The sequence below is a fragment of the Macaca mulatta genome, chromosome 15 (assembly GCF_049350105.2).
Source record: "Macaca mulatta isolate MMU2019108-1 chromosome 15, T2T-MMU8v2.0, whole genome shotgun sequence".
Lineage (NCBI taxonomy): Eukaryota > Metazoa > Chordata > Mammalia > Primates > Cercopithecidae > Macaca > Macaca mulatta.
In genome coordinates, this window is record NC_133420.1 from 13,808,390 (window position 1) to 13,952,568 (window position 144,179).

Sequence of the window (144,179 nt, forward strand, 5' to 3'; positions counted from 1 at the left end):
CTTTGGGAGACTGAGACAGGCAGATCACCTGAGTTCAGGAGTTCAAGATCAGCCTGACCAACACGGAGAAACACTGTCTCTACTAAAAACATAAAAATTAGCTGGACGTGGTGGCACACGCCTGTAATCCCAGTTACTCAGGAAGCTAAGGCACAAGAATCACTTGAACCTGGGAGGCAGAGTTTGGAGTGAGCCGAGATCACGCCACTGCACTCCAGCCTGGGTGACAGAGGAAGGATCTGTCTCAAAAAAAAATAAATAAATAAATAAAAATAAAATGTAAACAGAGAATAAGATACCAAAAGAAAGAACATGAACGATTAATTGTAACGAAAGCCTTTGTAAGCTGATACTTTCCTTCCTGGATCCTTGTCTCTTACAAATGGAAAAAAAGGGCAGGCAGGGGGTAGCATCAAAATGATGTTTTAAGATGGCTTCGGGTTTCAGATGTCTGACAGCCATACTCATGTACTTCAAGGAAAAAGTTCTAGCTCTAGAAGCCATCTGGGCAATGGTTTAATGCCTTTTTTCTTTTTTCCAGAGAGTTTTAAAATACAGGAAAACGTGTGTGTTTATTTGGCTGCTCTGTGCCCGCACACGTGCAAACTGTGCTAACAGGTTTTTCCATGTTTTGCTGAATTTGCCAGCTTGCCATAAACAGGCTTCCATGTCTTAATTGTCTATAAAGAGCACAGACACACAAAAATACAGATCAAGACTGGGACAGACACGTCCTTTGTTCTTTGAGTAAATACTGCCAATGCCCAAAATACTTTCTCCATCACACTATCAATAAGGAATTCAAGTTCCTTCCAATACCATGAGTAACGTCAGTGATAGGCTATGTTTAGCCATAATGACCCATTAGCATTCTTTTTCCTCTAAAATGTTGAAATAATAACATTGAGTGTGCACTCACGAGGTACCAGGCTCTGAGTTTGATCTCATTTGGTTCTCGTTGAAATCCTGTAAGATCAGTACCATATTCTCTCATTTTTCATAGATGAGGAAACTAAGGCAGAGAAAGGCTAAGTAAGTTGTCCATGGTCACAGGTATTTAGGAACTCTTCTCCAAACTTTCAAAAGTTAACTACTGCCACTATTACACATGGTTTTTGTTTGTTTTTGTTTTTTTTTTGAGATAAGGTCTTGCTCTGACCGGGCTGGAGTGCAGTGGCGTGATGATGGTTCACTGCAGCCTCCACTTCCCAGGCTCAAGTGATTCTCGCACCTCAGCCTCTCCAGTAGCTGGGATTACAGGCATGAGTGACCACACCTGGCTAATTTTTTAATTTTTATTTTTTGTAGGGATGGGCTTTCACCATGTGGCCCAGACTGGTTCCAAACTCTGGGCTCAAGAGATTCTCCCAGGTCGGCCTCCCAAAGTGCTGGGATTACAGGTGTAAGCCACTGTGCACAGCGCTACACATGTGACTTATACAAAGTCAGAGCAGTGAGCAGAAAGAGAACAGAGACTTCAGCGAGTCTCCTGGCTGTGGCAACGCCATATCCCTCCTCCATACCGTAATGTGTCTACACCCACCAAGCTCCTAGACGTTGAAGGCAGGCCAGCTCAGAGACGAAACAGCAGTCAAGAAAGAGAAGATGCAGACATGCGTCTTGATTTCAGCTCGAGCGTGCCTCTCTGCCCTGCAGCTGCACAGGCAGAAACCAGGGGCCGTGAGTCTCAGGCAGTGTGTTTGGTTCCTGGCTGGTTATCTTTTGGGAGACCATCCCATACAATTAGTGTTACACTTCTCAAAAAGGAAGTGTGAGTTTTATAGAAAAATCGATTCCATTTGGGAGAAAGGCCTAATAAAACCACAAAAGGATAGCACATTCATACAACAACAAATTCAATTCATCTGTCACAAACTGAAATCCCAAAGCCCTCTGGGCACACAGCTGTTTTTCTGAGCTGAAATTCAACTCCAGTTGAGAAACAGGTCAACTTTTCTAAAAAGATTCTTTTTCACATGCCTTCAATAAAAATTCCTTTCCCTCATTTGTCATTTTCCAGATTTAATGACTCTGTTGGCCTTTCTCTCATTTAGGCCATGAACACTGACTGCATGTCTAATACGGCCAGGACTCCAAGGGAGGCACCCTAGGGAACACAGATGACCGCAGCACAGCGACAACCTCAAGGAGCACACACGGGGAAGGCAAGATGATACAATCGCAGCCTTCACACAGAAAAGAACTTGGCATCCATACCCCGTCCCATTTCTAGAAAACAACGATGCTGACTTAGGAACATTTACCGAACAGCCTGCAGTGTGGAGGCAGGCACGAGGAGGCTCCATGCGGGGAAGAGCACCTTCAGAAGGGGGCGTGCAAGCAACATGGAGGCAGGAGACGTCCCCATGCACAAGGGCCAGCCTGGGGGCCTGCAGAAATGCCCATGCATCTGGGAAGAGGGAGAGAGGACAAGATACTTAAATGCTCCAAAACGAATAGAAGCCTCCCAAGAACCTCCCCCGAAATGGGGCAGGGATTTACAAAAGACCAAACCGAGCATGCGCAGTTACCTGAACATAGCGCCACCAGAGCGAGCTATCAAGGAAGAAACAGGGTCACTAGAAGCCCGAGCCTCTACTCCCAGCTCTGCGACTCATTCACCCGATGACCTTGGTGAAGGCTCTTAGCTTCTGTGAGCCACAAGAGAATCACGGGAAAACAGAAGATATGAAAGTGCTCTACCTTTTTCACAGAACTGCTGAGGGAATAAAATCAGATAACGGATTTTAAAATTCTCTGTGAATTACAAAGCAAAATGCAACCGTATGAAATCATTCTTAGCATTAATAACAGCACTGTAAAATTAAGAGAAGAGTTAAGACCACAGCATTTTCCATTCCCCGACTCCCGAAACAAATAGTGAGTCCAGCCAATGTATTTGGGCAACCCCAGTATCTAGGCTTTGAGAGTCTCAAACAGCTCATGAACTCTGACAGTATCACTCCAGCCCAGTGCTCATTAAGTTCTCCAAGACAGCCAACTGACATAAAATACTACAGCTTTTTCAGCTGGGCTTGAAGCCCTCCAAGCTCACAGCACAGCTGAACAATGAAGAAGAGGTTTTCTGCCACTAGACTCAAAAGTTGGCTTTCGTAGATTCTCATAGAAAGAACATTCAAGGCCAGGCATGGCGGCGCATGCCTGTAATCCCAGCAATTTGGGAAGCCGAGGCAGGAAGATCACCTGAGGTCAGAAGTTCAAGAACAGCCTGGCCAATATGACAAAGCCCCATCTGTACTAAAACTACAAAAATTAGCGGGCATGCTGGCGGGCACCTGTAATTCCAGCTACACAGGAGGCTGAGGCAGGAAAATCCCTTGAACTCAGGAGGTCGAGGTTGCAGTGAGCTGAGATCACGCCACTGGACTCCAGCCTGGGTGACAAGAGCGAAAGTCCATCTCAAAGAAAAAAAAAAAAAAAAAAGAAAGAGCATTCTCTTTTGCTGATGTTAAATTTCCTGTGCTTAACACAGAGAAATCATACAACACTGAAATCCCGAAAAACATATCATAAAAAGCATTTAGTGACTAAAGACATTCAATATAACCTGTAACAGTGAGTTCCCCTCCTCTTTCCAGCCAGCTCCACTAACACTGTGACCCTTAACAATGTTTTCACGAACAAAGAGGAAAATTAATAGGACCGCTTACCCCTCTCAGCTGACAGCTAAACCACTGTTTCTCCCTGGGCTCACTAAAGATGACCTTTACCCAAAACCAGGCTGCAACGACCCTGTAGATGTTGACTAACAATTTCAAAATTCCCGTATTCTTTGTCCACTCCTAAGGAAGATGAACTGAAGCCAGGTGTCTCCAAGTCAGAACTAACAGAGGCCTTAAACATCAGATGGCCCATTCCCTTCTTTGACAACCGGGGGATCTAAAGCTGAGCTTATGGAAGAAAACAGCCTGTTTAGTAACAAAGCGAAAACCAAACCCTAGTCACCCAGCCTCTGGTCCGGAACTCCTGCAACAACCCAGCACCCATACAGGATGAGTCTCCCTAACCAGAAACTCTGAAATCCACAACTTTTGAGTGTCGACGTGACGCTCAACGAAATGTTCATTGGAACAGCTCAGACTCTGGATTTTTGAATTCAGGATGCTCAACCAACAAGTATAATACAAATATTCAAAAATCCAAAAATGTAAAGAAATCTGAGACACTTCTGGTTCCAAGCAGTTTGGATGAGGGATATTCAACGTGCATTTTTTTTTCCTCTAATGAAGGAAATTAAAAACGAGGCCCAAGCAAAGTCATTCAATCCATACTAAAGTCATTCAATAGTTTAATTAGTACCCATTTAAAGTGATGTTCTACCCGCAGATATTTAAAAGGATGAATACATACATGCCTATAATTCCAGAACTTTGGAAGGCCAAGGTGGGAGGATCACCTGATGTCAGGAGTCCAAGACCAGCCCGGTCAGCATGGTGAAACTCCATTTCTACTATAAATGCAAAAATTAGCCAGGCGTGGTGGCGCACACCTGTTATCCCAGCTACTCGGGAGGCTGAGGCACGAGAATTGCTTGAACCTGGGGGAAGCACGTTGCAGTGAGCCGAGATCACACCACTGTACTCCAACCTGGACCACAGAGCAAGACTCTGTCTCAAAAAAAAAAAAAAAAAAAGAAAATTTAAATTGTGTTTTCACATGGAGCCCATGTTCCCAGAACACAAACCCTGCTCTGTGCTCCAAGGGCACACAGGGTGCCCCTTTATCTTAATGCTCACCATATTCCATGGCAGCCATTGGCACATGCCCGTCCATCACACTAGACTTCCTGTGCATGAGTTAGGGATCATATATTATTACCTTTCTGTCTCCAATGTCTGGCCTAGAAGACACTCAGTAAATGATTCCTGAACTAAGTCAGTTACTAAGATATGTTAAACTTGTATTAACAAAATTGATTTAATAAGTTTGCCAATGCAGCGTTCATACCACACAGCTTAAATCTCAACCTGCGGATTTATCTTGTGTTCTGCTAAATTATCACCTATTAACATTCAGGAAGCACCTAGTATGTGCTAGGCATTACTAATTGCTGGGGACCTAGCAGTGACAAAACAACATTCCTTGTTCAAAGACAAGTTCTAGTATAAAGAGGAATAGAAGGAACAGGCTAGATTGATGAGAGAGCTAAGAAAAGGACAGGCTGCCATGGGAAGCACCTGGTCTTTTCTGGATGGTACACAGTTAACAAAGTCTGAGTGCTTCGTATAGCGTAAGATCATCTCCTCCAAAGAAGCGAATGCAGCTTTGATTCCCCAGTACCAGAAGTCACCATAAAGGTGTGCACAGCCACATGCTTAGTGTAGGAAGTGAAACCAAACGAACAAACAAAGCTCCAACTTCCAGAGGCAATGGTCCAATTATGAAATCCTCTGGCTACGTTCAATTGAAATTCAAGGTATTCAAGAGGCCAATATTTAAGGGATAAATTAACCCAACCACTTAAAACTAAAGTAGTCAAGGGGTAAAGGTATAGTATCTTTTACAAATTTATTAGCTCTTAATATTTACATTTAAATATGACGACGATGGTGTAATAACTTTATTAACTAGTTATTATGTGTTAGGCACGAAACTAAGCACTTTACACACACATTTGCACGATCCTGTGAGATGATAATGACCCCTTGTCATCCCATTTCATAGATGAAAGTTAGGTTTATATAAGCTTAAAAACTTGCCCCAAATGACACAACTACTTAGCAAAACCCAGGCAGCCTGACTCAATAGGCCTTGTTTAAAGAAGTAATATTTATAAACTGTCCAGCACAGCGGTGGTACAAACAAGAGTTCAATAAATGCCTAAAGAGTACTTCATACCCAAAATCGTTTCCCGCCAATCAAACTAGACTTACTCTGGTTCTGCATAACCAACTGTCAAATTATTGTTCCATGAAGAAAAGGTGGAATGGGTAGAGATCAGGAAAGAGGGAATAACTGCTAAATATACTTGATGGCAGGTAGTAACAGGAGGTGGCATTTAGGCTGTTTCCACATTTGTTTGGGTAACACTTTTTTTTCACAGTTCTAAAGCACAAGAGCCATTCTAAGCTGGTGAAAGCATAAGGCATGTCTATGATCCAGGACTCCAATTCACTGTGGATCAGTGGATCTCAACCTTTACGGTATATCAGAACCACCTGGGGGTTTTTAACAGCACTAGAGCTGCCCAGGCTCCATTCCTGCAGATTCTATTTCAACTGGTCAGGAGTAAGCAAGCATGCTTTTTTCACAACCATCCAGATGCAGCTAGGTTTGCAAACCACTGTCCAAGATGCTCTCACACTTCCACTCAGTTCAACACACACTCACTGAGATTCTAAGCACTATGAATCGGGCTAAGTTAACAAGTCAGGCTCCACTCCCTAATAATATTGGCAAAGAAACCAACATCAGAGATTTATTCCAGTCCAAACCAAACAAATTGCCGGGTGAAAAAAATGCCCTGGCATAGTTTGCCATACAGAACAGCTCCCAGTCTCCTGTTCCACTGACACCAGCGTCCACTCACCGCAAGCCTACTAAGTGCCACATGTGCTAGGATGCTCCCTCATCTCATCACCATAGACATCCCTGCTGGACGTGAGTATGTGACAGACGAAAATCACGGAGGCCTAGGGAAGTTGAGATCCGCATTCCCACTGCGGTGAGGGCGTGCTTGAGAGGGACCCCACGGCTGGGCCCTCCATGCCGCTCTCCTCAGTAATCACTCCCAGACCAGAGCAGCGAGGGGGATTTTTCTTCCTCTCACTATTTTCAGCCCCTTGGCTGACCCAGCATTCCCCAGAAAGCTATCGAGTTCTGGCAGCTCTGAGGCCACAAAGCCACAAAGGCACGGGACACACAGCCCATCTGTCTCTAACTGGTCTTTTACTTCGTCATGCTGATCATTTCTAAGAGCAGATGGGTTAAAAAAGACTTGGCAAGTTACCAAGAAATGACCCCTCCACTCCTTCCTGGGGGAAGGCTGACTAGTTAGCAGTCAGGCCGGCTTTCTTCCCCCACTCCCTGCATTCCTGTCCCCAAGGAGCCACAGACAATCCCACCAAATATAGGCAGGAGACAGCCGCCTCCTTCCTACAGCTGGAGGGGGGAAGGGTCCTCTCGGGCCTTTCTAACTGCATGAAAACCAAACTGTGAGCTGTACTGACCCGGGCCTCACCCATGTTGCAGTCACGTACAACACAGGTGCCCAGTGCTATCATCAGGCAGAACTACGAATGTGCTTTCCATCGTTTTCATACAATGATTCCAGAACCGTTATCCACACAGCTCCACTTCTCACACATACGACGTGCTTCACGGATTACACAGCATGTTCACCATGCCCCTCATCCGCTTCTCCCAGCAGCCTTGTGTGATCCCTTGGGTATGCTTCCTCATACTGAGGTTTGAAACCAAAATTTTCCCAAGAACATCCTGCTAGTGTTAGAACCAGGATATGAGGGCTTCTGATTCTAGAACCGGTATTTGTGCCACTATTCCACATGGGCCCCTCCAGGGATTTCTGGCTGATCTGAAAATGCAGACAGCAAATCCGTCTCTCTACAGTCCTGGGGTTCCCTATAGACAAGAAGTCAAACTTCTCACAGAAAGCTTATACTTATTTGGAAGGCTACCTGGGATATTTCTTTTAAGTTAGTTTGTTCATGTTTTGGAAAGATTGTTCCAATGGCAATGTGGGGCATGAAGTGTAGAAAGGATTCCATGATGAGACAGAGAAACAATTCGGTGGCTCTTACAACAGTTCAAATCAGGCATGAGGCACAACCAGAAAGGACGGAGGGAAAATGTATTGGAAAGAAATGCAAAATGAAGTCCACTCAGACCCAGGATGGAAAAAAGGGGATTAAGCATGATGGTGGTTTCTACTTTGAAAGACTGATGAACAAGGATGTCATTAACTACTGCAGAGTGGTATCTGGGGCCTGGGTGCACCAGTTTGTTTAACCATTCACCTGCTGAGCAGTCTCCTGGCTGTTTCCAGTTTCTAGCCTTTATAAATAATGCTGCTATGAACAGATACATATAGGCTTTTGTGTGAACATAAGTCCTCATTTCTCTGGGATAACAGCCCATGAATGTGAATGCTGCCTCCTACGGCAATTGCACATTTAGCTTTTTAAGAAATTGTCAAGCTGTTTTCCAGAATGGCCCTACCATCTTCCATTCCCACCAGCCAAGTGTGAGTGATCCCGTTTCCCTGCATCCTCACCAGCACTGGTCTTGTTACTACTTTTGATTTTAGGCATTCTGATAGGTGTATAGTGACGTGGCTTTAGTGTGCATTTTTCTGATGGCTCATGATGTTGCACATCTTTTCATGTGCTTATATGTTATCTGAAATGTCTCTTCAGGTCTGCTATTCATTTTCAAACTAGATGATTTGGTTTCACTGCTGAATTTGGATAGTTCTTTATATATTATAGATATGAGTCCTTTATCAGACATGTGGTTTGCAAATAGTTTCTCCCAGTCTCTATCTCCTCCTTTCATCTTTATTTTGTATTTCACGTTTTAATCCATGATCTATTTTGAGTTAATTTTTGTACGAGGTATGAGGTTTAGATCAGAGTTCAGGTTTTTTTTCGTATGAATAATCAGGTAGTCAGTAACTTTTTTTAAGAGACAAGGTCTCACTCTGTCACCCAGGCTGGAATGCAATGACAAGATCAGAGCTCACTGCAGCCTCGACTCCTGGGCTCAAGCTATCCTCCTGCCTCAGTCTCCTGGAGTAGCTGGCACCACAGGCAGGTGCCACCGTGACCAGTTCATTTTTTTAGTTTTTGTAGAGACAGGGTCTTGAGCCATGTTACCCTGGCTGGTCTGGAACTCCTAGGCTCAAGTCATCATCCCACTTATATGGGGCCAGGCAGTGGCACATGCCTGTAATCACAGCACTTTGGGAGGATGAAGCAGGAGAATCACTTGAACCCAGGATTCCAGACCAGCCTGAGCAACAGAGGAAGGCCCTGTCTCTGCAAACATTTTAAACATTAGCTGGGCATGGTGTTGTACACCTGTGGTCTCAGCTACTTGGGAGGCTGAGGTGGGAGGATCTCTCGAGCCTATGAGGCTGAGGCTGCAGTCAGCCATGATCGGACCACTACACTCCAGCCTGGGAGAAAGTCAGACGCTGTCTCAAAAAAAAAAAAAAAAAAAAAAATCCTAGAGCATCACCCATATTAAAGACAGGTATTGTCTTTTTCAAATTTAATTACTGTTATATAATGGACATGTAAAATGTCCAGTTTGAAAGTTTGAAAATATATAACTCTAAGTATTCTTACCTTAAAATTCTGATTCCTACCTAAGATATTGCATACTGTTTACATAAGTATCACAATGCCTGGACAACAACTAAAAATGTGTAAGAGTAAGAATAATGAGCATGTATGCCTATTAATTAAGGTATATTTCCCCCTTATTACATAAAAAAGTCATCACTGCAAACCCCTATGACCGTATCGAAAGTAAACCTACAGTTTTACTTCTCTATATTATAAAATGCAAGGTTAAAACTCGAATACTAAACATTTCCTGAAGCCAAGGGTAGTTTACTTAAAATAAATGCCTAGGGTCTATATCAAAAATATGAAAAAGCTAGCTACTTCATAGCCATTCCAATCTAAGTTCAGCTTTTTTTAATTGACACATAATTGTGTACTGTACATATGTATGGAGTACCCAGAGTGATGTTATAATACATGTAATGTATGTGATCAGCATAATTAGCATATCCACCATCTTAAACATTTATCATTTCTTTGTGTTGGTAACTTTCAATACCCTTCCTCCAATTATCTGGAACTATATATTCTTTTTTTTTTTTTTTTTTTTTTTTTTTGAGACAAAGTCTTGCTCTGTTGCCCAGGCTAGAGGGCAGTGGTGTGATCTCAGCTCACTGCAACATCTCCTTCCCAGGTTCAAGCTATTCTCCTGCCTCGGCCTCCCTGGTAGCTGGGATTACAGGCACCCACCACTATGCCCAGCTAATTTTTGTATTTTTAGTAGAGACGGGGTTTCACCACGTTGGCCAGACTGGTCTCAAACTCCTGACCTCAGGTGATCCACCCACCTCAGCCTCCCAAAGTGCTAGGATTACAGGCATGAGCCACCGCGCCCAGCCTGAAACTACATGTTCTTGTTGACTATAGTCATCCTATGTTATAGAACACTAGAACTTATTCCTATCCCGCTATAATTTTGTATCCTTTAACAAATTTCTATCTCCCTCTTCCCCCACCCTTCTCACCCTCTAGGATCCTCTGTCTACTTTCAACTTCAATGAGATCCACTCTTTTTTGCCTTCCACATAAGAGAACATGTGCTGTGTAACTTCCTGTCCCTGGCTTATTTCATAATATCTTCCAGTTCCATCCACGTTGCTGAGAATAACAGGACTTCATCCCGTGTTATGGCTGAATAGTACTCCATTGTGTATAAACACCACATTTTCTCTATCCATCATCTGCTGTTGGACACCGAGGCTGATTCCATATCTTGGCTATGGTGAACAGTGCTGGAGGAAACATAGAGGTGCGGATGCCCCTCTGACACTGATTTCCTTTTCTTTGGGTATCTACACTGTAGTGGGACTGCTGGATCACACTGTAATTTCATTTGCAGTTTTCTGAGGAACCTCCATACTGTTTGCCATAGTGGGTGCCCTAACTTACTCTTACTCTTTTTCTTTTTTCTCTTCGAGACAGAGTCTCACTGTGGCCCAGGCTGGAATACAGTGGTGCAATCTCGGCTTGCTTGCTGTAGCAGCCGCCTCCCGGGTTCCAGTGGTTCTCATGCCTCAGCCTCCTGAGTAGCTGGGATTACGGGCACCCGCCACTACACCTGGCGAATTTTTGTATTTTTTAGTAGAGATGGGGTTTCACCACGTTGGCCAGGCTGGTCTTGAACTCCTGGGCTCAAGTGACCCGCCCACCTCAGCCGCCCAACAGTGCTGGGATTACAGGTATGATCCACCGCTCCCAGCTAATTTTTGTGTTTTTAGTAGAGACGGGGTTTCACCATGTTGGTCAGGCTGGTTTCCAACTCCTGATATCAGGTGATCTGCCCGCCTCGGCCTCCCAAAGTGCTGGGATGTCAGCGTGTGCCCCACGCCCAGCCAGCTGCTCTAGTGTATACCCCCCTACAGTGTGTAAGAGCTCCTTTGTCTCCATATCCTCTCCAGCACTTGTTACTTTTTGTCTTTTTGATAATACTCATCCTAACAGGTGAGATGATACCTCACTGCGGTTTTGATTTGCATTTCTCTGATTATAAGTGATGCTGAGCATTTTTTTCACATATTTTTTGGCCATTTGTTTGTCTTCTTTAAAGAAATGTCTGTTCGATTGGGTGTGGTGACATAAACCTGTAAGCCTAGCACTTAGAACGCTAAGGCAGGAGGACAGCTTGAGCCTTGACCAGCCTGGGCAGCATAACAAAACCCTAGCTCAAAAAAAAAAAAAAAAAAAAGGAAGAAGAAAAAAGAAATATCTGTGTTTGTTCAGCTATTTGACCTCCAAAAACTAAGAGCCCATTTTGGAATCTAACAACCTGCCTGATTCAGAGATAATCTGTGTTTGGTTCTACTCTGCTACTTCTTATGTGACTTTGGGAAGTTCCCTTAGCCACTTTGAGCTCAATTTTCTCAACATTAACCAGGAATAAGTACCACCTGCCTCTGCTGGTTAACGCTGAGGACTGAAAGGAGAACCCCCACAACGCCACATGACAATGCCGCTTGGCGGAAGCCCCTCAATGCGGGACTGGTAGGATCATCTGAAGCTAAGTACAACTTTCCTTTCCACTGTCCCAGGCTCACTCTGCATACGATTAGCAAGGAATAGAGAATAAAGGAAACAGAAATAATTGCTTAATTTTTAATAAGAAATTTTTAAAAAGTTGAGGTGGTGGAAAAATAGGAGGGAGAGGAGGGGAAGGAAAAGCAGTCGGTCACAAGTTTTAGTCCAGGGCTCATACCTGGCTTCCTCACTCAGGCAATCACCAGTCCCCACCCCCTGGGGAGGGGTACTTTCTCGGCTGGCTTCACCCACATGGAAGGCACTGCCACAGGTGTTCAGAAACCAGGAGCACCTTGAAATGGGCAATGTGCTTTGGGTAGGAGACCTACAATTTCCCCAAGGAAACCACGGCATAAAAGTGACCCACATAGGAGGCACCAAGGGCTGTAAATACTTGGTGGCAAAAACTGATGTCATACCTGCTGTACAGGAGACACACACCCAAATAAATCTTGCCAAAATAGCAGAGAAAAAAATACAGCAGACATCCAGTGCCATTCTGTTACAGAAATATTTATATCCCAAAGCCAGGGACCTCTCTGAAACACTGTGTTTATTTCCACGTTTCATGGAAGATGTTTGAGTGCGCTCACGTGTGTGTCAACAAACTTCCAGTCCCTGCTCTAAACCCTGTGGCTCCTCAGCAAAACCCAAAAACAAATATCAGTTTTCCTTCCAAATGAGAAGTTTCCTGACTTAGCGAAACCAGCATCAAATCCACTTATTATGAGATAGCTGATTACAGGCGAAGCCCTCTAGTCCCAGGATGACTCCCCTCCTGCAGGAGCGGGAAGGATGGGCATAGCACTGGCCTGCCAGACCACATCTCCAGGCAGTTTGAAACCATTGCTGCTCAGGTGAACCATGATAAAAATCAAAACCAAGTATCTCTGAAAAGTGTACATGTCAAGAACCAGACCTCGGACCAGACTCAGCAGAAATGGATGTTGCAAGGTTTGTTCAGAGACCTCCTCTCCATGCCCTTTCCCCGGGACCTCCCTCCTTGCACTAGGGGCCCAGGGCCAATGGACCTCTCCCTTATCTCTAGCCCAGTGCATTTTCAGGAACAGTTCCCAGACTCTACCAGACCCTGAAATGTATTCACTGAATGCACTATTTCTTCAAATGATCATAAATCATCTGACTATAACAATTGTTTTAAAAGTGTTCTCTCTCTCTCTCTCTCTCTCGGGAATTCTGTCATGAGTTTGAGCAAGCAGCTTTGCTTCTCTCTACTGCAATTCTATCATTTGCAACATGTTAACAATTACTGTGTTCACCCATAGCATTGTTGTAAAAAGCCTTAAGACCCACTTCATGTAGCCTGCCTGGAGCACAGACACTGTCACATGGTAAATGCCCACTGAAGGTGAGTTATCTGTAGGTATTATTACCCGCCACTCCAGCGAACAAAAGGAGTCGATCGGGTCTCATCGTATCACCATGAAAGGATGTCCATGTAGACTGCGCAGTGGGAGTAGGGGGACTCAGTGTTTATCAGGTACTATTTTGTTTTTTACAAAGTGTACATATATATTTGTAGGTACACTGGAAAAGATCTGGAAGGAAATACACCCAGTGTTAATAGTGACTACCCCAAAGACACATTCATCCAAACACACAACAGAAAAACACTATCTTTCTGCCTTCCATATCATTTGAACTATTTTCAATAAGCATCTATGGCTTTTGTAAAGTTTTTGAAAGGAATTTATTGCAATTTTTTCTGGAGAAACAAGCAGGAGCATGAAAAAGGTGGAAACAGAAGGTAAAATGGAATGAGACTCAATGGAATTGAGTCCAAGCCAGGCTCAGCAGGCACACAAACCACGCGCCTCTCACTACAACTCAACACCAGCTCTCTCTTCTCTTGGTCCAATGGCCCAAGACTTAGAGATAAAATGTTTATTGTGATCACATCAATCACACCAAGGAGCTTGGAACCACCCTTTCAAACTCCTCTGGTTCTGTGTACCTGCCGGGGGCTGTTAGTTTTTCTCCTGTGTCTTTGCTGGACTGTAATCCCCTAGTGGTGGAAATGCACCCTGACACTCAGCCATCATCCCCACAACACTCAGCACCGCATAGAGACCAGGGCAGTGATGTCCACTCGGACTGTGATTCCACTTATAAAGCAAAGGACCAGGGACCAGATGCGACTTGTCTTTGGTAACTCACCAGCTGTGGCTTGAACCAGAACAAAGCCAGGTCTCCTGATGCCCAGAAAAGAGCTAGTGCCTGTCCCACTAGAAAGGGCAGTAAAAATGTTTTGCTTACTGTGAAAAGATGCACTACTGGAGAAGATGGGTGCAACTTCTCATGGAGGCATTCAGCCCAGATCACCAGGAAACAGAGCTGCCGGATGAGACACTCGGCCCAGATCACCAGGAAACAGGGCTGCCGGATGAGACACTCGGTCCAGGTCATTAGGAAACAGGGCTACCCGATGAGACACTCGGCCCAGGTCACCAGGAAACAGGGCTGCTGTAAGAGACACTCGGCCCAGGTCACCAGGAAACAGGGCTGCTGGATGAGACACTAAGCCCGTCCACTGGAAAGGAAATCTGGCTGGACAGTGGAGGGAAATTCACACAGCCCAATGGCAGCAACAACATGAACAAAAAATACCTGACTGGAAAGCCATAGCCTGGCTAGCAAATTCGAAACAGAGCCACAATCCTAGCAGCACACATCACTGCAACACGGGGCTTCAGTCAGTGTGCGCACACTTTAAGTAGAAATGTAAAATGTCCATGTTTTATGGAACAAGGGGGCTATTTGTGTGTGTGTGATGTCAAAGAAAACAGCTGAGAAGAAACTGTTGGCAAGGAAATAGAAATAGGCGCCCTTACACATTGACAGTGAGATAACGGTATGGCCCTAACAGAAGGGAATCCAGTAACACCCATCAACATTTAAAATGCGCAGAACCCTGGATCCCACAATTCCATTTCTAGCAATGCATCCTATGAACATATTCACGCAAATATGCAAGAATTATGTACAACTCAGCATTGATTAATCCAAACGGTTGGGAACAACCTAAATACTTACCGGTGGACAACCGTGTTTATCTTATGCCAACATCTGTGTTTTTAAAAACAAGACACATAGGCTGGGCACAGTGGCTCACTCGTGTAATCCCAGCACTTTGAGAGGCTGAGGCAGGTGGATCACTAGGCCAAGATATCCAGACCATCCTTGTCAACATGGTGAAACACCGTCTCTACTCAAAATACAAACATTATCTGGGCATGGTGGAGCACACCTGTAGTCCCAGCTACTCAGGAGGTTGACACAGGAGAATCGCTTGAACCCGGGAGGCGGAGGTTGCAGTGAGCCGAGATCACGCCAGCCTCGTGACAGAGCAAGCCTCTGCCTTGGAAGAACAAACAAACAAAAACTGGCAAGAGTGGTCACAGAGCAGTGATGGGAGTAGGACTGCCTTTCACTCTCCAGGACCTTTTGAATGTCGCTCATATTACGTATTCAAAATATATGACTATAGCAAATATTTTCAAAGTAACTATGAAAAACTGGGAGAATAATAATATCTAACACACAGGACTGCTGTATAATTAAAGGATGAAAAACATTAAGCACTATCAGAGTTCAAAGGAAGAAGGATTAATTCTAGCTTGGATGTCACAGCGGGGATCATGTAAAGGAAGCGAGTATTTCAAGTCTTGAAGGATGGAGAAGATTTAAAGAGGCAGAAGTGTGGAGACGATGTCCCAGATGGAGATAAGAACATAGGCGAAGACGATGGCCCAGATGGAGATAAGAACATAGGCGAAGACGATGAAGAGATGAGAAGGTACAAATTCTAAGTGCAGCTCTCAGGCTGGGCTTCAGAACAGGGCTTAGGAAACAAGCTGGAGTGCAAGGCTCATGGCGGGAATGGAAACATTGAAACCCAAACTTGCATATCACGACCTGATCATGAGCCTTGAATGCCAAGCCAGGGAACCTGTCCTTGATCTTAACAATGAAAAATCACTGGGCCGGGTGTGGCGGCTCAAGCCTGTAATCCGGTGCTTTGAGAGGCTGAGGCGAGAGGACTGCTTCAGGCCAGGAGTTTGAAACCACTCTGGACAACACGGCAAGACTCTATCCTTACAAAAAATTTAAAAATTAGCTAGGCAGGATAGCACACCTGTAGTCCCAGCTACTCAGGAGGCTGAGGCGGGAGGATCACTTGAGCCCAGGAATTTAGGGTTACAGTGAGCTGTCAGGGCACGCCTGCATTCCAGCCTGAGCAACAGAGCAAGGGCATGTCTCAAAAATCAAATAAAATGAAATAAAATCACTAAAAGTTTGTATAGACATAAAGTATAAAATCACACCCTATATGATTTAATCCAGATATATAATATAAATTAGAGGGGGAGAAGAGAAATTAGGAAGCTATTATAAGAAAACAAGACACAACTAAGACACGAGCAAAGGCCCTGGGCTCACAGCGCTATCTTTATATAAAGGAATGAACTACCACATTTATTTTCATGGCATCACCAACTCTGTTACAGGCTACAGTATTCTGGAACCATCTCTGTATCAGTCAAATCAGATGGCCATAATACCGTAGGCAAATACCATCAAAAACACCATAGGCTGTGTGGTTTAAACATTAGTTTATTTCTCACAGCTCTGGAGGCTGGAAGTCCAAGATCAAAGTGTCGGCCAACTCAGTTCCCGGACAGGGACCTCTTCCTGGCTTGCAGACAGCCACCTTTCTTCTTGTTTCCTCACACCAGGGCAGTGGGAGCTCTCTGCTTTCTCCTCTATTTTTTTTTTTTTTTTTTTTTTGAGACAGAGTCTTGCTCTGTCACCAGGCTAGAGTGCAGTGGCACAATCTCAGCTCACTGCAACCTCCGACCCTCTGGTTCAAGCAACTCTCTGCCTCAGCCTCCCGAGTAGCTGGGATTACAGGCACGTGCCACCACACCCAACTAATTTTTGTATTTTTAGTAGAAACACGGTTTCAGGATGGTCTCAATCTCCTGACCTTGTGATCTGCCCACTTCGGCTTCCCAAAGTGCTGGGATTACAGGTGTGAGCCACCACACCTGGCCTGGTTTCTCTTCTAAGGTCACTAATGCTGTCAGACCAGGGCCCATGCTCATGACCTCATCTAACCCTAATCACCTCCCAAAGGTCCTACCCCCTAATACCATCACACTGGCAGTTAGGGCTCCAGTACAAGAATCTGGGGGAGACATAAACATTCAGTTTATAACAATGTCTTTTCAATCCTGTTGAAAAAAACAACCAAATGAGTAGGCGACAAAGTACCTTATATGTAAACAAGTCGGGACTTTTCATATTTCTGCTAACACATTAAGGTCAATTTAAAATGTCTGATAACAAGAGTCAGAAGCAGAGATAAATGAAAGTTAGTTACTCTGCATTTTAGGCCCACATTGAGCTGTCTTTCAATGACATTGTGGTACAAGGAACACTGCTTTCTATTCCTGGTTTTGTCACCAAAAAAGCTGGAACATTTCCCTGTATTTCCATTTATCTTGAAAATCACTGGGCTGACCTAGCAGACCTCCAAGGTCCCTTCCATTCACAAATTCCACAAATAACTTCCTACCAACAGATACTACACAAATAAACCACACTGACGAAGGGGAAAGCTAATACTAGCAAACAATGAGATGTCAAACAAGACAAGACGTATAGAGAAGTGGATCAACCACAAACTGGTGGACGATGAGCCGGCGGTGGATGAAAACACATTCCCTATCGATGGACAGACAGGCAAGGGCGCCGAGGTAGTATTGTTGAAGACTTCCTATTTTAAACCTTCAAGATAAATGGCCCAATTGTTTATATTCATTCTGATTAAATGTGAACGTGAAAACTTCCTCCAGGGGACACAGATATCTAAAAAGTTCCCAATGTATCCAATTTGTCATTTGATATTTTTACTGACAAGAAAAATGAGGGACTGAATATACAAACAGACCATGCCTGATCATATGTAGAAAGACAGAACTCAGACCACAACCTGTAGCTGCCCACCCAGGAAACCAATCTCCTATCTACAGTCAACAGCCAGGAGGCCAGCCAGGCTAGCACTTCAGACAGGAAGCCAGACTGCTCTCTCTCCACAACCCAGAAACTAAGAAACGACTCTGTCCTAGGTGGCCAGGACTTGACTCAAAACTAACAGCCACCCTAATTTTGGCCCCTGTTTCCAGTTAGGATCATTCAGAGAAAGCCAAATATGCCCCTAACCAATCACATAGGACACCCTGCTTCTGCACAGCCGCCTCCAGCCCTCACAACAGCCTCCACTGGGAGCTGTTCTTTTCCATCCTGAAGCTTCACCACTCCTCATCCGCCACTCACTTGCATATCAGTCTGTGCCACACGCAAGTGATGGTGCCAACTCCCTTGCCACAGCAGTTCTGAGAAAGTCGCCTCTGCCTGTCTCATGTGGGCAGCCTTCCTTTATTTCCCCCAAAAAACAAGTCTTAAATGGGGGTCTTCTCTCTATATGGCCATGCTATACCATTCAGAAGCCCAGCATGGCAGATTCCAAGCCTGGAAAGACCATACACCCCTCAGGTCCTCTTTCCACAAAACACAGCTTCCTTAAGTTCTTCAGTCACTCCCACCAACCAGGGAAGGAACCACGTGTTATGGAAAGATCAAGGGCCTTGACGTCAAACTTCTAGGTTCATCAAGTACTTCATCTTTCCACTTAAGAAATTACATGGCCTCGGCCAGGCGTGGTGGCTCACACCTATAATCCCAGCACTTGGGGAGGCTGAGTCGGGTGGTTCAACCGAGGTTGGGAGTTCAAGACCAGCCTAACCAACATGGAAAAACTCCATCCCTACTAAAAATACAAAATCAGCCTGGCATGGTGGTGCATTCCTGTCATCCCAGCTACTCGGGAGACTGAGGCAGGAGAACCACTTGAACCTGGGAAGTAGAGGTTGTGGTGAACCGAGATCACGCCATTGCACTCCAGCCTGGGCAAGAGCAAAACTGAGTCTCAAAAAAATAAAAATAAAAATAAAAATAAAAAATTGACGTGACCTTGAACAATTTTCTTAACTTCTTTAAGCCTCTATCTTCATCTTCAATAAAATAATTTTACCTCCAAGATTGCATTAAATGGAATCCCACAGGAAAAACAGCTGACAAATTTAGGGGCCCAACAGCTGAGCACTCTTACTGTCGCCCCACTTTACTCCAAGAGAGAAGCGGAAGATGTCCAGAAAAAGCCTGTTGATCCCTACACCTCAGCATCCTGTGTTCACACAAGGCGCAGTGACATCCAGACTTACCGGGGTCACCCAAATACAAGACATGGTTTGATTTTTCAACTTAGGTACACATGGCTTCTAACGTTCACCATATATGATCCATAATTTAGAAGAGATTTTCCTACACTACCCCGTGGTTCTATTTTAGCAGACTTAGATATGCCATAATAGCTCACTCTCTTAAGCCCTCTTCAGTATCAAAAACAAAACTTTAATCTGTAACACAGTTATCAGCAGTGAAAGTGGAAAAGGTACCTACGAGTCAAAATGACCCTCTGCCCCGCCCCACCCTACAAAAAGCTGTTCAGGAGGATTTGGGCTGCTTATGAGAATGCTGTCTGTATTCCCAGGGACAGACAAACGCCTACCCTGGTTAGAAGCTGCGCTGCTCAGCCTCCGGGCTAGAAAGCTCCCCACGCCCTCTACCCAAGGAGAAGAGAAACAAATGGGGTGGCCAGGCTCCAGGATGTGCACTGTTTAGTGTGGTTTCTGCAGTCCAGGTCACCGCCATGGGTGAAGCTCTTCCTTCCTTCTTTTCCACCCAAGTGGCCAAGGTCCTACGGCTGCTGTGGGGCCTCTTCCCTATGAGTCAGCCTAGCCATTGTTCTTTTTTTTTTTTTTTTTTGAGACGGAGTCTCACTCTGTCACCCAAGCTGGAGTGCAGTGGCGTAATCTTAGCTCACTGCCACCTCTACCAACCGTGTTCAAGCAATTCTCCTGCCTCAGCCTCCCAAGTACCTGGGATTACAGGCACCTGCCACCACGCCCAGCTAATTTTTATATTTTTAGTAGAGACGGAGTTTCAACTTGTTGGTCAGGCTGCTGTCGAACTCACGACCTCAGGTGATCCACCTGCCTCGGCCTCTCAAAGTACTGGGATTACAGGCATGAGCCACTGCATCTGGCCGAGTCAGCCCAGCCATCCTGACTTTTTGTTCTGGTAAAATTACTGTCTTCCACGTCTACCTTCCAAGTAGCTAAATCAGAGATCTGGCCCTTGGGGCAGGCTTGAAGAATCCCTGTTTTTGGTCCTCAAGAGGTCCTACCAGGGTCTGCGACAATTCCAAGACTTGTGTTCTTAAAGAGGAAAGAAACCTCACATACATGGCTCTCGCAGAGCTCAGGCGAGCCCGTATCGGAGGCAAGGCTTGGGAGGCGGTCCTAAGGTTTGGGTGTGCCATCTATGATAACAGATAAGAGATCTGAAGCCAGCTGTCTGGGTTCAAACCTCAATTCCAACAGCACCGGCTGTGTGATGTTAGACGACGTCCCCAGCCTCTCTGTGGTTCAGTTTTCTCACTGTAAAAGGGCCACAATAATAGAGCTGCTCTAAAAATTAAGTGAATTGGTGCATATAAGGTATTCAGAACAATGCTTGGTACATGGGGGAGTTCAATAGACACGTATTGAACAGAGTAACTTAGCAATTAGTAAATATACTCATGCAGGCCAGGCGCGGTGGCTTATGCCTGTAATTCCAAAACTTTGCGAGGTTGAGGCGAGACGGTCACTTGAGCCCAGGAGTTTGAGACTAGCATGGGCAACACAGCAATATTCCATCTCTAAAACTGTGTGTAACATACATGTCTATATACACTCAAATGTTCACAGTGTATTTATAGTATACAAAATAGCTGGAATACAGAGTTAACTATTCACAATGGTTACTTCTAGAGAAGGCGGAATGCAAATTTCAGCTTTTTACCCCACACGTATATTCTTGTATCATCTGAAATATTTAAGCAAATTGTATGTATAAATTTGCTCCGAAACACATAGCAGAATAATGTAGTTTTGACTCAAAAATCTTCATATCATGATGGAATTGTCCTGTGAAAGTAAAGTTAGAGAGATGAAAAGCCTGCCTCCAGCCTAAATGCTCGTTCATATGACCTATATTACACAAACCAATGCAGACGCCCCAATCCTTTCCCCACTGTCATAAGAATTTTTCAGTGAACTGCATTCCCCTTTACAAACTAGATGATAGTTAGAGTTACCAGGCAAGAACGTGGATCCAGTTCTGCTTTTTCAAAGCCCAATGTTCCTCCCATAATAGCAATGCATTCTTCAACCTGTCAACTGCCCCCAACACCTGAGCTCTCTGTTGTACACAACTCAACGAGGCCTGGGAGAAAGCAGGTGCAAATTTCACTTACTCAGTAACAACACATCCCACCTGATTCCTCTGCTGGGCTAGTTCTCAAGTCATCTTTTTCTAAGCTTTCATTCGGCTCTACCACACGTACCTAGGCTGGGTAAAACACTTTACCAAGTTTTTTTTTTCGAGACGGAGTTTCACTCGGTCGCCCACGCTGGAGTGCAGTGACGTCATCTCGGCTCAGAAGCCAGCGCCCGGGTCCATGCAGTCCCCTCCGCGGCAGACGCGGGGAGCCGGGGAGCAGTGGGGACCGGCCCCCACCCGCAGGGCGACAGGGACCCCCGCGCAGGCCCACGCGGTATCGCAGCAGGAGCGAAGCCCCCGGTGCCACCCGAGGCCGAGACAAAGCCCAGGCGCAAGGACCTCGGATCCCGACTTCGGACCCTGTGGAATCCAACTCGAAGCCACCACGCCCGGCGTAGAGAACCCCGCCCGGTCCGCAGACCCCGTCACCCGGTCTCACCTCAGGCCGCCCGCTCACAGGGCCCGCTCCTCGCCGCGGCGCCTGGGCCGACTGGAGCGCAGCTGAGCAGCCTACAGAGCGGAGGCAGCCTCAACAATGGAGTCCCGGGGCGGGGCCGCCGCCGCCGCTTCAGCGCGTGTTCCCCGCTCAGGATCCGGCTCGGAGCAAGGAGCTGCAGCTGGCGCGGGGCTGCGGCCGGGACACACACCCTGCAGGTGCACACGGCCCCGCCCGCCGCCCGCCACCCCGCCCCCAGCGGAGGCGGGCGCCCAGGGCCCGCCCCCCGGCCAACGGAGAGCGAGCTGCACCGAGAGGGCGGGGCCTGGGGGAACAAATGGAGGCTGGGCGGGGCGGCGCTGGGACTGGGCGTACCGGGTCCCGCGGGAGGACTGGACCCAAGAGCTGACCGGATCCTGGCCTTCTAGAAGACCCAGCTCAACGTCCACCTGCAGTCTGGTCTACAGGACGCGCTCATCTCAAGCCCAGAACTCAGGCTTTTAGGGCAGAGAGCGAGAGACAGGCTTGCTTTACAAAAAAGGAAACTGAGGTCCAAGGAATAGGATTGCCTGCTACCGGAAGTCACGTAGTCCCATTCACTCGTTCACCTTGTCATTCAGCAAACATTTGGAAGCACGTATGGTGGGCGTTAGGACTGAAGAAGGGCCGGGCGCGGTGGCTCGCGCCTGTAATCCCAGTACTTTGTGGGGCCGAGGCAGGTGGATCACTTGAGGCCAGGAGTTCGAAACCAGCCTGGCCAACAAGATGAAACCCCATCTCTGCTAAAAATACAAAAACTTAGCCGATCGTGGTGGCGTGTACCTGTGGTCCCGCTACTGGGAAAGCTGAGGCAGGAGAATCGTTTGAACCCGGGAGGTGGAGGTTGCAGTGAGCTTAGATCGTGCCACTGCATGTGCTCCAGCCTGGGCGACAGAGTGAGACTCTGTCTCCAAAAAAAAAAATTAATAGATGGGAAGTAGAAGCGAACTTAGGCCTTCCCTGAAGGAGCTCGGCCAAGGAGTACCTGAAATGTCTCTGCATCTCTTTAAGGTCTGATAAAGGAACCAGGAGCAAGCACTAATCACTTCCCTTTCCTGCCTCAGAGCTTTCATGTGTTTGCTGTTCCCCACCCGAAATGCCAAGTACCAATGGTATTTATTTATTTATAGAAATGGGGTCTCCCTATGTTGCCCAGGGTGGTCTCAAACTCCTGGCCTCAAGCTATCCTCTCGTCTCAGCCTCCCAAAGTGTTGGGATTACAGGCATGCACCACTGTCCCCAGCCCTGATCGTCTTTAAAACCTCTTTCCTCATCTTATTTGAGATTCCTGCTTCATGTGCCCCCACACCTTTGGTTTTTCTGTACCTCCGTAGCTGCTCTGCCCAACTTGTATATGTCTGGGCTCAGGCCAAATGCCCTTCCATTTGCAGTGGGCACTGCCACAGGAAATCTCATGCCCTTCCGGGCTTCACAAACCATCCACATGCTCTGCTGCCAGCCAGAGACATCCATCCCAGTCAGATGCCCAGCCCTGACCTTTCCCAAAGCCCCAGTTGGACACAGGGAAGCATCTCCAATTTTCCGCGGGCCAAAACAGAGTGCTTTATTAGTGCCCTAACCTGCTCATCCACATTCTTGTGATTCTCTGTAAACAGCCCCTCCATCCACCCAGCTGCTCAGGTGAAAATCTCAAATCCTCCTCCAGTCCTTCCTCCCCGAACCTCTCATGCAGCCCTCTGCCTTCCTAGGACACTGAGCACCCCTCACTCCCAGCACCAGTTGGGGTGCTGTCTGAGTCGCTGCCACCCACTTGGCATGAAGTGTGACCTCTCGCCCAGTGTGGTGGCTTACGCCTGTAGTCACAGCACTTTGGGAGGTTGTGGCGGGCAGATCGGTTGAGGCCAGGAGACTGGGACCAGCCTGGTCAATACAGTGAAACTAAAATACAACAATTAGCCAGGCATGGTAATGCGTGCCCATCGTCCCAGCTACCCTACCCAGGAGGCTGAGGCAGGAAAATTGCTTGAACCTGGGAGGCAGTGGTTGCAGTGAGCCAACATCACACCACTGCATTCCAGGCTGGGCAACAGAGTGAGACTCTGTTGCAAGTTAAAAAAAACAAAAAACAAAAAAACCCAAAAAAACACACACCAAAAAACCACAAAAAAACAAAAAAACAAAAAACGAAGAAGAAGGAGAAGTGTGACCTCTCTGAGGCAAGGCAGTGTCCCACTCTGATTCACTTCCATGTGCAAAACAGGACCTGCACCCTGAAGGCACTCACTCAGGGAGGCTGCTGGGATGGGTGGATGCACAGTTAAGGTCTTCATGGTGGCTGGGGCTGACCCCATCCCCATCGCTTTTCCCACAGACACCTGTACACTCATCACTCCCACACTCTGAAAGCCTGGCCCCTAATCTGATTTGCCTAACAAGCTCCCCAGATGAACAACACATGCTTCCCTACCTCTCCCCTGCTAGGGCCCCACCGTGTTCTGGGATGTACTCAGGGATCTGGAGAACAAAACCTCAGGGAGTGAAAGGACATTCCAGGATGCAGGCCTCTGCATCCCCCTCCATGCCCTCACCCCTGCCTGACACACCCTCACCCCTGTACCTGGCCAGCTCCTACCAACCCTTAAATTCTCACCAAGTTCAGTGGTGGCAGCCACACCTTAAAGTGACTGACTTCCCAATAACCTATGCCCTTGCATAGTCTTCCTGACCTTGGGTACGAGCAAAACCGGTGACTGGCTTCTAACCCATAGAGCCTGGCAAAAGCAATGCGATGTCACTGTCACGGTGCATCACCTTCGCACACTAGAGAGGAAGGTTCCGCCTGCAGGCGCTCCAGGAAGGAGATGCTGTGCTGAGAAAGGACCTTTGGAGGGGCCCCCGTAGGCAAGGAAGCAAAAAGCTGGGCCCTTGCCAAGCGGGTCTGAGGAAATGAATTCTGTCAGTAACCTCAGTGGACCTGGAAATGGATTCTGCCCTGGTGGAGCCTCAGATGAGGATGCCTCCCAGCTGCTTGGCGTGAGATCCCAAACACAGGATGCGCTAAAATGTGCTCAACTACTAGCTTGCCAAAATTGGCTTAAAGGTGTGTTTTGTTTTAAGCTTCTCAGTTTTTAGTTATTGCCTACAAAAGTGTTAAAATGTGAGACAATAACTTAGGTCCCCTCCCCATCACACATTCTTCTTTCTGGCATTCATCACAATTCTACTTATTGATTTAAAATCTCCCTCTTGACTGGGTGCAGTGGCTCAGGAGTTCCAGACCAGCCTGGCCAACATGGTGAAACCCCATCTCTACTAAAAATACAAAAATTAGCTAGACGTGGTGGTGCAATCCTGTAATCCCAGCTATTCTGAAGGCTGAGGCAGGAGAATTGCTTGAATCCAGGAGGCAGAGGTTGCAGTGAGCCGAGATGACACCATTGCACTCCAGCCTGAGTGACAAGAACAAAACTCTGTCTCAAAAAAAAAAAAAAAAATTGTCTCTAGCCACTAGCATGAAGGTCCCATGAGAATAAAAATGGAAACTCTTGCTCATAACAGTGTCCCAAATGCCCAGCACGGTGTAGTTCTAGGGCAGTGGGTCGATGGTGGACACTGCTGGTTGGAGGAACCAGCTGGCCCTCCCAGCTGCCTTCTCTCTGGTCAGGTTCCATTATAGAGAACAGAATAGTTTCTTGCCTTTCCAGAGTCCCTCTTAGTGGGGATCGGCCAAGTGACATTGTCTTGCCCCGGGACACATAATTGGAAGTTGGCTGAAAGGTTTCTAGCCGTGGTGTGCTGGGGTGATTTGAACCAGGACATGAAAGCTGACCATCCATTGTTCAGGAATTCTGCAAGTTGATTGTTCAACACATTCAGTACTTAAAAATATCAAATAATATGAACTCGCAAATTAAAAAATGCATTAGACCAGATGCAGTGGCCCACATCTAACACATTGGAAGCCTGAGGCAGGAAGATCACTTGAGCCCAGGAGTTCAAGACCAGCTTAGGCAAAAAAGGAAGACCCTGTCTCCACAAAAAATTATAAAATTAGCTACGCATGGTGGTTTGTGCATCCAGTCCTAGCCACTCAGGAGGCTGACGTGGGAGGATCCCTTGAGCCATCTGTTCAAGGCTCCAATGAGCTATGATAGTGCCACTGCACTCCAGCCTGGGTGACAGAGCCAGACCCTATCTCAGAAATAAACATATTTCATATATTAATAAATTTATAATAAATGTATATTTATATACACATTTATGTATTGTAATTATATATTTAGACATAAATACATATTTCTTGCTTTATTTATTTATTTATTTATTTTGAGACGGAGTTTAACCCTTGTCGCCCAGGCTGGAGTGCAATGACGCAATCTGGGCTCACCGTAACCTCCACCTCCGGGGTTCAAGTGATTTTCCTGCCTCAGTCTCCTGAGTAGCTGGGATTACAGGCACGCACCACCACGCCTGGCTAATTTTTGTATCTTTAGTAGAGATGGGATTTCTCCATGTTCTCAGGCTAGTCTCAAACTCCTGACCTCAGGTGATCTGCCCATCTCAGCCTCCCAAATTGCTGGAACTACAGGTGTAAGCCACTGTGCCCAGTCTATACGATATATTTATATATTATAATTATGTATATTAATTTTATATAATTATATATAAATATACAAACTTCCTTCCCTTCTCTTGTTTCTACCTACAGTCAGTCCCATGACTTCAAATACTATCTACATATAATAATTATAAATGTATATTATATATATACATATATATATATATATTTTTTTGAGACGGAGTCTCGCCCTGTCGCCAGGCTGGAGTACAATGGTGCAGTCTCAGATCACTGCAACCTCTGACTCCCGGGTTCAAGCGATTCTCCTGCCTCAGCCTCCCAAGTAGCTGGGCTTATAGGCACCCACTACCACGTCCAACTAATTTTTGTATTTTTAGTAGAGACAGGGTTTTGCCATGTTGGCTAGGTTGGTTTTAAACTCCTGACCTTAATTGATCTCCCGCCTCGGCCTCCTAAAATGCTGGAATACAGGCGTGGGCCACCTTGGCCAAAATATTTTTCTGTTTACAAGCATTTTACATGAGAGGAAAGTGGAGAATAAATCATCTGACACTCTACTGTAAAAGAAATCTTTGTGCCTCTCTTCTTTTCATCTTTCCTAAGTGTACATATTACCAAAATGTCTTTAGGTTGAGGTCCCTCCGTGAAAACTTTACAGGGTGTTGTGTCCTCAGCCACCCTCCTGTCTTTCTCTAGTCCTGGAATTTTAAAACTGTCTGGGGATGACCCAGGATACCCACAGTGGCCATGTCTATTGGAGGGTCTAGTGACTATCAGCCCCGGGGTCATCTCATCGCCAAGGACAGCCTGAGGTAGGGGGTAGAGTCGCTCAGGGGAGCAGCTGGATGCTCTTGGCCTTGGAGGAATCTCTTGGTATAGTTTTATCTAAAATGGTGACCCCTTGGGATTATTAAAATTTTAGGACATTAAAATGAATGGACAATTCAACGTAATGTCATTAAAGTTAGGTCATTAAAACTGTTCCTCCAGCCGGAGCTTTTATTCCTCGGAGACACATTGATGGTCTGCCAATGGGATACTGATATTGAGAGGAAAAGGTAGAAATGATTTCTGCTGTCTAGATTGTCTCAGACTTGTGAAGAGAGAAAAACTGTCCCAAAGGACAAGGAAAACCCACCCCAGAGAGGATGTGCAACAACCTGAACATGAAAATGCACTGAAGGCGCACAGGAGGACAAAGAGCAGTGCCAGTGCCTCCTACGTGGTCACTGAGCACTTTACTGAACAGGATGGGTGTCCCGAGGGATAGAATGGCTGCCGTGACACTTAGAGAGCTCTGTGTTGGAGTCAGCACTGCCTCTCCCTGAGTTTGTTACCTTGAAAAGGCTTGTCCGCTTATTTGTGTTTCAGTTTTTCATTGACTGTAAGATACATTTTATCAGTACAGCTTGAAAGATAAACATACTATTTCCAAAGAGGCAAGGTAAAATGGTGTATTTTATTTGCTAAAAATTCGTATTTATTTCTTCCCCAGAGTGAGTGTAGTAAGTTTTAAAGGTCTGTTCTTTTTAAGGGTAATTTCAAATGGAATTGTAGGACTTAGCTTTATCAATGTTACTGGTGAAATAAAAGTGTGATAGATAAATTGATGATTTACAAAGATTCACCAAAATGTCAGTTTCCCTCTTGTAGCATGGTGAAGAATTAATGACAGTGGACACATCTGTATCCTCTTATCTGGATATTCGAGGGTTTTGTTTTGTTTTGTTTTGTTTTGTTTTGTTTTTGGAGACACTGTCTTGCTCTGTAGCCTGGCTGAAGTGCAGTGGCGCCATCTCTGCTTACTGCAACCGCCGCCTCCCGGGTTCAAGTGATTCTCCTATGTCAGCCTCCCGAGTAACTGGGATTATAGGCACCCACTACCACACCCAGCTAATTTTTGTATTTTTAGTAAACAGGGGGTTTTAGGCCTGACACAGTGGCTCAGGTCTGTAATCCCAGCCCTTTGGGAGGCCAAGGTGGGCCGATCATGAGGTCAGGAGTTCCAGAGCAGCCTGACCCACATGGTGAAATCCTGTCTCTACAAAATATACAAAAAAATTAGCTGAGCCTGGTGGCAGGCATCTGTAATCCCAGCTACTCGGGAGGCTGAGGCAAGAGAATTGCTTGAACCCGGGAGGTGGAGGTTGCAGTGAGCCAAGATGTTGCCACTGCACCCCAGCCCAAGCGACAATGTGAGACTCCGTCTCAAAAAACAAACAAACAAACAAACAAACAACAGAAAGACGGGGTTTTGATATGTTGGCCAGGCTGATCTCAACCTCCTGACCTCAGGTGATCGCCCTCCTCAGCCTCCCAAGCTGCTGGGATTACAGGCATGAGCCACCATGCCCTGCGCATTGTATTTTCTTTTTATTCCCTAAATTTTAATATGTTTGAGTTTGTCTGTTCCTTTATCACTGTTTTCTTACATAAAAGAAATTCTGCCTAATCCTTCATTAAAAAAAATCTTCCTGTGACTTCTGAAAGTGTTCTGGTTTTATCTTTCATATTTGAATGTATAATAAGTTGATCATGGCTCATGGAATAGAGAAGAATGCAATGCATTTTCCCAAGTAGATGCCAGCCTGGTTTGTCTCATATTTTAAAGTGCATGTGATTTCTTTTTCTATTCTACAGTGCCTACTCTATCATTCCTCAACTTTCCATATAAATGCTGGGTCATTAAGACTTTCTTTTCCCTTGGTCTGCTTGCTCATCTCTCTGCTAATACTGTGCTGTCCTGAATATTTTCGTTTGAAAATCTTAGAAGTATGTTAGACAAGCCATCACTCTTTTTTTAGATGGCTAAAAATCATTAGACATTTGTCATTTTTACTACGTGTGAAAAAGTAGTTTTTCTTGCCTAAAAACAACCTGATTTGGGAATTTATGTGATTTCATAGGAATAGCATCTGGAAGTGATGACATTAATGTCATTTTAAAAAACGTGTGTCGTATTTCCTCTTATTCTTTTCTGCCTTGACATTGTGCAATAGAAATTTTTAAAATTGTTCTATTAGTATTGTCAAATATCAATTATTGGTTTTATTTACTACTCAATTAAATTTAACGAGCCTACTCTGTCTTGGTGTAATCACATGGAATGGGCTCAACTCCCCAGTTAACAAGTGACAGCACGTGTAAAATATTGTCTACCAGGGAAACTCATTGAACACTTAGTGTTCAGACAGTGTTTTGGTGTCTGGTTCCCTAAGCACCACTGCAGTGACACAAAATAATAGACCTTCAGCAGAAAAAGTTTTGGCAAATACATTGCATAAGCCATTTACATGCAGTGAGTCATTCTTATTAGGGTTGGTGGAATCCCTTTCAAAATGTAAGTTACTAATACAAAGATGGAACACTGCGAGCAGACGTTTTTAAGAATAAGTAGTCTGAGGACTGATAATATTAACTCCCTTATGCACATCAGGTAGGACTTTATTATGACAGATACTAGAAATGTACAAAGTGAAGTTAAAAGATAACTCCTAGCAGCACATCTTACTCCCTGGATTCTCTAATAAGATGGGTGTTTCTACTTTGCTGTTGCCTTTTTGAATAGTTAGATTCTAGCATTAGTACTGCTGTGTGGGAGGGAGTATATGTGAACAGAGTAAGAGTTCTGACAATCAAGGCACAAAATAAATGCTTGGAAATTTTAGAATCATGCAAACAGCTTATGGATTGAGTACAGATTCCCAGTGCTGTCAGTCTCACCCATCCTTCTATCCCCATGTGTGGAATGTTCTAGGACTCCATGGCTTTTGAGGATGTGGCTGTGAACTGTACCCAGGAGGAATGGGCTTTGCTAGATTCTTCTCAGAAGATTCTCTGCAGAGAAGTGATGCAGGAAACCTGCAGGAACCTGGTTTCTGTAGCTGAGAATGACAAAACATTTCACTTAATTACAGAAGTATTTCCCTATCATCAGTGCTATTTGTGATTTGGAATGTGGCAAGGGAATGATTTGGTGAAGAAATCAGGCATGGGCACTGTGTACAATGAACATTAAATCTAGTAATGTTTCTATAGTTTGTAATAATTCATGATAATTTTGTGGGTCTGTATTTTAGGAAACAAATGGAAAGACCAGAATATTGAAGATCACTTCGAAAAACCTGGGAAAGATATAAGATAACTTGCACTGAGAAGAGGAAATAAAGTCCTCTGAAGGAATCTTAGCTTGTCATGAACTTAAAAACAAGCAATCAAAACAAATGAGAGTCACTTGAAATTTATTTCTTTTTAGAAAAATTTCACCCAAAATGCAATGTACTTCAGTGTAGCAGTCAGTGTTTGGAAAACAGTTTACTTGAAAATAGTACTACAAAATTGTGTACATGAATGTTACTAATTTGGTCATAGCCATGCAAGTGGTAGCTGTGTTTTCAGTAGTAACCCATTTACTTTCAAATAATTCAGTCATGGCAAAAAAAAAAAAAAAAGCATTTTCCCTGGTATTGGTAGCAGTGTAAGTCCAAGACCTATTAGTAAGTAGAAAGTTATTAAACCAAGCAATAATTATGTGCTTTACATTTTTTTTTACAGAAATCATATGATACAGAGACTGTGTGAAAGCAAAGAAGGTAGTCAGTATGGACAGTTGTCAGCCAAATTCCAAAGCTTGATCTGAATGAGAGCATTTCTGCTGGATTAAAAAATGTGAATGAAGTATTTGTGGAAAAGTCTTTGTACGTCATTCTCTCCTTAATAGGCACATCTTAGCTCACTCAGGATACAAACCATATGGAGAGAAGCAATATAAATGTGAACAGTGTGGAAAACTCTTCGTTTCTGTTCCAGGTGTTAGAAGACACATGATAATGCACAGTGGAAATCCAGTTATAAATGTACGATATGTGGGAAAGCTTTTTATTTTCTCAATTCATTTGAAAGACATCAGAGAACTCACACAGGAGAAAAACCCTATAAATGTAAACAATGTGGTAAAGCGTTCACTGTTTCCGGTTGTTGTCTAATACATGAATGAACTCACACTAGAGAGAAACCCTACGAATGTAAGGAATGTGGAAAACATTCAGATTTTCTTGTTCTTTTAAGACGCGTGAAAGGACTCACACTGGAGAAAGACCCTATAAATGTACCAAATGTGATAAAGCCTTCAGCTGTTCCACTTCACTTCGTGACCATGGAAGCATTCATACTGGAGAGAGACCCTATGAATGTAAACAATGTGGCAAAGTCTTTAGTCATTTGAGTTCCCTTTGTAACCATAGAAGTACTCATACTGGAGAGAAAGCCTATGAATGTAAACCATGTGACCAAGCCTTCAGTCGTCTCAGTTCCCTTCACCTCCACGAAAGAATTCATACTGGAGAAAAATCCTATGAATGTAAGAGATGCGGTAAAGCCTACATTCGTTCCAGTCATCTTACTCGCCATGAAAGAAGTCATGATATAGAGGCTGGGTGTAGTGACTCAGCCGATAATCCCAGCACTTTGGGAGGCCAAGGAATGTGTATTGCTTGAGCCCAGGAGTTCATAACCAGCCCGGATTAAAACAGCGTGAAACAACCTGGGCATCAAGGTGAAACCCTGTCTCTAGAAAAAATAAAATAATGCCAGGCACGGTGGCTAACACCAGTTACTCGGGAGACTGAGGCAGGAGAATGGCGCGAACCCAGGAGGCAGAGCTTGCAGTGAGCCGAGATCGCACCAGTGCACACCAGCTTGGGCGACAGAGCGAGACTCCGTCTCAAAACAAATAAATAGAAATAATTAGCTGGGCATGGTGGCACATTTCAGTTGTCTTAGTTCTTTTTCAAGGACATAAAAAGCAACGTTGGGTTGGGGAAAGCCCTGTGCATGCGGATCACGAGGTCAGGAGATCGAAACCATCCTGGCCAACATGGTGAAACCTCGTCTCTACTAAAAATACAAAAAGTAGCTGGGTGTGGTAGCATATGGTTGTAATCCCAGCTTCTCAGGAGGCTGAGGCAGGAGAATCACTTGAACTCAGGAGGTGGAGGTTTCAGTGAGCCGAGACTGTGCCACTGCACTCCAGCTTGGCGACAGAGTGAGAATCCATCTCAAAATAAACAAACAAATAAATAAAGCCCCTTGAATGTAAGAAATGTGGTAAAACATTTACTCTTTCCCATTCCCTCATAAACATGAAAAGGCTAACACTGCAGAGAAACCTTAAGAATGTAGGAAATGTGGCCAAGCCTTCAGATTTTCCTGTTTTTGAAGATTTGGGAGGACTCAGAGTGGAGAAAAGCCTTTTGAATCTAAATTTGTGGTAAGGCCTTCAGTTGTGTTAGTTCCATTTGAAGACATCAGCTCATTCCTGAGAAAAACCCTATGAATGTCCAGAATCTGGGAATGTTTCATTTCTCTCATCCCCACTCAAGGACAAATGAAAATGCACACTATAGCTGGCTGGACCTTGTAAATACAAGAACGTACACAGGATTAAAACTCTAATAGTTTAGAAACTGCAAGAATATTTTCAGTTTTCACATTTACTTGAAACGTCATGTGAAAACTCCCACAGGAAAGAAGTTCTATAAGTGAAGCTTTTCTAATTTGGAAAGCCTAATGCAAATTAGTTATCGTGTAGTGCTTGAAAAAATGTATGAAATGTTACACAAGTTACAAGTATATTGTTTTTTCCGTGACTCATTCTTAAAGAGTCTTGAGAATGCATTTCACCTTGTTTTGCAGGGAAACCTTGAGGTGAGAGTTCTGTAAATGCTCTTTAAGCAGTAGTACTTGAGTTTCATAGATAATGATATTAAGTTTGTTGGTAGAATTTTTGTCTATTCATTTGATAATGTGCTGGATTCATGGTTGAATTTTGATGTTTTTCTAACATGGAGGTAAGTTTAATTTTTTTGTTTCATTATTATCTTTTTTTGAGATGGAGTCTCACTCTGTTGCCCAGGTTGGAGTGCAGTGGTGCGATCTCAGCTCACTGCAACCTCCACCTGCTGGGTTTAAGCGATTCTCCTGTCTCAGCCTCCTGAGTACCTGGGATTACAAGCGCCCGCCACTACATCCAGCTAATTCTTTGTATTTTTAGTGGAGACAGGGTTTCGCCATGTTGGCTAGGCTGGTCTTGAACTCCTGACCTCATGATTTGCCCTCCTCGGCCGCCCAACATGCTGGGATTACAAGCATGAGCCACCACACCTGGCCAGGTAAGTTTCATTTGTATGTATTGCCCTGTGATTAATGGACCAGTGAATAATGATTGTCAATTGTTGGGATAGTCTTACTAGCCTCATTTGGAAAATTTTGATTATCCCTTGTTCATTATACACATTCCACCTTTCCTTGTTAAAGGAAAAACTACTCTTGATGTAAAGATGTTTATTTTTTGCTAATACTGAGTTGGTATTAATTCCTAAGTACATAAAGTTTACCATAGAGTATCATCTTGTGAGTTCTTTGCATCTGTTGCCCTTTATTCTTTATTATTTCTGTCTGTTATTTGGATCGTTCACTTTGAATGAAGGAGAGAGGACTGTGATAGGAGGATATGTTGTAACCAATCTGAGGGAGGAAGCATTCAGTCTCTCAGTCACATATGATAGCGTTGGGCTTTTCATCGATGTCTTTGGTATTGTAGTAGATCGTATTACACCATTATGGTATGATGGTTTATATATTGTATTTTAGAGTATTACAGTCTTACCAGTCAGTGTATCATGATTCAGTTCCCTACCAGCCAACAGACAAACCAATCACGTACTCCTGTAGGAACAAAGGAACATCCTCGGCCTGGCGCGGTGGCTCACGCCAGTAATCCCAGCACTTAGGGAGACCGAGGCGGGTGAATCACGAGGTCAGGAGATCGAGACCATCCTGGCTAACACGGTGAAACCCCGTCGCTACTAACAATACAAAAAATTAGCCGCGCGTGGTGGTGGGTGCCTGTAGTCCCAGCTTCTAGGGAGGCTGAGGCAGGAGAAGGGCATGAACCCGGGAGACAGAGCTTGCAGCGAGCCGAGATCACACCACTGCACTCCAGCAAGGGTGATAGAGCGAGACTGTCTCAAAAAAAAAAAAAAAAAGGAAATTCCTCACTTTTTAAATGTGATACCACCCTCTGCTCCCAAGTTAATCCCTGTTTGGGCCTGTGGGAACTTACACCATTCTCCTATATGTAATTAATAACTGATGTCTGGTTTTTCTGTTTAGTAGGAGATGTTATGTGTTTAACGGTGCCAGTAAAAGTAGGGTGCGAATTCCTTCCTCACCAGTGGGGTGCATGAGACGGTATTGAAACAATTGACAACACAAATGGAATGGACCAGCCCTCATGAAGGACACCTGCTCAACTTGACCTACCTGCTGTCAGCTGATGGTTCCGTAACACATCAGCAGTCACCTGAGTCAGAACCGTGAGCTGATGATGTGCCTTCCGTTTGGTCTGCACAGTGTTTTGTTTTCTTCAGGTGTTGTCATCTTCTCCCACACTAAAACGCTCTCATCTCCTAGACATGAATGTTTAATTGCACCCCATCATGACATTTGACCTGTGCTTAGCAGGCGGTTTTGAGGCCCTGGCTTATTAATGCACGGAAGCACAGCACATAAGCCGACACTTATGTCCTAATTAGCAAGAATCCGGCTGTATCTCTGTAGTCCCTGCATCTACTCTGGTCACCATCTCTGTATGCTGAGGGCAGCCATGTGAACATTATTAATTATTGTACACTCCAATCAATAGTTATTATGTAGGCAGAAGTAGTGGCCTTGTTTGTTTCTTGTGCTGCTGCTCCCCTTGCCACTGTCCCCTACACCCTCCTGATCAGGTGTACATCCATGGTGCCTCATGGTTCAGTCACTGATGAGTAATGAAAATGGGAAGAAAGAGTTTGATATTAGCCACTATCGAAGCATATGAAGAAGCATCTCAGCTGCTTGCATTGAAAAATTCCTAGCCAGTGTGTGGGCTTTTCTTATCACTGCTGCTTATCAGCATGTCAAAAGTTGAAACTTCGGACTGCAAGTCTTGCTGGCCTTAGACATAATGGCCTTACTGCATGTGGAGCTAACCCCAGGAAGATGGAGTGACAGTCTCTGGAGGATTAGGTGGTCTCCTCCAATGTGGCTTGATGGGCTCCTGAACTCTTTCCTGTAACTATACAGAGAGTCTACACTGCCAGCAATCGTGTGCCTCAACTCTGTAGATGTAGAAATTAAAAATATTCAAAATATTCTGAAACAGTTTCCACTGAAAGGAAAGAGAAAAGCAGTCAGGTGCCACGCTCTGGTCAAGAGAACTAGTAGATGGCTCACAAGAACACTCTGTCGCTACTGTCTGTGCCTCTGTCACAACAAATATCCTGATCCTTCAGTTTGAAGGGTGCAGGGCCATTTTCCTCCCTTTCCTACTGGTAGTTTTCAAGATAACTGTATGATATGCTGGGAATGCAATATCCTGATAATCAGGTGACATTGGTCAGAACAGCCCAGGCTCTGTTAGAGTCCCTGCTCGAAACAGAACGGCCTTTAACGCTTGTGTCCAGCAAACCACATCGTAGGAGAAAACCCAAGATGAGCTGTTTTCTGGGGTCCCTCAGTTGTAGTGCAAGTGAAGCATTTACAGTCAAAACTCCATCCATCTGCTCTGGATAGCCTTCCTGATCTTGTGGTAGCGGTTCATATTGAATCCTGGACTTCTGTTGTCTTTTGTTTGCTATTTGTAAGTAATAAATTCACTTCATGGAATTTATGTATGAATGTATTTGGTCTCATTGTACTCAGAAAAGTTGGTAGCCATTGCACAGTGAACCCGCTTCATAATTGGTGAAAACACCTATGGCCCCCCTTGTGCCACAGCAAGGAGGTTAATTCAGCCAAACATAAACTTCATGTTCGAAAAACCCTGTAGCACAATTATTACCATGTGGGAGGCCTTTAACAATGGTGATGCTGATTTGAAGAACTCTGAAAGAAGAAATTTACACAAATTAATTGGGTACACAGGAGTCCCTCCTAACTTAAAGCAAACCTTGCTCCCCTCTGCCTAAAAAGAGTGGAGAGGCCAAGCACGGTGGCTCAGGCCTGTAATCCGAGTACTCTGGGAGGCTGAGGTGGGCAGATCACAAGGTCAGGGGTTCAAGACCAGCCTGACCAACATGGGGAAGCCATATCTCTATTAAAAATACAAAAAGTAGCCACGCATGGTGGTGGGCACCTGTAATCCCAGTCACTTGGGAGGCTGATGCAGGAGAATTGCTGGAACTTGGGAGGCAGAGGTTGAAGTGAGTCAAGACCATGCACTGCACTCCAGTCTGGGTGAGAGGGCAAGACTCCGTCTCAGGGGGAAAAAAAAAGTGGATAAGAACTGAAACAGGTTTAAAATTTCACCTAATTGGAAATACAAAGTTTACAAAAATAATATTTAAAATAAAATGCTAAATGAGTGCTCATTGAATTTTATGCCTCCACAAAGTAGGTTGTGAATTAACTTCCACATCTGTTGAAAGCCACCAAAGTTGGGCAGCCTCCGTGTCTGAAATTCACATGTGGCTCAAATAAGAATTATACCTGGGGATACTCCAAAGTTTAAATATGGTATCCACTGTGATATTATGAGGAATTATTGTACATAAAACAAGTTGCCTTCCTTTAACTCTGTAAATAATATTATCTTGCCTAAATTCTCCAAAACGCATCGCTCTGCAGTATCCTATAGAGGACATAGGTTTCCTGACCAATGAGCAGTAAAAGTAAGTGTGTGCGACTCACCTATGTTCTTATCAAAATGGAAATCCCCGAATCCCACCAGTTAGAACAACATGACAGAATGTCAGATTTTTGGAATATATAGGTTTTCTGTAAGGTTATTAGGTACTGATTCCATTTTTAAAATAGATATCAATATATTTAGATGACCTATTTCTCCTGTGTTTTAGTATCAATAGGTTGTGTCTTTTAATTCATTCAGTTGGTCTAAGTTATAACTTTGCGGTTATGGAAATTGTAATATTCTTTATTATTTTATCATCCATGGGCTTTCTAATATAAAGGCCTCTTTTAATTCTTCTATTATTAGTTTGGTGCCAAAGTAATTGTGGTTTTGGACCGTGAATTTTAAATTTTTATAATTAGACTGTAACATATCTTTATTAATCAAAATAGAACCCATTACAATGGACTGGGCACAGTGGCTCACGCCTGTAATCCCAGCACTTTGGGAGGCTGAGGCGGGTGGATCAGGAGGTCAGGAGTTTGAGACCAGCCTGACCAACATGGTGAAATCCCCTCTCTACTAAAAATACAAAAAGTAGCCGGGCGCGGTGGCATGTGCCTGTAATACCAGCTACTCAAGAGGCTGAGGCAGGAGAATCTCTTGAACCCAGGAGGCAGAGGTTACAGTGAGCTGAGATTGCACCTTCGCACTCTGGCCTGGGCGACAGAGTGAGACTAGGTCTTTAAAAAAAACACAAAACAAAAACAAAAAGAAATCATTACATTGAACACATTTTTGCCAAAGAGAAATAAACTTGTTTATTCCATGCTTTCAGGGTTCGATGAACTCTTGGAAAGCATTTTCTGCACCCTGCTGGTTGTGTAAGTGTTTTCCCTGCAAAAAGTTGTCAAGATGCTTAAAGAAGTGGTAGTTGGTTGGCGAGAGGTCAGATGAATATCGCAGATGAGACAAAACTTCACAGCCCAGTTTATTCAACTTTTGAAGTCCTGGTTGTATGACATGTGGTCACGCGTTGTGGAGAACCGATCCCTTCATATTGACCAGTGCCAGCTCCAGGTGCTGCAGTTTTCCATGCATCTCATCGATTAACTTGGCATACTTCTCAGATGTAATGATTTCACCAGGATTCAAAAAGTGTAGTGGATCAGAAGACCGGCAGCTGACCACCAAACTGTGACCAAGACCTTTTTTTGGTACAAGTTTGACTTTGGGAAGTGGTTTGGAGCTTCTTCTCAGTCCAACCAGTGAGATGGCTGTTGGATGAAATCCACTTTTCGTGGCATGTCACAATCTGATCAAGAAATGGTTCAATGTTGTTTCATAGAACAAGAGAAGATGACACTTCAAAAGGATGATTTTTAAAATATTTGGTCAGCTCATGAGGCACCCACTTATCAAGATTTTTCAGCTTTCCAATTGGCTTCAAAAGCTGGATAACCATACAATGGTCGACATTCAGTTCTTCGCCAACTTCTCGGGTATGTGTAAGAGGATCGAATTCAGTGGTTGCTCTCAATTGGTCGTTATCAACTTCTGGCCCAGAGCCTGGGGCTGAGGCTGCCATGACCACCCTGTTCTCTTCCTTCTGGGGTCCCCAGGAAGCTCCCAGGACTGAATGATCCCCGTAAAACACAGTGTACAGGATGGGAGGGCTGGAGGTCAATTACGCCCAACACCTACCACCACAACCAAGAGGCCCTCATAGAGGTTGGCCCTGAGCTGTGTGTCCCTGTGGGATGCAGGCTCCCACGGATACCTCAGGGGATGAGCATGGGTCCTCCTAGCTGACAGAGCCTGGTGGGCACTGGGTGTGTGGGGCCTGTGTAGGTAGGTTGGACAGCACTGGGCCTAGCCAGGGAGCCAGGGACTGGTGTGGCCAAGGTGGGCAAAAATATGTTGCCAGAACCGAAGCTACAGTGCAATCAGCCCAGCTGGTAGGGAGAAGGAGGCCTGCCTGCCTAGCAGGACCATCCACCCCTGTACTGGCCCCAAGTCCACACTGCATGCCTGTACTGGACATTGCCTGGTCAAGGAGGCCTGGGCATGATGGTCAGCTGGTGTGTCCCTGGGTTCCAGGCCTTGGTGGTCCCTTGGGAGCCGAGCATCCTCTGGGCAGGAGGAGGGCCCGCGGTCCACTGTTTGCATCGGCCCCTGGGGGTATGCCCGCACCCCAGCTCCTCAGTGCACATGCGGACGTGGCCAGGGCTCCTCACCTGCTCTGTGGCTCCAGCTCTGAGCAGCTCATTGGGTGACTCTGACAGCTTCCTCCCCAAAGCTTGGGTCCTCATCTGTGGCAATGGGGTGTCCCAGGCCCCCTGCAGGCAGGAACCCACCCCCAGCGCCTCTGGTGGGCCCTTCTGGGCTTTCTTACCTACTGGCTTGTGAGACCCGGTTGTCCAAACTTGGTGTCCTATTTTTATTTTGGCCTTTTTGTTAGTGTGTGTTTTCTGTAACTACTGCTGTGTAGATCTTCTATTTGAGTTTTAGGTAGAGAATCTTGCCCACCCAGAGGTCCCCCACCCCAGAGAGCCTTCACTTCTCCCCCCACCGGGCTGGCCCTGCCTGTGCTCCACTTGGTGTGAATGTTGAGTGTGATGGATCCACACGGCTGCTTGACCCTGCATCTCCCTTCTTCTTGCTGAGGCCGGTTCTGTTCTCTCTTTCTCCACCTGAACTGCACTTGAAGCCAAGACGAAGGATGAGAAGTGGTTGCTACGAAGGACCCTCCTGCAGCGAATCTGCTGTGAGGAGGCCGCGCTGGCCCAGCCTGTCATTTCCTTCTCTAAGCTCATTCCAGAGGTCGGCAAGGGGCGGCCTGTCCCTGCCTGCTCTTGTCGCCTGTGAATCAAGAATGGATTTTACATTTCCAACTGGTTGAACAAATAAAAAAATAACACTTCATGACACTGAGAAGTTTCCATGTCCATAAGTAAAGTTTGATGGGGGTGCAGTCATGCCCATCTCTTCACAGGCCACCTGCAGAAGGCTGCTGTTGTGCAGCCATGGCAGAGTTGCATCCTTGAGGCAAAGGTCAGTTGGCAAAGCTGAAAATACTGACTCCTGGCTCTTTAGGGAAACAGTTTCCAGTCCCTGGTTTAAGGGTTGTGTGGCAGAACCCCAGGATCTTGGTCAGCTTGTTCCTCACTCAGGGCCTGCTGTGGCCTTCGCTAGTATGTCTGCAAAGTCTGTGTGTTATGGTGCCTCTCATGGGACGTTGAGCTCTGTCGTGCTAGATTTCAGGGTATCTGCCTCATAGTCACCTGTCTCACCAACAGAGACCCTGTGGCCAGATTGAAACTAGTAGGAACTGTTGGTCTTTGGCAGCAAGGATACCTTAGAGCTGAGCTTCCACCCACCCTGAGGTCGTCCCATGACACTCAATGTCTGGGTCAAATTTGGGGCAGGGCTGGTGTCCTGAACTGCCCTGCGATGTGGATCGTAATAGCCAGTGGGGAGAGGGGGATGCTAGTACTCCCCATATCGTGGGGAGTGCCTCACTCCCTGCGTTGTGGATCGTAATAGCCAATTATTCCCCCCTGCAATGTGTGTCCATTCTTAGCAGTCTCTTTTTTTCAGGATATTACGAACAATTTCAAAGGTTGTGTGTAAACAGCCTGCGATAGGAGAACGAATACCATCCTCTGCACCTCCGGATATTAGGAACCATATCACACAATGAGTGTACACTTTTTGGGAGATTTGGGATAATGTCGTCCTGTGTTTCCCTGAATATTTGGAGAAATATCACAGGGTGGCAGTATAGCCACTACTTCTTGGCTGGAACATCATACTTTACCTACTGGAAATTAGGAGCAGTATCACAGACTGGGTGTCAAGCCACTGTCATACTGGAAGTAATATCATGCTCTCCCCCACAAGTCATGAGGAAAAATATCACAGCGGGTGTGTACCTTCTCCGGTAGTGGGAGTAGTATCATCATCTCTTCCTTTAGATGACAGGAACAATATCACAGGGTGGGTGTACAATCTGTGTGTTTTTGGAAGCAATGTCATTCTCTCTTCTTCTAGGTTTTACTACTCATATCACAGGTGGGGTGTACACTCCTTGTTATATTGAATGGAATCTCATCCTCTTTCAACCTGTAACTTTAGAACAATATTCCATGGGGTGTGTCCATCCCTTCAATATTGGTACTAATACCATCTTCTCCTTTCCTGGATATGAGAAACAATATCACAGGAGGGTGTACACCCCTTGCAATGTTGGTAGTAATATCACCTCTCCCCTGTTGTTATTGAGGACGAAATCCCAGAGTGGCTGTACGGTTCCTACTTTATTGGGAGTAATATCAACCACTCACCCCCTGGATATCAGGAACCATATCAGACAAGAGGTGTCCACCCCCTTCGATATTGTCAGCCATATCATCTTCTTCCCGTCTGCATATTAGGAATGATACCCCGGTGCTGGGGGCGGTGTACACCCTCTGCGATATTGAAAGTAAAATCAGCCTCTTTCCCGCTAGATATTAGGAACTATATCACAGGTGGGATATTGGTAGTACTCTCAGCCTCCACCTCGCTGCATATTAGGAACAATATACGGGGGGCAGGGTGGTTACACGTCCTGCAATGTTGAGAGTAATATTCTTCCCTTTCCCCTGTATGTTAGGAACTACATAACATGGGTCTGTATGCCTTCTGCGATATTGGGATTAATGTTATCCTCTCCCCCACTGAATGTCAAAAACAATATCACAAAAGGGTGTACACCTCCTGCAATATGGCCAGTAACATCATCGTATCTACCTTTGGATACTAGAAACAACAACACAGAGGGTGTGTACACTCCCCTGCGATATTGGGCATAATGTTATCCTCTCTTCCCCTGGATATTAGGAATGATATCCCTGGTGGTGGGATGTGGAGTACATTAAGAACAACATCACTGGGTGGGTGTACACCCCCTGCGATATTGGGTGTAGTATCATCCTCTCTTCCGGATATTAAGAACAATAACACAGGAGGGGTGTACAGCCCCAGCCCCTGCGTTATTGGGAGCAATAGCATCTTCTCCCCCTCTCGATATAAGGAACAATATCCCAAGGTTGGTGTACATCCCCTGGGATATTGGGCGTAATGTCATCATCTCCCAACGTGGATATTGGGCGTAGTGTCACAGGGAGGTGTACGCCTTCTTTGATATTGGGAGTAATATCATCCTCTCCCCTCAGGATCATAGGCAAAATATTGAAGGGGTTTCACCACTCCTGTGATATGGTCAGTAATATCCTCTCCCCACCTAGATGTTAGGAACTATATTACAGGCGGTTGTACACTTCTTGTGATATTGGGAGTCATATCATCCTCTCTCACTCAGGATATAAGGAACAAGATACTGAAGGGATGGACACGTACTGTGATAGTTTCAATAATGTCATCCTCTATCCCCTGGCTATTAGGAATAACATCATAGAGGGGTGTACACTTTCTTCAATATTGGGAATAATATCATCCTCTCCCAGCTGGATATCAGGAACAAGTCTATTAATTATTAATATTAATAAATATAGTAAAAATTAATAGCAATCATCGATATTAATAATCACAATATAGTATAAATTAATACTGGTAAAAAATATTAACGATTAGTATAACCATCATAATATCACTATTAACAATAAAATGATGTCAGCAATTAATGTTACTTAAATCAATACTAAGTGATGTAGGTAATAAAATAATAATTAATATTAAGAACTAATAATATTGTTAAAAGACATTAATATTACTAATTATTTTCAAGCGTCCATAATCATATATTTAAAATAATTATCCATAATTAATAATGGTATCCTATTAATAGTGTCATTGATAATTATTAAAATCGACATAGATGTTTAATAATTAATCATATTATTACTCCTAATACTGCAGGGGGTGTACACCTACCTGTGATGTTGTTCCTAATATCCAGGGACGGAGAGCATGATTTTAGTTTTAATATCATAGTAGGTGTGCACTCACCCTGTGCCACTGATGCTAATATCTAGGGGGTAGAGTATGACATGACTCCCAACATAGCAATGAATGGAAAGCCACCCAGTGATATTGCTCTTAATATTCACGGAAGAAGCCTATGATATTACTCCCAATATCGCAGGGAGGGTACAGCTCTTCTGTGATATGGTTCCTAGTATCCAGAAGGGGAGAGGATGATAATAATTCCAGTATCGCAGGCTGTGTTCACCCGCCCTGTGATATTGTTATTTATATCCTGGAAGGGAGAGGATGATATGACTCCCCGTAGAGCAGGAGGCGTACACCCAGCCTGGGATATTGTTCTTAATATCCATGGATAGGAGAGGCTGATATTACTTCCAATATGGCAGAGGATGTACATCCACCCTGTGATATTCTTCTTAATATTCCAAGGCCGAGAGGTTGATATTACTCCCAGTATCGCAGACACTGTACACCTCCGTGTGATACTCTTCCTGATATCCAGAACAGGAGAAGATGGTTTTAATGCCCATATCGCAGGAGGTGAACACCCACTCTGTGATATCTTTCCTAGTATGCAGGGGGAGAGAGGATAATATTATTCCCAATATTGCAGAAGATGTACACATGTCCACCCGTGATATTGTCCTTAATAATCCAAGGCACAGATGATGATGTTACTCCCAATATCACAGAAAGTGTAAAACCCCCAGTGATGTTGTTCCTATGATCCAGGATGGGAGAGGATGATATTACTTTCAATATCGCATGGAGTGTACACGCCCCTGGTGATACTGTTCCTAATTTCCACCAGGGAGAGGATGATACTACTCCCAATATCACAGGGATTAAAAACATGGGGGTATACAGTGTCTGTGATACTAGGAGTAATATCAACCTCTCGGCCTTGGAATATAAAGAAGAATATCACAGGGTGGATGTACACCACCTGCCACATTGGGAGTAATATCCTCTCCCTTCCAAGATATTAATAACAATGTCACAGGGCCGGTGAACACAGCCTGCAACACTGGAATTATTATCATCCTCTCCCCCTCCGGATATTAAGAATCATAACACAGAAGAGCTGTACCCTCCCTGCGATACTGGGAGTAATATCATACGCATATTCCATGAATATTAGGAGCTATATCACCAGGTGGCTATCTATTCATTGCTATGTTGGGAGTCATGTCATACTCTACTACACTGAATATTAGCGTAGCATCACAGGGTGAGTGTACACTTATTGCGATATTAAAACTAAAACCATGCTCTCCCTCTCTGATATTAGGAAAGACATCACAGGTAGCTGTATACACACTGCAGTATTAAGAGTAATAATATGATTAATTATTAAACATCAATGACTGATTTTAACAATTATTGATGATACTAATAATTAATAGGATACCATTACTAATTATGGATAATTATTTTAAATATATGATTATGCATGCTTAAAATTAATTATTAATATTAATGTCACTTAGCAATGCTAGTAGTTCATAAAATTAATCATTATTTTATAACCAACATCACTTAGTATTGACTTAAGTAACATTAATTGCTGATATCATTATTTAATTACTAACAGTGATATTGCTATTAATTATTAATACTAATCGTTAACATTTTTAACCAGTATTAATTTTTACTATCTTTATTGTGATTATTATTATCGACGATTCCTATTAATTTCTATTATATTTAATAATAATGATAATTAACAGACTTGTTCCTGATATCGAGCTGCGGGAGGACGATGTCAGGTGGGGAAGCTTCGTGCAGGTTCCCCATGACAGGGGGGAAAGCAACGGAATCCAAATACTGGTCCTTACTTGGGAAGCCAAGAAGGCCACTGGGAGGATGGGAAGGTTGGCACATGAGGGAAGGTGCAGAGGCGGAAAGGGCATAAGAGTTCCATTTATTTATCACAAAACACAGAACAGGACTGGGCCAGAGACTGAATTCTTCCTGTCTCCTGGGGAAAACCGGATACACGGCCTGAACTTTTTCTCTTCTGCAGGCAACAAGACCCGCAGAGGAAGGCTCCCTTCCAGACCTTTTCTGGGAAACCTTTGGAGAAGCCGCTGCCAAATCGAAAAGAATCCATGGAATCTTGGATTTATCTGAGGGTGAGTGTCACCATGGGTCCCTGTTCTTTGCTCCACTAGGTCACTCTGGTTGATTTTCTTTCAGGTTCTCGTGTGTGTGAGGGGATCGGGGAACCCTTCTTCCCTGCCTTCTTGGGGTCAGGGACTCCACGATCCTTCCAGGTCCATTTGATTCCAGGTGAAGGCATCTGAAGATGCCATATTTCCTGTTGCTTTCTTTCTGTGCAATGATGGCAAGCCTGTCAACAACATCTTCCTAGCGGCGTGAGGAAATTAGTCCCTCAGGGGCCCCAAACATGGAGGAGGCTCACCCTAGGAACATGCATGTTTTCAGAAAAGGAGTCCTGGGAACCCTTGAGCCACCAACCTGCCGTCAGAAGGGCATTAGTCCGTCCCACTTCATGGAAGGCTGAGTGGAGGCACTTTGATCCAGTGAATGCCCAAGACACAGTCTTTAGAAAAATGGTATTCTTAGATCATAGCTCAAGAGTGCATTTTTCATGGGTCTTGTCCCGATCAGCACTCACGTTAAGGATCTGTCCCTACTTCCAAGGACCGCCTGTCCATACCGTATTAAGAATTTCCTGCTGTGTGCACCTTGTCTTTGGATGTGGTTGATTTCCATATTGGCTCGATGCTGACGAACTTCTAACGTGTGTGGTCTCCTTTCTTTCAGGTTGTAAGCAGGCCAATGCCGGTCCACACAACCAATAAGAGGCCACGCGTGGACCCTGCCCTCACTGATGGCTCAGCTACCAAAATGTCTGACACGGTATCCGTCTTGGCTTCACTGTCTCCCCTCAGAAAAGCCAGTCCGAGCTCCTCGTCAAGTCTCCGACCAAAGGAACGACAGACAGGGGCTGTGGCCGACATTCCTCAGCCTGGAGTCAGGCAGCAGGGCCCGGAGCCTCTCGTCGTGGTGAAGCCGACACACAGCAGGCCTCAGGGTGGCAGTCGAGAAGTTCCCCAGGTTGCCTCCAAGCCCCACGGCCTGATCCGGGTCATCAGCCCCCAGGCACAAGACAAACGTGCTGCGGTGACCTCACAGCCCTGCCCACCAGCCGACACACACAGCTTGGGCCTCGGCTTCAATCTCAGTTTCAGGTCAGGAGCCAAGAGAGCTGCCCAGACTCCGACTCAGGCTTGCCTGAACTTCCCCAAGAAACCGAGAATGGGTTCCTTCCAGATGCCCGAAAATGCCCTCCAGGGAGGTGAGCTGGGGGTCCCGGAGACTCTCCAACCTCCGCCAGCTGCAACCGAACTCAGACCAAGTCCGTCGCCCCAGATGAGCAGGGGGACACCCGCCCAGGTGCCCAGCACCAACCGGCAGCCTCTGCACAGCAGACCTTGCCTGCCTACTGCCCAGGCCTGCACCATGTCCCATCACCCAGCGGCCAGCCACGATGGGGCCCAGCCTCTCAGAATGCTCTTCTGGAGACTGGAAAATGGATGGTGGAGCTCCAGCCTCCTGACAGCTCCCTCGTTTCCCTCTCCTGAGAAGCCGGGAGCCTTCCTCGCTCACAGCCCTCATGTCTCAGAGAAGTCTGAGGCTCCCTGTGTTGCTGTCCCCCTGAGTGTCCTCTATGAGTACCTTCAGGTTTCCTGCTCCTCAGAGAACAGCGATTCTGACCTGGAGTGAGACTACAGGTGGCCGGGGCTCCATTGCATCCAGCTCCCGTGATTTGGAGGGGTCTGTGGGACTGAGGAGCACAGAGCAGAGAGCAGACTGTGTGTGGTGACTCCCAAGCTCCCCAGCTGTGGTGCTTCTGTGGATGTTGGAGCCCAGGCCAGGCAGGGACCAGATGCAGAGACTCTGCCTCATCAAATTCTGGTGAGGGACATTGTAGTTCGCCGGGATCTCCGGAAACCCGCCACCAGAAGCTTCTGTGCCAGTGATTCGTTGCCTCAGAAACTGGGTGACGGTGACGCGCGGGATTCAGACTTCCGCTGTGATGTCAGTAGGAAACCGGGGAATGACTGTGTGTTTGCTCTCTAGATGACTGAATCAGGGAACAGTTAGAGAACCCTGAGAGATGCAGGCCTTCAGCTGTGCCCCACCCTGACAGCAGTGTTTTGACGCTGTGAAGCGTTCTGCGCAATGCGTTCTTGGGGTGTTTCCTCAGCCTCGAAAATTGGGCTCTGGAATGCCATTAGAAATAGGTGTGTTAATTTGTTTTGAAGTGAATAAAATTCTCAAAAAAGATGACGTACTCTCTTTTGACTTTCATTCCGTGTTTGTGTGTAACTGATTTTCCAAGGGCTTGAAAATTTCTTGACTTGTCAGCAATCCAAGTCATTATGTCTCCGAAACAGAGTTGATTGAAGGGACCACAGGTCTTCGCAGGACCTGTGACTTCTTAAACATCCACAGGGGCAAGAGAACCTCAGCCCCACTCTACCAACACGCACCTAGTCAAATTCTGCCAAGTGAATCTCACGCACGCTAACACGTGGGGAGGGTTGCTTGCACCACGAGTCCCCATTTGGCTCACGGCGATGCCACGTGTCGGGTTTCACACGTATGTGTTGCACCGCAGTCCATTTCACAGTGGTAGAATAAATGTATTGGCTTTCTGTCGGTTTGTTGGAGGCAAAAACCTGTGATGTTCTTGGTTTTTGGTGGGAGAGTTTCACTCTGGAAAAGAAAATATTCTGAAAATGGAGGTTGTCCTAGATTGTATTTCAAGGTGAGTCTACTTGATGCCAGTGAAGCATATTTTGGCATATAATACATATGGTTGTATTATATTTTGTCTCTATTACCTCATTTTAAAAAACCATTTTGTGAACAATGTCAGAGTTAGATATACCAATGTTAAATTTCTGATCACGTGTCCAGAAGCACTGGAAAATGCAGCCTAGAATGCAAAATTCCCAGCCACTTCTTTGTTGAACTCTCTGCAGAGCGGCATTACATCCAGGGGTTTTCAAAGTGCACTAGTGTGGCATGAGCTGGTCTTTGGCTTCCTGTTGTAGTTGGAATCGTGCAGATTGTTTAGGGGTGGTGTCTGCTTGTCCCATCTTTCCAAGTCATCATTAACCTTTCCTCAGCACCCACGTGGACTCAGAACTTACCTAGAGTCACAGGCAGGTCTGGGAAGCTGGCCTTGAGCCTTTGTGCAGTCCATGATGGTTCCATGCCTCTGATCCGCTGGGGCACATTCTGCAGAGGGATAGGCTGGCATAAGCTGTCCCTACCTTTCTGAAAATCATGGAGATTCCTGGTACCTGAAGCCACATAGAAATATCTGTGGAGTCTCAGGCAGGCCATGGATGCCATTCACAGGCTCCTGTTCTTCCACTTAATGGCAGCAAGAGTGATTCCTGAATTTTCTAATTGACGTCAAAACATTTTGGTGACTTTGTTGTGTCAATGACCACTCCTGTTTCTGTGGCATCCAGTTCACCTGTAAGGTTTTTGGGGATTATGTGGAAATTCGTGCATTTTTTCAGAGCCTCACTTCATCCTGGATGCTCTCAGGCATGCACAAGCAGATCCCTGCCTTGGTGGCATCTTGGAGCATTGCAGGAGACCTCTTAGGTCTAGGAGGCACTAGGAGGTCCATCAGGAATTGGGAGGGCATGTGTCTGCCCATCTGTAGTGTGAACTTCTATTCACCTTCAGAATGCAGATTCTTCCTGAACTAATAAATTATCTTCATCTTGGTGTAAGTAGCCACAAAAGAATAATTCATACTAACTCCATTAATAAAAATAACTGAAAATCAACAATGAAGTTAATAATGACAATGTTAATTATTATAATATTGATAGTAATAATAAAACAAAGGCATTAGAGATTAGAGATTCCCTTAAGTGAAGGACAATGTGAAGATATAGGGATACATGAGTTGTTTGGACTCAGAGTCCAGTGAAACATGTTCCTCAAAGGCAAAGACAAGAAGCATAAGGAAAATATAAAGTTCATGGATGACCACCTGGGCTACTTTGGAACCCATGTGGGAAAACTGCAGGGAAAGTGTACCTTGTCCTGGGACTGCCCACCACCCAGCCCCCACTCACCTTCATGAGGTAGGACAGCAGGATAACGGGGAAGGAGTCCATGCAAGGGATGCAAGACTTGTGTCACACCTGATTCAAAGAAGCACTGCTTATGACAGATGTTTCTCTCCTAACACTGTGTCACCTCTAACTGCCTGGCTGCATGTCTGCCATCTGTTCTTCTTAGGTCACAGGAGGGACAGACATTACTGTCCACCCATCTGCATACAGAGCCGTTGGAGGACATTACCCTTGTTGCTTCCTCTTTGAAAAAGGGCAACATACACGGCAGATGCCATTCTCTGTCTCTTTGGAAAACTTTGCCACCACATTTAAGGTTTTCTTCAGCCACAGAAAGCCACCTGCTTCAAAGTCTCGCCCTCCACAAGTGGCAAGCACACAATTATTAATGGAGGCAAGGGATGCATAGGTTTTGCCATTTGATTCAATTGGGACAAATAGGGGAGGTCTTCTTAGCTGAACAGCTCTGTCTGTGCGGCCAGTTGACAAAGTCAGGCTGCATTGCCATTAGACTTGTCCCTTTGCACATAAGGCTTCCCTCCAATCCTTTCCACAGATGTGGATCCTGACATTACTTCCTAATAAACATCCTGCACACTAAACTTCATCTATATCCAGCTCCCTGGGAACCAAACCTGTGACAAAAGTGAAAAGTTTCTAGGGAAAATATGGTTTCCTTATCAGACAGGGATCAAATTCTGCTGAGCTAGAAAATAAGGTAAAGTCTGATGTCATCTCATGATTTTTTTTATTAGGACATTACCACTGCCAGCAAGAATTATGTGCATCAATTCATGGGGACAAAAATCATATTGGAGTGGGATGAGGTTGTTGTGAGTTGAGGAGAAATTTTGACGAATGAATTTTACCCTCAACTTGAGTTCAGGAGAGGAGATGAAGATGAAACCAGCTGGAAATAAAAGGTGTCCAAAAACATTTTTCTGGTTTTTCAAAAATCAAATTTCAGGTTGGGAGACACTATGTTTAAATTCTAAAAGGATGTAGCATACTGAGAGGAAATAACTATAGATAAATTGTCCTTTTTGTAAATAATACACTTTATGATATGACAGGAGACCAAGGGACACAACACAAATTTGGAGTTAAAGAAACGAACAGACATTCTCGATATTCAGTTGTTATGGCAGAGATGCCAGAATGATGGATGTCCAAGTAGCAGTACTTTTTTTTTTTTTTTTTTTTTGAGACGGAATCTTGATCTGTAACCAGGCTGGGGTGCAATAGTGTGATCTCAGCTCACTGCAACCTCCGCCTCCTTGGTTCAAGAAATCCTCCTGCCTCAGCCTCCCAAGTAGCCAGGACTACAGGTGCGCACCACCACACTCAGCTAATTTTTGTATTTTTAGTAGAGATGGGGTTTCACCATGTTGGCTAGGATGGTCTCGATCTCTTGATCTTGTGATCTGCCCCCCTTGGCCTCCCAAAGGGCTGGGATTAGAGGTATGAGCCACTATGCCCAGCCCATGTAGCAGTACTTTTGAACTTAATGGCTGAAAGCATCCACCTCCAATTATTATATTTGCAAAAGAGTACAAACCATGTAATGAATTTTAAAGGGAAGACAAGCCTGTGGGAGCTCAACAGCCATGGCAATGTTTTGAACTTCTTTTTATTAAACACGTAAGAAGTAAGTGAAGTTCAAAACCTAACAGAATTGCCGGGAATTATTTGAAGAACTACCAAGATGACTTAGACACTATGAAATCCTTACGATACCCTCTGGTGGAGTTTCCTCCTGGAGCCAGTGATTTTAAGCCAGAGGCAAATGTCTCTGCAGGCATAAGAATTCGACCCAAATGTACTATTCAATTTTAAATGAGATGACAATAAAATTATCTGCTATATAGTAACAACTTTTTTTTTTCTTTCGGACAGAGTCTTTCTCTGTTGCCTAGGCTGGAGTGCAGTGGGGCACTCTTGGCTCACTGCAATCTCTGCCTCCTAGGTTCAAGTGATTTTCCCACCTCATCCTCCTAAGTAGCTGGGATTATAAGCATGTGCCACCATGTCTGACTGATTTTTGTATCAGCAAAATTATTTCTGGGGTGGAGAGTTAGGGACCTTTATTCTCCCACATCCAAAAACATGTTCTCCAAATGATCTGTCAATAGAAATAACTGATACCTATATTTGCTAACCTATCTTTTTCTTTCTTTAAATTCAGAACTAGAGTGTGGAAAAGTTATATTAAGAAGGTTCTCTCAATTTTCAACACAAGTGATGGGCTAGGCACTATTCTAGGTGCTACAGATACACATTCACATACCCACAATAGTTTTGCCTTATTACCTCCTACATTCTAATAATGCATCAAAAGAAAAGTATAGATTAGCTTTTTATTTTTTTGAGATGAAGGTTAATTCTGTCACCCAGGATGGAATGCAGAGGCAGGATCTCAGCTCACTGCAACCTCTGCCTCCTGCGTTCAAGCGATTCTCCTGCCTCAGCCTCCTGAGTAGCTGGGATTACAGGCATGTGCCACCATGCCCAGAAAATTTTTTTATTTTTCAGAAAGACAGCTTTCATTATGTTGGCCAGGCTGCTCTCAAACCCCTGACCTCAAGTGATCCATGCACCTCGACCTTCCAAAATGCTGGGATTATAAGCATGAGCCATAGTTCCCAGTCAAAGAGAATAGCTTTAAATAGAAAGCATGAAACCAAAAGAAATGTATGTCCATCAATTTTATACTGTATTTGGCCAGGTGCAGAAGATCGACTTGTAGCATTGTAAGGGAATAAGGTCAGTTCACGGCTAATTGTTAGGACAAGTCGCCAGAAACCAAAAGTTGGAGGAGTTGTATCTTTTGAGGTGGGTTGCACAGGCAAGCAGCAAGTTGCTATCTCTCCAAAGTCCTAAGCTGTTCTATTTCTCCTACTGTGGAAAAATGCATCTCCTACTTGATTTCAATTTATATAGGAAAATGCTTAATAAAACTAATAAGGGCTACATTCTAGGGACACAGCTAGACCACACATATACTGAATCTTGATTCTGGAAACACATCTTTTTCAATGTAATTGGATTTTCATGACAACAAAAATGTAACCCTGACACAATATTGGAGAGTCAAAAGGAAAGGACATTTTGGATGGAAATTTTTTATTTTAAAAATATGTCCTTGAGTTCTATTAACAATAGCCAAAACCTGGGAACAACTCAAATGTCTATCGAGAGGAAATCAAGAAACAAATTATACGCATATTATAGAGCAATATTGGGCAATAACGGGGGATAATCCACTCTATTAATCAATAACTTGGATCAATATAATCTTTCTCACCCTCAGTGGAGAAAGCTAAGCTAAAAAGTGTCCTATAATATAAATAAATGTACACAAAATTCTAGAACAGACAAACCTAATATAAGCTAAAAAAAAATTAGAAAAGCCAGGTGCAGTGGCTCATGCCTGTTATGCCAGCACTTTGTGAGGTGGGTGGATCACATGAGCTCAGGATTTTGAGACCAGCCTGGCCAACATGCTGAAGCTACTCCATCTTTACCAAAAATACAAAAATTAGCCCAGTGTGGTATTATGCGCAGGAATAGAAAACCAAATACTACATATTCTCCATTGTAAGTGAGAGCCAAACATTGGGTTATATGTTGTTTAGCTCTCACTTATGTGGAAACAATAGACACTGGAGATTCTTAGAGGGAGGAGGGAGGGTTGAGTACAAGGACTTAAAAACTGTCTATTGAGTATTATGTTCACTAGGTGTGTGATGAGATCATTCATACTCTAAACCTCAGCGTCACACAATACATCCATGTAACAAACCTGCACATGTATCCTCTGTGTATAAAATTAAAATTAAAAAACTAAAATGAACAAACAGATACGAGTAGGAATTTCTCAAAAGAGGAGATACAAATGGACGACATATATATAAACAATTCTTACCCTCTCTAGTCATCACGGGAATGCAAATGAAAATTACCATGAAATATCACTTCACACCTGTTAGAATAGCTATTATCAAAAAGATGGATGATAACAAGTGTTGGTAAGGATGTGGAGAAAAGGGAGCCTTTGTATACTGGTGGTGGGAATGTAAATTAGTATGGCCATCTTGGAAAATAGTATGGAGGTTTCTCAAAAAATTCACAATAAAAATACCACTTTGTTCCAACAATCCCACTTACTTTATTTATATACATATATATATGTATATGTACACATATATATATACATGTATATCTATATATATATTGGTATTTTTATATGAAGTGGTATATATATATATATGAAGTCATTGAAATCAGTATGTGAAAGAGATATCTGCACTCGTATATTCTTTTCAGCACTGTTCACAACAGTCAAGATATATGAAAACACATATGTTATCATTCATTCATGGACGGATGAATTAACGTTTTATATATATACATATATATGTATGCACAATGGAATATTATTCAGTATTATACAATAATGAAACCCTGTCATTTGTGACAGCATTGATGGATCTGAAGGGCATGAAGTCATGTGAAATAAACCAAACACAGAATGACAAATATTGTATGATTTCACTTGTATTTGAAATCTCAAATAAACTCAGAAGCAGAGAGTAGACTGGAGGTTGCCAGGAGCTGTGGTGCAGGTAAATGAGTAGGTGTGATTATAGTACAAAGTTTTAGATATACAAACATAAATAAGTTCAGGAGGTCTAATTTACAGCATAGTGCTTTTAGCTATGAATGCTGTATTGCATACTTAAAATAAAATAGGAGGGTGAAATTTTTGTTAATTGTTCTTACTAATAGAAATAATAATTAGAATGGGAGGGAGAACTTCAGGAGGTGATGATTATGTTTATAATCTTGATGGTAGTGATGCGTTCACAACGTATCCTTATCCTCAAACTCACTGAGATATACACATTAAATAGGTACAGCTTTTTAATGTAATCATATCTCAACAAAGTGTTTTTAAGGGAGGTTAGTTAAAAAATGTAAAAAGGAAAAGTAGATGTTCCTTTGCCCTTCTCCCACGCCTTTTTTCTCCCTGATGTCTAGAATTCAGAAATAATAGGTGGGAATTTAGCAGCCAAACTAGGGTATTTTCTAAAGTATAGCAGAGCAGATACCTGGAAGGGACCTGCATCCCTCATGACATTAGAAAGAACCTGTACTAGCCCTGAATGGTGTAACTACAGGATAATTTTGAGTGAAAAAGAAATCAACTTCTGTCTTGTTTAAGTAACTTCATTCAGGCATTAATTTTATAAACATGTAGAGAATACATACTCCTTATGAGTAGAAACAATGTTTATAAATAAAACAATGGTGATAAATAAAAGAAAATAAAAAGCCTTGAAACAAAGTGGTTTAATAGCTATACATAGTTATTTTGTTGAAAGATTCTGCTGCTAATATTATTCAATATTTTTGTACGCTGGTGCAAGTAAGGAAATTTACATTGTCTAATAAAAATTATTTATCAATTTATAAAACAGTAAACATTTCATAGAATGGGGCTAACAATCTGCATTGCAAAATAACTTTCAGTTGATTTTATGCACAGTAATTATTGAGAATCCCAACAGATCTGGACCTACATAGGTGCTATCAAGACTTAAGGAAGAAAATTTTCCTGACTCTATCCCTACCTCCAGTTATTAACAGATCTAGAGATTCAGAACTCAAATCCAGACCTCCTGGTTCCATGTGCAGTGGCCTTTCACTGTCCTGTTTTGCTTCACTTGTTGAAGAGGATTTGAGAATAAATGACCACGTGATTCAACTCTCTCCTCAGCTCTGAGGAATATAGCCCTGTCCTGGCAAACAAGAAGCTCACACAGTAGTAGAGGAGGCAAATAGACATTCACTAATCTAGCATACAAGCAGTAGGCACTGTACCATAAACAAGGCACTGTAGGGGTTCAGACCAGGAGCAAAGCAGGGATTAGCAGGGCTAGTAAAGTCTGGGAAGTGTTCACTAACAAAATGTCTAATCATTAACTAAACCAAATTATTTCTCAACATGGCCTAATTAATTGTAACTTAATATAAATGGTTGGTTGCTCATAAACCTTAATCTTTTGCCAAAATATTTGTAGCTTATGTTCCCATTTAACAAGGTTTTCTGGTCAAAACTATGCACCCACATCTTTCTAATGAACTTAGTGTCCAATAAAACATGGACTTTCAGTCATCCCATGAAGGTGATTTTATGTGCATAGTACATCTCTGTCTGCGAATATGCCTAATGAGGTATGGAAGGACACTTATTATCCAAACAAAGACACTCCACTGGTGCTAGAGAGCTACAGACGGAAGTTTTTTCTGCCTACTGGAAATAAAGCCAAGCTTTCTTCCTCCTTCAGCAGTGAGGATTGCTGTCCTCCTCTTTATCGTTCTCTCTCTCTTTTTTTTTTTTTAATGGGCCAAACTCTACCAAATAACAAGATAAACTTTGTGTAAGCCTTGGTAAGAGCAGAGTGTCTGACACCTTATGACCTTATGGTGCTATAATACTCAAAGCAAAAGCAAAATCACCTATGACCAGAAAAGGGAGTCACAGGAACTCTAGAAGACTTATTGGCCAAGAGACCTGCAGCCTCATAGTTCATTAGTTCTCCAGAAGAACTCTCATGTGAAATGAAGTCAGTGGTGTTTCAAGTGCTTGAAACCCTCGTTACTCTACCTCTAAATGTGAATTAATTAGGCAAGTTTACTAGCAGTTACTAGACCTCAAAAGCAAGATAATCAGGCATTATTTTACTAAATATTGGTCTCCATAACTCCTCTATTTTCTTTAGGAAAAGTTAGTTAGCCTAAGACATTTGGCATAAGGCCTATGCCAAAGCTATGTTGGGGTCAGCCAGGAAGGATTCCTGGGGGTCTCCTTGAAAATATTACAGTAATCGAAGAAATCTTCAACCTATTGCCCCTCAGTACTGTTGGTCCCTTGTACTTGATTTTTCCCCTTAAGTTTTATTCCAATTTCTAACATTACCATTCCCTCTTCCTTCTCAGCAACTAGTCCTTCAAAGTAGAACTTAAACAATGACCAGACATGGCCCTGCAACAGAGCATATCCTTCTACATTTAGCATGCAATCATGAATCACAGGTATAAGAACCCTTGAACAGACGTGGTTTTGGTGACTACATGTAGGACTTACTGCTTTTACCCAAGAAGAGGATCAGACATCCTAAGTAGCTCAGAAATTTTTCTGGAGCTCTTGAATGTGTAGAGGCAAGAAAGATTAAGCAACCTGTTGCCTTACATGAGGCATACTATCTTCTTATGTTTTCTTTTGAATTCAGGATTTCAAGGTTGGGGAAGGAGTGGGAAAGTAGCCATGGACATGTGAGAATGTGGATGATCCTTTTACATAGTCAGGAATGGTAAAATTCTATGCTTTATGTTGTTTGCTAAAAGACACTTTCCAAAGCTTTCAACAGAAAATGTAATGGCACACATGCCTATTCTTGGTGAACCCAGAGTTTTTGTCTAGTCTGTGATAGTCAATTTTGAAGGACTGCTTAGGGTAATGAATCCTTCAAGTTGTAAAGATGAAGGGCAGTTTTTGGACAATTCCCATTTTGCTGTAGGAAAACTAATCTGGAAGAAGTAAAAGGGAGAGATTGAAGTGGGAGAGAACGGAGGTGGAAAATGAGTTCAGTTGATCAAATATTTGTTAAGCACCCACTGTATGTCGGGCCCTTACAAGGAAGCAAGCAAAGAACAAAAGCATGTGACGGCCTTGCTCCTAAGAAGCTAGAGACCAGTAACTTGGATTGCTATAGAGCAGAAAAACGTCCACAAGCCCCTACAATACAGCACTGGCATAGGATGAAGAAGAAGTTCCTTTCTATGAGATCAATAGCATACAACCAAATAAGAAAGTCAAAAGTTACACAAAGTTCAAAAACCTAAGGCACCAACCTTTAAGAGATCTGAGTGTTGGTGGTGACTTTGGAAGGAAAGTTATTATTAGGATTATTTTAGTACTAAGAGTTTTGAGCTGTCTATCCAATATTTTCATCTGCACCTCTGCTTTGGTAATACTGTGTGTGTGTGTGCGTGCGTGTGTGTGTGTGTACGTGTGCCTTTTCATGTGTTTGAAATATATTATCTATCCCACACTCCACATTGGTTTGGGGGTTAATTACATACAGGCTGATCTGAATATATACTCTTAGGAACGGGGTTAAGCTACTCTACCACATTGTGAAGAGTTGATATGTAAGATAATCTGAACATCTTATAAATTATCTTTAAAATGTTTCCTTTTCCGTGAAGGGAAGAATAAGTATTTGTAAACAAATGCAAAAATTTCTTTAACTAAATGAAAGAACAGTTAGTTAACCTTGTTGTGATTAGCAGAGAGGATAGCTGCAGACACTATAAAATCACTCAGCAACAAGATTTGACAAAACGTTAAAGATGGCTCTATTTTTCCTGTTTTATACAGGAAAATATTAAGGCCCTGGGAAATGAAGTACTTTTCCCAACAGTGGAGTAAATGTCAGAGTCAAGGCTGTCTTTTACATCTCGGTTTCCCCACACATCCCACCCTATGGTTCTGTTGTGCTGTTCCTTTGTGTGACTCCTCAAAGCCTGGTTAAAGGTGATACCGTATCAAATTGTATTAACTCAGTAGCAAAAAACACCAGGGAATTGATTTATAAGAGTATTAGCCTTGTGGCATTACTGAAGACCCATCTGATTAGTAGTTATCGAGTAGTCACCCTGGCTAAATATATGGGTTTGATTTTTAATTTTGAAAATGAAAAATATTTTAAAATCTATGTCTTACATCCATATCCCCAGGAAATTTTAATCAAGTTTTAAAACTTCCAAATTTAGATAAACTCATGTTTTTTGTTGTTTTAATTTTCACTCAATGAAAATAGAAAAAAAACTAATTGGATAGAACAGCACAGCAGAAGCATTACTTATCGCCAAAAATGGGATGCAACAAGACTGAAGAAGAAAATGCAGGACAGTGCTTAAAAAAGCAGTCTAATGAAAAGTGGGGTCTCCTCAGGGTGTCCTTAGGTAGACATTGCAGCAGAACTGCAAAGTTTTCTTTAGAAGGCTAGGGAAGAGAGGAGGAAACAGAGAAGGGGCAAGAGTGGAAAATAGAATGAGGCTCAGAATACCAAGCGTTAGTGCCGTCCCTATCACATTCCTCACTTGATCACTGGGTGATCTTGGGCAAGTTTCTTCCTTTCCCTCAGCTCATTTCCTCATCTGGAAGGTAAGTCACTAGACAAGATAGTCTTTGATGTTCATTGTAACTCTAACTGATCTTCCCCAAGCAAATAGCTGGGAAAGACACTGTGCCCACAATATGCAAGACACAAGGTTTACAAGCAAAGAACAAATCAAAACAAAAGATGATTTAAAACCCATAATGTCACTTGAATTCTTACAAATAAGCAATGGTACATCATACTTTTACAAAGTCCTTCTGTGATTTCATTTTTAAAATCATTTCAAGTTTTATTTTACTTCATATTAAGATAATGGGAGATAAAGTGTTACATGGGTTCATGCAGGAATATATGTAAGAGACACAAAAATCCAAAATAGGTAATTGTTATGTTAGTAGTTCCCTTTACTGAGGGGGAGCAGACAAAAGAATGTTAGAAAAAGCTTCATAAAGTGGATTATATAGAAAGTGCTTTAAAAGAGTTTGGTATTTTATTGAGTGGGAAAGAGAAATACGAGGAGTTATTGTTCAAGGGTTAAAGCTATGCAAAATGAGTCAATTACAGAGATAGGCTCTAAAACATAGTACCTATAGTTATTACTGGGGTATTTTGTATTTAACAATTTGTTAAGAAGGTCGATCTTAGGGGTTCTGACAACAACAACAACAACAATAAAGGGACATAGGAAACATTTGGAGGTGATGGATATATTATTACCTGGATATTGGTTGTGGTAACAAGAGTAATATCTATGTGCAAATTTGCCAAACTGTATGCATTAATTACGTACAGTGTTTGTATAACAATTTTACTTCAGTTCCTACTATATTACCTGGCAAACAATACTTTATACTTAAAGTAAGAGCAATGATTATTGCATGTGCATGTTGAAAATAATAAAGCAGGTGACAGTAAGACATCCTGAGTCTTTTGGAAATAAATAGCATTCACCTGCTTTCTCATCCATTGAGATATCACCAGATTTATGTACTTGTGTGTCCCTGGAAGTTTCTTGTGGGAGATTTAGTTATTCTCTTTTCGTTAGGCTCTACTAACCAAGAACAAATCACAGACTCAGACAGCATCATAAAAAGGCCCAGACCCACGATGGCCAGAGACTCCAGGCTCAACCCACATTGATGCTGGCCCTTCAGCCATGAGACTCCATTTGCTTCTTCTTATTCTCCTTCTTTTTTCAATTCTTTTATCCCCAGGTAAGTTGGTAGCTGATTACTACAAGGTTCTGCAGATTAGAAGGCTATATCCCTGGCCAGACAAGATCCTAGAATCAGTCCTGTGGGTTCAAGAACCTAATATTTACAGCTTCACTAGGACAATAATAGGGAAAAATAGAAAAGAGACTCATTTAGCAGTAGTTCCTCTTGATAAGATTCCATCCATGTTTTTTGATCTAGTGAGTGGATATAATAATGGATGCTGCTGAAATTCAATCCTGTCAGATCAAACTGCCTACATGTAAATTTCCATGTCCCACCAAGGCATCTCAAGATACAAAGTAAGAATACAACAGAATGTGACCTCAATGAGATGTCTTTGCGGGAACTGGAAATTTATATGCAGGCAGTTAGACCTGACAGGATTGAATTTCAGCAGCATTTATTATTATATTTGCAGAGGTTGCAGTGAGACAAGATCGCGCCATTGCACTCCAGCCTAGGAGACAGAGTGAGACTCCAGAGAGAGAGAGAGAGAGAGAGAGAGAGAGAGAGAGAGAGAAAGAGAGAGAGAGAGAGAGAAAGGAAGGGAGGGAGGGAGGGAGGGAGAGAGGAAGGAAGGAAGGAAGGAAGGAAGGAAGGAAGGAAGGAAGGAAGGAAGGAAGGAGAGAGAAAGAAAGAAAGAGAAAGAAAGGAAAGAAAGAAAGAAAGAAAGAAAGAAAGAAAGAAAGAAAGAAAGAAAGAAAGAAAGAAAGAAAGAAAGAAAGAAAGAAAAAGAAAGAAAGAAAGGAAAGCAAGCAAGCAAGCAAGCAAGCAAGCATTAGTGAGGGAGAGTGAGTGAGAGTGAGTGTGTTTGGGCCCCTACTGATGATGCTAAACTATCACAAGCCCACACTCAGCCTTTCAACATTTGCTGGAGATTCACTTGTTTCCTTGTTATCTCCACCAAGGGCAGCTTCCTCCTGCTTCTGCTGCTGCAACTCAGCTAGGCACAAAGCATCTGTGGATCCGTTCTTTTTTCAGCAGGGCTTCATCACTTTGAATTTAAGTTAATTAGCTTTTTTTGAGACCTCAGTTCTGTGTTTTAAAATGAAATCTATGATCTATAGATTATCCAGCTTATTCTCTTTGTCAGGGCAAGAGTATTTTTCTATAACTTTCTAAATTCTAAACAAAAGTAAAAGTTCACTTCTTTTCAGAATCCCCACGTGTCAGAAAGTGTTACTATTATCATCAGTTTAGTGATATTTATGGAATACCAAGTTGACTCTAATATCAGCTTTTGGGTTAAATTCTTTCTTTCTGATATGTAGCCTTTGAAATTTTATTTGCTGCAGATCTCTTGGTAGTGAACAATTTTCATTTTTATCTGTCAATTTCATATTGTGATTTTTGATCTGGAAAGACAGCATTACTGAGTACCCAATTCTATATTAACAGTTATTTGCTCTCAACATTTGTTGATACTAGTTTACTCATTTTTAGTTTTTGCTTTACTATAATAATCAGATAAATATTATTTCATTATAAATTATCCTTTTTTCAATGTTTGTATGGTCTGGTGTTTGGTTTTAATGTTTTATAATTTAACTAAAGTGAGTTTATTTTTATATCATCTGTTAGAAATATATTCTTTGAATCAATGGATTTATACCTTTTCTTAATTTCTTTTTGAGAATCTCTTGAAATGGTGAATCCTTTTACACTTCTCTCCCCCCATATTTGAATTAAATAAATGTTAGACCTTGTGTTTCCATGTTACATTCTGGGTATATCATTTAAACATTTTTTTCTTCACTAGTTATCCTCTTACCTGTGTCTAATATATCATTAATAACTTGCATTTATTTTTAAATTATTTTTTGTTTCAGACCTGCCTTTATTTTTATTTTATTTTTTTTTTTGGAGATGGAGTCTCGTTCTGTTGTCCAGGCTGGAGTGCAGTGGTGCGATCTTGGCTCACTGCAACCTCCACCTCCCGGGTTCAAGCGATTCTTCTATCTCAGCCTCCTGAGTAGCTGGGACTACAGGCACCTGCCACCATGCTCGGCTAATTTTTATATATATATTTTTTAGTAGAGACAAGATTTCACCATCTTGGGCATGCTGGTCTTGAACTCCTGACCTCGTGATCCACCCATCTTAGCCTCCCAAAATGCTGGGATTACAGGCATGAGTCACCACGCCCAGCCAGACCTGCCCGTTTTTTCTATCATCTATATTGTTTTACTATTGTTTTTACATCTTTGTAATAGTAGATTGTTTCTTTAAACAATTGATACATACCTGCTTAATTATTTCTCCACATTGACGATTTCAATACATCTAGTTTTAAAGGGTTTAGATATGCTATTCATTTCATTAACTTTTATTCGTGGTGTCTTGCTTACCTGATCATTTTTAATACTGAACTCATTGTTCATCCTTAACCTGACATCATTTTATGGTCTGAAATGAGAATGCTATTATCCAGACTTCCTCTGTGAAGCTGACTCAATGCTTTAACTCAATATAGAAGTTTCAGCATTAACAAACTGGAACTTCTGATGGCCCAAGAGTCAGTAGTACCATCATTAGCATTACTGATCATAGCAGATCTTCCCAGAAGATCTGGGAAACCCTCACCCCCCTCCATCAGCTATCCAATACAAAGTGCCCACTGCTCAAGCTCCAGTTCACAGACTATTTTTGTGTTTGAAAGAGGAGATATTTTAAGAACTTGCCTAACCATTTTCAGGGATAGAAATGTTTCAAAGAGATCCTCTACTATATATATGTTCTATAGCAGCAGTCACTTGAGAGCAGCTCACTTGCAGTCATGGCCAAAAGCCTAAATCTTTCTTTCATTCTAGTCACACCTATTTTGTATCTTTTGGGGATATCTCAGATTCAGATGCATTCATAGTATTCTATGATTTGCGACACTACTATAGATTCTTCAAAATGTTACAACATTCCAATGGTATGTTGGGAGGTATAGAAGGAGAGGAAAAACAATGGGCTCAAATGTCCTCTGACTTCTCTTCTTACAATATGTTTCATTGTTCAAAACTTTTAGAACTATATTAATACAGCATTGACAGTGGATATTCTTCTTTTCCTTCTGACTTTAATAGGATTGAAGGAAGGGTTTTGCTATGAAATTGCTATATGGGTTGTATTCAGATAAATTTTGACTTTATAAAGCCAATATTCTCCTCATTATTTTTAAATGCTTACCAGGATTCACAGTATTATTTTCAGTTCTCCCTGTTTAAAGGCATATTTAAATAACTTGATGACTTGGGTATAGTATATATGTTACTCTGCTACAGAAACAGAAAAACCACCACCATATTATATTCTAAGATACTTGGTACACCAATTGCACCATCTTTTTTTTAGCTAAGACATTCAATTCTTCCACAGGTGGGAGCACATGAATTAGCATCATTTACTACTCGTAGCTTTCACTACAGACTTTCAGACTTATGGTGCCCAAAAGAAATAGAATACTTCTAGCTGGGTTTAAAAGCTACAAATAAACATAGGAAATATACACTATTTTGAAAGTATCACTTGAGTGTTATGCATGTATTTCAATATTATATTGCTAATTTTAATTGTTCAAAGTTAAAGAGCTTCAACCTCCCCCTCATGCATTCCTGAATCACCCATTATTCCCACACATACATTGTTTGATACAGCATAAACCTAAGTAAATAAAGATGTGGCAAAATGAAAAAAATAAAATAACGTTATACCATTCTCATCTGTGAATGGCATCAGTAGACAGATGTGAATAAAAGTAATGTGATTATAATTTTAAAAATCATATTTAATAGGATCCATTTATTATTAAATGAACATTAGGCTACTTAATGAATAATAAATCTTTGACACAATGAAAACTCTTAATGCAGAGTGAGACCAAAATGAAAGTAATAACTGTTTTTCTCCTAACCCTTGCTTTAGTTGGTCTTTCCACCAGACTGTCACTTTAAGGATATTATAATAGCACAAAGCCACCAGCTTTACCATTAGAGAGATCTTCATTAAATTATCTTTGTTGTAATAAAGGTTATCTGGAGGAAATACTGGTCTGGACACAATAATAAATGTCAAGCTTTCTAATATTTTCCACTTTTAGACACAAATTGAAAGGATCATTTATAATGTCAAAAATATACTTTTTTCTAACTAATCTATCCTATGACTAAGACGCTATTAGCAATTAAAGTAGATAGAGCAAATCTAAATGTGGAGAGAAAAAGTAATTTCCACTTGTTTGAACAGATGAAAGCACGAATAAATTGAAAGCCTGAAATATTAGCTTGGGGGAATAAAATCACTCGGGGGAGCAAAAGCAGGATATACCAGCCTTTAACTCTACACTTCCCCCAAGAAAAAATTTATAGATAGCTATGTACAAACCAAAATAGCGCTGGGAGGGTTCAAGGGACCACTTAAGAAACTATAGCAACACAGTGAAGCCAAAAAAAAAAAAAAAAAAAAGAGAGAGAGAGTGAAAGAAAAAAAAAAACAAAAAAAACAAAAACGAATAGCCATATAGAAAAAACAACTCCTGAAATCAGCATACCTGAGACAGCAGAAACATCTTTTTTGGCTAGGAACGAAAAAAGCAGAAAGGGATATCAGTATCAGCCACAAGGTGGAACCACTATGGCCCTCAGTAACCCTCTCTGGCAGAAGACACTGGCATTTTTGCCCTGCAGTAAGCAACAGCCATTTCTGAGAGAAAATCCAGAGGAAAAGATGAAGATGTACCATCCCCGCCCACATCCCTTTTCCCCCACCAAAAATACCGTGACTGTTGTGCCAAACCAGGATCGGAACTACTACCTTTCTTAATCTGCATGTGTCCCTGACATATGAGCAGCAACCATTTCAAAAGCTCCCACATAGAAATGCTCATACTAAATTTATTCTGTTACTTAAGACTGTTTATGGATTTACATTCCATTGGTGGACTATCTCACTGGATCTTCTTTCCTGCAGTAAGAGGTGGTTTGGGTGCTGCTGAAGGTCATTGTCTCAATTTGTCTGGTGTTTGCAGAAGAGATGTCTGCAAAGTAGTAGAAGATCAAATTGGTGCCTGCCGAAGAAGGATGAAGTGCTGTAGAGCATGGTGGATTCTAATGCTAATTCCAACACCACTTATCATGTCAGATTATCAAGAACCCCTTAAACCTAAGTTGAAATGAAACTGATGTAAAATAAAAATACATCAAAAGTGAAGTTATTTGCATCTAAGAATATTGAAATATACATATTAAGTACTTCCATCTTGATAACCATCTTGTGTTTTCACTTATCAACATAAATGAATAAATACTAATTTCAAATATACCCAATACTATTCCTTTGTGAGTCATTAACATATCTTAACAAAACCTTTAAAAATGAGAAAACTGTTACTTTTGTTTTCCAAGATGGTGGATTGAAGGCATTGTTAGCCTGCCTCTTGCACTTGGAAAGACAAAATGGTGTGTAGAGATTCACACTGAACTTTCTTTCAAGAAGCAACACAGGAACTTAACAGGAAAATTGAAATAAGCCACAGACCATTTGAAAGAAGCAGCAGGATGCAGCTTACACCATAAGCTAGGCAGAAAATTTTGAGTTTCCAGGGTGTGAGATGGGGATAAACTGACTGTAAGATATACACTTCCATTGGGAAACCTATCAATCTAGGCCATGGGGGAAGGCCTTAATCGTACTCAGGGCTGGAGTTGATTCAGTGAAGAGTGACGAGTATATGAAGAGTGGCATTGGGATGTGCTTTGAGTCTCCAGCACGTTCCCAGTTTCTGGCAGGATGGAGGGAAGCCATTTCTGATTCTACCTCAGAGAGGACCTCCCAGAAGTCTGCCAGCTAACACAAATGGTGGTCACAGGTTGAGAGAACCTCCCAACTGAAATGTTTGATATAATTTTCTGTGGGGACAAACTCCCCAGGCCAGAACTGAGAGGTGAGTGGGACGTGTGATGCAGCAGCAAGCACAGGAGCTGGATGCCCCTGCTCTGCAGGTGGATCAGGAGGGGTTTGGCCTGAAGGCTGCAGTTACTGTCTCAATAGGAGAGGCTTATGGTATGGGTCAGTTTTGAGCTCTGAGTTTAGACTTCTTGAAACTTAGCTAACTACTCCCAGTGGAACACTGTGGGTGTGAGACCTGCCTCGCCAAGGATGTGGGAGCTGGATGGGGCTTACTGCCAAGCTGCTACTCCCCATTCTTCATACGGACTCTCCTTGTACAGAGGCAGAGGCAGCTTCACTTCTCTCTGGAAAATTACCCCAGTGGCCTAAGAACTGCCTTCCAATTCCCACTGGAGCCACTGCTTGTCCCACACGTAGAGAGCCAGAGCATCACTTTACCTGACCTAGTTCCCACTTGGTTTTGCTCAACCACCTACCCTGGTAGATTAACACAAATAACAGAAGAAACTTTTAGAAGCCCTTTGGCTCTACCCGTTCCCTGAGACACCAGAGTACCTCCCATGGGTAACATAAGGCAAGTCCAAATCTCACCACTACCACCACAGCTGGCAGTCTTTTGCAAGCACCACCTCCTGGCTGAAGGCCAACTGACACAGTCCATTAGAGCATCTTGAATTCAGAACATACAATGTCATGACAGGCCGGGGAGCCTCCTCTGCCCTAATTTGGCTCTCTATCACACATTCTCACACACACACACACACACACACACAAACACACACACACACACACACACACACGTCACACACACACATCAACCTACTGGCAAACCGAGGTAAAAACACACACACACACACACCTGCTCAATTCAGGCCATTATCCCTGATGAACATCGATGCAAAAATTCTCAATAAAATACTGGCAAACCGAATCCAGCAGCACATCAAAAAGCTTATCCACCACGATCAAGTGGGCTGCATCTTTGGGGTGAAAGGCTGATTCAACGTACACAAATCAATAAATGTAATTGATCACATGAACAGAACCAAAGGCAAACACCAGACAATTATTTTGATACACGCAAAAATGCCTCTGATAAAATTCAACATCCCTTCCTGTTAAAAACTCTCAATAAACTACGTATTGATGGAACATACCTTAAAATAATAAGAGCTATTTCATACAGCCAATATCATAAAGAATAGACAAAAGCTGGAAGCATTCCATGTGAAAACCGGTACAAGACAAGGAAGCCCTCTGTAACCACTTCTATTCAACATAGTATTGGAAGTTCTTGCCAGGGCAATCAGGCAATAGAAAGAAATAAAGGGTATTCCAATAGGAAGAGAGAAAGTCAACTTGTCTCTGTTTGCAGATGACATGATTTCCTATTTAGAAAACCCCATCATCTCAACTGAAAAACTTCTTGAACTGATAAGCAACTTCACCAAGGTCTCAAGATACAAAATCATTGTGCAAAAATCACAAGCATTCCATTACACCAACAATAGTCAAGCAGAGAGCCAAATCAACAATGAACTCCCATTCACAATTGCTACAAAGAGTAAAATACCTAGGAATACAATTAGGAGTACAACGGATGTGAAAGACCTCTTCAAGGACAACTGGAAACCACTGCTCAAGGTAATAAGAGAGGACACAGACGAATGGAAAAACATTCCATCCTCATGAATAGGAAGAATCAATATTGTGAAAATGGCCATACTGCCCAAACGTTATAGATTCAATGCTATACCCATCAAAATACCGTTGACATTTTTCACAGAATTAGAAAGAACTATTTGAAATGTCATATGGAATCAAAGAATACCCCATATAGCCAAGACAATCATAAACAAAAATAACAAAGCTGGAGGCATTACGCTAACTTCAAACTGTACTAGAAGGCTACGGTACCAAAACAGCAGGCTACTGTTGCCAAAACAGACATATAGACCAATGGAGCAGAGCAAAGACCTCAGAAATAACACCACACATCTATGACCACCTGATCTTTGACAAACCTGACAAAAACAAGCAAGGGAGAAAGGATCTCCTATTCAGTAAATGATGCTGGGAAAACTGGCTTGCCATATACAGAAAACCAAAACTTGACCCCTTCCTTACACCTTATACAATAATTAACTCAAGCTGGATTAAAGATTTAAATGTAAAATCCAAAACCATAAAAACCCTAGAAGAAAACCTAGGCAATATCATTCAGGACACAGGCAAGGACAAAGATTTCATGACAAAAATGTCAAAAGCAATTGCAACAAAAGCCAAAATTGGCAAATCGGATCTAATTAAACTAAAGACCTTCTGCACAGCAAAGAAACTATCATCAGCATGAGCAATCAACCTACAGGATGGGAGAAAATTATTGCAACCTACCCATCTGACAAAGGTCTAATAACAAAAATTGACAAGGAACTTAAACACATTTACAAGCAAAAAAAACCAAACAACCCCATCAAAAGTGAGCAAAGGATATGAACAGAAACTTATCAAAAGAAGACATTTATCTAACCAACAAATATATTTTTTAACAGCTCAACAATACTGATCATCAGAGAAGTGAAAATCAAAACTACAATGAGATACCATCTCACACCCATCAGAATGGTGATTATTAAAAAGTTAAGAAACAATAGATGCTGGTGAGGCTGAGAAGAAAGAGGAACGCTTTTACACTGTTGGGGAAACTGTAAATTAGTTCAACCATTGTGGAAGACAGTATGGTGATTCCTCAAGGATCTAGAACCAGAAACACCATTTGACCCAGTAATCCCATTAGTGGCTATATACCCAAAGGAATATAAATCATTCCACTATAAAGACACATGCACATGTAAGTTTATTGCAGCACTATATACAATAGCAAAGACATGAAACCAACCCAAATGCGCTTCAGTGCTAGACTGGATAAAGAAAATGTGGTACCTATACACCATAAAATACTATGCAGTCATAAAAAGGAATGAGATCATGTCTTTTGCAGGCACATGGATGAAGCCATCATACTGAGCAAACTAACACAGTAACAAAAAAATCAAACACCGCATGTTCTCACTAATAAGTGAAAGTTGAACATTGAGAAAACAAGGACACACTGAGGGGAACAATACACAACACGGCCCGCTGGGGACTGGGGGTGAGGGAAGAGAACTTAGAGGATGAGTCAATAAGTGCAACAAACCATCATGGCAAAGGATACCTATATAACAAACCTGTACGTTCTGCACATGTATCCCGTATTTTTTAAATTTAAAAACAGGAAATACTTATGTACATACATACATACATACATACACACACACTTTCTTCCCGGATCTTCATTCCTGGTAAGCCAAGGAACCTGGAGAAACACCAGAATTCTGTCCCTCTGAAAATGCAGGACAGGTCTACCTTCATCAGCATAAAATTTTGGACCAAATGTGGTAACTGCAGGTCCACCCCACAATGAGTAACTGAAAATTGAGGCAGTATTTCAGATCCAAAAAAACTGATGAAGCAATTCGTGACACATTTGGGTTGTTTTTGCCTTTTCCTACTATGAAGAATGCTAGTAGGAAGAAGGAAGAACGGTGTACAAATATCTGTTTCATTCTCTGCTTTCAGAATCCTTTGCTTGTTTGTGTGTTTGTTTGTTCTTTCTTGAGACAGAACATCACTCCAGTCAGCCAGGCTTTTCCAGTCTGTAATTTTTGTTCTTTCCTTTTGTCAAGTTTTAGAAGATTTTATTTAATTTCTATTGAATTTTAAGGCATTTTTAGATGTGTATTAAAACATTATCTCACATGCTGTGTGTTACATTTCATTTATTTTCATCGTCCCTTTTTTATTTTATTATTTTATTTTATGATAGTTTATATTCTAGGGAATATATGCACAAAGTACAGGTTTGTTACATATGTATACATGTGCCATGTTGGTGTGCTGCACCCATTAACTCGTCATATACATTAGGCGTATCTCCTAATGCTATCCTTCCCTCCTCCCCGCACCCCACAACAGGCCCTGGTGTGTGATATTCCCCTTCCTGTGTCCAGGTGTTCTCATTGTTCAATTCCCATCCATGAGTGAGAACATGTGGTGTTTGGTTTTCTGTTCTTGCAGTAGTTTGCTGAGAATGATGGTTTCCAGCTGCATCCATGTCCCTACAAAGGACATGAACTCATCCTCTTTTATGGCTGCATAGTACTCCCTGGTATATATGCGCCACATTTTCTTAATCCAGTCTATCATTGATGAACATTTGGGTTGGTTCCAAGTCTTTACTGTTGTGAATAGTGACACAACAAACATATGTGTGCATGTCTTTATAGCAGCATGATTTATAATCCTTTGGGGATATAGCCAGTAATGGGATGTCTGGGTCAAATGGTATTTCTAGTTCTAGATCCTTAAGGAATCGCCATGCTGTTTTCCACAATGGTTGAACTAGTTGATAGTTGACAGTTCCACCAACAGTGTAAAAGTGTTCCTATTTCTCCACATCCTCTCCAGCACCTGTTGTTTCCTGACTTTTTAATGATCACCATTCTAACTGGTGTGAGACGGTATCTCATTGTGGTCTTGATTTGCATTTCTTTGATGGCTAGTGATGATGAGCATTTTTTCATGTGTCTGTTGACTGCATAAATGTCTTCTTTTGAGAAGTGTCTGTTCATATCCTTTGCCCACTTTTTGATAGGATTGTTTTTGTTTTTTTTTTTCTTGTAAATTTCTTTGAGTTCTTTGTAGGTTCTGGATATTAGCCCTTTGTCAGATGAGTAGATTGCAAAAATTTTCTCCCATTCTGTAGGTTGCCTGTTTATACTGATGGTAGTTTCTTCTGCTGTGCAGAAGCTCTTTAGTTTAATTAGATCCCATTTGTCAATTTTGGCTTTTGTTGCCATTGCTTTTGTTGTTTTAGACATGAAGTCCTTGCCCATGCTTGTGTCCTGAATGGTATCGCCTAGGTTTTCTTCTAGGGTTTTTATGGTTTTAGGTCTAACATTTAAGTCTGTAATGCATCTTGAATTAATTTTTGTATAAGGTGTAAGGAAAGGATACAGTTTCAGCTTTCTACTTATGGCTAGCCACTTTTCCCAGCAGTATTTATTAAATAGGGAATCCTTTCTCCATTTCTTGTTTTTGTCAGGTTTGTCAAAGATCAGATAGCTGTAGAAGTGTGGTATTATTTCTGAGGGCTCTGTTCTGTTCCATTGGTCTATAGCTCTGTTTTGGTACCAGTACCATGCTGTTTTGGTTACTGTAGCCTTGTATTATAGTTTGAAGTCAGGTAGTGTGATGACTCCAGCTTTGTTCTTTTGACTTAGGATTGTCTTGGCAATGCGGGCTCTTTTTTGGTTCCATATGAACTTTAAAGTAGTTTTTTCCAATTCTGTGAAGAAAGTCACTGGTAGCTTAATGGGGATGGCATTGAATCTATAAATTACCTTGGGTAGTATGGCCATTTTCACTATATTGATTCTTGATTCTTCCTATCCATGAGCATGGAATGTATGGAATGTTCTCCCATTTGTTTCTGTCCTCTTTTATTTCATTCAGCAGTGGTTTGTAGTTCTCCTTGAAGAGGTCCTTCACATCCCTTGTAAGTTAGATTCCTAGATATTTTATTCTCTTTGAAGCAATTGTGAATGGGAGTTCACTTATGATTTGGTTCTCTGTTTGTCTGTCATTGGTGTATAAGAAAGCTTGTGATTTTTACAAATTGATTTTGTATCCTGAGACTTTGCTGAAGTTGCTTATCAGCTTAAGGAGATTTTGGGTTGAGAGGATGAGGCTTTCTAAATATACAATCATATCATCTGCAAACAGGGACAATTTGACTTCCTCTTTTCCTAATTGAATACCCTTTATTTCTTTCTCTTGCCTGGTTGCCCTGGCCAGAAGTTCAACACTATGTTGAATAGGAGTGGTGAAAGAGGGCATCCCTGTCTTGTGCTAGCTTTCAAGGGGAATGCTTCCAGTTTTTGCCTATTCAATATGATATAGGCTGTGGGTTTGTCATAAATAGCTCTTATTATTTTGAGATATATTCCATCAATTCTGAATTTATTAAGTTTTTAGCATGAAGAGCTGTTGAATTTTGTCAAAGGCCTTTTCTGCATCTATTGAGATAATCATGTGGTTTTTGTCTTTGGTTCTGTTTATATGCTGGATTACGTTTATTGATTTGTGTATGTTGAACCAGTCTTGCATCCCAGGGATGAAGCCCACTTGATCATGGTGGATAAGCTTTTTGAAGTGCTGTGGATTTGGTTTACCAGTATTTTATTGAGGATTTTTGCATGGATGTTCATCAGGGATATTGGTCTAAAATTCTCTTTTTTTTGTTGTGTCTCTGCCAGGCTTTGGTATCAGGATGGTGTTGGCCTTATAAAATGAGTTAGGGAGGATTCCCTCTTTTTCTATTGATTAGAATAGTTTCAGAAGGAATGGTACCAGCTCCTCCTTGCACCTCTGGTAGAATTCGGCTATGAATCTTTCTGGTCCTGGACTTTTTTGTTGGTAGGCTATTAATTATTGCCTCAATTTCAGAGCCTGTTATTGGTCTACTCAGGGATTCAACTTCTTCCTGGTTTAGTCATGGGAGAATGTATGTGTCCAGGAATTTATCCATTTACTCTAGGTTTTCTAGCTTATTTATGTAGAGGTGTTTTTAATATTCTCTGATGGTACTTTGTATTTCTGTGGGGTCGGTGGTGATATCCCCTTTATCATTTTTTATTGCATCTATTTGATTCTTCTCTCTTTTCTTCTTTATTAGTCTTGCTAGCTGCCTATCAATTTTGTTAATCTTTTCAAAAAATCAGCTTCTGGATTCATTGACTTTTTGAAGGTTTTTTTGTGTCTCTGTCTCCTTCAGTTCTGCTCTGATCTTAGTTATTTCTTACCTTCTGCTAGCTTTTGAATGTGTTTGCTCTTGCTTCTCTAGTTCTTTTAGTTGTGATATTAGGATGTCAATTTTAGATCTTTCCTGCTTTCTCTTGTGAAAATTTAGTGCTATAAATTTCCCTCTACACACTGCTTTAAATGTGTCCAGAGATTCTGGTATGATGTATCTTTGTTCTCATTGGTTTCAAAGAACATCTTTATTTCTGCCTTCATTTCGTTATGTAACCAGTAGTCATTCAGGAGCAGGTTGTTTAGTTTCCATTTAGTTGAGCAGTTTTGATTGAGTTTCTTAATCCTGAGTTCTTGTTTGATTGCACTGTGGTCTGAGAGACAGTTTGTTATAGTTTCTGTTCTTTTATATTTCCTGAGGAGTGCTTTACTTCGAACTATGTGGTCAATTTTGGAATAAGTGCGATATGGTGTTGAGAAGAATGTATATTCTGTTGGTGTGGGGTGGAGAGTTCTGTAGATGTCTATTAGGTCCGCTTGGTGCAGAGTTGGGTTCAATTCCTGTATATCCTCAACTTTCTGTCTCGTTCATCTGTCTAATGTTGACAGTGGGGTATTAAAGTCTCCCATTATCATTGTGTGGGAGTCTAAGTCTCTTTGTAAGTCTCTAAGGACTTGCTTTATGAATCTGGGTGCTCCTGAATTGGGTGTATATATATTTTGGATAGTTAGCTCTTCCTGTTGAATGGATCCCTTTACGATTGTGTAATGGCCTTCTTTGTCTCTTTTGATCTTTCTTGGTTTAAACTCTGTTTTATCAGCGACTAGGATTGCAACCCCTGCCATTTTTTGTTTTCCATTTGCTTGGTAGATCTTCCTCCATCCCTTTATTTTGAGCCTATGTGTGTCTCTGCACGTGAGATGGGTCTCCTGAATACAGCAAACTGGTGGGTCTTGTCACCACCAGGCCTGCCCTATAAGAGCTCCTGACTCTTTATCCAACTTGCCAGTCTGTGTCTTTTAATTGGAACATTTAGCCCATTTACATTTAGGTTAATATTGTTACATGTGAACTTGATCCTGTCATTATGATGTTGGCTGGTTATTTTGCTCATTAGTTGATGCAGTTTCTTCCTAGCATCGATGGTCTTTACATTTTGGCATGTTTTTGCAGTGGCTGCTATGGGTTGTTCATTTCCATGTTTAGTGTTTCCTTCAGGAGCTCTTGTAGGGCAGGCCTGGTGGTGACAAAATCTCTCAGCGTTTGCTTGTCTGTAAGGATTTTATTTCTCCCTCACTTATGAAACTTAATTTGGCTGGATATGAAATTCTGGGTTGAAAATTCTTTTCTTTAAGAATGTTGAATATTGCCCCACCCCTCCCTTCTGGCTTGTAGAGTTTCTGCCGAGAAATCCACTGTTAGTCTAATGGGCTTCCCTTTGTGGGTAACGCAACCTTTCTTTCTGGCTGCCCTTAACATTTTTTCCTTCATTTCAACTTTGGTGAATCTGACAATTATGTGTCTTGGAGTTGCTCTTCTAGAGGAGTATCTTTGTGGCGTTCTCTGTATTTCCTGAATTTGAATGTCAGCCTGCCTTGCTAGGTTGGGGGAGTTCTCCTGGATGATATCCTGCAGAATGTTTTCCAACTTGGTTCCATTCTCCCCCTCACTTTCAGGTACACAAATCAGACGTCGATTTTGCCTTTTCCCATATTCCCATATTTCTTGGAGGCTTTGTTCATTTCTTTTTACTCTTTTTTCTCTAAACTTCTCTTCTCACTTCATTTTATTCATTTGATCTTCAATCACTGATGCCCTTTCTTCCAGTTGACCGAGTCGGTTACTGAAGCTTGCGCATTTGTCATGTAGTTCTTGTGTCATGGTTTTCAGCTCTCTCAGGTCATTTAAGGACTTCTTTACATTGGTTATTCTAGTTAGCCATTCAGGAAATCTTTTTCCAAGGTTTTTAGCTTCTTTGCTATGGGTTCGAACTTCCTCCTTTAGCTCGGAGAAGTTTGATCGTCTGAAGCCTTCTTCTCTCAACTCGTCAAAGTCATTCTCTGTTCAGCTTTGTTCCATTGCTGGAGAGGAGCTGCATTCCTTTGGAGGGGGAGTGTTGCTCAGATTTTTAGAATTTTCAGTTTTTCTGCACTTCTTTTTCCCCATCTTTGTGGTTTTATCTACCTTTGGTCTTTGATGATGTTGATGTACAGATGGGGTTTTGGTGTGGATGTCCTTTCTGTTTGTTTGTTAGCTTTCTTTCTAATAGTCATGACCCTCAGCTACAGGTCTGTTGGAGTTTGCTCAAGGTCCACTCCAGACCCTGTTTGCCTAGGTGGCAGCAGTGGAGGCTGCAGAAGAGTGAATATTGCTGAACAGCAAATGTTTCTGCCTGATTATTCCTCTGGAAGCTTCGTCTCAGAGGGGTACCCGGTTGTGTGAGATGTGAGGTGTCAATCTTACCCTAGTGAGGGTGTCTCCCAGTTAGGCTACTCCAGGGTCAGGGACCCACTTGAGCAGGCAGTCTCTCTGTTCTCAGATCTCAAACACCATGCTGGGAGAACCACTACTCTCTTCAAAGCTGTCAGACAGGGACATTTAAATCTGCAGAGGTTTCTGTTGCCTTTTGTTTGGCTATGCCCTCTCCCCAGAGGTGGAGTCTACAGAGACAGGCAGGCCTCTTTGAGCTGTGGTGGGCTCCACCCAGTTTGAGCTTCCCCACCACTTTGTTTACCTACTCAAGCCTCAGCAATGGCAAGCACCCCTCCTCCAGCCTTGCAGCCTCCTTGCAGTTAGATCTTGGACTACTGTGCTAGCAATGAGGGAGGCTCTGTGGGCGTGGGACTCTCCAAGCCAGATGCGGGATATAATCTCCTGGTGTGACATTTGCTGAGACCCTTGATAAAGGACAGTGTTAGCGTGGGAGTAACCCAATTTTCCAGGTGCTGCGTATCACGGTTTCCCTTGGCTAGGAAAGGGAATTCCCTTCCCCCTTGCACTTCCTGGGTGAGGTGATTCCTCGCCCTGCTTCGGTTGTTGCTCTGTGTGCTGCATTCACTGTCCTGTCCCCACTGTCCAACAAGCCCCAGTGAGATGAACCCGGTACCTCAGTTGGAAATGCAGAAATCACCCGTCTCCTGTGTTGCTCACGCTGGGAGCTGGAGGCTGGATCTGTTCCTATTCGGCCATCTCGGAACTGTCTCTCATCGCTCCTTTAATGAACAAAAGGTTTTAGCTTAGAAATCTTCCTGTTTGTCAAGTTTTTCTGATTTTGACTTTTCCAAATATGCTGTCATATACAAGAAACCCTTGGATATAAAATTCCATGAATATTTCTCTTTTCTTGCAGTCATCACTTCGGTGGATGTCATCAATTAATCTCTGGGTTATAGCATGTTTTCTTGAAAGTGTTCTGCAGTCTATTTTGGACATTGAGAATTTCATCAAACTTAAGTGAATATTTCTACAAATTGAACGCATAGTCCCTTTTGATGCTTTATTATTTGCATATATTGCTTCCACAAGACCATTTCATGAAAAGACTTGTCTTGTCCCCACAGCCAGATCATTGCAACATGATATAGAATCAATTGGTCAAAAATGGGAAGGTTATCTCTGGAATGTCTATTTGACTCCATTGATCTCTCCATTTTAATTAAGACACAATATGCTGTGTTAATTACATAACATCGCTGCACATTCTCAAATCAAAAAGTGTAGTTCCAACTTCTTGTCGTTCAATCGCGGAAAGAATGATCTTATCTCCCAGATGCACATGCTTGGAAGTGCTTCTCAACACACACACACTCTCACATCCAGACACAAAGATACAAATACACACATAGACACAAACTGTTTAATACATACACAATTGTAACTGGCATTGTTTTACATGAAATAAGGCAAATGTGTAGCCACTGTCCTAACTCAGTTCCACTCCTATCATATTTGCCCATAACACTGATTAGTAAATCTGATTCAACTGTTCTATAATCACAATTTAAGCTGTGTCCATTAAATTCCCTGAGGAATGCAAAAGGATACAACCTAAGACACAAAACTTAATGGACTGCTGATATTTCATTGTTAAATTGGGTAATTGATGAGTAAATGTAGTGGAACCGGTGGGTGGGCATTAGTTATATAAGGGGTGAAGCAGCAAGATACTTCATTATTAAAAGGTGTTTGAAAGAAATTGAAACACAGGAGTGTGTGTATTCAGCTGAAATGATATTAGAAAACCCGGAAATAAATCTCACTTGGGGTGTTAAAAAATTGCATTAGGGGAGATTCTGGGTCAATCGTCCAACTGTGCAAACTGGATCTTGGAAGCAGGATCCCTTTCCTGCAATGAGACTTGTTTATTGGTGGTGGTGTTTCAGTGGAAACGATTTTAGAGAATGGCCCCTTCCTTTTGTGTATCTGCTGATTAGATTTCATGGCTGATTAGATTTCATGGGAAATCTGGGGTTTTAAACTCTATTTAAATGTTAACATAATTCATTCAAATGACAAAAAATCAACAGGTTCTTTGATGTGGAATCATCACAGATCCCTTTCTTCTTAGGTACAGTTATTAAAGTTGACCTACCAGAGTGAAACAATTATGGAGAATGGCCCCTTCCTTTAGTGTATTTGCTGATTAGATTTAATGGTACATTTATCATTAGGTATAGTGATCAAAGTTGACCTACCCAAGAGTAGAGATGTCCAGGACAGAACTCAGGACTCTGTAGAATCACAGAATCTTGGATGCAACACTGTTCAAGCACATAAATATGCTCATTCAGAGTGTTTCGGTGTGACATGTGTGTGAATTGCAGTGTAATGAGCATGACACGCAGACAGGTTATCAAGTGGACTCACCTCAAAATCAGTTATGGGCATTACAGAACACTGATGCCAAGTTCCCGGATCCAGAGGAAAGAAACTCCAGCATCCTGTGTAAAGCCACGGCATCTGGATTTCTCATGCTTCTGGGGATCATGCTCCTGAAAATAGTGACTCCTTCCTCCTTGTGGAGCATCTTTCTCAGCAGCGCTCATTTCTTCTTCCAGGACTCTGTCCAACAGAAAGGGGAAGCCTTCTGATAGAGCACACCTGACCCATGAAAAGAAAAGGGAAAGAAAGGAGGCCAAAGGTCACACTCTCCTCATTCCACCATCCTCCCTAAAATCATCCTGATTTCATGGGCCCTGAGACCGGGGATGCTTCTGTACACCTCGAGGCCTTGCCACCTGGCCTAAATTCTATTCTCTTTCTCATTATCTGAAAAATTTTAAGAAAATCCCTAGAGCCAGGATCTTTATTCCTAGTAAGCCAAAAGTCCCAAAGAAACACCCAAATTCTGTCCCTCTTAGTTTGGGAAACAAGTCTACCTTCATCAGCATGACATTTTCCACCAAATGTGGTAACTGCAAGTCCACCACACAATGCTTAACTGGAATTGGAAGCAACATCTCCGACGATGAAAAATACATGCAACAATCCCTAAGACAAATGGTTTATTTTTCCCTTTCTTACTAAAACAACCGCCAGTTTTAACAATGGTATGCAAATCTCTTTTAGACGCCCTGCTTTTAAATCTCTATGTTTCCTCCTGAGACATGGACTCACTCCCATCACCCAGGCATTTACAGTGTTTAATTCTGGTTATATGCTATTCTCAAATTTACAACTATTTATTTCATCTCTCTCAAATGTTGATCCATTATCACATACGTACTAAAATATTATCTCCCATGCTGTGTGATATGTTGTTTTTATATTCATCCTTTCTTAAATGAACCAAAGGTTTTAGTTGGATTAAATTGTGATTAGTCAAGTTTTCTGATTTCATGATTTCTTAAATTGCGGTCATATAACCTCAATCGCTGGAAATAGAATGTCATGAGTATTTCTCTTTACTTGCAATCATAAATACGGGGAATGTCATCAATTGGTATGTCGGTGATTGCATGATCTCCTGAAAGTCTTTCACAGTCTAATTTGGGCACTGAGTATTTCGTCTAAGTTCAGTGCATGTTTCCAACACTTGATGCTTTATGATTTCGGTATATAGCTTCCACAAGAGCATTTCCTGCAAAGACATGTCTTGGTCCCCACTGGTAAGTCATTTCACTCGAACACAGAATCAATAGGCTGAACATGGAAAGGTTATCGCTAGAATACTTATTAGACTGCACGGATTTCTTCTTTGATATTAAGGAAACAAATACACTATGTTATTAACTTTACTTCATTGATGATTCTCAAGTCAGAAAGTACAGGTCTGACTTCCTGTCCTTCAATGCCTGAAAGGATGATCGTAACTGCCAAAAGCACATAGTTAGAAGCACATCGCAGCTCAAACACACACACACCCAGACATATAAACAAAAACAAAGAAACACTCACATGGGCATGATTCCGCATGCCCACAAGTTCACGCAAGCAAACACATACACACAAACACACACATTGTTTGGTAAGGACAGAATTCTTCCCTACCACTGTTTTAAGTAAACTAACGCATTCCCCAGGAGTTTTAAGTGAACTCCCTGGGGAATACAAGGGGACATACCCTATGACTCATTCTTTAACTGAGCGCTGATATTGGATTGGTGGACCGCGTACCTGATGGGTGGGTGGGGTGTTCGCGGTAGGCGGGGGTTAGTTATATAAGGGCTGATGCAGCCAGATGGCGCGTCATTTGAAGACTCTCTCCGAAGAGATAGCGTCTTTCTGCAAGGTGTGGTCCCAGCAGAAAAAGCTTGTGATCCTTGCTCCTGGCGACATGGAGGCCGATTCACTCCACTTGGGAGGTGAGTGGCAGTTCAACCACTTTTCAAAACTCATATCTTCTCGGCCAGATGCAGCTTTTGCTGAAATTCAGCGGACTTCTCTACCTGAGAAGTCACCACTGTCATCTGAGACCCAAGTCAACCTCTGTGATGATTTGGCTCCTGTGGCAAGACAGCCTGTCCCCAGAAAGAAGCTTCCTCTCAGTAGCAGGAGACCTGCTGCGGTGGGGGCTGGGCTCCAGAATATGGGAAATACTTGCTACTTGAATGCTTCCCTGCAGTGCCTGACATACACACCGCCCCTTGCCAACTACATGCTGTCCCAGGAGCACTCTCAACTTTGTCAGCGTCACAAGTGCTGCATGCTGTGTACGATGGAAGCTCACGTTATATGGGCCCTCCACTGTCCTGGCCACGTCATCCAGCCCTCACAGGCATTGGCTGCTGGCTTCCATCGAGGCAAGCAGGAAGATGCCCATGAGTTTCTGATGTTCATTGTGGATGCCATGAAAAAGGCATGCCTTCCCGGGCACAAGCAGGTAGATCATGACTCTGAGGACACCACCCTCATCCACCAGATATTTGGAGGCTGCTGGAGATCTCAAATCAAGTGTCTCCACTGCCAGGGCGTTTCGGACACCTTTGACCCTTACCTGGACATCGCCCTGGATATCCAGGCAGCTCAGAGTGTGAAGCAAGCTTTGGAACAGGTGGTGAAGCCCGAAGAACTCAATGGAGAGAATGCCTATCATTGTGGTCTTTGTCTCCAGAAGGCGCCTGCCTCCAAGACGTTCACTCTACACACTTCTGCCAAGGCCCTCATCCTTGTATTGAAGAGATTCTCCGATGTCACAGGCAACAAACTTGCCAAGAATGTGCAATACCCTGAGTGCCTTGACATGCAGCCATACATGTCTCAGCAGAACACAGGACCTCTAGTCTATGTCCTCTATGCTGTGCTGGTCCACGCTGGGTGGAGTTGTCACAACGGACATTACCTCTCTTATGTCAAAGCTCCAGGAGGCCAGTGGTATAAAATGGATGACACCAAAGTCACTGCCTGTAGCATCGCTTCTGTCCTGAGTCAACAGGCCTATGTCCTCTTTTACATCCAGAAGAGTGAACTGGAAAGATGCAGTGAGAGTGTGTCAATAGGCAGGGAACCAGGAGCCCTTGGTGCTGAACACAAAGACAGGCGAGCAACGCAAGGAGAGCTCCAGAGAGAACCCTGCCTCCAGGTACCCGACTTGGAGGAGCACTTGGTGGAAAGAGCCACTCAGGAAAGCACCTTAGACCACTGGAAGTTCCTCCAAAAGCAAAACAAAACCAAGCCTGACTTCAACGTCAGAAAAGTCGAATGTACCCTGCCTCCCAACGTGCTTGTGATTCATCCATCAAAATACAAGAGTGGGATGAACAACCGTCATCTTGAATAGCAAAGCTCCCTGCTGAACCTCTCTTCAAGGAACCTGACACCTCAGGAGTCCATGAACACTGACACACTCACTTCTCTGCAAGGGAGGACCAGGAGATCCAAAGGGAGGAACAAACACAGCAAGAGGGCTCTGTTTGTGTGCCAGTGATCTCAGGAAAAGTCTCCACCCAAACGCAGGAGTGCATGCGCACACACACTGACACACACACATACACCTACACACACACACACCCACGAGGGGGTTCACGCACGCACACACACACACCATCACATCACATACACAGTCAATCCGACATAAAGTAATGAGGAGCCCAGGTTTCTGTCTACACAAGAGGGACAACTGGATAGTGATGGCTGCGTTTCAGGATGAGCCCAGACATGGGAAACATCGAGTTTTGCTGTCGTGAGTCTTCTGAACCTGTGGAGGCAGTGTCTGTGTGTTTGTGTTCATGGTAGATGACATTCAGTGTGAATTTCTGAATAGGACATATTGCGGTGTAGGGTTGCGCGTGAGGTTCTTGCAGGGGACGGGGTTGACTATTTTCTCTTGGGGTGTGTTTCATTCGTCAGTTGTTGGTGAGCACCAGAAGTTGAAATGTTGCGAACGTGGGACTTCTGTGGATCCTTCTCCCTACCTTGAGTAGTGGAAACTGGGACGCATTTGAAGAGAGGAAGGGTGTTCTTCTTTTGAACCTGCCTCGCCGTTTTTACATTGCTTGTTGAATGGACCTCAGGCGCCCTAGGACTTGTGCCCTTGGTGGAACCCACAGAATGCTGGAGACAGACAGACAGACACACTTGCCTATTGAATGCTGTCCATTTCCAATGAATTGAAGCAGAAAATCATCCCACTGGTATGTGAGTCATTTGGAAGTAAGTCGTATTGATAATAAAGGAAATCAAACACAGGAGCGTGTGTGTATTCAACTAAAATAAAATCAGCAAGTACTGAAATAAATCTCATTTGGTGTGTATCAAAATGGCATTTGGGAGATTCCGGGTCAATCGTCCAGCTGCGAAAGGTGCATCTCTGAAGCACAGTCCCTGAGCTGCAATGAGACTTGTTCATCCGAGGTGGTGTTGCAGTGGAAATGATTGTGGGAAATGGCCCCTTCCTTTTGTGTATTCGCTGATTGGATTTCAGGCTCCGTTTCTCGTTCGGTACAGTGATCCAAGTTGACCAACCCGAGAGTAAAGATGTCGAGGGCATAACTCAGGGCTCCGTACAACCACAGAATCTTGGGTGCAACCCTGCTCAAGCACACAAATGTGCGTATTAACAGTGTCTCTGTGGGATGTGTGTGCAAAGTACAGTGTGATGAGCATGACTGGCAGACAGTATGTTGCCATCGTATGTCCCCAACCACCGGAAATAGAATGTCATGAGTATTTGTCTCTTCTTGCAATCATAAATTCGGGGAATATCATCAATCAGCCGGTCAGTGATTGCATGATTACCTGAAAGTCTTTCACCGTCTAAACTGTGCATTGAGTATTTCGTCTAACTTCAGTGCATGTTTCCAACACTCGATGCTTTATGATTTGAGTATCTAGCTCCCACCAGAGCGCTTCCTGCAAAGACTTATCTTGTTCCCCACTGGCAAGTCATTTCACTCGGATATAGAATCAAGAGCCTGAACATGGAAAAAATCAAGAGGCTGGAATGTCTATTGGATTCCCCGGATCCCTACACACACACACGCACACAGGTGTACAGTCATTTCTACATAACATAATGTGGTCCTCAGGTTTTTGTCTACGTAAAAGGGACAACTGGATAGTGATGGCCGCATTTCAAGATGATCCCATATCTAATATGTTGTTGTGGAGTTGTGAGTATTCTGATCATGTGAAGGGACTGTCTCTGTGCATGTGTTTTCACAGTAGATGACATCCTGTGTGAATATCTGTAGACTACATTTTGAGGTGTAGGTTTTCCCCTCAGGTTACTGGATGAATTTGAATTTATTGTTCTGTCTTGGTTTGTTTTGATTAGTCAATTGGTAGGCGAGAGTAGGTGAAATTTTGCTAAAGTGGGATATAGGTGAATCATTCTCGTGAATGTGAATAATTGAGACTGGGATGCATTTGTAACATTGGAAGGGTGTTCTTACTTTTTATTCCAACTTTTTTTGCATTTGTTTTCAACTGATCTCAGGTGCCCTGGGTAGAACCTAGGTAATTCTTGGAACAGACAAACAGATGCTGCTAATTTTATGGTGTGAGTTTAAGTTTAATTTAAAGGGAAAATTTTCTCACCAGTATGTAATTGATTTTCAAATAAGTTATACTTATCATCAATGGAATAATACACAACACACTGAAGTGTGTGAGTATGAAACTACAGTCAAATTAGAAAGTTCTTAAATAAACTGCATTTCATGAGTAAAGGATGGAATTTTCAGAAATTCGAGATCAACCATCCAGCTGTGAAATCTGTGTCTTTGAAGCAGTATCCCTGTCCTGAGAGTTGTTTTTCTCTGGTGGTATTTCAGTGGAAACTAGTTTGGGGAATAGCCCCTTCACTTTTTATATTTGCTTGTTACTTTTCATTGTAAATCTGCGTTTTTAAGCTGTATTTAAATGTTAATAGAATCCATCCCAATAAAACATAATCAACAGATCTTCTCATTTCTAATCATCACAGATCAATCTCTTGTTAGTTATGGTGATCAGTTTACTTACCTGAGAGTAAATGACACCTGGGCAGAACACAGGGCTCCATAGAAGTACAGAATCTTGGGTCCAACCCTGTCCAAGCATCAAAATGTGTATATTAACAATGTGTCTGTGTGATTGTGTGTCAAGTAAACTGAGTTTAGTAAAACTTCCAGTAGATTATTAATTTGGCTCACGTAGTAATCAGCGAATGAGCTTTAAAGAGTATCAATGACCAGTGCCTACCCCTTAGAGATAAGAACTTCCAATGTCTTGTGTGAAACCATGGCATCTGGATTGCTCATGATTCTGAAGATAATTCTGTCCCCCATGGTTTCAGAATCACTGCAGGAGGTGGAAACAGATAACACATCAGTCCCTTGCTCTCTCTGCTCTCTTCACTCAGGAAAAGTCTCACTGGGACCAAGGAAAATCCTATCGTTTCCCAGGGAGAAGGATTTTTCTCAGGAGAGAAAATGGTGAATCCTTCCTCCCTGTTGAGCCTCTTCCTCAGGATTGCCCCTTTGTCTCTCCAGGTCTCTGTTCATCAGACCTGAGATGCCCCCTGGTTGAGCACATCTGGCCTATGAACAAATAAGGGGAAGGAATGGTTCCAAAGACTGTACTATGCTCACTCCACCATCCCCTCTGAAACTATCCTGACTTCATGAGCCCTGGGTCAGAAGCTGTTTCTTTATATCTCTAGGCTTTGCCTCACAGCCTAAATCCTGCCCCATTTCCTACATCTTGTAAATTCTGACAAAACCTGTAGAGTCTAGATCTTTATTCCTGACAGGGCAAAGGGAGACACACCAGAATTCTATCCCTCTGAGACTGCAGGACATCTCAGCTTCCATCAACATGAAATTTTGCATCAAATATAGTTACTGCAGGTCCACCTCACAATGAGTAATGGAAGCTGAGACAGCATCTCAGACCCTGTACAGTTTTTGACCAAGCTCATTTAGTTTGGCAATGCTTTTACTCTATAAATCAGTTGTGAAAACACTTAGGATTCATGTTATTTAGTCTTTTAATCAGTCTGTTCTTATTTTCAATGTATTTACTACACATTAGCTTAATATTTCTGATAAACTTTGTTGCAAAATTCTCAATATAATAGTGGCAAACCAAATCCAGCAATACATCAAAAAGCTTATCCACCAAGATCAAATCGGCCTCATCCCTTGGGTGCAAGGCTGGTTCAACATATGCAAATCAATAAATGTAATTCACCACATAAACAGAACTAAAGACAAAAACCCCATGATTATTTCAGTTGACTCAGAAAAGGTCTTTGATAAAATTCAACATTCCTTTATGCTAAAAACTCTCATGAAACTAAGTATTGATGGAGCATGCCTCAAAATAATAAGCGCCATTTATGACAAACCCACAGTCATTATCATATTGAACAGGCAAAAGCTGGAAGTATTCCATTTGAAATTTGGCACAAGGCAAGGATGCCCTCTCACCACTCCTATTCAATATAGTGTTGGAAGTTCTGGCCAAGGCAATCAGGCAAGAGAAAGAATAAAGCATATTCAAACAGGAAGAGAGGAAGTTGGACTTTCTTTTCTTGCAGATGGCATGATCCTATATCTATAAAATCTCATCACCTCAGCCCAAAAGATTCCTAAGCTACAAGCAACTTCAGCAAAGTCTCAAGATACAAAATCAGTATGCAAAAATCTCAAGCATTCTTTTACACCAACAATAGACAAGAAGAGAGCCAAATCACAAATGAATTCACATTTACAATTGCTACAAAGAGTATAAAATACCTACCTAGGAATACAGCTAACAAGGCAAGTGAAGGACCTCTACAAGGAGAACTACAAACCACTACTCAAGGAAATAAGAGAGGACACAAACAGATGGAAAAACATTCCATGCTCATGGGTAAGAAGAATCAATATCATGAAAATGGCCATACTTCCCAAAGTAATTCATAGATTCAGTGCTATTCCCATAAACTACCATGGACATTCTTTACAAAATTAGAAAAAACTACTTCAGAATTCATATGAAATGAAAAAAGAGCCCATATACCCAGGACAATCCTAAGTAAAAATAACAAAGCTGGAGGCATCCTGCTACCTGACTTCAAACCATATTACAAGGCTACAGTAACCAAAACAGCATGGTAGTGGTACAAAACAGATACATACACCAATGGAATGGAATAGAGGTATCAGAAATAAGACTGCACATCTACAACCATTTTATTTTGGATGAAAACAAACAATGGGGAAAGGATTCCCTATTTAATAATAAACGGTGCTGGAAAAACGATCTAGACATATGCAGAAAACTAAAACTGGACCCTTCCTTATACCTTATACAAAAATGAACTGAAAATGGATTAAAGATTTAAATGTAAAACCCAAAACTATAAAAATCCAACCCCCTATAAAAGTGGGCAAAAACTGGGTGCAGTAGCTCATGCCTGTAATCCCAGAAGTTTGGGAAGGTGAGGTGGGCAGATAACTTGAGGCCAGGAGTTCAAGATCAGCCTGGCCAACCTGGTGAAACTCAGTCTCTACTCAAAATACAATAAATTAGCCAGATGTGGTGGCAGGTGCCTGTAATCCCAACTACTCAGGAGGCTGAGACAGAAGAACCACCTGAATCTGGGAGGTAGAGGTTGCAGTGACCCGAGATTGTGCCACTGAACTCCACCCTGGGTGACACAGCAAGACTCTGTCTTAAAAAGCAAAAATAAAAATATTTTAAAAAGTGGGCAAAGGATATGAACAGACACTTATGCAGCCAACAAACATATGAAAAAAAAAAAGCCCAACGTTACTGATCATTAGAGAAATACAAATCAAAACCACAGTGAGATGCCATCTCATGCCCGTCAGAATGGCGATTATTAAAAAGTCAAGAAACAACAGATGCTGGTGAGACTGTGGGGAAACAGGAACACTTTTACACTGTTGGAGCAAATATAAATTCAAACGCTGTGGAAGACAGTGTGGTGATTTTTCAAAGACCTAGAATCAGAAATACCATTTGACCCAGCAATGCCATTACTGGGTATATACCCAAAGGAATATAAATTCTTGTATTATAAAGATACTTGCATGCATATGTTCATTGCCACACTATTCACAATAGCAAAGACATGGAATCAACCCAAATGCCCATCAGCGACAGACTGGATACAGAAAATGTGATACATATACACCATGGAATACTATGCAGCCATAAAAAGGAATGAGATCATGTCCTTTGCAAGGACATGGATGAAGCTGGGAGCCATTATTCTCAGCAAACTAATGCAGGAACAGAAAACCAAATACACATGTTCTCACTTATAAGTGGCAGATGAACAATGAGAAAACACAGACACAGGGAGGGTAACAACATACACTGGAGCCTGTCTGGGGGTGAGTGAGGAGGGAGTGCATCAGAATAAATAGCTAATCCATGTGGGGCTGAATACCTAGGTTATGGGTTGATAGGTACAGCGAACCACCATGACACACACTTACCTATGTAACAAACCTGCACGTCCTGCACATGTATCCTGGAACTTAAAATGAAATAAAATAAAATTTTTAGGCCGGGCGCGGTGGCTCAAGCCTGTAATCCCAGCACTTTGGGAGGCCGAGACGGGCGGATCACGAGGTCAGGAGATCGAGACCATCCTGGCGAACACGGTGAAAACCCGTCTCTACTAAAAAATACAAAAAACTAGCCGGGCGAGGTGGTGGGCGCCTGTGGTCCCAGCTACTCGGGAGGCTGAGGCAGGAGAATGGCGTAAGCCCGGGAGGCGGAGCTTGCAGTGAGCCGAGATCGTGCCACTGCACTCCAGCCCAGGCGACAGAGCAAGACTCCGTCTCAAAAAAAAAAAAAAAAAAAAAAAAAAATTTTTTAAAACTTTATTTTTTCTAAGTCGTGTTTGCAATTTTCAATGTGAACTTTCTAGTAGACATTTATCATATATAGAATTATATAGTTGATTTTTGAACAACTATGGGTCTGCCATTCTTTAAAATGCAAATTCTTTATGAGTGTGTGTATATGTACACATATGTGTGTATATATATTTGTGTGTGTATATATATATGTACGTGTGTGTGTGTGTAGATAGATAGATAGATAGATAGATAGATAGATAGATAGATAGATAGATAATGCTCCTGGTCTTCTGTTTGAGTAGGCTGAGAAGGAGGAGGGGGAGGAGTGATTGTTCTTGCAGTCTCAGAGGTAGCTAGGTGGAAGAGAATCTGTACAAATGAACACATGAAGTTCTCATTTGTAAGTGTGATTTAAATAATTGTACACCTGGACATAGAAGTGGAATGATAGACACTAGAGATCTGGAAGGGTGAGAGGGTGGGAGGGTCAAATAATAAACAATGGTTCAGATATCTGGATTCCTTGATCCCAAATGGTGTACAATTATTTCTCTTTAATTTGTGTCCATTTACCAGCAAGTTTGAGAGGAGTGAGCCAAGCTCAGAAAGGCATTCAGCTCTAAAATCAGATGTGCATGGCAATGGGCAGAAGTACCCTCTCTCTTTCTCAGAACAAATCCAAGCTTCCTTTATACCCCTTACGTACAGGAAAGTTATGTTCCAAAATGTATTTCTGCTGGAGGCAAAACATTTTATATTTTATGAAAAAAAAAACTTGTAACTTGGAAAAACTTAGAAATTAATATTGGAAAAACAGTAGGGCACTCTCTTTGGGACTTAATCTTTGAGATACTTCAGCAGCATATACAGCTTGTAATTTGTCCTGAGAAAATCCAGATAGTATAAATTTGAGAATGTTCATGGGGAACGGAAAAGTACACATTTACTCACATATTTTACATTAAAGTTTATCAAGGGTATAAATTCAAAAATCTGTTTTACTATGAATGTTCATATGAAAGTACAGACATTCACCTAAATTTTCCTGAAATTATTTAAAAATTAATTTGTCATTGGTAACAGAAACTTCCAAACATCTCCATTTTACAAGTTTCATTATCCATATTTTCTCTAAAATATTCAGAAGTAGAAAAAAATATATAGATTAAAATAGCTCATATTTTTCAAATTTAAAATAATTGTTCAGTAACTGGGAAGAAATGTTTACACAAATTGGAAATTCTGTATTTATATAGAAATTAATAAGATGACAAAATTATGGCAAATAATAGGGGGCTTCAATAAGTTCATGCAAAATAACAATTATGACAAAACTATGCATGAACTTTTAGCTTTTGCATCAAAACACACATATGCTAGTTTATTTTAACTTTTTTTTATTTTTGAGACAGGGTTTCACTCCTCTCACCGAGGTTGCAGTGCAGTGGAGCAATCTTGGCTCAAAGTAACCTCTGCTTCCCAAGTTGAAGCGATTCTCCTGCCTCAGCCTTCCAAGTAGTTGGGACCTTGTCTGGTTAATTTTTGTATTTTTTGTAGAGGCTAATTTTTGTATTTTCTGTCGAGGCAGGGTTTTGCCATTTTGGCCAACCTCCCAAAGTGCAGGGATTATAGGCGTGAGCCACCATGCCCGGACCTGTTTTAACATATGTGAACAGGATTTAAAACATCAGTCTGAAAAGAGCCACATGAATTCTGCCGAACTTGAATTCTGCCAAACCTGAAATAAGAACAAACATCAAATTTATGGTGAAGCTGGGGTACAAAAAACGGTGAAATAAATTATTCTTTATGAAAAGTCTATGGGAAAAATGACCTGAAGGATCAGTCGTTTACAAACGGATACCTGATTCTAAGAAGAGGTAAGACAATGTTGAAGATGAAGCCCACAGAGGAGGGGCACCCATTCCAATTTTTGAGAGAAAAAAATTGTTTCTATGCCCTAATTGAGGAGAACTGACAATTAACGAGAGATATTATAGCCAACACCACAGACATCTCAATTGGTTCAGCTTACACAACACTGACTATAAAGTGAAAGTTGAGAAACTTTACATTTGGTGAGTCCCGAATACCCTTGTGCCTAGATCAGCTATGGACAAAAGTAGAGCTATTAGTGACTATTTTTAACAAGCAGAATCAAGATCCTGAAGCATTATTTTGAAGAATTATAACAGGGAGTGAAATTGACTTTATCAATAGGATCCTGAAGGCAAAGCACAATTAAAACAATGGCTACCAAGAGGTAGAAGTGCTCCAGTCAAAGCAAAAGCAAACTTCTCAAAAGCAAAAGCCATAGAGGTTTTGGGGATGCTCAAGGCATTTTGCTTGTTGACGTTCTGTAGGATCAAAGCACCATAATATTTGCTTAGTAGAAGAGTTCTTAGAGAAAATTAGCAAATACTTTTGCAGAAAAGTGCCCTGTAAAGCTTCACTAGAGAGTCCCTCTGCACCACAACAACACTTCTGTTCCTTCCTCTCGACAAACACCGGTAATTTTGAAAGAGTTTTCATGGGAAATTATTAGGCATCAACATTACAGTCCTGATTTGGTTTCTTCTAACCTTATTTTTCCTAATCTTGAAATAACTGTAAAGGGCACCCATTTTTCTTTAGTTAATAGTAGAAGACTGCATTGACATGGTTAAATTCCCATGACCCTCAGTTCTTTAGCAATGGACTGAATGGTTGGGATCATCCCTTAATGCAGTGTCTTGACCTCAGTAGAGATTATATTGAGAAATAAAGTTGATATTTATATTTTTATTTTTAATTCCATTTTCACTGACATTTTTAAATCCCTTCACAATTCGCGTTTGTCTCAAAGGTATTTAAATTTAGAAATCATATCAAGTGAGGTTGGTGCCACAATGGCCGAATAGGAACAGCTCCAGCCACCAGCTGCCAGCGTGAACAACACAGAAGATGGGTGATTTCTGCATTTCCAATTGAGGTACCGGGTTCATCTCACTAGGGCATGTTGGACAGTTGGTGCAGGACAGTGGGCGCAGCCCAATGAGTCAGAGCCGAAGCAGGGCAAGGCATCACATCACCTAAGAAGTGCAAGGGGGAAGGGAATTCCTTTTCCTAGTGAAGGGAAACTGTGACACAGAACACTGGAAAATTGGGTCACACCCACCCAATACTGTGCTTTACCAAGGGTCTTAGCAAACAACACACCAGGAGATTATATCCCATGCCTGGCTCAGAGGGTCCCAAGCCCACAGAGCCTCTGTCATTGCTAGCACAGCAGTCTGAGATCTAACTGCAAGGTGGCAGTGAGGCTGGGGGAGGGGTGCCCACCATTGCTGAGGCTTAAGTAGGTAAACAAAGCAGCCAGGAAGCTCGAACTGGGTGGAGCCCACTGCAGCTCAAGGAGGCCTGCCTGTCTCTGTAGACTCCACCTCTGGGGACAGGGCATAGCTAAACAAAAAGCAGCAGAAACCTCTGCAGATGTAAATGTCCCTGTCTGACAGCTTCGAAGAGAGTAGTGATTCTCCCAGCATGGAGGTTGGGATCTGAGAACTGACAGACTACCTGCTCAAGTGGGTCACTGACCCCCGAGTAGCCTAACTGGAGAGCCTAACTGGGAGTAGCCTACCTGGAGTGGACCTCAAGCAAACTCCAACAGACCTGAAGCTGAGGGTCCTGACTGTTAGAAGGAAAACTAACAAACAGAAAGGACATCCACACCAAAACCTCATCCATACATCAACATCATCAAAGACCAAAGGTAGATAAAACCACAAAGAGGGGGAAAAAGCAGTGCAGAAAAGTTCAAAATTCAAAAAATCAGAGCACCTCTCCCCATCCAAAGGAACGCAGCTCCTCACCAGCAACAGAACAAAGCTGGATGGAGAATGACTTTGACAAGTTGAGAGAGGAAGGCTTCAGTTGATCAAACTTCTCAGAACTAAAGGAGGAACTATGAACCCAGCACAAAGAAACTAAAAACCTTGAAAAAAGATTTGACGAATGGGTAACTAGAATAACCAATGCAGAGAAGTCCATAAACGACGTGATAGAGATGAAAACCATGACACAGGAACTACATGACAAATCCACAAGCTTCAGCAACCGACTTGATCAACTGGAAGAAAGAGTATCAGAGATTGAAGATCAAATGAATCAAATGAAGCAAGAAGAGAAATTTAAAGAAGAAAGAGTAAAAAGAAATGAACAAAGCCTCCAAGAAATATGGGATTATGTGAAAAGACCAAATCTACATCTGATTGGTGTACCTGAAAGTGATGGGGAGAATGGAACCAAGTTGGAAAATACTCTGCAGGATATCATCCAGGAGAACTTCCCTAACCCAGCAAGGCAGGCCAACATTCAAATTCGGGAAATACAGAGGATGCCACAAAGATACTCCTCTAGAAGAGCAACTCCAAAACACATAATTGTCAGATTCACCAAAGTTGAAAAGAAGGAAAAAATGTTAAGGGCAGCCAGAGAGAAAGGTTACATTACCCACAAAGGGAAGCCCATCAGACTAACAGGAGATATCTTGGCAGAAACTCTACAAGCCAGAAGAGAGTGGGGGCTGATTGTCAACATTCTTAAAGAATTTTCAAACCAGAATTTCATATCCAGTCAACTAAGTTTCGTAAGTGAAGGAGAAATAAAATCCTTTACAGACAAGCAAATGCTGAGAGATTCTGACACCACCAGGCCTGCCCTACAAGGGTTCCTGAAGGAAGTACTAAACATGGAAAGGAACAAACAGTACTAGCCATTGCAAAAAGATGCCAACATGTAAACACCATCCATGCTAGGAAGAAACTGCATCAGCTAATGAGCAAAATAACCAACTAACATCATAATGACAGGATCAAGTTCACACATAACAATATTAACTTTAAATGTAAATGGGTTAAATGCTCCAATTAAAAGACACAGACTGGCAAGTTGTATAAAGAGTCAAGACCCATCAGTTTGCTGTATTCAGGAGACCCATCTCACGTGCAGAGACACACATAGGCTCAAAATAAAGGGATGGAAGAAGATCTACCAAGCAAATGGAAAACAAAAAAATGGCAGGGGTTACAATCCTAGTCTCTGATAATACAGACATTAAACCAAAAAGATCAAAAGAGACAAAGAAGGTCATTACATAATGATAAAAGGATCAATTCAACAAGAAGAGTTAACTATCCTAAATATATATGCACCCAATACACGAGCATCCAGATTCATAAAACAAGGCCTTAGAGACTTACAAAGAGAGTTAGACTCCCACACAATAATAGTGGGAGAATTTAACACCCCACTGTCAACATTGGACAGATCAACAAGACAGAAAGTTAATAAGGATATCCAGGAATTGAACTCAACTCTACACCAAGCGGACCTAATAGACTTCTACAGAACTCTCCACCCCAAATCAACAGAATACACATTCTTCTCAGCACCACATTGTACTTATTCCAAAATTGACCACATAGTTCGAAGTAAAGCACCCTTCAGCAGGTGTAAAAGAACAGAAATTATAACAAACTGTCTCTCAGACCACAGTGCAATCAAACAAGAATTCAGGATTAAGAAACTCAATCAAAACCACTCAACTACATGGAAACTGAACAACTTGCTCTTGAATGACTACTGGGTACATAACGATATGAAGGCAGAAATAAAGATGTTCTTTGAAACCAATGAGAACAAAGATACAACATACCAGAATCTCTGGGACACATTTAAAGCAGTGTGTAGAGGGAAATTTATAGCACTAAATTCTCACAAGAGAAAGCAGGAAAGATCTAAAATTGGCACCCTAACATCACAATTAAAAGAACTAGAGAAGCAAGAGCAAACACATTCAAAAGCTAGCAGAAGGCAAGAAATAACTAGGATCAGAGCAGAACTGAAGGAGACAGAGACACAAAAAACCCTTCAAAAAATCAATGAATCCAGAAGCTAGTTTTTTGAAAAGATCAACAAAATTGATAGACCGCTAGCAAGACTAATAAAGAAGAAAAGAGAGAAGAATCAAATAGATGCAATAAAAAATGATAAAGGGGATATCACCACCGACCCCACAGAAATACAAACTACCATCAGAGAATACTATAAAAACCTCTACGCAAATAAACTAGAAAACTTAGAAGAAATGGATACATTCCTGGACACATACACTCTGCCAAGAGTAAACCAGGAAGAATTTGAATCCCTGAAGAGACCAATAGCAGGCTCTGAAATTGAGGTAATAATTAATAGCCTACTAACCAAAAAAAGTCCAGGACCAGAAAGATTCATAGCTGAATTCTACCAGAGGTACAAAGAGGAGCTGGTACCATTCCTTCTGAAACTATTCCGATCAATAGAAAAAGAGGGAATCCTCTCTAACTCATTTTATGAGGCCAGTATCATCCTGATACCAAAGCCTGGCAGAGACACACCAAAGCAAGAGAATTTTAGACCAATATGCCTGATAAACATTGACACAAAAATCCTCAATAAAATACTGGCTAACCGAATCCAGCAGCACATCAAAAAGCTTATCCACCATGATCAAGTGGGCTTCATCCCTGGGATGCAAGGCTGGTACAACATACTCGAATCAATAAACGTAATCCAACATATAAACAGAACCAAAGACAAAAACCATATGATTATCTCAATAGATGCAGAAAAGGCCTTTGACAAAATTCAACAACCCTTCATGCTAAAAACTCTCAATAAATTCAGTATTGATGGAACGTATCTCAAAATAATAAGAGCTATTCATGACAAACCCACAGCCAGTATCATACTGAATGGGCAGAAACTGGAAGCATTCCCCTTAAAAACTGGCCCAAGACAGGGATGCCCTCTCTCACCACTCCTATTCAACATAGTGTTGGAAGTTCTGGCCATGGCAATCAGGCAAGAGAAAGAAATAAAGGGTATTTGATTAGGAAAAGAAGAAGTCAAACTGTCCCTGTTTGCAGATAACATGCTTGTCTATTTAGAAAACCCCATCGTCTCAGCCCAAAATCTCCTCAAACTGATAAGCAACTTTAGCAAAGTCTCAGGATACAAAATTAATGTGCAAAAATCACAAGCATTCTTATACACCAATAACAGACAAACAGAGAGCCAAATCATGAATGAACTCCCATTAACAATTGCTTCAAAGAGAATAAAATACCCAGGAATCCAACTTACAACAGATGTGAAGGACCTCTTCAAGGAGAACCACAAACCACTGCTCAATGAAATAAAGGAGGACACAAACAAATGGAAGAACATTCCATGCTCATGAACAGGAAGAATCAATATTGTGAAAATGGCCATACTGCCCAAGGTAATTTATAGATTCAATGCCATCCCCATTAAGCTACCAATGACTTCCTTTACAGAATTGGAAAAAAACCACTTTAAAGTTCATATGGAACCAAAAAAGAGCCCGCATTGTCAAGACAATCCTAAGTCAAAAGAACAAAGCTGGAGGCATCACACTACCTGACTTAAAACTATACAGCAAGGCTACAGTAACCAAAACAGCATGGTACTGGTACCAAAACAGAGCTATAGACCAATGGAATAGAACAGAGCCCTCAGAAATAATACCACACTTCTACAACCATCTGATCTTTGACAAACCTGACAAAAATAAGAAATGGGGAAAGGATTCCCTATTTAATAAATGCTGCTGGGAAAATTGGCTAGCCATAAATAAAAAGCTGAAACTGGATCCCTTCCTTACTCCTTACACAAAAATTAATTCAAGAGGGATTAGAGACTTAAATGTTAGACCTAAAACCATAAAAACCCTAGAAGAAAACCTAGGCAATACCATTCAGGACACAGGCATGGGCAAGGACTTCATGTCTACAACACCAAAAGCAATGGCAACAAAAGCCAAAATAGACAAATGGGATCTAATTAAACTAAAGAGCTTCTGCACAGCAAAAGAAACTACCATCAGAGTGAACAGGCAACCTACAGAATGGGAGAAAATTGTGGCAATCTACTCGTCTGACAAAGGGCTAATATCCAGAACCTACAAAGAACTCAAACAAATTTACAAGAAAAAACAAACAACCCCATCCAAAAGTGGGCAAAGGATAAGAATGGACACTTCTCAAAAGAAGACATTTATGCAGCCAACAGACATATGAAAAAATGCTCATCATCACTAGCCATCAGAGAAATGCAAATCAAAACCACAATAAGATACCACCTCACACCAGTTAGAATGGCAATCATTAAAAAGTCAGGAAACAACAGGTGCTGGAGAGGATGTGGAGAAATAGGAACACTTTTACACTGTTGGTGGGACTGTAAACTAGTTCAACCACTGTGGAAGACAGTGTGGCGATTCCTCAAGGATGTAGAACGTGAAATACCATTTGACCCAGCCATCCTATTACTGGGTATATCCCCAAAGGATTATAAATCATGCTGCTATAAAGACCCATGCTCATGTATGTTTACTGCAGCACTATGCAGCTATGTTACAATAGCAAAGACTTGGAACCAACCCAAATGTCCATAATGACAGACTGGATTAAGAAAATGTGGCACATATACACCATGGAATACTATGCAGCCATAAAAAAGGATGAATTTGAGTCCTTTGTAGGGACATGGATGTAGCTGGAAACCATCATTCTCAGCAAACTATCACAAGAACAAAAAACCAAACACCGCATGTTCTCACTCATAGGTGGTAACTGAACAATGAGATCACTTGGACACAGTAAGGGGAACATCACACACTGGGGCCTGATGTAGGGTGGGGGGAGGGGGAAGGTATAGCATTAGGAAGTATACCTAATGTAAATGCTGAGTTAATGGGTGCATCACACCAACATGGCACATGTATACATATGTAACAAACCTACACATTGTGCACATGTGCCCTAGAACACAAAGTATAATTAAAAAAAATCATATCAAGTGTGAAATAAAGAAAATTATATAGAGAGAGGGAGAACAGAATCTATAAATATGCATATTTGTGTACATACGTCCATATACATACATATGTGTGTGCATGCAGTAATTTTATTCTCCTAAAGCAATGCCTCTGCCTTCCACCCTCACTGTACATGTCCTAGTCCTGTGATGTCCCTAGAACTGAGCACCTGATTTCCTTCTCTGCCTCCCACATGAACAGGGAATAGAAATGGAAACTACACTCTATGGTTACTGTTGTGAAAATCCATGTCCCCCACAGGCTAGTTTTGCATCTTACATTCCAGTTCCCATTGTGAAAAAAGCAAGCAACAAACAAAAACTACAAAAGAAAAAATGAAATATTTGAAAGTCTAGAGCCACAGAGGTTCCGGACTCACCCACCACCCACAGTGACCTCCGCCGCACTCCAGACCTGAAGGCAGTTGCGCCTGAACAGCCTGCCTCTTCACCATCCATGAAAAGAGGTGACGTTAAACTTCAATAGATTTTACTCTGTTCAAAAGGAACCAGGTCAACATTCAAAGTCAGTGGTCTGGCAACTCTAAACTTTGGCCAGAAAGTATTGGAAACATTTAACGTGCAGTGGATGAAGCAGCCTGGCCCCACCGCACACAACACACTCGTGGGGACTCAAAGGAGGATACTCAAGATCCGCTGGGTGGAAGTGAGGACAGACCCAGAAACACGGGGGGTAGGGGGGTCAAACCAGGAAGGCTCAGGCCCTGACCTCCTCCTAGGCCCTGCCCCTCCAGAACTTGCAGTTTTTTCTGACCCAGAAGTGGATTTCACTGATGGAAAAGAAGTTCAGTATTTCTGGTCCAGCCCAGTAAGCTGCTCCCGTCGCCCAGCCTTCCATACCCCTGCAGACGTCACAATGCCTACTCCCACTAACCCCACAAGGGAGCTATGCATCGCCTAGAGACGGTCCTTGGCCTGCAACCTCGCGATGGGGTCCAGGGTCTGTGTCCATTTCTGGTTAAAATTGCTCTAAGGCTGGTCGCTGTCTTGGCCTTCCCTGCTTCCTCTCTGTTTACTTCTCCCCTCCTCACCCCATATGAAGCTTTTACTCAGGAGATGGATTATCGCCCCTCTTCGAATATCAAGGACACCACCACGACACCGCACTGTCTCCTTGACCCTGGGATTCTGCAGACCTCAGTCTTCCTCTGAGGTCCCCTCACTCCCTACCTCATTTTTTCCATCCTTCTGGGGCCTGGGTCTGCTATACCTCAGGCTTCCTCTTCACAGTCACAGACGGAAGGAGCCCCCTTCATCCTTGGGCTCTGGCCACAGTTCACCTGCTGCAGGACACTCAGTGGCTTTCAGTAGTTCATCCAGACATCCAGATGGAAGTGGGATTTCCTGGAAGAAAAGCAGGACCCCAGAATTACACTGAATTCTAACACAAGAGCCCAGAGTCCCCTTCTGCATGGGACATTAAGCTGCAAACACTACATAGGCACTTAATGCTCAGCTGCCCTTTTAACATCTGGTCCAGTTGTGTCCCTCCTCCTTGGAATATCTCAGAAAATATATCTCCACATAGAGTTGTTTAAACACATCATCCTATGTGATTCCAGACCATCGGGGGTACAATGGGTCCTCACCAGAACTTCCACTCTGCTTGGAAGACTTAGAAAATCCTGGGGCTGCTCAGAGGGTCAGATTCCCATTTCTGGGTTTCAGAAAAACTTCAGTCTTCCCCGGACAAGTGAGGAGACAGAAAATGTCTAGTCTCTGGCACATCTTTTGCAAGCAATGGCGGCTCCCAGGAATCAAAACTATCAATGAATATATTTTTGAGACTCTGGTCAAAAGAAGAGTCATTCTGCAATTTCAGGTAGGATGGAGTGGTTTTGTGGCTCCTGAGGTGATTTTGAAAAGATCTGGACCCTCACAAGAACCATGGAGGACATTTCTGGCATTTCCAGACCAGGAGGAGTGACTGATGGACCTCCAGTGTTACTAGGAAAACTTTTTGTTGGACAGCTTTGCTTTGGCTTTCAGGCCTTCACATAGGTTGCTTAGATCATGGAAGTGCTTCTGCATTTCTGCATAGGCTCAGGATGCCTTCTCAAGTCGTCCCTGCAATTATGAGACAGTTTCTGTCTCCAGAGGTCACTTAGAATAACACAAGAGGCTTCACCTTCAAAGGGACACCAGACAATATAGCCACAGTTCAGCCAAGATTATCTGTGTTTACATACCTGTAAAGTAACACTCCTAGTTACCTCCATTAACGTGGACATCTTTCATGAATAGAGAAACTCTAGTGATTGTTATATAACAGCTGCCACAAAAATTAACCAATAAAAATAAATGATAAATGAAAAATATTTAATAATTATGATAGTGAACGCAATGACCTAAATAGTAAGAATTTTAATACTGGTGACAATATGAACATAAGGATACAAAAATCAATGTGGAGATTCTCCTAAATATATGAAAAGTTCACAAATTGGGTCCTCCTTGTGTAATTCGGAGTCAGAGTCAAAGAATTTCACTATGAAATGTGTTCCATGACGGCAAACATGAGAAACAGGTGAAAGGAAAGCAAGCCACAGGAGAGCATCGGCTAATAGGACCACTTGTGTGCAAACGTCTCTAGTCAAGGACTACCAGCCAGAGGTGAAGAGAGTTTGACTTGTGTCTTGCCTACCACTGGGCACACAAAAGCTTTCAGTAGTGCAACCAGATGGCTGGTTTGGCCTGGCTCCCTGCAAAGAAGACACGTATCTCATCCCCACCAGCCCATCAGTCCTGGAACTCAGAATCCTACATGCATTAAACATGAAGCTCCAACTCCATAGCTGACTTCACCTCCTTACTGTCCTTCTGCCATCTGGTGTTTCAGGTGCTCTCCAGATCTGGACTTCGTGGCTCCCCTACCTTTATCAAGTGAAGTCAGGATGTATCATTCTCAGAGTTCTCCTGCCAGTCCAAGGTGAAACTCACCAATACAGGCATACCTGGATGGACTTCCTTGGAATATTTAGAAAACAATGAGCTTGCTCGGGGGTGGTGTGAGCTCTAGGAGTAGAGTTACGGTTTCCCATGGAAACCTGAGAGGACTTAGAATAGTCTCAGAGGCCTAAGCAGTCCAATCTGCCCTGGAAACATCAGGAATGATATACTTGGTCTTCCTGAGGCTCCAAACTTTTTCTAAATAAACTCAGAGGTTACAGAACCATTTTTCTCTCAGGAACTGAAGTGGAGTTATTTGCCTTCTGCCAGCATCTCACTTTCCTTATTATCTAAGTTAGCTTTTGAGCCCAGAAGTAGATATTCCTTGTATTTGATTTACACAGGGAGCTTCCTAGAATGCCCATGCGTCTGGATACTTTCTGCATTCACTCAGGTATTCACAAAATGCTGCAGTTCTGCTGAAAATCTATGAGATGATCATTTGATCACCCAAGCAACTTTAGAATGTGTCTTCTATGGAAGCCCTGGAGCCTTCCTTCTGGTATTTCATCCATTGCTGGTACTGAGTACCCAGGGTGAAACCCTCCATCAGACATTGTCAGCAATTCCAGTATGGAGATGGCACTTACGTGATGGGGCTCAAGAATCAGATGGTAGAAGACCAGCCAGGAGGTGAAGTCTCAGTAGGCTTGGGGGCTTAATGTTCGATGCACACCAGACTTCTGAGACTCAGGAAGCGGGTGTGGATCTGTCTGCCCAGTGCTTCTCATCTACAGCCTGGACCAGTCATTTCTTGGGGCGAACTACTGAAAGCTTTTGTATGACCTGTGTCAGGCAAGACTCTGGCCAGACCCTTTTCCATAGTCCATTTGTAATGTATTTCCACGTGGCACAGGCATCTCCACTTTTGCCCAAGCCCTCGTGTGGCTCAGAATTATTCTCCCTACTGCCACTCTTCTTTGCCATCACAGAAGATATTTCAAGATGCAGCCCCAAGCCTCTCCCTGTAATCAATAACATGAGGGCTCATATGGGAACAATGTCACAGGCTTACAGGAATATGCTCTTAAATATCTGCTTTTTTATTATTCTCTTCATTAAAATGACATTTATGTCACACCATTGTGATTGCTATTAATGTTATTATTATGTGGGTACAGTTCTTTATCATGGATACATTTGTGGTAGTTATTAGGCAATGTTGAATAATTTTGTTTATGTTCTGAAGACTGTTGAATTTGCTGAAGATGATTAAAAGACAACCTGAAAACATACATACCACAGCAACCCCAAGACTCCTACTGTACCAGCTGGTGTCCTGTAGAAGAATGGGCTTCCTGACTTATTCTTTTCTTTTTCGGGCAAGTACCTATTCATACCAGCATAGTAGATGGATGAAGTGCACCCTGGTCTTGCCATGGGCTCAGAAAGAATTCATACATATGCTTTATGTGCTAGGAACTCTATGTGTAGGCCTGTGAGCCCTAGAATGCACTTTCTTTCACCAACTAGTCCACCTAAAAGTTTTCTAAGTCAAATTCCCCCTCCATGCTTGGATAGGTCATGAATGGCTTTCTGTTACCCACCTAAGATGAAGGGATACCGCTAAATCAGGTTTGTGGCCAAGAAACTTTTACCTGGAGTGGCAGGAGAGGGACTACCTGTTCACCAGGGTCTCTGCAACATTTTCTTTTTCTTCTTCTTCTTCTTCTTCTTTTTTTTTTTTTTTTTTTTTTTTTTGCGATAGAGTCTCACACTGTCGCCCAGGCTGGAGTCCAGTGGCACAATCTTGGCTCACTGCAACCTCCGACTCCCAGGTTCAAGCGATTCTCCCGCCTCAGCCTCCTGAGTAGCTGGGTTACAGGTGCATGCCACCACGCCTGCCTAATTTTTGAATTTTTAGTAGCGACGGGGTTTCAGGCTGGTCTCAAACTCCTGACCTCGAAATCTGCCCGCCTCGGCCTGCCAAAGTGCTGGTATTACAGGCATGAGCCACCGCGCCCAGCCTCTGCAATATTTTCTAAGTCAGTACAGTAGTTCTTTGAGCCACTTTTTCAGTCAAAGAACTTGTGAAAAAGTCCTCCAAGAACTTGTGACCTTCTGGAAATTGTCAAAATCTCTACAGGTGTCCAGAGTCATCCAGAGCTGTATTGCAAACCACTGACTGGGTTCCACCATTAGTAAAGCAAATGCAAAATATGCTATGCCCACCAAAAAGAACCCAGAAGCCATGGTATTTAGCTCTTTCCATCTTTCTTGCCTCCTGCAGGTGGGAGAGTACTGAGTATGATGCCCTCCTACAGCCTCTGGAGGACATGCCAGTGCCTAGAGGTACCAGTAGAGAGGGACCATGAAAGAGCAGATGACAGTCAGGTGGCTGGGAATGACATTGTCCTGGGGTTTTTTGCTTGTCATGAACTCGGCCGCTGGGCAAATGTACGGGTCTGGACACGTATCTTCTCTGGATCCCTGCCCCATCAGCCAGCTATCTTATCTCCTGAAAGCTGGTAGGTGTTGGTCAGCATGGTGTTGCAGGACCAGGGTTATATTAACATTCCCTCTTAGGCTGAAACAGCAGAAGTTAACACAGGAGTCCCCAGGTGTGCACATGTCAACCTCCAGATTGTTTTTCTTCTCGTTCTAGATGTTCATCCTTGCTTTCTGGGACTTGAAATAACCCTACACCACCAAATATTTATGCCTATTATCCACTTAGGGAAAACTTGTATGTCCCAAGTCCATAGGGTTAGTATTATTATCAGTATTATAACCACTAGTACTAGTATCATGATGATCATCATTCCTGTTAATATTCATCAATATTTTTATTAGTACCATTGTTAGTATGGATTTTTCATTATTGTACAGCAAGGAATATAGTTTATCCATTCACAAATGGTGTTCAGTTACTAAAGATGACCACAAGGCATGCTCTGCAGACATATACACACACAGCTGTCCTGGAGACCCAGCTTTGCCACCAATTGCTCTTTTATAAGATGAGCTCCCCCAATACCCACCAGTTTTTCAGGACTCGACCTGAGCTGGTTGGGCTAGACCTGGAAAAGTTTCCTATTCTCAGCTGTACCTGGAAAAATTTTAAAGACTCTTCCAAGGCCCAGTAATAGCTTTTGGCAGCTTCCAAGACCAGAGAGGGTTTCTTGGCCATTCAGAGCCATTCAAATATTCTAAGTAAACTCAAGGAACCAGAAACCCCACTTGCAGTCATGAAATACCAGTGAATGGCTTCTGTGAGTCTCTTCAAGTTTCTCAAAGATAACTGCCTGGAAAGGCTGGCCAGGAAGTCACCCAAGCCCATCCCTCTGCAGGATGTTCTATGTCAGCCAGGGACCCATTGAATTGCCATTGAACAGAAGGGTGGAACAGAGACAGCATGCCTGAGCTTCTGGAAACATTCTAAGTGCCCTTGTTGGCCCAGAAAAGACTGGTGCTGCCATACGAGGCACAGATATGGCAACCTAACCACTCTAGGAACCACACAAGATTTAAAGGCTCCCAGGAAGTCCAGGAAGGGCAAATATGGCCTTTTAGAGCCATCAGATTTTATTCTAAGTCTACGTGGGAGACAGTGCACTTGGCTTCATAAAAACACCAGTGGAGGTGATATCACTTGCCCCAGTATCCGGTCTTTTCCACCTCATCTCAGAGCCAGGCAGCCACCATTTCCCAAAGCTGCTGTGCAATGAAAGGGGAATATTCTAGGTGCTCTCCTGTGCCCACGAAATTCTGTGGCTGCACTAAAGGCAGGGGCTGTCCTCCGGAATGCTCTTCAGGAATCTGACAACACTAGTCAAGATTAGAGAAGTTCAATTCAACGTCATACAAAACCAATCACAAAAAAAAAAAAAAAAGCATAGTGAGACAAAATGATGAACACACCTGCTAATAATCATGAATGACAATAACAACAATGATGATCTTAGTGATAATGCCACCAACACTGTTAATAGCAATAACAATAAACCTGAGGTAATGGGTGTTAGGGTCCCGATTCACCGATGTGAAGGATGGCGCCAATTTCTGGCCTTCCAGAAATAAAGGAAAAGTAAACACCTGAAGGAGGAGGAGGTGAACCTGGAGCTCCCGCCGGCCTCTGGGCGCTCCTTGGTCGAAGGAGAGGGACTTGGTCCTGAGCCTGCCCAGGATCCACCCGCACCAAAACTCGGGAGTCCCAGTCCCTGGATGGGCTCAGTCCCACCCAGGCCAGACGCCCCGCAGCCCCGGAGCCCGGGTCCTCCAGCCCTCGCTGCTGCCGCTCCTCGCGGAGCCCGGGCCCCCCGCGCCACCTCAACCTCAGCGCGGCTCTGCGAGGGCAGCGCCAAGGATGCTCCGGGCCCAGCGGGGGCATCCTGCCCCAACGGGATACTGACGCCCTGAGGGCGCGGAACAGCGCGGCCTGTGCAAGGCCCGCCATCTTGGGCCTTGCAAAAAGAGCTGCCTCTTCAACGCCCCCACCCGGAACCTCCCCAGAGGCCCCAGCCCCAAAGCCAGGGCGGCGGCGCCTTCCTCACCCTGGGTAAAGAAAACTCAGGTCCTCCCTGGAGACCCGGCTCGCCGCGGCAAGCAGACCGCGCATGCGCCCTGCATGGCCGGACCGATGGGTTTCATTGCCCTTTGCCGGCCATGAGGTGGCAGCACAGGACGTTTGGCCTTTACTGCTTAGCGGTGGACCTGAGTCTGAATCAATGAAATTCAGGTATGGATTATTCAGTACCTTTCTTTTGGAAGATCAAATGGAAATTGAGTACGATATCTTGTGCTTTAATTAAAGAAGATGGGAATAAAGAAACAAATTCGAAAGTTAGTATACAAAAGTCGATTGATTCCCTCTATGTGAAGGGAAGAAGAGCTTGAATAAGAGAAGCATTCTGTGTTATGCTTTAATGCTGGAGAATTGCCACCATGCATTTGTCAAATCCCGTAGAATTTCACAGCACAAATAGTACATCTTAATGTGGCTCAGGACTACATAGAATGTCAGCCACAGTTTGAGGGTAAATTACATATTTAATTAAATAGATTAAACAATAAATAATGTTATGAGCTCTACCTGGACACAATCCTTGCCTCTCCAACCAGTTTGCCAAGGGCTCGAATTTCTTGCTCGTTATCCTCACACTTGACATAAACCCTGGCTGCTGAGTAAAATCAATCACTTGTGGAGATTTTTAAATATAATGATGTGTCAATTTCAACCATGGATAAGGCCATTTAGCCTTAGTAAGGCCTATCGTATTAAGATTGTGCCTGTTTTGCAAGATTTCAAGTCATCATCCCACTTATTATTCAGGAAACGTTTTCTCTTGAGTTTTAGCTTCAGTACTGAGGCTCCTTGATGGACAATACATTTTCCAATTCTGAGGACAAGGCAGAGGAGGCCCCGTCTGTGAGAACCTTCATTTTGCTTCTGGAAAAGTACATTGAATCAAATATAGGAAAGGCTTGCATGGTGGCTGACAGGTTCGGCTGTTTTAGCATGCTGGTGTTTTACCTTCTGGACAGAAGTAAAAGGAACACAGCTGTGTCTGTCTCTGTGTAATAACTCAGGACTTACCTGAGTAAACTCTGGGGTGTCATGAGATGAACTGCTACCTCCACTTAGAGAGGCTTCAGGGACAAAATTTCAAGAGATTTCTGAGGGATAGAAGAGCAGGGCTGCCTTATTCTCTGATCCCAGGTAACTACTCAGAGACAGAGGCAAAGGCTGGGGACACCCAAATGCATATACTGGGTGTCTTTGATCCAGCCTCCGTTTCCTTGCTAAATCTATGCAATGACACACTGAGAAATCTGGCAAGTGGGGCTGAAGATCCCTGATGTGTCAGTTCCAGGGTTGGATGGAAACAAGTGGTTTTAGTGGACATGGAAGTAAAGGGAGGTGAGCTGTGAGGAAAGAGCCGTTGAAGACTGGGGAGACTCAGAAGTTGGGGTAGAATCTCGACCCATAATCCGAGGAGTGCAGATGCAAATCAATTTGTTAGGGCTGCATAAATGAAAGAAGGACTTTACCAACACACTAAGTTTTTCCAACAACCGATTGTATTCTTTGAATATTTGTAAGTATTGATATTTTGGAAATGTTTAATGAGATTTCATATATAATTCTGCATTCAATTTATGCCCAGGTCACTTTGCTATTATACGTTTATGTGCTGCATTTTTATGAATAGACATTTTCTCAAATTTCTGAATTATTTTGCCAAACTATGTGTTAAGAGTTTTTTCTAGAGGTCCACCTTCTTGACTCACTTTTCTGATGAGAAACCTATCAGGTTTCTCCATGGTGATTTTCAATTTTAATAGCTCCTCAATGTGAGAAACTTAATGTTAACTAAGAAATGAATTACCACTAAAGAATCTTCTCCTTTCAAGATGCTAACCGTGTTTTGTCCAGTGTGAAATCTCACATGTGCCACAAGCGTTACTCTGTGAAGAAAGGATTTCTCTTGATTTTTCAAGGCATAACTTCTCCAGTAAGAAGTGTTTGGTATTCCAAGAGAATTCATTGCCCTTGGAAAGACTTTCCCTTCTTATTTAGCTTATAAAGGATTTCCTCTCTTATTTTCCATTTTAGCAGCATTTTATCACTGTGTTTTCTTGTGAACATCAAGCCTAGTGCTTGGCTGAATGTTTATTCTCAGAAAATACAAATAAAGGGTTCATCCAAGTAAAGTTTTCTTACGTTATTTGGCAACAAATTGCACATAAAAACATTTTCACACTGAACGCAGAGCTAGAGATTCTCTACCTGAAAGTCCCACACGTTTTAAGTTATTAAAACTGTTGCTGAAGACTTTTAGTTTATTATGTTGACAGTTTCAGCTCTCTCGTGTCATTTATGATCAGATCACTAACAAGCCTTTGGTACATATATGTCGTACAATTTCTCTTCCATATGAATTTATTGATGTGGACTGAAGAATAAAGGTAACTGAAGTAACGTCCATGTTGATTATAGTAATTCTTCAAAATGTGAGTCCTTTGGCATGTTTAGATGTTACAACTGCAGCTGAAGTCTCTTCCATATTCCTTACATTCGTCATTCCTAACACCATGTCATCTAAAGTCAGAATATGTTCTGAAGACAATTATCATTTTCCCTCCAGGGTGAATTTTCTGATGTTATTTAAGATTAGTACACTGACTGAAGGCTTTCCCACATAAATGGCATTCATATGGCTTTTCTCCAGTGCGTGTTCTCTCATATCATCTAAGGTCAGAAGATAGACTGAAGGCTTTCCCACATAGAAGACAAGCATGTGGTTTCTCTTCAGTGTGAATTCTTGTGTGTCCTCTAAAGCCAGAGGTTTGACTGAAGACCTTCCCACTTTTATCACATTCATAACGCTTTTATCCAAGGTGAGTTCTCTCATGTCTTCGAAGATTAAAGGTTTGAATAAAGCCTTTCCCACACTGATGACACTTCTACGGTCTCTCTCCCCTGTGAGTTTTCTCATGTCTTCTAAGGTGAGAACACTGAGTGAAGGATTTTCCACATAGATGACATGCATATGGCCTCTCTCCAGTGAGAGTCATGTGCCATCTAAGGTGAAAGTAATTAGTATAGGCCTTTTCACATATATTACATTGATATGATTTACCTTTAGTATGAATTTGTTTATGTGGTTTAAGGAACAACTGATTACTAAGGGATTTTCCACACTGTTTGCTGATGTAGGGTTTCTTTCCACTCTGAGTTAACAAACGCTGAGTCATTGTGGAACTGTGAGTGCAATCTTCTTCCAAATCATTACATTCAAAGGGATCCTCCAGAATGAGAGAGTTCTCCTTTAGGGACAAAGATTAAAAGCTCTTAATGATTTACCAACATACATCTATACATTCATTTCACCACCTTTGAATTCTAGACCAACTATTCAGTGGTAGAGCCCAGTTGAAATCTTTCCAATGTCACTTGTGTGAAAGGAAATTAAATTTTGGCACCCCAAACTCATTGAACCAAAGGGAAAAATCGAGCTGGGAACAGGGTCACACAAACCTGCCTCCTCCTTCTGGTTCCTAAATAGTATGGCTACAAGATGAAAAGCTACATGCCTCCCCCATATTTTGCCCACAAGGAAATTCCTCATGAGCTGTTAAAGTTACACCATGGCAATGCAAACTGACAGCTTGTCTTTATAGGCGCAGTCATCCCCAGTTCACCAGACACAAATGCATATCCGATTGTTTCCCTGCCCCATTTTGCCTATGTTGTCTTATATAAAATGCAGCTCTCCTGCATTATTCCTCTGCCTCATTTGTTTATGTCATCTTATGTAAAAAAAATCCAGATTCACTGAGCCAGAAAAATGCATGAATATTTTTTTCTACGCACCTTTTACATGAAAATTGTGTACTTCTCAATATCCCACCCTTTCCCCCTTTAAATTTAGAGAAAATCATCTTTGGAGAAAGGTATACACCTGTCCCCCAGGTACATGTCCTTAACTCTGGCAAATAAATCTCCTAAAATGATTGGGACTTGTCTCGTCACTTTTCTCGATTGACACTTGCGTACACATTGTCTCCTGCAGACACAGATATTTTCTCTTTTGTAAGATCCCAACTGCAGAGTTATTCCATTGATTGTGATGATATCAATATCTTTCAAAGTCTGAACATGAGCAATGTATATGCACTTGTTCTATTTTAAAGATCTCATGTTAATGGTTTAGAACACAGGTCACTTTATTCACTGAATTCAAACTATCAAATTTTTTTTTGCTTAGAAACCACTTAATGCCAGCCTAATTACGCTCAGGTGACTGTGCGTCATTACTAACTTAACCCATTACCAGGTCTTTAACTTAGATGACTGGTGTACACAGCTATAAAACTCACCATTGTCATACCGGTGGATGCGTCTTTTCTGATAGGATGCATGAATATCGTGTGTTTTTTTCTGAAGGGCACTTTCCTTGTCTGAAATAATTGAAAAATAAATTGTTACCTTGGTATTATGGTAATAAAATTGTTTGAAAAACCCCAAGGCCCTTTTACTTTTTTTCGAAAATTGACACTTAGATGTGGCAAATGTGTCAAATGAAGAAAATACTTCAATAGAAGAAACAGATTGTACAGCGTCAGCAATTAGAAAAGTGCTTTAAAATTAAAATGTGAAAAGAGATAAAATGGAGATGAGATATCAGGCAGGTAAATAGAGGGATAGTCTTCACAGGGGTATCGGGAAAAGAGTCAGCATGTGACAGTTTAACCCCAACAGGTACATGAATTATCCTTTTCCCGAAAGTAAAAGAAAAGGCAAGAGGACACAAGAGTAGCATCTGACATATGAACAAAATGATAATAACATCTAAGGAATTCTGCTCCAGTAGCTTAACCTACATTTTAGAAATTACCACTCATTTAATAAAACTGCTAATTAATATTTGACTGATATTATTCATTGACAAAGCACTTCCTCCTGTTAGAGCACAGGACCTTGTTCCTTACCCAGATTCTGGCCTTGGAGAAATTCTCTTCCTTCCCACCAGAGCTCTTTTCCTTGCTCCAGCTGCAAAGTTATATAGGATTTGCTTCTCTGTACCCTGTTAGTGGAAACAGTACATGTGTTTTGAGTTCACTGTCAATAAATGTGCATTATCACCAACTGTAAGGCAGGCTACTGAGGAAGAATAAAAACAGTGAAGGTCAGCTCAGACCACAAGACCTAGAACACAGAAAACTCCCCAGGATTTTTCTGACCCAACGTGAGACTAGAAAATAAATCCAAACAAAAGGTCCATCAGGAAAAGGAAATTCAAAACAGTCAGGACCTATGAATGCTGAGTCCATGCCTAAGTTCCAAGACACAATGCATAATACACAGTCTTTTCAGAAAGAGATTAATTAAACCTCTGCACAGTATGTTTATTATTATTCTCATGCAGAACAAAAAAAACATTCGATTTACAAAAATAATTGGTGTTCTATACAGAAAAGATATTGCTATTGTTTTCACTAATTGGTCTCAGCCTAAGCATAGCGACTGAAGCAGAGAGTTATTTAGAAAATATTTAATTTAATACATTGAAAATATTCATTAAGTTCCTAGGTCTGTTCTGAGTATTAGAGACTGAGTACCAAGGAAACCATGAAATCCCTGTCAAGATTACATTCTAATTGCGTGACACACTAAATAAAACAAAAAAAATAAAATAAAATAAAATAAAATAAAGATATTTCTTTAGACAGATTTAGAGAGCTCAAACTTTTTTCAGATAAGATCTGTGAGAGAATCAGAGAAGAGATTAGAGTGAGATATGGGGAAGCTGTTCCAACACTTATCGAATGAATGAGTCAATGTGTGTCTACATACGTATGTGAATGTTGAGGGACTCACCGAGGGACACCAGGTGACACACGTTTTCCAGCATTACATCTCTGTACAGCTTTCTCTTGGATGTGTCCATCATGGCCCACTCTTCCTGGGTGAAGTCAATAGCTACATCTTCAAAAGTCACTTTGTTCTAAAGCATCACAGAAATTTTAGTTTAGACAGAGAATCCCTTTTAATGTCCAGAGGAGGAAGGCTGAAATGACATAGGTAGGAGCTGGGTATGCAGAACACTCAGTGTTTTAGGTTCCAGCCAGTTCATTCTCAATACTAAGCTGGTATCTGCCTTTCAAATTCACTCACAGAGACATACCCACTCTTACTCCATTAAACTTTCCTATGAAGAAATATAGCATGAGATGTGGCATAATATAGCCCAGATATTTTTTAGTAATGTGTTAATCACCTGTACATAACTGATTATAAAATTTTCACTTGAACCTTCATAAATAAAACAAATTTACCATGAATTTCAAGTAAATTACAGATTTGTCACAAGGCAAATAACCATGATTTACTACTTTTTAAACACGACCATGATTAAATGAATTGTTTCTCTAGATAAAACACAGGTTTCTCCCCAATCAAATGGTTAAAAGACCTATTGTGTGTTTTGAATAATCTAAAGAAGTAATAGAAAACATGTTTCCTAGCTAGCAAATATTTATTAAATACAGGTCATTGGTCCCTTATTCATTAAAAAATTAGAAAGTGATGAACCAGACTCCAGCATTCTTCAGAACTGAACAAGTTTTACACAGAATATAGGATTCAATTCATACATATAGTCACTCTAATGTTATGCAATTCAGGTGTTCATGACAAGGCTTAAAGACAGTCCAGCCGCACAAGACAAGACCGCTGAGGCTGCTATACTGAGGAAGTCTTAGTCTGATGATTCCTGTGATATGAAGCCTCCTGTTCTCAACTTTCTCTGGTCAACCCAAACATCAGTTATCACTGCCTCTCTTTTAACTTTACCTTGTCACTTGGCTCGTTCAAGGATAAAAAGGCCTCTTTACTGTTTTGTTTTTTTCTAACCAGCCCTTATAGAGCATTTCCACAGAACTCTAAATTGTACTATATCTACTATATTCCTTCTCCTGAGTGTGCAACCATAATTAAGTAATTGTATTTCTTATATGTTACTTTCAGTTACCAGAAGGCAAAAAGTTAATTATCAAAAGGCAAAACGAATGGGGATAAGAATAATAATGACTTCTTTAGTTGTCCTTTTGCAAAGTTTTTAAAAGCATAAATATATTTTATCAAACTCTCCTTTTTCCTCAACACTGTGCAGCTCTTGCCCAAGGCCTATCACACGGGATTTATTGAACTCAGCTGCTCGAACATCAGCCTCATTATTGGGCTGTGATCTTCTGCTCTTCACGCATCTCTATTGCCTGCATTCATCACAATCCTAAGTCTATTTCAGCCAACGGGACAGTTAATGGGTCAATTATTTCCCTATGAGGTTATAGGATGGATAGAAGAAAAAGAAATACATAAATGAGACCTCCATGTCTTTTCTTGTAAATAGCCTGCATAGGGGCTGGAATAAAGTAGTGTAATATTAGAAATTATATTGATAATTTAGGAATCATTGACACATGATACCCAACCTAGAGTCCTGAGAAAACTTAATTGGAGGCCAGATACCTGAAAGTCTCCTGATTGCATTTGGAACACCCAGGCTGGGTGGATTTTGCATCATAAAAACAAACAAAAAAAAGAATAAAAATGAAACACCCATGCAAACTGGAGAAAACTGCCCATTTGCCAGCAATATGGGTATAATTTCAGTAGAAAGAGCCATCCCCCACTCACTAGTGAATGCATTGTCAAGAACTCAGTTTCTCTCTGTCTTCTTCTGGATTTCCACTTGCAGACGCTTCAGGCACTAAGAAAAGCTGAGGTTGGAGAAAGAACACGTGAGACACCAGCCTTGTACATAATTTTCAGACCAACCTGTGATGAAAAGCCAGACCTTCACTGAAGGGTGACACCACCTGCACCACAGCCTGACCAACAGACACAAACACACAGAGGCCTCTCCTCTTTCCCCAAGGTCAAAATTAGGAAGCCTATGACTGTGGTTTCTGACAAAGAAGGAACACAGATATCTTATGAATGAGAGCATCAAAAGCACTGGGTTTTGTATGTGAATTGACACAAGTCCAGATATTCAATTCCCTCACTAATTTTAAAACACAGGGATCCCTGACTCCGCCTACATGTGGAATATGATTTCCACCTGTAGATAAACACTGTGGGATTTCTCAGATTTTATTATCCCAGCTTTATGCCCTAGCAATGTTTCTCCAACACCAATCACAGCCTTCTGAAACCTTACTCTACTTTTACTTTCTCTCAATTTTGACTTTTGTATTTCCCCTTGGAACTCAGAAATCAATCAAGTAAGAATCTGTTTTAGGGTCAAGTGCGGTTGCTCTCGCCTGTAATCCCAGTACTTTGGGAGGCCAAGGCAGGTGGATCACCTGAGGTCAGGAGTTCGAGACCAGCCTGGCCAAAATGGTGAAACTCCATTTCTACTAAAAATACACAAATTAGCTGGGCATGGTGGTGTTTGCCTGTAATCCCAGCTACTCAGGAGGCTGAAGCAGGAGAATTGCTTGAACCCAGGAGGCAATTACAGTGAGCCGAGATCCTAACACTGCACTCCAGCCAGGGCGACAGAGCAAGACTCTGTATCTCACACACACACACACACACACACACACACACACACACACACACACAATCTGTTTTAGGATGGGGATAATCAACTCAGGAATTTATTTCACTTGGAGGGTCAACACTCCCATCCTGCTGATCTAGCCCTTAAAATCCCCCGCATCAGAAATTCGCAGCAGTACCCTGCGTCATGGTGTTTCTGTCCTGTGTATACAGTCACAATCCTCTAGGATGCTCAGAAAATACAAAATGACTTAGGGCTGAGAGAAATTTAGCAGCTCAATCTGATATTTTACTAAGGTGGTATCTAAAATTCTTGCAATCATGGTTTATATTAGTCTTTGTTAGTTGCAATATCTCTGATTATCATGATACATATTTGCTGAGAAATACTGATGTTCATGTGTATATTCATACATAGATATGTAGGTATATAGATGGATATGTTTATATGAACGCATGTGTTTGAGATGGGGGAAAACATGCATGTATTATTTCCCTGCTAAAAATATAAAAATAATTAAATATATTTTATGTGCAAATGATAATTATGTGTCATAAACAAAAAATTAACTGACCTATTTGTACATGAAATCCAGGAAAAATAAAAAGGGTAGCTTTGTATTAATTGTGACATTGTGCTTACAGATATACACAAATTTCCTTATTTAACCCTTATAATAACCCTGCTGATTATAGTTTATTTACCAGTTTAATAAATGATCAACAGAGTTTGACAAATATGACAAAATTACAAAACTAGAAAATGACACAGCAATACTTTTAATTATATTCTGCCTTGTCACTGCCTCTTCTTGCTTTTTTACAAAATTACTCCCCTAACCAAGGTTCTCTATGATTCTGGGGACTCCAGGATTTAGACCCCAGTTCCCAAACTTCACTGTGTCTATTTTTACTGCCACATTTTAATGCACATTTACAGACTTCAACAAGCACTTTTCAATATCAACTTTTTTCTTATTCCTTGGACTATTTCCTACATCTGTTCATCAAGACTCCAGTAACATATGACTCCATCTGCCTGTCCCTTCCATGAATGTACCTGACAGTACATGTATTATGTAGTCTATAATTCAAGCAGAACAGATATTCCTTCAAAACAATAAGGTATTAGAGAATGCCTACAAAGCTTCAGTGAAACCAGCTGTAACCCTTAATACTATTACCATGTAAACTCTTCCTCGAATATCAAAATAAGATTTGGACTTTAGAGAATATCTGTGTGTGATTATAACCCAAACATGAACTAAAAGTAATTTCAATGGTCATATACAGACTGTGCCAGGGACAAAACAGGACAAATATTATAAGAAAATTAAAGCACACTTATTTCCTAAAGGACTCTTGTGTGGAATCTATAAAAACTATTTCAAGATATAGAGATTAAATATATTTCAAAACACATACATACACAAGCAATCTTTAGGAGAAATTTTTTAAAACTTATGTTATGAGTCTAAAATTTTCATTAATTCATGGAAAAAATGTATTGACAAACTTCTCACCAGAGCAGGAATAACAACTTACATATTTGGTGACTTCAAGATAAGAGCCTGCACAGCTTAGTATCTCCCTCCAGATCTCTCTCTCTCTCTCCTTTTTTGTTTTTTTTTTTTTTTCTTTTTTGTTTTTTGACAGAGTTTTGCTTTTGTTGCCCAGGCTGGAGTGCAATGGTGAAATCTCAGCTCACTGCAACCTCCACCTCCCAGGTTCAAGCTATTTTCCTGCCTCAGCCTTCCAAGTAGCTGGGATGACAGGCATGCGCCACCTCGCTTGGATAATTTTGTATTTTCAGTCGAGACGAGGTTTCTCCATTTTGGTCAGGCTGGTCTGGAATTCCTGACCTCAGGTAATCCACCCGCCTCAGCCTCTCAAAGTGCTGGGATTACAGGCGTGAGCCACAGCGCCCGGCCCAGATCTCTTAAAAAGTCATGAGGAAGGAGCCATTCTGCATCCTCAATATTCCCTTAATATTTTAAGGACACTCATAACAACTAAGAGGCAGACTTGTGACTTCCTAGCCCTTTCAGGGCTATTTAAGCACACCTTAGTGAAGTATTAGGAATGCAGTATTAGGTCTCAAGTTCCTGGACACCAAAACCATGTTCTCCAACAGATCTTCAGTAAAAATAGCTGATGTCTATATTCTTTTGCCTGTCTTTTCCCTTCCTTTTAATTCAGAACTGCGGTCTTGAAAAGTGCTATTATTTAGTAGGTTCTCTCAATTCTCAACACCAGCACTATACAGTGTTGAGTAACATCTCAGGTGCTAGGGAAACAGCAGCCGATATTCTAGCAATGCACAAATAGAAAAGCAAAGATCACCACAGAGTAAAAGAGAATAGATTTTTTAAAAGTATGAAACCAAAACGAATATATATCAGATTACACTTTAAATGGAAAATCCTATTATCTTGACTGGATTGCAAGTCAAAACCTGTCATGGCTTCCAACATCCAATATATTCAAAGCAGTTCAGGAATGGTGAAAGTGGAATGGAATTTAAAATTATTCGAAGGTTGCATGTGTGAAAGCACCATGCCCTGAAACAAAATATTTATTTTTAAAGCGCATAATGACCACTTCATACAAAGTTTGTGTAACAAGAGAGAGAAAAAAATCTCACATTTTTAAAAAAGGAATATGCAACATATTTACATATAATAAAATAAAATTAAACTAAAATAACAACAATGAAAGACACAATCTGACCTCTGAAAATCAAGGGAGAAATCTCTTTTAAATAAACTTGGCACAATTTTTAAAGTAAGTTATGAAAAATAATAATACCTGAATATAGTATGTAAAAGTACCAACACAATAAAGCTAAAACAATATCCGTGGAAAAATTATTTGCTGTAGATTACTTTTAAAAAATGATCTAAGTACTTTCCTGAAGACGGTAAATGAATGAAATTTAAAAATTACCTGAGAAAAATCTGTGAAAGGAAATGAATATAGATAAGCAGAATATAATTTAACTATAAAGCACACAAATAGAATTTAAAAATAAGGCCGCATGCAGTGGCTCATACCTGTAATCCCAGCACTTTGGGAGGTGGAGGCAGGCGGATCACCTGAGGTCAGGAGTTTGAGACCAGCCTGACCAACATGGAGAAACCCCGTCTCTACTAAAAATAGGAAAAAAAAAAAAAAAAAACTGGCGGGCGTGGTGGCACATGCCTGTAATCCCAGCTACTAGGGAAGCTTAGGCAGGAGAATCCCTTGAACCTGGGAGGCGGAGGTTGCAGTGAGCTGAGATCATGCCATTGCACTCCAACCTGGGCAACAAGAGCAAAACTCTGTCTCAAAGAAATAAAAAATAAAAATAAAATAAAAATAAGTGGCAGCCAACATGCCCAACATGATTTTCTGTGATGAAAGGAATTCTCTGTATCTACATTGTCCAATGCAGTAACTACCACACATATGTAGTCACAAAATTTCTACTTTGGCCACAAATTTGGCTATTACTACTAAGGATATGCCATTTAGTTATTTAATTATAATTAATTTACAGTTTATAGCCACATGTGACTAGTAGTTACTCTATTGGTCAATGCAGATCTAGAATCTTGGAGAAGGCAGTTAAAATAATGAGATATGGTCAAAACAAAAATGGAAAAGGTGCACAAATAGTGAACACAGAATATGAGAATGTGAAGTAACAAGTCACACAGTAAAATTTAATAATGAGATGCTGCCTTGATGGGACACATGTCTAATGATATTCAAGGCTTGTCTTGTTACAGGTAGAAGAGCAGGAGCAGGGCAGGAGAGGGCTCTTCCCCTACCCACTAGAAATGTCAGGTGATGGTCTGTTAATGATCACTTTGCCTCTAAAAATGACAATTAGGCAGCACCAGAGAGAGGCCATTTCCTGGTGGTCTACACCTGTTAACATCAAAAATGTTAACTAAATGCAGACCCCAGGAAGAAGCAACTTCTTGGGCATTTATGTTAAGAGACAAAAATGGCAAAGCATAATCTTCCGGGGACACACTCCACTGGAAAAGGAAAGAAAACTTCAGATGGACATGCACATGACTCCCTAAACGCACCGTGCATGCTCAATTCCAAAGGGTAAGGAAAGCACTGTGCATGCCGGAAACTTTCCCTAAAGGAAGAATCATGGGAAAGAGGCAAGCCCATCCCAGGATCAAGGTTAAAGGCCCTTCTCTTTTCTCTCTTGGACCTTCAGGCATCCACTTGGGTCTCTTCCAAGAGAATTTTCCTTTCTTTTCTGTTCTAAAGCCTTTTTAAATAAACTTCCACTCCTGCTCTGAAACTTAGCCTCTTTTTCCGCTGTATGCCCCTCAGTCAAATACTTTCTTCTGAGGAGGCAAGGACTGAAGTTGCTTATGGACCCATGCAGATATGCTGCCAGTAACTCGAATCTCTTCTACTGGTAACAGTATCATTGTAAGGGAATGAGACCAGTTCACATCTCAGTGCTCGGAGAACTCACCAAAAATAAAAAATTGGAGGATGCTGTGAACTTATCTACCTTCCAAGGCAAGTCCCACAAGCAAGAAGCAAGACTCTCTTCCCCCAAGGTCTTAAACTCTTCTGATGCCCCTTCTCTGGGAAAACGCATCCTCTGATTGGCTTCCCCTTATATAGGAAAAAACAATTAATAAACCTAATCAGCACTACATTCCAAGAGACATGCCCTGATTGCACAGATACTGAACCTCATCAAAACTTCATTCTGGAGACACATCCTGTTCAATTTGATTGGATTTTTGAGACAACTACTAAAAACCCCACATCAACTTGGAAACCAAAGAGTTAAGGCTATTTTGAAGGAAAAATAGGAAGATTCATTCCTTTTTTCATTCATAAGTACTTTTTAATTTAATTTAATTTTTTTTTGAGATGCAGTCTTGCTCTGTCGCCCAGGCTAGAGGGCAGTGGTACGATCTCGGCTCTCTGCAAGCTCCGCCTCCGGGGTTCATGGCATTCTCCTGCCTCAGCCTCCCGAGTAGCTGGCACTACAGGCGCCCGACACCACGTCCGGCTATTTTTTTGTATTTTTTTTAGTAGAGACGGAGTTTCACCCGTGTTAGCCGGGGTGGTCTCGATCTCCTGACCTCGTGATCCGCCCACCTCGGCCTCCCAAAGTGCTGAGATTACAGGTGTGGGCCACCGCATCCGGCCTTATAAGTACTTTTGAGTGTATTATATGTACTAGAAAGCATTCGCAGTCATGGGGTACAGCAAGAAACCAGACAAACTCGAGTCTTATGGAGACTCTATATTCTAAAATTATTTGGAAGTAAACTGGACTTGAAAACAAATGGAAAGTGAATAGATATAAAAAGTTTCAATATTCATGATGATGTAAAAAAAATAAAATATATTGCAGAAATGAAGTCAGGAAGTGTTAGGGGGCATATGGTACTTTTAAGGCCGTTGGTATCCTCTGAAATTGAAGCAGGCTGAATACATTTGCATAACTAAAAGGAAAGCAGATGCTAATAGAAGACAATGAAGAAAGAGCCTGAAAGACATTTCAGAGACCTTGACTGGTGGCAGCCCCTCCCTTCAAAGGTCTGGAGGCCTATAAGGGAAGACTGGTTTTGTGGGCTGGGCCTAGGGCTGCACCACCCAGGGCAAGCGCAGGACAGTGCTCACAGCATTCTACCTCCCAACCACTCCAGCTCCAGCTATGGCTAAAAAGGCCCCAGACACAGTTTGGATCACTGCTTTGAGGGTGCAAGCCATAAGCCTTGGCAATTTCCATGGGATATTAGACCTGCAGTTGCACAAAGTACAGGAGTGCGCTGCTGATAAAGACACATCCGAGACTGGGCAATTTACAAAAGAAAGAAGTTTCATTGGACTTACAGTTCCACATGGCTGGGGGGAGGCAGAAGGCGAAAGGAATTTCTTACATCACAGCAGGCGAGTGAGAGAATGAGAGCCAAGCAAAACTGGTTTCGCCTCATCAAACCATCAGAACTCGTAAGACTTATTCACTACCACGAGAAGCAAAACTGGTTTCGCCTCATCAAACCATCAGAACTCGTAAGACTTATTCACTACCACGAGAACGATATGGGAGAAACTGCCCCCATGATTCAATTATTTCCCACTGGGAACCCTCACAACATGTGGGAATTGTGGGAGTACAATTTGAGGTGAGATTTGTGGGGGGACACAGAGCCAAACCGTATCAGAAGCCTTCACCTGGATTTCAAAAGATGTATGGAAAAGCCTGTATGTCCAGTAGAAGCCTGCTGGGGTGGAGACCTCATGGCAAATGTCTACTATAGCAGTGCAGAGGGAGAATATGGGGTAGGAGCCCCCACAGAGTCCCCACTGGGGCACTGCCTAGTGGAGCTCTGAGAAGACGGCCACCATCCTCCAGACCCCAGAATGATAGATCCACTGACAGCTTGCACCCTGAGCCTGGAAAAGCTGCAGGCACTCAACCCTAGCCCTTGACAGCAGCCATGGGGACTGACCCTTGTATCCAAAAGAAAATAATTGTTCTACCATAAAGACATGTGCACTCATATATTTATTATAGCATTATTTGCAATAGCAAAGACATGAATATTTTCTCTATCATTGGATAGAGAAAATGTAGTATATGTACACCATGGAATACTATGCAACCATTAAAAAATTATGTCCTTTGCACCAACATGGATGCAGCTAGAGACCATTATTCTAAAATAATGCAGGAAGAAAAAACCAAATACCATACGTTCTTAGTTATAAGTAAGAACAAAGCGCTGATTACACATGGATGTAAAGATGGCAACAACGGATACTGGGGACTACAAGAAGGGGAAGGGAAGGTGGGGACCAAGACCTGAAAAACATATACACCATGAAATACTATGTTTTCTACCTGGGTTACAAGATCATTCATACTCCAAGCCTCAGCATCACACAATGTGCCAATGTAAAACCCTGCACATGCATTCACTGAATCTAAAATAAAAGTTGAAATTTTTTTTAAATAGGTGAAGATCTGAATAGACGTTTCCCAGAAGAAGAGATACAAATGGCCAACAAATACATGACAAAACTCTTACCATCTCTAATTGTCAGGGGGATGCATACAAAAACCACCATGAAATGTCACCTGACACCTCTTAGAATAGCTGTTATCGAAAAGATGAATAGCAAGTATTAGTGAGGATGTGGACAAAAGATAACCCTTGTATACTTGTGGTGGAAATGCAAACTACTATGGCCATTTTGGATAATAGTATGAAGGTTTCTCAAAAAATTTTTAAATAAAACTACCTGCTGATGAGGCTGTTGAGATATAGGAACACTTTTACACTGTTGGTGGAATGTAAATTAGTTCAACCATTGTGGAAGACAGTATGGTGATTCCTGAAAGACCTAGAACCAGAAATATCACTTGACCCAGCAATCTCATTACTGTGTATCAACCCAAAGGAATATAAATCATTCTGTTATAAAGATACGTGTACACACATATTCACTGCAGCACTAGTCACAATAGCAAAGACATGAAATCAACCCAAAGGTCCATCAATGATAGAGTGGATAAAGAAAATGTGGTACATATACACCATGAAATACTATGCAGCCATAAAAGGGAAAAGGGAATGAGATCATGTCCTTTGCAGGGACATAGATGGAGCTGGAAGCCATTATCCTCAGCAAACTAAACCGGGAACAGAAAATCAAACACTGCATGTTCTCACTTACAAGTGGAAGCAGAACAATGAGAACATATGAATACTGAGAGGGGAACAACACACATTGGGGTCTGTTGGGAGGCATGTGGAGGGAGAGTATCAGGATAAATGGGTAATACATATATGCATTGGAATATTATTCAGTGTTACATAATAATGAAATCATGTCATTTGTGACAACATGGGTGGACTTCAAGGGCATTATGTTATATGAAATAGGCCAGCCACAGAATGACAATTACTATATGATTTCACTTGCATTTGAAATCTAAAATAGACAAACTCACAAAAGCAGAGAGGAGAATGGTGGTTGCCAGGGGCCCTGGTGCAGGGGAAATGGGTAGATGTGGTTAGAGCACAAAGTTTCAGATATACCATAGAAGTAAGTTCTGGAGGTCTCATTTACAGGATAGTGCTTAGATCTAAGAATACTGTATTGCACACTTAAAATTTGCTAAAAGGGTGGATTTTGTGTTCTTACCAAAATTTCTTACCAGTAATAATAATAATAATGGGGGGGGGGACTTTAGGAGGTGAAGGATATGTCTATAATCTTAAGGGTAGTGGTGTTCATGATGTATACTTACCCCAGACTCACTGAGATGCATACCTTAAACATGTACAGATTTTTAAATGTAATCATAGCTCAACAAATTGGGTTAAAAAAATAAAAAGAGGGGGTTGGTTAAAAAATTTAAAAGGAGGGGTAGATGTTCCCTTGTTTTTCTCTCTTGGCTATTTTCTTTCCTGGTGCCTGGAATTAAAAAATGATAGGTGGGCATTTAGCAGCCAAACTGGAGCCTCTTCTAAAGTACAGCAGAGCAGACAGCTGGAAGGGGCCTGCGTCCCTAATGAATTTGGCAAGCATCTGTACCAGCCGTGATAGGTGTAACTATAGATTTAAGTGAGAAAGAAATAAACTTCTGCCTTGTTTAAGCCACTTTGTTCAGACATTAATTTCATATGCATATAGAGAATATATGCTCCTTATGAGTAAGAAAAATGTTTATGCCATATGGTTCGTAATGGGTATTCCGCAATGTAGGATGATGCTGATTATGATGACAATGATGACAAACAGCATGAAATAATAAGTAATGAAAAAAAGTGGCTTAATAGTTGTATATGGTTACTTTATTTAAATATTCTGCTGCTAATATCATTCAATGTATTTGTATGCCGGTGGGAGTTTTATTTGATGTAGACTAAGAAAGTTTACATTATTTAATGAAAAATACTAGATCAATTTTAAAAAACAGTAAAAATATCATGAGATGGAACTAAGCATCTGTATTACAAAGCAACTGTCCCAGTTGATTTTATGCATAATAATGATTGAGAATCCCCTGATCTAGATCCAACAGATCTCAACCTTTATAGGTGCTATCAAGGAAGCACCTAAGGAAGACAATTTTCCTGACTATATCCATACCTCCAGTTAGTAATAGATCTAGAGATCTAGAACCCAAATCCAGACCTCCTGCTTCCACGTGCAGTGGTCTTTCGCTGTTCTGTTTTGTTCCACTTGGTGAAGAGGATTTGAGAATAAATGGCCACATGATTCAACTCCCTCCTCTGCTCTGAGGAATATAGCCTTGTCCTAGCAAGCAAGAAGCTCATACAGTAGTGGAAGAGGCAAATATACATTCACTAATCTAACATACAAGGCAGTAAGCACTGTAACATCAACAAAGCACTTTGGGGTTTCAGACCAGGAGCAAGTGGGGTGATTAATTCTTAGCAAGGCTAGTAAAGTCTGGGAAGTGTTCACTAACAAAATGTCTGGTCATTAACGAAAGCAACTGGTTTCTCAACACAGTCTAATTTATTGTAACAATATAAATGGTTGTTTGTTCATAAACTTTCATCTTTTGCCAAAATGTTTGTAGCTTATGTTCCCATTTAACAAGGTTTTCTGGCCAAAACTGCGCATCCACATCAGTGCTCCCATAAAAGCAATTGTGCATGCATAGAACACCTCTATCTATGAATATCCCCAATGAGGTACAGAAAGGCTCTTCTTATCCAAACAGAGACATTCCACTGGTGCTAGAGAGCCATGGACGGAAGTTTTCTCTGCCTCCTAGAAATGAAGCCAAACTTTCTTCTTTCTTCAGCCATGAGGATTCCTGTCCTCCTCTTCACCATTTTCTTCTTTATGAGCCAAGTTCTACCAGGTAATAAAATAAACTTGGTAAGAATGGAGCGCCTGACACCTTACAGGGATTCAGAGCAATCACCATCATCTATGACCAGATAGGGGATCTCATAGGAAATCTGGAAGACACATCAGTCTCTGGCTCCCTGGTTAGGCCCAGTTCTGTCCAACCCACCTATAGAGGCCACACACAGCCAGTGCCCACCAGGTCCTGTCAGCCAGGAGGACCCGTGCTCATCTCCTGAAGTATCCGTGGGAGCCTGCATCCCACAGGGACCCACATCTCGGGGCCAACCTCTATGGGGGCCTCTTGGTTATGGTGGCGGGGGAGGGTAGTTGACCTCCAGCCCTCCCATCCTGGACACTGTATTTTGTGGGGATCATTCAGTCCTGGAAACTTCCTGGGGACCCCAGAAGGTAGAGAACAGGGTGGTCATGGCAGCCTCAGCTCCAGGCTCTGGGCCAGAAGTTGATAACGACCAATTGAGAGCAACCACTGAATTCGATCCTCTTACAGATACACGAGAAGTTGGCGAAAAACTGAATGTCGACCATTCTATGGTCATCCAGCATTTGAAACCAATTGGAAAGCTGAAAAATCTTGATAAGTGGGTGCCTCATGAGCTGACCAAATATTTTAAAAATCATCCTTTTGAAGTGTCATCTTCTCTTATTCTATGAAACAACAATGAACCATTTCTCGATCAGATTGTGACATGTATAAAATCGAGAAAAGTGGATTTTATACAACAGCCAGCTCACAGGTTGGACTGAGAAGAAGCTCCAAACCACTTCCCAAAGTCAAACTTGTACCAAAAAAGGGTCATGGTCACGGTTTGGTGGTCAGCTGCCGGTCTTCTGATCCACTACACTTTTTGAATCCTGGTGAAATCATTACATCTGAGAAGTATGCCAAGTTGATCGATGAGATGCATGGAAAACTGCAGCACCTGGAGCTGGCACTGGTCAACATGAAGGGCCCAGTTCTCCACAACGCGTGACCACATGTCATACAACCAGGACTTCAAAAGTTGAATAAACTGGGCTATGAAGTTTTGTCTCATCTGCCATATTCACCTGAACTCTCACTAACCAACTACCACTTCTTTAAGCATCTTGACAACTTTTTGCAGGGAAAACACTTACACAACCAGCAGGGTGCAGAAAATGCTTTCCAAGAGTTCATCGAACCCTGAAAGCATGGAATAAACAAGTTTATTTCTCATTGGCAAAAATGTATTCAATGTAATGGTTTCTTCTTTTTTTTTTTAAGACCTAGTCTCACTCTGCTGCCCAGGCCAGAGTGCAAAGGTGCAATCTTGGCTCACTGCAACCTCTGCCTCCTGGGTTCAAGAGATTCTCCTACCTCAGCCTCTTGAGTAGCTGGGATTACAGGCACTTGCCACCACACAGGCTACTTTTTGTAATTTTAGTAGAGACGGGATTTCACCACGTTGGTCAGGCTGGTCTCAAACTCCTGACCTCCTGATTCACCCGACTCAGTCTCCCAAAGTGCTGGGATTACAGGCGTAAGCCACTGTGCCCAGTCCATTGTAATGGGTTCTATTTTGATTAATAAAGATGTGCTGCAGCCTAGTTATAAAAATTTAAAATTCACGGTCCAAAACCACAATTACTTTGGCACCAACCTAATAATAGAAGAATTAAAAGAGGCCTTTATATTAAAGAGCCCATGGATCATAAAATAATAAAGAATATTACAATCTCCATAACCCACAAACTTGGCAAGTTAGACCAACTGGATGAATTAAAAGACACAATCTGTTAATACTAAAACATAGGAGAAATAGGTAATCTAAAAATATTGATATCTACTTTAAAAATGGAATCAATACCTAATAACCTTACAGAAAACCTATATATTCCAAAAACCTGACATTCTGTCATGTTATTCTAACTGGTGGTATTTGGGGATTTCCATTTTGATAAGAACATAGGTGAGTAGCACACAATTACTTTTAGTGCTCATTGGTCAGGAAACCTATGTCCACTATAGGATACTGCAGAGCGATGCGTTTTGGAGAATTTAGGCAAGATAATATTATTTACAGAGTTAAAGGAAGACAACCTGTTTTATGTACAGTAATTCCTCATAATATCACAGGGGATACCATATTTAAACTTTGGGGTATCCCCAGGTATAATGCTTATTTGAGCCACATGTGAATTTCAGATACGGAGGCTTCCCGACTTTGGTGGCTTTCAACAGATGTAGAAGTTAATTCACAACCTACTTTGTGGAGGCATAAAATTCAATGAGCACTCATTTAGCATTTTATTTTAAATATTATTTTTGTAAACTTTGCATTTCCAATTAGGTGAAATTTTAAACCTGCTTCAGTTCTTATCCACTTTTTTTTTTTTTCCCTGAGACAGAGTCTTGCCCTCTCACCCAGACTGGAGTGCAGTGCCATGGTCTTGACTCACTTCAACCTCCACCTCCCAGGTTCAAGCAATTCTCCTGCCTCAGCCTCCCAAGTAGCTAGGATTACAGGTGCCCACCACCACGCCCGGTTAATTTTTGTATTTTTAGTGGAGATGTGGCTTCCCCATGTTGGTCAGGCTGGTCTTGAACCCCTGATCTTGTGATCTGCCCCCTCGGCCTCCCAAAGTGCTCGGATTACAGGCCTGAGCCACCGTGCCTGCCCTCTCCACTCTTTTTAGGCAGAGGGGAGTAAGGTTTGCTTTAAGTTAGGAGGGACTCCCGTGCACCCAATCCATTTGTGTAAATTTCTTCCTTCAGAGTTCTTCAAATCAGCATCACCATTGTTGAAGGCCTCCCACATGGTAATAATTGTGCTACAGGGTTTTTCGAACATGAAGTTTATGTTTGGCTGAATTAACCTCCTTGCTGTGGTGCAAGGGGGCCATAGGTGTTTTCACCAATTATGAAGCGGGTTCACTGTGTAATGGCTACCAACTTTTCTGAGTACAATGAGACCAAACACATTCATACATAAATTCCATAAAGTGAATTTATTACTTACAAATAGCAAACAAAAGACAACAGAAGTCCAGGATTCAATATGAACCGCTACCACAAGATCAGGAAGGCTACCCAGAGCAGATGGATGGAGTTTTGACTGTAAATGCTTCACTTGCACTACAACTGAGGGACCCCAGAAAGCAGCCCACCTTGGGTTTTCTCCCACGATGTGGTTTGCTGGACACAAACGTTAAAGGCCACTCTGTTTCGAGCAGGGACTCTAACAGAGCCTGGGCTGTTCTGACCAATGTCACCTGATTATCAGGATATTGCCTTCCCAGCATATCATACAGTTATCTTGAGAACTACCAGTAGGAAAGGGAGGAAAATGGCCCTGCACCCTTCAAACTGAAGGATCAGGATATTTGTTGTGACAGAGGCACAGACAGTAGTGACAGAGTGTTCTTGTGAGCCATCTACTAGCTCTCTTGAACCATGAGGCACCATGGATGTACACCTCATCAGGAGGGTGTAGGGGACAGCGGCAAGGGGAGCAGCAGCACAAGAAACAAACAAGGCCACTACATCTGCCTACATAATTACTATTGTCTTGGAGTGTACAATAATTGATAATGTTCACATGGCTGCCCTCAGCATACAGAGATGGTGACCAGAGTAGATGCAGGGACTACAGAGATACAGCCTGATTCTTGCTAATTAGGACTGAAGTGTCGGCTTATGTGCTGTGCTTCTGTGCATTAATAATCCAGGGCCTCAAAACTGCCTGTTAAGCACAGGTCAAATGTCATGCTGGGGTGCAATTAAACATTCATGTCTAGGAGATGAGAGCATTTTAGTGTGGGAGAAGATGACAACACCTGAAGACCACAAAACACTGTGCAGAACAAAGGGAAGGCCCATCGTCAGCTCATGGTTCTGACTCAGGTGACTGCTGATGTGTTACGGAACCATCAGCCGACAGCAGGTAGGTCAAGTTGAGCAGGTGTCCTGCATGAGGGCTGGTCCATTCCATTCGTGTTGCGTTGCCAATTGTTTCAATAGCGTCTCATGCACCCCACTGGTGAGGAAGGAATGAGCACCCTACGTTTACTGGCACCGTTAAACACATATCTATTACTAAACAGATAAGCCAGACATCAGTTATTAATTACATACACAAAGATGGCATAAGCTCCCACAGGCCCAAACAGGGATTAACTTGGGAGCAGGGAGTGGTATCACATTAAAAAAGTGAGGATGTTCCTTTTTTTTTTTTTCCTTTTTTTTGAGACAGAATCTCGCTCTATCACCCTTGCTGGAGTGCAGTGGTGTGATCTCGGCTCACTGCAAGCTCCATCTCCCATGTTCATGCCATTCTCCTGCCTCAGCCTCCCTAGAAGCTGGGACTACAGGTGCCCACCACCATGCGTGGCTGATTTTTGTAGTTTTAGTAGAGACGGGGTTTCACCGTGTTAGCCAGGATGGTCTCAATCTCCTGACCTCGTGATCCGCCCGCCTCGACCTCCCTAAGTGCTGGGATTACAGGCGTGAGTCACTGTGCCCGGCCGAGGATGTTCCTTTGTTCCTACAGGAGTACGTGATTGGTTTGTCTGTTGGCTGGTAGGGAACTGAATCATGTGACACTGACTGGTAAGACTGTAATACTCTAAAATACAATATATAAACTATCATACCTTAATGGTGTAATACGATCTACTACAATACCAAAGACATCGATGAAAAGCCCAACGCTATCATATGTGACTGAGAGACTGAATGCTTCCTCCCTCAGATTGGTTACAACGTATCGTCCTATGACAGTCCTCTCTCCTTCATTCAAAGTGAACGATCCAAATAACAGACAGAAATAATAAAGAATAAAGGGCAACAGATGCAAAGAACTCACGAGATGATACTCCATGATAAACTTTATGTACTTAGGAATTAATACCAACTCAGTATTAGGAAAAAATAAACATCTTTACATCAAGAGTAATTTTACCTTTAATAAAGAAAGGTGGAATGTGTATAATGAACAAGGTATAATCGAAGTTTACCAAATGAGGCTAGTAAGACTATCTCAACAATTCATAATCATTATTCACTGGTCCATTAATCACAGGGCAATACATACAAATGAAACTTACCTGGCCGGGCACGGTGGCTCATGTCTGTAATCCCAGCACATTAGGAGGCCGAGGCAGGCAAATCATGAGGTCAGAAGTTCAAGACCAGCCTAGCTAACATGGCGAAACCCTGTCTCTACTAAAAAGACAGAGAATTAGCTGGATGTAGTGGCGGGCGCTTGTAGTCTCAAGTACTCAGGAGGCTGAGGCAGGAGAATCGCTTAAACCTAGGAGGTGGAGGTTGCTGTGAGCCGAGATTGCACCACTGCACTCCAGCCTGGGCAACAGAGTGAGACTCCATCTCAAAAAAAGATAATAATGAAATAAAAAAATGAACTTACCTACATATTAGAAAAACATCAAACTTCAACCATGAATCCAGCAAATTATCAAATGAATAGACAAAAATTCTACCAACAAACTTAATATCATTATCTATGAAACTCAAGTACTACTGCTTAAAGAGCATCTACAGAACTCTCACCTCAAGATTTCCCTGCAAAACAACGTGAAATGCATACTCAAGAATCTTTAAGAATGAGTCACTGATAAAAACAATATACTTGTAACTTGTGTAACATTTCATACACTTTTTTCAAACACTGCACGATAATTAATTTGCATCAGGCTTTCCAAATTAGAAAAGCTTCACTTATAGAGTTTCTTTCCCATGGGAGTTTTCACATGACTTTTCAAGTAAATGTGAAAACTAAAAATATTCTTGCAGTTTCTAAACTATTAGAGTTTTAATCCTGTGTACGTTCTTGTATTTACAAGGTCCAGCCAGCTACAGTGTGCATTTTCATATGTCCTTGAGTGGGGATGAGAGAAATGAAACATTCCCACATTCTGGACATTCATAGGGTTTTTCTCAGGAATGAGCTGATGTCTTCAAATGGAACTAACACAACTGAAGGCCTTACCACAAATTTAAATTCAAAAGGCTTTTCTCCACTCTGAGTCCTCCCAAATCTTCAAAAACAGGAAAATCTGAAGGCTTGACCACATTTCCTACACTCTTAAGGTTTCTCTGCAGTGTGAGCCTTTTCATGTTTATGAGAGAATAGGAAAGAGTAAATGTCTTACCACATTTCTTACATTCAAGGGGCTTTATTTATTTATTTGTTTGTTTATTGATTTATTTATTTAGAGATGGAGTCTCACTCTGTCACCAGGCTGGAGTGCAGTGGCACAGTCTCGGCTCACTGAAACCTCCGCCTCCTGGGTTCAAGTGATTCTCCTGCCTCAGCCTCCTGAGTAGCTGGGATTACAACCATATGCTACCACACCCAGCTACTTTTTGTATTTTTAGTAGAGACAAGGTTTCACCATGTTGGCCAGGATGGTCTCGATCTCCTGACCTGGTGATCCGCATGCACAGGGCTTTCCCCCAACCCTCTGTTGCTTTTTATGTCCTTGAAAAGGAACTAAGACCACTGAAATGTGCCACCATGCCCAGCTAATTATTTTTATTTATTTATTTATTTATTTGTTTTGAGACAGAGTCTCGCTGTGTCGCCCAGGCTGGAGTGCACTGGTGCGATCTCGGCTCACTGCAAGCTCCGCCTCCTGGGTTTACGCCATTCTCCTGCCTCAGCCTCTCGAGTAGCTGGCGTGAGCCACCACGCCTGGCATTATTTTATGTTTTGTAGAGACAGGGTTTCACCATGATGCTCAGGTTGTTTCACATTGTTTTAATCCAAGCTGGTTATAAACTCCTGGGCTCAAGCAATACACACTCCTTGGCCTCCCAAAGTGCTGGGATTATAGGCTGAGTCACTACACCCAACCTCTATATCATGACTTCTTTCATGGCGAGTAAGGTGACTGGAACGAATGTAGGCTTTACCGCATCTCTGACATTCATAGAGTTTTTCTTCAGTATGAATTCTTTCATGGAGGTGAAGGGAACTGAGGCGACTGAAGGCTTGGTCACATGGTTTACATTCATAGGCTTTCTCTCCAGTATGAGTACTTCCATGGTTACAAAGGGAACTCAAAAGACTAAAGGCTTTGCCACGTTGTTTACATTCATAGGGTCTCTCTCCAGTATGAATGCTTCCATGGTCACGAAGGGAAGTGGAACAGCTGAAGGCTTTATCACATTTGCTACATGTATAGGGTCTTTCTCCAGTGTGAGTCCTTTCATGCGTCTTAAAGGAACAAGAAAATCTGAATGTTTTTCTACATTCCTTACATTCGTGGGGTTTCTCTCTAGTGTGAGTTCGTTCATCTATTAGACAACAACCGGAAACAGTGAACGCTTTACCACATTGTTTACATTTATAGGGTTTTTCTCCTGTGTGAGTTCTCTGATGTCTTTCAATTGAATTGAGAACATAAAAAGCTTTCCCACATATAGCAAATGTATAACTGGATTTCCACTGTGCATTATCATGTGTCTTCTAACACCTGGAACAGAAACGAAGAGTTTCCCACACTGTTCACATTTATATTGCTTCTCTCCATATAGTTTGTATCCTGAGTGAGCTAGGATGTGCCTATTAAGGAGAGAATGACGCACAAAGACTTTTCCACAAATACTTCATTCACATTGTTTTAATCCAGGAGAAATGCTCTCATTCAGATCAAGCTTTGGAATTTGGCTGACAACTGTCCATACTGACTACCTTCTTTGCTTTCACACAGTCTCTGTATCATATGATTTCTGTAAAAAAAAATGACAAGCACATTATTATTGCTTGGTTTAATAACTTTCTACTTATTAATAGGTCTTTGACTTACACTGCTACCAATACCAAGGAAAATGCTTTTTTTGTTGTTGCCATGACTGAATTATTTGAAAGTAAATGGGTTACTACTGAAAACACAGCTACCACCTGCATGGCTATGACCAAATTAGGAACATTCATGTACACAATTTTGTAGTACTATTTTCAAGTAAACTGTTTTCCAAACACTGACTGCTACGCTGAAGTACATTACATTTTGGGTGAAATTTTTCTAAAAAGAAATAAATTTCAAGTGACTCTCATTTGTTTTGATCGCTTGTTTTTAAGTTCATGACAAGCTAAGATTCCTTCAGAGGACTTTATTTCCTCTTCTCAGTGCAAATTATCTTATCTCTTTCCCAGATTTTTCAAAGTGATCTTCAAATTTCTGGCCTTTCCATTTGCTTCCTAAAATACAGACCCACAAAATTATCACAAATTATTACAAACTATAGAAACATTACTAGATTTAATGTTCATTGTACATAGTGCCAATGCCTGATTTCTTCACCAAATCATTCCCTTGCCACATTCCAAATCACAAATAGCACTGATGATAGGGAAATAATTCTGTAATTAAGTGAAATGTGTTGTCATTCTCACCTACAGAAACCAGGTTCCTGCAAGTGTCCTGCATCACTTCTCTGCAGAGAATCTTCTGAGAAGAATCTAGCAAAGCCCATTCCTCCTGGGTAAAGTTCACAGCCACATCCTCAAAAGCCACGGAGTCCTAGAACATCCCACACATGTGGATAGAAGGATGGGTGGGACTGACAGCACTGGGAATCTATAGTCAATCCATAAGCTGTTTACATGATTCTAAAATTTCCAAGCATTTATTCTGTGACTTGATTGTCACAACTCTTACTCTGTTCACACATACTCCCTCCCACACAGCAGTACTAATGCTAGAATTGAACTATTCAAAAAGGCAACAGCAAAGTAGAAACACCCATCTTATTAGAGAATCCAGGAAGTAAGATGTGCTGCTAGGAGTTACCTTTTAACTTCACTTTGTACATTTCTAGTATCTGTCATAATAAAGTCCTACCTGATGTGCATAACGGAGTTAATATTATCAGTCCTGAGACTACTTATTCTTAAAAACGCCTGCTCACAAAGTTTCATCTTTGTTTGTATTAGTAACTTACATTTTGAAAGGGATTCCACCAACCCAAGTAATAAGAATGACTCACTGCATCTAAATGGCTTATGCAATATATTTGCTAAAACTTTTTCTGCTGAAGGTCCATTATATTGTGTCACTGCAGTGGTGCTTAGGGAACCAGACACCAAAACACAGTCTGAACACTAAGTGTTCAATGAGTTTCCCTGGTAGACAATATTTTACACGTGCTGTCACTTGTTAACTGAGGAATTGAGCCCATTCCATGTGATTACACCAAGACAGAGTAGGCTCACTAAATTTAACTGAGTAGTAAATTAAACCAATAATTGATATTTGGTAATACTAATGCCACAATTTTAAAAATTTCCATTGCACAATATCAAGGTAGAAAAGAATAAGAGGAAATGTGACTCATGTTTTTTAAAATGACATTTATATCACCACTTCCAGATGTTATTCCTATGAAATCACATAAATTCCCAACTCAGGTTGTTTTTAGGCAAGAAAAACTACTTTTTCTTACGTAGTAAAAATGACAAATGTCTAATGATTTTTAGTCATCTAAAAAAAGAGTGATGGCTTGTCTAACATACTTCTAAGATTTTCAAACGAAAATATTCAGGACAGCACAGTATTAGCAGAGAGATGAGCAAGCAGATCAAAGGGAAAAAAAAGTGTTAATGACCCAGCATTCATATGGAAAGTTGATGAATGATAGAGTAGGCACTATAGAAGAGAAAAAGAAATCACATGCGTTTTAAAATATGAGACAAACCAGGCTGGCATCTACTTGGGAAAATGCATTGCATTCTTCTCTATTCCATGAACCATAATCAACTTATTATATATTCAAATATGAAAAATAAAACCAGAACACTTTCAGAAGTCACAGGAAGATTTTTTTTTTTTTTTACGAAGGATTAGGCAGAATTTCTTTTATGTAAGAAAACAGTAATAAAGGAACAGACAAACTCAAACATATTAAAATTTAGGGAATAAAAAGAAAATAGAGTGGGCAGGGCATGGTGGCTCACGCCTGTAATCCCAGCAGCTTGGGAGGCTGAGGAGGGCGATCACCTGCGGTCCGGAGGTTGAGACCAGCCTGACCAACATATCAAAACCCTGTCATTTTGTTGTTTGTTCGTTTGTTTGTTTTTTGAGACGGAGTCTCACATTGTCGCTTGGGCTGGGGTGCAGTGGCAACATCTTGGCTCACTGCAACCTCCACCTCCCGGGTTCAAGCAATTCTCTTGCCTCAGCCTCCCGAGTAGCTGGGATTACAGGTGCCTGCCACCAGGTTCAGCTAATTTTTTTGTATTTTTAATAGAGACAGGGTTTCATCATGTTGGTCAGGCTGCTGTGGAACTCCTGACCTCATGATCGGCCCACCTTGGCCTCCCAAAGTGCTGGGATTACAGACCTGAGCCACTGTGCCAGGCCTAATACCCCGTGTTTACTAAAAATACAAAAATTAGCTGGGTGTGGTGGTGGCTGCCTATAATCCCAGTTAATCGGGAGGCTGACACAGGAGAATCACTTGAACCTGGGAGGCGGCGGTTGCAGTAAGCAGAGATGGCGCCGTTGCACTCCAGTTGGGCTACAGAGCAAGACAGTGTCTCCAAAAAAAAAAAAAAAACAACAACAACAACAAAACAAAACCCTCAGATATCCAGAGAAGAGGATACAGATGTCTCCACTGTCATTAATTCTTCACCATGCTACAAGAGGGAAACTGACATTTTGGTGAATCTTTGTAAATCATCAATTTATCTATCACACTTTTATTTCACCGGTAGCATTGACAAAGCTAAGTCCTACAATTCCATTTGAAATCACCCTTGAAAAGAACAGACCTTTAAAACTTACTACACTCACTCCGGGGAAGAAATAAATACGAATTTTTAGCAAATAAAATACATCATTTTACTTTGCCTCTTTGGAAATAGTATGTTTATCTTTCAAGCTGTACAGGTAACATGTATCTTACAGTCAATGAAAAACTGAAACTCAAATAAGCGGACAAGCCTTTTCAAGGTAACAAATTCAGGGAGAGGCAGTGCTGACTCCAACACAGACCTTTGTAAGTGTCACGGCAGGCCATTCTATCCCTCGGGACACCCATCCTGTTCAGTAAAGTACTCAGTGACCACGTAGGAGGCACTGGCACTGCTCTTTGTCCTCCTGTGTGCCTTCAGTGCATTTTCATGTTCAGGTTGTTGCACATCCTCTCTGTTGTGGGTTTTCCTTGTCCTTTGGGACAGTTTTTCTCTCTTCACAAGTCTGAGACAATCTAGAGAGCAGAAATCATTTCTGCCTTTTCCTCCCAATATCAGCATCCCACTGGCAGACCATCAATGTGTCTCCGAGGAATAAAAACTCTGGCTGGAGGAACAGTTTTAATGACCTAGCTTTAATGACATTACGTTGTATTGTCCATTCATTTTAATGTCCTAAAATTTTAATAACCCTAAGGGGTCACCATTTTAGATGAAATTATACCAGGAGATTCCTCTAAGGCCAAGAGCATCCAGCTACTCCCCTGAGAGACTCTACCCCCTACCTCAGGCTGTCCTTGGCGATGAGATGACCCCGGGGCTGATAGTCACTAGACCCTCCAATAGACATGGCCACTGTGGGTATCCTGGGTCATCCCCAGACAGTTCTAAAATTCCAGGACTAGGAAAAGACAGGAGGGTGGCTGAGAACACAGCACCCTGTCAAGTTTTCACAGGGGGACCTCAACCTAAAGACATTTTGGTAATATGTACACTTAGGAAAGATGAAAAGAAGAGAGGCACAAAGATTTTTTTTTTACAGTAGAGTGTCAGATGATTTATTCTCCGCTTTCCTCTCCTGTAAAGTGCTTGGAAACAGAAAAATATTTTGGCCAAGGTGGTTCGTGCCTGTATTCCCAGCACTTTGTGAGGCCGAGGTGGGAGATAAATTAAAGTCAGGAGTTCGAAACCCACCTAGCCAACATGGCAAAACCCTGTCTCTACTAAAAATACAAAAATTAGTTGGACGTGGTGGTGGAAGCCTATAAGCCCAGCTACTTGGGAAGCTGAGGCAGGAGAATTGCTTGAACCCGGGAGTTAGAGGTTGCAGTGATCTGAGACTGCGTCATTGCACTCCAGCCTGGCTACAGGGCAAGACTCCGTCTCAAAAAAGAAAAAAAAAAATATATATATATATAAAAATATACATTTAAAAGTATTACATGTAGATAGTATTTGAAGTTATGGGACTGACTGTAGGGAGAAACAAGAGAAGGCAAGGAAAGTTTTTATATTTATATTTATATATAATTATATAAAATTAATATACATAATTATAATATATAAATATATCATATAGGCTGGGCACAGTGGCTTACACCTGTAATCCCAGCAATTTGGGAGGCCGAGGTGGGCAGATCACTTGAGGTCAGGAGTTCGAGACTAGCCTGACCAACATGGAGAAACCCCATCTCTACTAAAGATACAAAAATTACCCAGGCATGGTGGTGTGTGCCTGTAATCCCAGCTACTCAGGAGACTGAGGCAGGAAAATCACTTGAACCCGGAAGGTGGAGGTTGTGGTGAGCCCAGATTGCATCATTGCACTCCAGCCTGGGTGACAAGGGTTAAACTCCGTCTCAAAATAAATGAATAAATAAAACAAGAAATATATATTTACGTCTAAATATATAATTGTAATACATAAATGTATATATAAATATACATTTATTATAAATTTATTGATATATGAAATATGTTTATTTCTGAGATAGTGTCTGGCTCTGTCACCCAGGCTGGAGTGCAGTGGCACTATCATAGCTCATTGGAGCCTTGAACAGATGGCTCAAGCGATCCTCCCACCTCAGCCTCCTGAGTGGCTAGGATTGCATGCACACACCACCATGCGTAGCTAATTTTAAAATTTTTTGTGGAGACAGGGTCTTCCTTTTTTGCCTAAGCTGGTCTTGAACTCCTGAGCTCAAGTGATCTTCCTGCCTCAGGCTTCCAATGTGTTAGACGTGGGCCACTGCATCTGGTCTAATGCATTTTTTAATTTGCGAGTTTATATTATTTGATATTTTGAAGTATTGAATGTGTTGAACAACCAACTTGCAGAATTCTCGAACAATGGATGGCCAGCTCTCATGTCCTGGTTCAAATCGCCCCAGCACACCATGGCTGGAAACCTTTCAGCCAACTTCCACTTATGTGTCCTGGGGCAGGACAATGTCACTTGGCCAATCCCCACTAAGAGGGACTCCAGAAAGGCAAGAAACTATTCTGTTCTCTATAATGGAACCTGACCAGGGAGAAGGCAGCTGGGAGGGCCAGCTGGGTCCTCCAACCAGCAGCGTCCACCATCGACCCACTGCCCTAGAACTACACCGTGCTGGGCATTTGGGGCACTGTTATGAACAAGAGTTTCCATTTTTATTCTCATGGGACCTTCATTCTAGTGGCAAGAGACAATTTTTTTTTTTTTTTTTTTGAGAGAGAGTTTTGTTCTTGTCACTCAGGCTGGAGTGCAATGGTGTCATCTCGGCTCCCTGCAACCTCTGCCTTCTGGATTCAAGCAATTCTCCTGCCTCAGCCTTCAGAGTAGCTGGGATTACAGGATTGCACCACCACGTCTAGCTAATTTTTGTATTTTTAGTAGAGATGGGGTTTCACCATGTTGGCCAGGCTGGTCTGGAACTCCTGAGCCACTGCACCCAGTCAAGAGGGAGATTTTCAATCAATAACTATAATTGTGATGAATGCCAGAAAGAATGTGTGTGATGGGGAAGGGACCTAAGTTATTGTCTCATATTTTAACACTTTCACAGGCAATAACTAAAAACTTAGAAGCTTAAAACAACACACACTTTTAAGCCAATTTTGGCAAACTAGGAGTTGAGCACATTTTAGTGGGTCCTGTGCTTGGGATCTCACGCTAAGCAGCTGGGCTGCATCCTCATCTGAGGCTCCACCAGGGCAGAATCCATTTCCTGGGACCCAGTTGGCAAGGGCCCAGCTTTTTGCTTCCTTGCCTACGGGGCCCCTCCAAAGGTCTTTTCTCAGCACATTATCTCCCTCCGGCAGCGCCTGCAGGCGGAACATTTCTCTCAAGTGTGAGAAGGTGACGCACCGTGACAGTGACATCCGATTGCTTTTGCCAGGCTCTATGGGTTAGAAGCAAGTCACCGGTTTTGCTCGTACCCAAGGTCAGGAAGACTATACAAGGGCATAGGTTATTGGGGGGTCAGCCACTTTAGGGTGTGGCTGCCACCACAGAACTTGGTGAGAATTTAAGGGTTGGTAGGAGCTGGCCAGGTACAGGGGTGAGGGTGTGTCAGGCAGGGGTGAGGGCATGGAGGGGGATGCAGAGGCCTGCACCCTGGAATGTCCTTTCACTCCCTGAGGTTTTGTTCTCCTGATCCCTGAGTACATCCCAGAACACGGTGGGGCCCTAGCAGGGGAGAGGTAGGGAAGCATGTGTTGTTCATCTTGGGAGCTTGTTAGGCAAATCAGATTAGGGGCCAGGCTTTCAGTGGTGGGTGCGAGCGTGGGAGTGATGAGTGTTCAGGTGTGTGTGGGAAGAGCGATGGGGATGGGGTCAGCCCCAGCCACCATGAAGACCTTAACTGTGCATCCACCCATCCCAGCAGCCTCCCTGAGTGAGTGACTTCAGGGTGCAGGTCCTGTTTTACACAGGTCCCAGTAGCTGGGACCACAAGTATGCGCCACCACGATCGACTAAGTTTTTGTATTTTTAGCAGAGATGGGGTTTCATCTTGTTGGCCAGGCTGGTTTCGAACTCCTGGCCTCAAGTGATCCACCTGCCTCGGCCCCACAAAGTACTGGGATTACAGGCGCGAGCCACCGCGCCCGGCCCTACTTCACTCCTAAAGCCCACCATACGTGCTTCCAAATGTTTGCTGAATCACAAAGTGAACGAGTGAATGGGACTACGTGACTTCGGGCAGCAGGCAATCCTATTCCTTGGACCTCAGTTTCACTTTTTGTAAAGCAAGCCTGTCTCTGGCTCTCTGCCCTAAAAGCCTGAATTCTGGGCTTGAGATGAGCGCGTCCCGTAGAGCAGACTGCAGGTGGACGTTGAGCTGGGTCTTCTAGGAGGCCAGGATCCGGCCAGCTCTTGGGTCCGGTCCTCCCGCGGAACCCTGTACGCCCAATCCCAGCGCCGCCCCGCCCAGCCTCCATTTGTTCCCCCTAGGCCCCGCCCTCTCCGCGCGGCTCGCTCCGCATTGGCCGGGGGGCGGGCCCTGGGCGCCAGGCTCCGCTGGAGGCGGTACGGCGGGCGGCAGGCGGGGCCCTGTGCCCCAGCGTAGTGTGTGTTCCGGCCGCAGCCTCGCGCCACCTGCAGCTCCTTGATCCGAGCAGGATCCTGAGCGTGGAACACGGGCTGAACCCGCGGCAGCGGCCCCGCCCCGGCACTCCATTGTTGAGGCTGCCACGGCTCTGTCGGCTGCTCAGCTGCGCTCCAGTCGGCCCAGGCGCCGCGGCGAGGAGCGAGCACTCGGAGGCGGCGGTCTGAGGTGAAAACGGGTAACGAGGTCTCTCGACCGGGCGGCGGTCTCTGCCCCGGGCGTGGCGGCTCCGAGCTGGGCTCCGCAGGGTCCGAGGTCGGGATCCGGGGTCCTTGCGCCTGGGCTTTGTCTCGGCCTCGGGTGGCATCGGGGGCTTCGCCCCTGCTACGATACCACGTGGGCCCGCGCGGGGGTCCCGGTCGCCCTGCCGGTAGGGGCCGGTCCCCACTGCTCCCCGGCTCCCCGCGTCTGCCGCGGAGGGGGCTGCATGGACCCGGGTGCTGGCTTCTGAGCCGAGATGACGTCACTGCACTCCAGCGTGGGCGACCGAGTGAAACTACGTCTCGGAAAAAAAAAACCTGGTCAAGTGTTTTACCCAGCCTAGGTACGTGTGGTAGAGCCGAATGAAAGCTTAGAAAACGATGACTTGAGAACTAGCCCAGCAGAGGAATCAGGCGGGATGTGTTGTTACTAAGTGAAATTTGCACCTGTTTTCTCCCAGGCCTCGTTGAGTTGTGTACAACAGAGAGCTCAGGTGTTGGGGGCAGTTGACCGGTTGAAGAATGCATTGCTATTATGTGAGGAACACTGGCCTTTGAAAAAGCAGAACTGGATCCACGTTCTTGCCTGGTAACTCTAACTATCATCTAGTTTGTAAAGGGGAATGCAGTTCACTGAAAAATTCTTATGACAGTGGGGAAAGGATTGGGGTGTCTGCATTGGTTGTGTAATATAGGTCATATGAAAGAGCTTTTAGGCTGGAGAGAGACTTTTCACCTCTCTAACTTTACTTTCACAGGACAATTCCATCATGATTTGAAGATTTTTGAGTGAAAACTACATTGTTCTGCTATGTGTTTCGGGGCAAATTTATACATACAATTTGCTTAAATATTTCAGGTGATACAAGAATATATGTGTGGGGTAAAAAGCTGAAATTTGCATTCCCCCTTCTCTAGAAGTAACCATTGTGGTTAAGTCTGTTTTCCAGCTATTTTGTATACTATAAATACACTGTGAACATTTGAGTGTATATAGACATGTATGTTACACACAGTTTTAGAGATGGAATATTTCTCTGTTGCCCATGCTAGTCTCAAACTCCTGGGCTCAAGTGACCCTCTCGCCTCAGCCTCCCAAAGTTTTGGAATAACAGGCATGAGCCACCGCGCCTGGCCTGCATGAGTATATTTAGTAATTGCTAAGTTACTCTGTTCAGTACGTGTCTATTGAAGTCCCCCATGTACCAAGCATTATTCTGAATACCTTATATGCACCAATTGACTTAATTTTTAGAGCAGCTCTCTTATTGTGGCCCTTTTACAGTGAGGAAACTGAACCACAGAGAGGCTGGGGACGTCGTCTAACATCACACAGCCGGTGCTGTTGGAATTGAGGTTTGAACCCAGACAGCTGGCTTCAGATCTCTTAGCTGTTATCGTAGATGGCACACCCAAACCTTAGGGCCGCCTCCCAAGCCTTGCCTGAGCTCTGCCTGAGCTCTGTGAGAGCCGTGTATGTGAGGTTTCTTTCCTCTTTAAGAACACAAGTCTTGGAATTGTCGCAGACCCTGGTAGGACCTCTTGAGGACCAAAAACAGGGATTCTTCAAGCCTGCCCCAAGGGCTAGATCTCTGATTTAGCTACTTGGAAGGTAGATGTAGAAGAGAGTAATTTTACCAGAACAAAAAGTCAGGATGGCTGGGCTGACTCGGCCAGATGCAGTGGCTCATGCCTGTAATCCCAGCACTTTGGGAGGCCGAGACAGGTGGATCACCTGAGGTCGGGAGTTCGAGAGCAGCCTGACCAACAAGTTGAAACTATGTCTCTACTGAAAATATGAAAATTAGCTGGGCGTTTTGGCGGGTGCCTGTAATCCCAGGTACTTGGGAGGCTGAGGCAAGAGAACTGCCTGAACCCGGGATGCAGAGGTGGCAGTGAGCTAAGAATATGCCACTGCACTCCAGCTTGGGTGACAGAGCGAGACTTCGTCTCAAAAAAACAGAAGGAAGGGGAAGGGGAATGCCTAGGCTGAGTCATAGGGAAGAGGCCCTACAGCAGCCGTAGGACCTTGGCCACTTGGGTGGAAAAGAAAGAAGGAAGAGCTTCACCCATGGCGCTGACCTGGACCGCAGAAACCACACTAAACAGTCCACATCCTGGAGCCTGGCCACCCCATTTGCTTCTCTTCTTGGGTAGAGGGCATGGGGAGCTTTCTAGCCCGGAGGCTGAGCAGCGCAGCTTCTAACCAGGGTAGGCGTTTGTCTGTCCCTGGGAATACAGACAGCATTCTCATAGGCAGCCCAAATCCTCCTGAACAGCTTTTTGTAGGGTGCGGCGGGGTGGGGCAGAGGGTCATTTTGACTCCTAGGTACCTTTTCCACTTTCACTGCTGATAACTGTGTTACAGATTAAAGTTTTGTTTTTGACACTGAAGAGGGCTTAAGAGAGTGAGCTATTATGGCACATCTAAGTCTGCTAAAATAGAACCACGGGGTAGTGTAGGAAAATCTCTTCTAAATTATGGATCATATATGGTGAACGTTAGAAGCCATGTGTACCTAAGTTGAAAAATCAAACCATGTCTTGTATTTGGGTGACCCCGGTAAGTCTGGATGTCACTGCGCCTTGTGTGAACACAGGATGCTGAGGTGTAGGGATCAACAGGCTTTTTCTGGACATCTTGCGCTTCTCCCTTGGGGTAAAGTGGGGCGGCAGTAGCAGCGCACAGCTGTTGGGCCCCTGATATATGTCAGCTGGTTTACATGTGGGATTCCATTTAATGCAATCTTGGAGGTAAAATTATGTTATTGAAGATGAAGATAGAGGCTTAGAGAAGTTAAGAAAATTGTTCCAGGTCACATCATTTGTTTTGTTTCGTTTTGTTTTTGAGATAGTTTTGCTCTTCTTGCCCAGGCTGGAGTGCAATGGTGCGATCTGGGCTCACCACAACCTCTGCTTCCCAGGTTCAGGTGATTCTCCTGCCTCAGTCTCCCGAGTAGCTGGGATGACAGACATGCGCCACCATACCAGGCTGATTTTGTATTTTTAGTAAGGATGAGGTTTTTCCATGTTGGTTACGCTGGCCTTGAACTCGCAACTTTGGGTGATCCACCCAACTCAGCCTCCCCAAGTGCTGGGATTACAGATGCGAGCCACCATGCCTGGCCAAGGCCATGTAATTTCTTAAGTTGAAAGATGAAGTACTGGATGAACTCAGAAGTTTGACTTCAAGGCCCTTGATCTTTCCATAACTCGTGGTTCCTTCCCTGGTTGGTGGGAGTGACTGAAGAACTCCAGGAAGCTGTGTTTTGTGGAAAGAGGACCTGAGGGGTGTATGGTCTTTCCAGGCTTGGAATCTGCCATGCTGGGCTTCTGAATTGTATAGCTTGACCATATAGAGAAGCCCCTCATTTAAGACTTATTCTTTGGGGAAAATGAAGGAAAGCTGCCCACATGAGACAGGCAGAGGCGACTTTCTCAGAGCTGCTGTGGCAAGAGAGTCGGCACCGTCACTTGCGTGTGGCAGAGACTGACATGCAAGTGAGTGGCGGATGAGGAGTGGGGAAGCTTCAGGATGGAAAGAATAGCTCCCAGTGGAGGCTGTTGTGGGGGCCGGAGGCGGCTGTGCAGAGGTGGGGTGTCCTATGTGATTGGGTAGGGGCATATTTGGCTTTCTCTGAATGATCCTAACTGGAAACACTGGGCCAAAATTGAGGTGGCTGTCAGTTTTGAGTCAAGTCCTGGTCACCTGGGACAGAGTTGTGGTTTAGTTTCTGGGTTGTGGAGAGAGAGCAGTCTGGCTTTCTGTCTGATGTGCTAGCCTGGCTGGCCTCCTGGCTGTTGACTGTAGATAGGGGATTGGTTTCCTGGGTGGGCAGCTACAGGTTGTGATCTGAGTTCTGTCTTTCTACATATGATCAGGCATGGTCTGTTTGTATATTCAGTCCCTCATTTTTCTTGTCAGTAAAAATATCAAGTGACAAATTGGATACATTGGGAAGATTTTAGATGTCTGTGTCCCCTGGAGGAAGTTTTCACATTCACATTGAATCAGAATGAATATAAACAATGGGACCATTTATCTTGAAGATTTAAAAGAGGAAATCTTCAACAATACTACCTCGGCGCCATTGCCTCTCTGTCCATCGTTAGGGAATGTGTTTTTATGCACCGCCAGCTCATCGTCCACCAGTTTGTGGTTGATCCAGTTCTCTATACGTCTTACCTTGTGTGTATCTCATTGTTTGCTAGTGTTACCTTTCCCCTTCGTCAGTGTAGTTTATTTGTTTAGCCTCTGTTGGTAGGAAGTTATTTGTGGAATTTGTGAATGGAAGGGACCTTGGAGGTCTGTTAAGTCAACCAAGTGATTTTAGAGATAAACGGAAATACAGGGATATGTTCCAGCTTTTTTGGTGGCAAAACCAGGAATAGAAAGCAGTGTTCTTTGTGCCACAATGTCATTGGAAGACAGCTCAATGTAGGCCTAAAATGCAGAGTAACTAACTTTCATTTATCTCTGCTTCTGACTCTTGTTATCAGACATTTTAAATTGACCTAAATGTGTTAGCAGAAATATGAAAAGTCTTGACTTGTTTACATATAAGGTACTTTGTCGCCTACTCATTTGGTTGTTTTTTTCAACAGGATTGAAAAGACATTGTTATAAACTGAATGTTTATGTCTCCCCCAGATTCTTGTACTGGAGCTCTAACTGCCAGTGTGATGGTATTAGGGGGTAGGACCTTTGGGAGGTGAATAGGGTTAGATGAGGTCATGAGCTTGGGCCCTGGTCTGACAGGATTAGTGCCCTTAGAAGAAGAGAAACCAGGCCGGGTGTGGTGGCTCACACCTGTAATCCCAGCACTTTGGGAGTCCCAGGGAAAGGGGGCATGGAAAGGAGGTCTCTGAACAAACCTTGCAACATCCATTTCTGCTGAGTCCGGTCCGAGGTCTGGTTCTTGACATGTACACTTTTCAGAGATACTTGGTTTCGATTTTTATCATGGCTCACCTGAGCAGCAATGGTTTCGAACTGCCTGGAGATGTGGTCTGGAAGGCCAGTGCTATGGCCATCCTTCCCGCTCCTGCAGTAGAGGAGTCATCCTGGGACTAGGGGGCTTCGCCTGTAATCAGCTATCTCATAATAAGTGGATTTGATGCTGGTTTTGCTAGGTCAGGAAATTTCCCATTTGGAAGGAAAACGGATACTTGTTTTTGGGTTTTGCTAAGGAGCCACAGAGTTTAGAGCAGGGAGTGGAAGTTTGTTGAGACACGCCTGAGTGCACTCAAACATCTTCCATGAAACATGGAAATAAAGGCAGTGTTCCAGAGAGGTCCTTGGCTTTGGGATATAAATATTTCTGTAACAGAATGGCACTGGATGTCTGCTGTATTTTTTTCTCTGCTATTTTTGCAAGTTTTATTTGGGTGTGTGTCTCCTGTACAGAAAGTATCGCATCAGTTTTTGCCACCAAGTATTTACAGCCGTTGGTTACCTCCTATGTGGGTCACTTTTGTGCCGTGGTTTCTTTGGGGAAATTGTAGGTCTCCTACCAAAGCACATTGCCCATTTCAAGGTGCTCCTGGTTTCTGAACACCTGTGGCAGTGCCTTCCACGTGGGTGAAGCCCGCCGAGAAAGTACCCCTCCCCAGGAGGTGGGGACTGGTGATTGCCTGAGTGAGGAGGCCGGGGATGAGCCCTGGACTAGAACTTGTGACCGGCTGCTTTTTCTTCCCCTCGTCTCCCTCCTATTTTTCTACCACCCCCACTTTTTAAAAATTTCTTATAAAAAATTAAGCAAGTATTTTGGTTTCCTTTATTCGCTATTCCTTGCTAATCGTATGCAGAATGAGCCTGGGAAAGTGCAAAAGAAAGTTGTACTTAGCTTCAGATGATCCTACCAGCCCCGCATTGAGGGGCTTCCGCCAGGCGGCATTGTCAAATGGCGTTGTGGAGGTTCTCCTTTCAGTCCTCAGCGTTAACCAGCAGAGGCAGGTGGCACTTATTCCTGGTTAATGTTGAGGAAGTTGAGCTCAAAGTGGCTAAGGGAACTTCCCAAAGTCACATAGGAAGTAGCAGAGTAGAACCAAACACAGATTGTCTCTGAATCAGGCAGGTCGTCAGATTCCAAAATGCGCTCTTAATTTTTGGAGGTCAAAAAGCTGAACAGACAAAGCTATTTCTTTTTTCTTCTTCTTCTTCTTTTTTTTTTTTTTTTTTGAGCTAGGATTTCGCTATGCTGCCTAGGCTGGTCTAGGCTCAAGCTGTCCTCCTGCCTTAGCGTTCTGAGTGCTGGGCTTACAGGTTTGTGTCACCACACCCAACAGAACAGACATTTCTTTAAAGAAGACATACAAATGACCAAAAAATATGTGACAAAAATGCTTAGTATCACTTTTAATCAGAGAAATGCAAATCAAAACCACAGTGATCAAAACCACAGAATGATCGTTGCAATAAAAACATAGAGTGAAAGAAAATCCTCTACTGACCTGAGAATGTGTCAGCTGAGTTGCATGGGGAAGTGCAGTGAGGAAGGTGAGGACTGAAAGGAAATGAAGGAGGGAGAGGAAAGGAGACAAGGGAAGTGAAAGGGGGAGAAAGGATGGGAATAAAGAGGGAGATAGCGGAGGAAGAAGAGAGGGCAGTGGGCAGGAGCCTGGGAAATGAGTCCCAGAGCCGGTTCCTGACCGTTGTGGGTGCGTCAGAGCTGATCTTCCAGGAGAGGTGGCCTGGGAGGGCTGACCCTTAGGAAGTGAGGGCCAGGGGGAGCTGATTTTTTGGCCCTCAGCGGGGCTGTTGCTGACCTGAGATGTAGTCGATGGTTATCCCGAAGAGGTCGTCTGCACAGCCACCGTTTGCTGCCAGGTTGGAAAGAGAAGTGCTCTCCATGGGTTCTTTCTATTTTGTGGATTTTTCC

At 42.5% G+C, this 144,179-nt stretch overlaps 2 protein-coding genes and 1 long non-coding RNA gene across 4 annotated transcripts in view; 1 reads left to right on the forward strand and 2 right to left on the reverse strand.

Annotated features, from left to right (window-relative positions):
* LOC114675803 (SH3 domain and tetratricopeptide repeat-containing protein 1-like) overlaps positions 1-984 on the reverse strand; it is a 15,127-nt gene extending 14,143 nt beyond the window's left edge. Inside the window, 1 exon segment of the mRNA XM_077966405.1 lies at positions 927-984. Within this exon segment, the coding sequence (XP_077822531.1) occupies positions 927-984 (58 nt within the window).
* A 58,492-nt stretch (positions 985-59,476) lies between these two features.
* Positions 59,477-64,699, forward strand: LOC144329370 (beta-defensin 109-like). The gene is made up of 2 exons (XM_077966605.1): positions 59,477-59,534; positions 64,494-64,699. The coding sequence occupies exons 1-2, from the start codon at positions 59,477-59,479 to the stop codon at positions 64,697-64,699; spliced, it is 264 nt and encodes an 87-aa protein (XP_077822731.1).
* Positions 64,700-74,429: 9,730 nt separating this feature from the next.
* Positions 74,430-103,481, reverse strand: LOC144334847 (uncharacterized). Of its 2 annotated transcripts, XR_013405086.1 has the most exons (4): positions 103,415-103,481; positions 97,143-97,316; positions 83,191-83,256; positions 74,430-77,388 (listed from the first exon to the last, which is right to left on the reverse strand). It is a non-coding gene; the product is annotated as an uncharacterized LOC144334847 (long non-coding RNA). The 2 variants fall into 2 exon arrangements; XR_013405087.1 differs by lacking the exon at positions 103,415-103,481 and having other exon boundaries at positions 77,279-77,349; positions 97,183-97,215.
* Positions 103,482-144,179: the final 40,698 nt, after the last annotated feature.

What these genes read in the sequence shown, in the direction of transcription:
- LOC144329370 (XM_077966605.1), top strand. Translation starts at nt 59,477, where the DNA reads ATGAGACTCCATTTGCTTCTTCTTATTCTCCTTCTTTTTTCAATTCTT. An exon ending in TTCAATTCTTTTATCCCCAG is followed by an intron (nt 59,535 to 64,493) that starts GTAAGTTGGTAG and finishes TCTTTCCTGCAG; the next exon opens with TAAGAGGTGGTTTGGGTGCT.